The 144,179-nt window shown below is 29.5% G+C and overlaps 13 protein-coding genes and 1 long non-coding RNA gene across 17 annotated transcripts; 5 read left to right on the top strand and 9 right to left on the bottom strand.

Annotated features, from left to right (window-relative positions):
• Nucleotides 1–21,714: 21,714 nt before the first annotated feature.
• LOC115712099 (glycine-rich protein 5) lies at nt 21,715–22,517 on the bottom strand. The gene has a single exon (XM_030640331.2). The coding sequence runs from the start codon at nt 22,395–22,397 to the stop codon at nt 22,032–22,034; it is 366 nt and encodes a 121-aa protein (XP_030496191.1). The 5' UTR covers nt 22,398–22,517; the 3' UTR covers nt 21,715–22,031.
• Nucleotides 22,518–29,872: 7,355 nt separating this feature from the next.
• On the bottom strand, nt 29,873–30,566 carry LOC115714691 (uncharacterized). The gene has a single exon (XM_030643445.2). The coding sequence runs from the start codon at nt 30,448–30,450 to the stop codon at nt 30,109–30,111; it is 342 nt and encodes a 113-aa protein (XP_030499305.2). The 5' UTR covers nt 30,451–30,566; the 3' UTR covers nt 29,873–30,108.
• Nucleotides 30,567–33,660: 3,094 nt separating this feature from the next.
• LOC115713864 (uncharacterized) lies at nt 33,661–34,017 on the bottom strand. The gene has a single exon (XM_030642347.2). The coding sequence runs from the start codon at nt 34,015–34,017 to the stop codon at nt 33,661–33,663; it is 357 nt and encodes a 118-aa protein (XP_030498207.2).
• A 1,071-nt stretch (nt 34,018–35,088) lies between these two features.
• Nucleotides 35,089–35,825, bottom strand: LOC133037189 (uncharacterized). Its single transcript, XM_061114050.1, has 2 exons — nt 35,651–35,825; nt 35,089–35,432 (listed from the first exon to the last, which is right to left on the bottom strand). The coding sequence occupies exons 1-2, from the start codon at nt 35,823–35,825 to the stop codon at nt 35,089–35,091; spliced, it is 519 nt and encodes a 172-aa protein (XP_060970033.1).
• A 3,222-nt stretch (nt 35,826–39,047) lies between these two features.
• Nucleotides 39,048–39,353, bottom strand: LOC115713862 (MFS18 protein-like). Its single transcript, XM_030642345.2, has one exon. The coding sequence runs from the start codon at nt 39,351–39,353 to the stop codon at nt 39,048–39,050; it is 306 nt and encodes a 101-aa protein (XP_030498205.2).
• A 7,392-nt stretch (nt 39,354–46,745) lies between these two features.
• On the top strand, nt 46,746–54,365 carry LOC133037498 (uncharacterized). Its single transcript, XR_009687590.1, has 2 exons — nt 46,746–47,264; nt 54,093–54,365. It is a non-coding gene; the product is annotated as an uncharacterized LOC133037498 (long non-coding RNA).
• A 9,017-nt stretch (nt 54,366–63,382) lies between these two features.
• Nucleotides 63,383–81,693, bottom strand: LOC115713863 (B3 domain-containing transcription factor ABI3). 2 transcript variants are annotated; one of them, XM_061114962.1, is made up of 6 exons: nt 79,773–81,693; nt 79,596–79,688; nt 79,369–79,469; nt 79,203–79,255; nt 79,002–79,078; nt 63,383–63,557 (listed from the first exon to the last, which is right to left on the bottom strand). In XM_061114962.1, the coding sequence occupies exons 1-6, from the start codon at nt 81,546–81,548 to the stop codon at nt 63,438–63,440; spliced, it is 2,220 nt and encodes a 739-aa protein (XP_060970945.1). In that variant the 5' UTR covers nt 81,549–81,693; the 3' UTR covers nt 63,383–63,437. The 2 variants fall into 2 exon arrangements, with proteins under 2 accessions (XP_060970945.1, XP_060970946.1); XM_061114963.1 differs by having other exon boundaries at nt 79,203–79,249.
• LOC133037497 (uncharacterized) lies at nt 67,325–76,769 on the top strand. Of its 3 annotated transcripts, none has more exons than XM_061114967.1 (4): nt 67,325–67,651; nt 68,494–68,535; nt 69,757–70,984; nt 76,227–76,769. In XM_061114967.1, the coding sequence occupies exons 3-4, from the start codon at nt 69,775–69,777 to the stop codon at nt 76,232–76,234; spliced, it is 1,218 nt and encodes a 405-aa protein (XP_060970950.1). In that variant the 5' UTR covers nt 67,325–67,651; nt 68,494–68,535; nt 69,757–69,774; the 3' UTR covers nt 76,235–76,769. The 3 variants fall into 3 exon arrangements, with proteins under 3 accessions (XP_060970950.1, XP_060970948.1, XP_060970949.1); XM_061114965.1 differs by having other exon boundaries at nt 67,326–67,651; nt 69,016–70,984; XM_061114966.1 differs by having other exon boundaries at nt 67,326–68,535; nt 69,016–70,984.
• Nucleotides 81,694–95,781: 14,088 nt separating the features above from the next.
• LOC115712456 (LRR receptor-like serine/threonine-protein kinase RGI2) lies at nt 95,782–100,233 on the bottom strand. The gene is made up of 2 exons (XM_030640728.2): nt 97,100–100,233; nt 95,782–96,381 (listed from the first exon to the last, which is right to left on the bottom strand). The coding sequence occupies exons 1-2, from the start codon at nt 100,032–100,034 to the stop codon at nt 95,900–95,902; spliced, it is 3,417 nt and encodes a 1,138-aa protein (XP_030496588.2). The 5' UTR covers nt 100,035–100,233; the 3' UTR covers nt 95,782–95,899.
• Nucleotides 100,234–103,887: 3,654 nt separating this feature from the next.
• Nucleotides 103,888–108,088, top strand: LOC115712144 (pentatricopeptide repeat-containing protein At1g25360-like). Its single transcript, XM_061114961.1, has 4 exons — nt 103,888–106,516; nt 107,181–107,268; nt 107,365–107,473; nt 107,791–108,088. Exon 1 carries the CDS (start codon nt 104,006–104,008, stop codon nt 106,412–106,414), a length of 2,409 nt encoding a protein of 802 aa, XP_060970944.1. The 5' UTR covers nt 103,888–104,005; the 3' UTR covers nt 106,415–106,516; nt 107,181–107,268; nt 107,365–107,473; nt 107,791–108,088.
• A 1,238-nt stretch (nt 108,089–109,326) lies between these two features.
• Nucleotides 109,327–111,962, top strand: LOC115714169 (uncharacterized). The gene is made up of 4 exons (XM_030642737.2): nt 109,327–109,896; nt 110,453–110,514; nt 110,631–110,735; nt 111,523–111,962. Exons 1-4 carry the CDS (start codon nt 109,653–109,655, stop codon nt 111,676–111,678), a joined length of 567 nt encoding a protein of 188 aa, XP_030498597.2. The 5' UTR covers nt 109,327–109,652; the 3' UTR covers nt 111,679–111,962.
• LOC115714168 (alcohol dehydrogenase) lies at nt 111,924–114,881 on the bottom strand. Its single transcript, XM_030642736.2, has 10 exons — nt 114,587–114,881; nt 114,342–114,478; nt 113,946–113,992; nt 113,546–113,871; nt 113,022–113,104; nt 112,875–112,950; nt 112,717–112,778; nt 112,532–112,627; nt 112,252–112,413; nt 111,924–112,161 (listed from the first exon to the last, which is right to left on the bottom strand). The coding sequence occupies exons 1-10, from the start codon at nt 114,624–114,626 to the stop codon at nt 112,045–112,047; spliced, it is 1,146 nt and encodes a 381-aa protein (XP_030498596.1). The 5' UTR covers nt 114,627–114,881; the 3' UTR covers nt 111,924–112,044.
• Nucleotides 114,882–116,213: 1,332 nt separating this feature from the next.
• LOC115714786 (pentatricopeptide repeat-containing protein At5g48910) lies at nt 116,214–118,488 on the top strand. The gene has a single exon (XM_030643539.2). It carries the CDS (start codon nt 116,334–116,336, stop codon nt 118,260–118,262), a length of 1,929 nt encoding a protein of 642 aa, XP_030499399.2. The 5' UTR covers nt 116,214–116,333; the 3' UTR covers nt 118,263–118,488.
• A 1,858-nt stretch (nt 118,489–120,346) lies between these two features.
• Nucleotides 120,347–125,082, bottom strand: LOC115714787 (probable pectate lyase 8). Its single transcript, XM_030643540.2, has 7 exons — nt 124,814–125,082; nt 124,671–124,724; nt 123,962–124,045; nt 121,423–122,065; nt 121,233–121,336; nt 120,993–121,131; nt 120,347–120,911 (listed from the first exon to the last, which is right to left on the bottom strand). Exons 1-7 carry the CDS (start codon nt 124,927–124,929, stop codon nt 120,690–120,692), a joined length of 1,362 nt encoding a protein of 453 aa, XP_030499400.2. The 5' UTR covers nt 124,930–125,082; the 3' UTR covers nt 120,347–120,689.
• Nucleotides 125,083–144,179: the final 19,097 nt, after the last annotated feature.

Here is a 144,179-nt window from a genome sequence, read left to right as displayed (position 1 = left end):
TTAATTCCATTATAATGTTATTTAATGCACTTCATACAATAGATTAAACCCACTAAATAATCTATAAAACTCTAATAGACTTTCATATTGGGCTTTAATTGAGTAATTATCCTAATTCGTAAAAACACCATAATTTTACCTTGACACTTACTATAATTTCAACTATGTTTAGAAATCTATCAATACTATTCTAAGCAATTATCTCTATTCACTATTAGTAGAAATAAATGAATATTTATTCTCACACAAACTGTATAACAAATAAAATTTAAAATATATGTATATTTTTACCGGGTATTACAAAGTAATGGCTATGATATGCCAATATTGTGATAATGTTATTATTATTTATAGTATTGATATGATTATGTTATGAGTATGATATTGGAGTTATGATCTCTGTATATGTGTACGGTGTGAACAAATAGTATAGACTTGTATGATAAAGGTTTCCATATGTACAGTTATTTGGTTATAGTTATAAAAGAGCATGTATGATATTGTTAAAACTTAATAAATACATTAATGGTATGTGTGATATTATATGGTATTGCTTGATAAGCATTTCCTTACTGAGCTTTTAGCTCACCCCCCTTACTTTCCCCCTACAGGTATTAGACAGGGAAGTATGTATAGTGAGCAGGGTCAGTTCTGGTACGTATACTGTGAGCGGCTACGGGCGGACAAACGATCTAGAACGCCGGTGGTGCCTTAGTTTTATTTTAAGCAGTTGATGAATCTAACACAGTGGAAATGCATTATTTAAAATTATTTACTTACTGTATCTTGTTTTACAAATGAAGGATCCTTCTCTGTTGCATTTTGATTTTTTTTAAAATCCACTGTTGTATTTAAATTATTTTTTTTTATCTTTTCAAATTATGCATGAAAATAGTATTTTTGTAAAATAAGGCAAAATATCGGGGCGTTACACATATACATAAACAAATTCCACACTTATATATAAATATTCTTTTAAAATGTAATTAAAAATAAAAATCAGATCTAATTATAAATATATACTTTAAAAATCATAACTAAAAAAGAAACTAAAAAAAAAAAAAACATAAATATATATACAAATATATTATTGTTTTTTTTTTAAAAAAAAAGAACTTAACTAAATTCTTATTGAAGAGGAAAAAAAAAACAGAAAATAGAAACATATCCTTAAAAAATAAAATACAAATCCAAGTATATACACTTATACTTGAGAAGAAAATATATAATTAAAAAGATATAGAAACTAAATACAATTACACATAGACATACATGTATCTTTTTTTTAAAAAAAATAGAAAGCAAACTAAAATATATATATACATCATACTTTATAAAGCATAAGTAAAAATAGAAAGCAAATCTAAATATATATATAAAATTTATAATTAAAAATAGAAACTAAATCTAAACACATAAATACATATTTAATAATATATAAAATAAATTCAAATAAATTTATAGTTTTTTTCCCACTTTGACAAAGACGTGTATAAATAAATATATATATATATATATATATATAAAAGAGCACATACAATATAATATATCATATCAATATAATTATTTATCTTTAAGTAAAAAATTAAGATGACTTCTTCTAACACCATTACTATCATAAGTTTTATGTGCATTGCATTGTTGTTGGTCTCAGGTAAGCTTTTAATCTTTTTTAATTTATTAGTTTATTAAAATTATATATATATAATATATTATATGTAATTATTTTTAATTTAATAATCTTATAAATATGGGATCTTGGTAGGGGTGTCATTTTTCTCCTATAGTTAGAGAAATTTTTTGAAATTGTTTTTATTATATTTTGAAATAATATATTGTAGTTATAGTAGACACCTATCAGTTTTTAAAAAATCATGAATAATTAACAGTGTCAAAATACGGGTTCAAATAGTCAGTTGTACGTATTGTTTCTTAGAGCTTATGATAAAATAAAACATACACGAGCACAACTCTTTGATTAAACCTTAATTTTAATACTATAAATTATTCAAAATTTATATATATATACATCTATAATTATTATGTATCATTTTATATAAAAAAATTATACATAATCTTTTTTACGTGCTAATAAAATAAAAAACACTTTTAATTGGTAGAGTAAAAGTGATACCTCCACTAATTTTTTTCCATAGTACTTTATTATTTTTCTCATAGTATTTCATTATATTTTTTCTTTGTACACATTTTTATATGTAATATTATTTATCATATTTATATTAACCATGGTTAAATGAAAAACAGAGCCTGGAAGTGCAATAAATCTACCGTCGAATTGCTTAGGTGAATGCGGTATTGATGAAAAGACATGCAATAAGTTATGTCTTGGCAAATCCTTTAAAAATGGAGGAAAATGTGTATACAACCTTGGTGGGGGGTCGTTCGGGCTATGTTGTTGTTATAATAATTAAAATTTGAAATGTATACTTCATCATCAAATAAATAAAGAGTATTATTATATTAATTTTATCATTAGTTTTACTATTAGTATATTTTGTCCAATATTTTATTTTTTTTACATGAAAAGTGTAAAATGTAATTTATTAAAGGACTTTGCACAAATTTTTTTAGAAAAACACATACCGTTTAAGATGTTGAAATCATAATTTAATCGAAATAAAAAATTAATAAAATTCGTGAAAAAGTAAATAAAATAAAATATCTAATATTTAATGGTGATAAATAAAAATAATAAATAAATAAATAAAATATTATAGCATTTATTTTCATGCACAATATGAATCATGCTATATAACAAATAAAGTCTAAAAGTTATATCCATGATGAATGTATATGTATAATATGTTAGAGATTTTATAACAATGGAAGAAAATCAAGATTTATTACAACTCTATTGTAAAATAATACAAGGACTAAAATAAGAGATTGATTAAATATATGTTACAATACATATATATACACTATATATATTACATATATATATATATATGAAAAGTAGAAGAGAAGATAGATTACACAATATTATATAACACATACATATATATAATATGAAGAAGAAAAAGAAGATCACTCACTCACAACCTTGAGTGTAGATTAGTGGGGATCACCATGGCTTGAACAAGGTATTACACCTTTGTCCAAAAGCTTATTTCCCCCTATCTCTAAGCACTAAGGGAACTCTCTAGGAAATAGCTTTGGGAATTATCAAGCCTTAGGGTTTTCTAGCAAAGTGCTTTCTTGATAGAAAACTTCATCTCTTACAAATGAGCACCAAAGACCTCCTTTTATAATGTATAGGTGATCACTTAGAATTCAAAATACACAACACTCATTTCTCTCATATAAATGAGTATTAATATAGTTTGTAACAACTATATTTCATACCATTTGAATCCTATCATCAAATTGTGTAACAACCATTTTATTACACTAATAATGTGTGATCAACACATGAGTTACAAGTGACAACAAATTGTAACTCCTCTCCAAGTTACAACATGTAGGTTACAAAAGTGTAGGTTATAAAATCATAGGTTACACATTTATTTACCATACACTTAATATATATTATTCACATATATTTATCACATTTTAATCTACTTTATTATTATATTATAAAATAATATAACAATCCCCCACTAGATTAAAATGTGTGACACACTTGTAACACACTTGTAACATTTATTTAATCAATCAAAATATTATATCAAAATATAACATTCCCCCATTTTGATTGAATAAATATACACTTTTAAAGAAGTCTTGCTTAGGTGCATTAGGTAAAATGTCTTTCGACTTGAATTTTACCTTAGTGTAGTTACCACAAAGTTGATGAAATTTTGGTTGCCGTAGCATTGAACCACTATCCCTTTAATACAAACCGGTGATAACACACACACCCTCGCTAATGCTCACTTGAGACCGCATGTCTCGCTCTTGCACCGTTAATGGCCATGTGCAAAATTCCAATTCATGGACTCTCTAGAGAATAACTCCCAATTCTCATAAGAGGCGGCACCACCTCTAGTCCATATAGGTGGAGTTTTAGTGTCTCACCACTCTTTAGACACTTCTTAAGCTTAAGTGAGTTTTCTTAAGCTTAAGCTCCATTAAAAAACATTTTGGTTTTAACCCTCAATTTTCACAACATGTACTCATCCATAGATGGGACAATTGAGTACCATATTCACTCTATTGACTTGTTAGTACCTATTGAGCTTAAGACTAGATGTTTACTAGTGTTAAGATAGGTTACCATCAATGAGCAAAACACTAAGGGAGTTTAGGTCCCATCCCTCGAAAATTCATGCTTTAATCTTGTACGGAGATTAAGCGATTTGTTATAACCTCTCAATATTGATTCCATGTGAATCATGCATGCCAAAATATAGTGTTCACTTTGTGACCACTTTTCTCCTTAAGTACTTAAGCTTTGAAAATTCAATCATAAAAGATTAATTTTCACACAACTCAAATTCTCAACAATCTTGATACCAAGTATATCAAAAATACACTAATTTAGACACCAAATATGTCTAAATTACATTTTATTTTAAGACACCAAGCATGTCTCAAATTCTCATATTAGAGTATACACCCCCACACTTTCACATTTCATTATCAAGACAATATCTTGATTTTAAAATATAGAAGACCACTTTGTCTCTATAACTCTTTTAATTAATTTCCTTCTTGAAATTATTTTTACTTAACTTTGACACCAAAATATGTCAAAATTTTACATATACACATAGCCAAATTTGATTTAGAATTTGAATTCAAACTCAAATAAATTAATCAATAATGTCTCAACACATTTTGATTAAATTTGTGGCTCACCCCCACATTTTTACCATAAAGTGTATATAAAATATCACTTTTGTGTATTTTCCTCTTCAAATGACTCTTTAAGGCCACTTTAAAAATACCATTTGACATTTTTAGTTTTCTCAACAAAACTAAAATATCAAACTCACATCACCACTTATAAAATAATGTGATTATTTTTACTCATAATTTTAAGGTTATCTCCTTATTGAGATTAGCCCAAAATTATACCAAAGTTAACAAAATTCTCATCAATTTTGTTCACAACTTTGATCATTTAAGATTCAAAATTGCTTCTCCGATTTTGTTATCTTTTCACTATTTTTGAATCCACATTGATTCATTTACTTTTGAGTCCAAAATTGCTCTTCCAATTTATGGCTCATTTCACAAGTTTGGATTCACTTATGATCCATTTGCTCTTGCATGAGAAGACAATTCTCATAAGTGTAACTCTCATATAGTTCACTTTTCTTATCTCATAATATGAGATGATTATCTCTTATAATCCAATAAAAGATGTAACTTCTCAAAAGCCATCTTTTATTATCTCATTAAGTGAGATGTTCACCACCAAATTGAAAAAGAATTTAAAATATTCTTTATTCACAAAATAGATGATTATAATTCTCACAATAATAATAAACACTATTTTATTACTATATCAACATTATTATCATGCTATGTAACTCATATATTAAAATAATATGTATGTTACTAATCAACATCTTATATGTAACATACACATAATGTCAATATTAAATTCACAAATATATATGTTACATATCTCATATAAATATAACATATATACTATAATATACATATCATATACACATAATATATATATTTATTACACAACTATATATGTTACATACCTCACACCTATATAACATATATATACACTTTAATATGCATGATAAATATTATATACACATATATATATTATATATACATGTCTCATATAAATACATAAAAATAATTATTTCTACATATTTAATCTCACTAATATATATTATATCACATGCTCTACATATATATAATATATATTACTCATATATGCATGTTATATATTATATATCTCACATATATATACACATATAAACATGTTATAAATTTAAATATCATATTCTATATTACTATATATAACAATATGATATAAACACATGATCACATATATGTCACATATATATAGCTCATATATATCATATATATTACTATCATATAAAAAAGTAAATCACATAATATTCACCATCATGCTCACCCATGAATGGCTTTCACATAAAATCTCTTATCCTTGTATTCTCACAATCTTGATTTATCACCTCTTCCATTGAAAAGGGATAAGCTTTTGATTGTTAGAGATATTATTACAATGGAAGAAAATCAAGATTTATTACAACTCTATTGTAAAATAATACAAGGACTAAAATAAGAGATTGATTAAATATATGTTACAATACATATATATACACTATATATATTACATATATATATATATATGAAAGGTAGAAGAGAAGATAGATTACACAATATTATATAACACATACATATATATAATATGAAGAAGAAAAAGAAGATCACTCACTCACAACCTTGAGTGTAGATTAGTGGGGATCACCATGGCTTGAACAAGGTATTACACCTTTGTCCAAAAGCTTATTTCCCCCTATCTCTAAGCACTAAGGGAACTCTCTAGGAAATAGCTTTGGGAATTATCAAGCCTTAGGGTTTTCTAGCAAAGTGCTTTCTTGATAGAAAACTTCATCTCTTACAAATGAGCACCAAAGACCTCCTTTTATAATGTATAGGTGATCACTTAGAATTCAAAATACACAACACTCATTTCTCTCATATAAATGAGTATTAATATAGTTTGTAACAACTATATTTCATACCATTTGAATCCTATCATCAAATTGTGTAACAACCATTTTATTACACTAATAATGTGTGATCAACACATGAGTTACAAGTGACAACAAATTGTAACTCCTCTCCAAGTTACAACATGTAGGTTACAAAAGTGTAGGTTATAAAATCATAGGTTACACATTTATTTACCATACACTTAATATATATTATTCACATATATTTATCACATTTTAATCTACTTTATTATTATATTATAAAATAATATAACATAATATTCATACTCTACACCTATCGAGCATCTGCAAGCTAACATATTTCAACCTTTAGCTAAAATATTTAACAGTATATCCTAGCGAGCCATATCAAACAATAAACGAAGATCACCTAGCAAGACAATTTTTTTAAGAAAAATTGAATACTACGAATACGAATTAGAATAAGAAGTATTTCCATTGACCTGTTTACATTATTTTAGAATCGGAGTAAATTATTTTAACTTACGAAATACTCTTTGTTAATGTTTTTTTTTTGGGATATTTTTTTAAAAAAATTTAATTAATAAAATAATTAAATGAGAGTAAAAATGATATTTCATAATTTTAAAAAAGAAAGGGAGTGGCAATCCAACCAATCTCGTGGGACTGCTAATCTTAATTCTCAATCCTAAATTAGTGTGAGACCCACATATTTTATCCTCATTCTTTAACAAAATTAGAGAAGTAAACAATGTAATGAATTCTATTATTTATTCTTATTCTTTGATGCCATAAGTAAACACATCAAAAGTTTTTAAATTTTGATGCAATTTGCTAATAAAAATGTTACCATTTTACCTAAAAAAAAAGTTTTAAATTTTGATAAGAGTGATGTGGCGAGTATGATGACACGTGTCACGAGATTACCTGAGACTAATTAATTACTAAGGAATATGTAAAATTTTCACCCTCCATGAGGTATGTTCTATGTATAAAGATGAGATTGAGTACTATCCCCAGGGTATGTTTAAAAGAGCACCCCTAGGGTGGATAAGTACCCACAGGGGTGAGATATGTAACTACCCCCAAAGTGGCTTAGATAGTCACCTGCCCCTCGATGGTAAGTCATCTACCCGGGGGTGGTAACTTAGTTTAGGGGTTTAACGCTTACCCACTACACTCTTATGGTCTTGGTATCACACTCTACTTACATATAATATGAATAATAGTAGTACAATACTTGCTCTAAGTATCAAGACCACATGCTACTAAGCACCAATAACAATATTACAATTTATTAGCATTTATTACAATTTTAGTTTAATTTTTCATTTATTATAACGACCACATGTTAGTTGGCTAAAATACATACATACATATATCCTTAAAAATAAAAATTAAATCGAAGTATAAATCAATATGCATACACACACTTTAAAAATAATAATTAAAAAACACATACATAACTAAAAAAGAAATCTCTACAAATAAAAAAAAATCTAAATATATACATACTCTATCACCCATAAAAAAAAGTTATTGAAAAAACAAGTCCAAATCTATTTTCAAAATAAATCCAAAAACAAATATTTACTTAAAAAAGTCCATCCACTCTCTCTTCCCCTTTCTCTCTTCTTGAAATATTTTTTTTTTTACTTGAACAAAGATATATATATATATATATATATATATATATAGGTCCACTCTTAATGGGTATTACCTATGAATGGGTAAAATTAGAAAAAAATTGAGTTTTTATGTTTAATTTTTTTTTATCTAATTTGAAAAATCTCTCACTACATCATATGGGTTGACATTGTCCCATCGGTTAAAAAATTAAAAAAAAAAGTTTTTAGCAAAAAAAAAAAAAACAAAAGTAAAAGGTTGAGTTTCACTTAAATATTTTTATATGAACATAATTTTGATATTGTACAAAAGAAGATATTTTTTGATATATTTTTTTTTAATTAAGTAGTTAAATTAAGCATAAAAATTCAAATTTCTCTTTTATTATTCGTTATTAGATCAAAATTTGATGATTTAATATTTTTAAAATTAATATTTATAGCTAAATTTATTTAATAATCATTTATGGGTAATATCCATTAAGAAATGATCCATATATATATATAAATATATATAAATAAACAATTGATGGAAAAATCATAAAATTAAATGAATAACTTAAGGTTATATAAAATTGTATGAGAAAATAAGAAATCATACTTTTTTTTTGAAGAAATAAAAAATCGTATTATTGAATAGAAAAATTGTAATAAATTTATATATATAAAAAATCCCTACAAACTAAATTCAAATACTATACATATCATATACATAAACAAATTCCACACTTATATATAAATATTCTTTTAAAATGTAATTAAAAATAAAAATCAGATCTAATTATAAATATATACTTTAAAAATCATAACTAAAAAAGAAACTAAAAAAAAAAAAACATAAATATATATACAAATATATTATTGTTTTTTTTTTTAAAAAAAAGAACTTAACTAAATTCTTATTGAAGAGGAAAAAAAAAACAGAAAATAGAAACATATCCTTAAAAAATAAAATACAAATCCAAGTATATACACTTATACTTGAGAAGAAAATATATAATTAAAAAGATATAGAAACTAAATACAATTACACATAGACATACATGTATCTTTTTTTTAAAAAAAATAGAAAGCAAACTAAAATATATATACATCATACTTTATAAAGCATAAGTAAAAATAGAAAGCAAATCTAAATATATATATAAAATTTATAATTAAAAATAGAAACTAAATCTAAACACATAAATACATATTTAATAATATATAAAATAAATTCAAATAAATTTATAGTTTTTTTCCCACTTTGACAAAGACGTGTATAAATAAATATATATATATATATATATATACTAGTAAAAAGTTACGTGCGAGACACGTATACTAATTTTATGTTAGATATTTTTTACTTTTTTTAAAAGATATAATTAATAATTAAAAAAAAATATTATTATTTATTAGGTGAGATTATTATTATGTATATCTAAATAATGTAATTTATAATTTTGACAATAAAAAATAAATACTGGATGCAATATATTATAGTGTTTAAGAAAAATTGATAATTTAAGTGTAATATGTTCTTAAGATAATTCAAAAATAAACTAAAAATTCATGTTCAAATACTAAAGAAAACACAACTTAAATGTGTGTGAAATAAAAAAGAAAATTAAAAATCAATCTCTAAATTATTGATAATTGTAGATAAAAAATCTCTTTTTCACAAATTATAATGTGAAATGTTTTAGTTAAAATACCCATTGATGAGCACTAAAAAAAATTAATAAGGTAACAATCTAATAACCTTTTATGGCAAGTTTCTAATAATTATTTTTTTTAAAAAAAATTATATTTATTTTTTATAAAATTGGAAATAATAATTATAACCAATACTTTGAAAAAAATTATAAATTATTTTTAAAAATTAATTGAAATTACTACTTTATAATTTTATGAAATTGTGAGTTTTTTAATAATTTATTATTGTATTTTAAGAATCATTTACATGTATATTAATGTGTTTTTTTTTTAATAGGAGAATAAGAGCTTGATTGTGAATCCAATTGTCTTAATATTATTCATGCTCTTAACAATAAAACGCTACAATACTTCTTAGTTCTTACTTAGGGTATCATTGTTAGAGAAATATTATTATCATCTAATGATTTTTTTGACATTACCATGCATCATTTTCCTAGAATAACTAATGAGGTGTTGTTCATTATTTATATTATTAGGATTGGAAGATGATAATCTTGTCTAGGGATCAAGTATAATTTTTTGTGCTGAAATTCTTGTGTTAGCAATTGTCATTATTTAATAATGTTTATGACACTTTTTTTCTTCGTTCATTTTTTTTGTTAAAATTTTCTTCATTGGTTTTGTTCTTATAGATTTTGGTAAACTCAAGTATTTTTAAACAAATAAAAACAGATAAATAATTAGCATCAAATATCAGTTCAAATATTAATGAGATTTGTTTTATTTTTATTTTATTATTTTATTATATATAAATAATATTTTATTATTTTATTAAATATAACTAAAAAGTCACCCATGAATTTCTCATAAACCAAGAATTCAGTTATATAGGCACACTTTATATAGAATAGATATATAAAAGAGCACATACAATATAATATATCATATCAATATAATTATTTATCTTTAAGTAAAAAATTAAGATGACTTCTTCTAACACCATTACTATCATAAGTTTTATGTGCATTGCATTGTTGTTGGTCTCAGGTAAGCTTTTAATCTTTTTTAATTTGTTAGTTTATTAAAATTATATATATATAATATATTATATGTAATTATTTTTAATTTAATAATCTTATAAATATGGGATCTTGGTAGGGGTGTCATTTTTCTCCTATAGTTAGAGAAATTTTTTGAAATTGTTTTTATTATATTTTGAAATAATATATTGTAGTTATAGTAGACACCTATCAGTTTTTAAAAAATCATGAATAATTAACAGTGTCAAAATACGGGTTCAAATAGTCAGTTGTACGTATTGTTTCTTAGAGCTTATGATAAAATAAAACATACACGAGCACAACTCTTTGATTAAACCTTAATTTTAATACTATAAATTATTCAAAATTTATATATATATATACATCTATAATTATTATGTATCATTTTATATAAAAAAATTATACATAATCTTTTTTACGTGCTAATAAAATAAAAAACACTTTTAATTGGTAGAGTAAAAGTGATACCTCCACTAATTTTTTTCCATAGTACTTTATTATTTTTCTCATAGTATTTCATTATATTTTTTCTTTGTACACATTTTTATATGTAATATTATTTATCATATTTATATTAACCATGGTTAAATGAAAAACAGAGCCTGGAAGTGCAATAAATCTACCGTCGAATTGCTTAGGTGAATGCGGTATTGATGAAAAGACATGCAATAAGTTATGTCTTGGCAAATCCTTTAAAAATGGAGGAAAATGTGTATACAACCTTGGTGGGGGGTCGTTCGGGCTATGTTGTTGTTATAATAATTAAAATTTGAAATGTATACTTCATCATCAAATAAATAAAGAGTATTATTATATTAATTTTATCATTAGTTTTACTATTAGTATATTTTGTCCAATATTTTATTTTTTTTACATGAAAAGTGTAAAATGTAATTTATTAAAGGACTTTGCACAAATTTTTTTAGAAAAACACATACCGTTTAAGATGTTGAAATCATAATTTAATCGAAATAAAAAATTAATAAAATTCGTGAAAAAGTAAATAAAATAAAATATCTAATATTTAATGGTGATAAATAAAAATAATAAATAAATAAATAAAATATTATAGCATTTATTTTCATGCACAATATGAATCATGCTATATAACAAATAAAGTCTAAAAGTTATATCCATGATGAATGTATATGTATAATATTCATACTCTACACCTATCGAGCATCTGCAAGCTAACATATTTCAACCTTTAGCTAAAATATTTAAAAGTATATCCTAGCGAGCCATATCAAACAATAAACGAAGATCACTTAGCAAGACAATTTTTTTAAGAAAAATTGAATACTACGAATACGAATTAGAATAAGAAGTATTTCCATTGACCTGTTTACATTATTTTAGAATCGGAGTAAATTATTTTAACTTACGAAATACTCTTTGTTAATGTTTTTTTTTTGGGATATTTTTTAAAAAAAATTTAATTAATAAAATAATTAAATGAGAGTAAAAATGATATTTCATAATTTTAAAAAAGAAAGGGAGTGGCAATCCAACCAAACTCGTGGGACTGCTAATCTTAATTCTCAATCCTAAATTAGTGTGAGACCCACATATTTTATCCTCATTCTTTAACAAAATTAGAGAAGTAAACAATGTAATGAATTCTATTATTTATTCTTATTCTTTGATGCCATAAGTAAACACATCAAAAGTTTTTAAATTTTGATGCAATTTGCTAATAAAAATGTTACCATTTTACCTAAAAAAAAAGTTTTAAATTTTGATAAGAGTGATGTGGCGAGTATGATGACACGTGTCACGAGATTACCTGAGACTAATTAATTACTAAGGAATATGTAAAATTTTCACCCTCCATGAGGTATGTTCTATGTATAAAGATGAGATTGAGTACTATCCCCAGGGTATGTTTAAGCAACCACCCCTAGGGTGGATAAGTACCCACAGGGGTGAGATATGTAACTACCCCCAAAGTGGCTTAGATAGTCACCTGCCCCTCGATGGTAAGTCATCTACCCGGGGGTGGTAACTTAGTTTAGAGGTTTAACGCTTACCCACTACACTCTTATGGTCTTGGTATCACACTCTACTTCCATATAATATGAATAATAGTAGTACAATACTTGCTCTAAGTATCAAGGCCACATGCTACTAAGCACCAATAATAATATTACAATTTATTAGCATTTATTACAATTTTAGTTTAATTTTTCATTTATTATAAACATGTTAGTTGGCTAAAATACATACATACATATATCCTTAAAAGTAAAAATTAAATCGAAGTATAAATCAATATGCATATACACACTTTAAAAATAATAATTAAAAAACACATACATAACTAAAAAAGAAATCTCTACAAATAAAAAAAAAATCTAAATATATACATACTCTATCATCCATAAAAAAAGTTATTGAAAAAAAAGTCCAAATCCATTTTCAAAATAAATCCAAAAACAAATATTTACTTAAAAAAGTCCATCCACTCTCTCTTCCCCTTTCTCTCTTCTTGAAATATTTTTTTTTTACTTGAACAAAGATATATATATATATATATATATATATATAGATGAGTGCACTCTTAATGAGTATTACCTATGAATGGGTAAAATTAGAAAAAGTTGAGTTTTTATGTTTAATTTTTTTTATCTAATTTGAAAAATCTCTCACTTTTACATCATATGGGTGGAGATTGTCTCATCGGTTAAAAAAATTAAAAAAAAAGTTTTTAGCAAAAAAAAAAATACAAAAGTAAAAGGTTGAGTTTCACTTAAATATTTTTATATGAACATAATTTTGATATTGTACAAAATAAGATATTTTTTGATATATTTTTTTTAATTAAGTAGTTAAATTAAGTATAAAAATTCAAATTTCTCTTTTATTATTCGTTATTAGATCAAAATTTGATGATTTAATATTTTTAAAATTAATATTTATAGCTAAATTTATTTAATAATTATTTATGTAATACCCATCAAGAAATGATCCATATATATATATATAAACAATTGATGGAAAAATCATAAAATTAAATGAATAACTTAAGGTTATATAAAATTGTATGAAAAAATAGGAAATCGTATTTTTTTTTGAAGAAATAAAAAATCGTATTATTGAATAAAAAAATTGTAATAAATTTATATATATAAAAAATCCCTACAAACTAAATTGAAATACTATACATATCCTATACATAAACAAATTCTACACTTATATATAAATATTCTTTTAAAATGTAATTAAAAATAAAAATCAGATCTAATTATAAATATATACTTTAAAAATCATAACTAAAAAAGAAACTAAATAAAAAAAAAACATAAATATATATACAAATATATTATTGTTTTTTTTTTAAAAAAAAAAAACTTAACTAAATTCTTATTGAAGAGAAAAAAAAAACAGAAAATAGAAACATATCCTTAAAAAATAAAATCCAAATCCAAGTTTATACACTTATACTTGAGAAGAAAATATATAATTAAAAGATATAGAAACTAAATACAATTACACATAGACATACATGTATCTTTTTTTTTAAAAAAAAATAGAAAGCAAACTAAAATATATATACATCATACTTTATAAAGCATAAGTAAAAATAGAAAGCAAATCTAAATATATATATAAAATTTATAATTAAAAATAGAAACTAAATCTAAACACATAAATACATATTTAATAATATATAAAATAAATTCAAATAAATTTATAGTTTTTTTCCTACTTTCACAAAGACGTGTATAAATATAAATATATATATATATATATAAAAGAGCACATACAACATAATATATCATATCAATATAATTATTTATCTTTAAGTAAAAAATTAAGATGACTTCTTCTAACACCATTGTTATCATAAGTTTTATGTGCATTGTATTGTTGTTGGTCTCTGGTAAGCTTTTAATCTTTTTTAATTTATTAGTTTATTAAAATTATATACTGTATATAATATATTATATGTAATTATTTTTAATTTAATAATCTTATAAATATGGAATCTTGGTAGGGGTGTCATTTTTCTCCTATAGTTAGAGAAATTTTTTGAAATTGTTTTTATTATATTTTGAAATAATATATTGTAGTTATAGTAGACACCTATCAGTTTTTAAAAAATCATGAATAATTAACAGTGTCAAAATACAGGTTCAAATAGTCAGTTGTACGTATTGTTTCTTAGAGTTTATGATAAAATAAAACATACACGAGCACAACTCTTTGATTAAACCTTAATTTTAATACTATAAATTATTCAAAATTTATATATATATACGTCTATAATTATTATGTATCATTTTATATAAAAAAAAATTATACATAATCTTTTTTACGTGCTAATAAAATAAAAAACACTTTTAATTGGTAGAGTAAAAGTGATACCTCCACTAATTTTTTTCCATAGTACTTTATTATTTTTCTCATAGTATTTCATTATTTTTTTTCTTTGTACACATTTTTATATGTAATATTATTTATCATATTTATATTAACATTATGGTTAAATGAAAAACAGAGCCTGGAAGTGCAATAAATCTACCGTCGAATTGCTTAGGTGAATGCGGTATTGATGAAAAGACATGCAATAAGTTATGTCTTGGCAAATCCTTTAAAAATGGAGGAAAATGTGTATACAACCTTGGTGGGGGGTCGTTCGGGCTATGTTGTTGTTATAATAATTAAAATTTGAAATGTATACTTCATCATCAAATAAATAAAGAGTATTATTATATTAATTTTATCATTAGTTTTACTATTAGTATATTTTGTCCAATATTTTATTTTTTTTACATGAAAAGTGTAAAATGTAATTTATTAAAGGACTTTGCACAAATTTTTTTAAAAAAACACATACCGTTTAAGATGTTGAAATCATAATTTAATCTAAATAAAAAAATAAATAAAATTTGTGAAAAAATAAATAAAATAAAATATCTAATATTTAATGGTGATAAATAAAAATAATAAATAAATAAATATAAGATTATAGCATTTATTTTCATGCACAATATGAATCATGCTATATAACAAATAAAGTCTAAAGATTATATCCATGATGAATGTATATGTATAATATTCATACTCTATACTTATCGAGCATCTGCCAGCTAACATATTTCAACCTTTAGCTAAAATATTTAACAGTATATCCTAGTGAGCCATATCAAACAATAAACGAAGATCATCTAGCAAGACAATTTTTTTAAGAAAAATTGAATACTACAAATACGAATTAGAATAAGAAGTATTTCCATTGACCTGTTTACATTATTTTAGAATTGGAGTAAATTATTTTAACTTACGAAATACTCTTTGTTAATGTTTTTTTTTTGGGATATTTTTTAAAAAAAATTTAATTAAAAAAATAATTAAATGAGAGTAAAAATGATATTTCATAATTTTAAAAAAGAAAGGGAGTGACAATCCCACCAACCTCGGGGGACTGCTAATCTTAATTCTCATTCTTAAATTAATGTGAGATCCACATATTTCATCCTCATTCTTTAACAAAATTAGAGAAGTAAACAAGGTAATATTCTATTATTTAATCTTATTCTTTGATGCCATAAGTAACCACACCAAAAGTTTTTAAATCTTGGCAAGAGTGATGTGGCGAGTATGATCATGACATGTGTCACAAGATTACCTGAGACTAATTTATAATATCCTTTTTTTCAAAAGGGTAATTTTGTAATTTTTTTAAATGATATATTGTAGTTATAGTAGACACACATCAAGTTTTAAAAAATTATGAATAATTAACAGTGTCAAAATCAAGGTTGAAATGGTTAGTTACACATTTATCTTTTCTCAAGGTTTATGACAAAATAAAATATATACAAGCACAACTATTTAATTAAACCATTATTCAAAATTTATATATACTTTTATAATTATGATGTATCATTTCATATAAAAAAAAATTATACATAATATTTTTTATTACATACCAACAAAAATACAAAAAACATCTTTATTGGTAGAGTAAAAGTGATACCCACTATTTTTTTTCTCATACTACTTCATTATTTTTCTCACATATATATTCCTTATTTATTTTGCAAATTATGTTTATACTATGGATAAATAAATAACAGAGCTTGGAAGTGTAATAAATTTACCATCAAATTGCTTGGTTGACTGCGATTATAATGATTTTACCTGCAATAAGTTATGTATTGAGAAATCTTATAAAAATGAAAGAAAATGTGTACACAATCTTAGTGGGGACGGATTTAAAATATTGTTGTTATAATAATTAAAATTTAAAATATATCCTTCATCATCAAATAAATAAATAAAGAGTACCATTATAATAATTATAGTTTTATCATTATTTTTACTATTACTATCTTTTATACATTAATCTTTTTTTTTTTTTTTTGCAAGAAAATAGTAAAATGTAATTTATTAAAGATTTAGACTTCACACACAAAAAAAAAAAAAAAATAGATAGTTTAAAATGTTGAAATCGTAGTTTAATTGAAATAATAAAATAAATAAAATAGTGACAAAATAAATAAGGCAAAAATAACAATAAAATAATAAATAAATAATAGACTATAACATTTATTCTCTAATAATTTCTGTAAATTATTATTCTCTAATAATAATAATTATTTTGTCACTATTCTCTAATAATAATAATAATAATTATTTTTTTTGAAAATAATAGTAATATTGTTTGTAAGAAATAAGTTTTTATTATATTTATTGTACTAATTAATGATATTTTATATTAATATTTATGCTATTAATATATTAATGTTATTACATTTATATTATTTTTTCATATAAATATTTATACTATTTTGACTGACATATATAAAATATATTTAAATATTTATAATAATATAAAAATTTATTTTCTTAATATAAAAAGTATTAGGGAAAACTTATAGGGGCAATAAAGTTGTCCCTAAAAAGTCAAAATTTAATTTATGACACACTTTTTTAAGGGCAACATTTAGGAGTTTTATCGCCCCTAAAAGTAAACGTCAGATATTATCAATAATTATATTAAGAAAATAATTACAAAAGAAAAGAAAATAGATATAGTGACACTTTATATGGGTGGTTGTTATCCTTATTTTCAGATAAATTGGGATTCTAAATGGCTAGTGACACTCCATAAAAGAGTCTAAAAGATTGTAGTGACGTGTCCTAAGAGTCACTAAATACTATTTTTCCAGTCACCGACAACAGTAACACGCAGTGAAGTGTCACTGAAATGTTTTAGAGTCACTCAACGTGAGTGACTAAAACCTATTTTTGTAGTAGTGAAAGACAACTTTTTTGTTGCCTCTACAAATATTTTTAGGCGCGAATTATTAGGAGCTGACGACTTTTTAAGGGCAACTTTTTATAGTTTTAGGGGCGACTTTTGTAACCCCTAATACATATATTGTTTGTAGTGACACATTGGTTTTACCGACTAAGCAATGTAGATCTTTTCGGTTTTTCCTAAATAGACATATAGAAATATATATTTATTTATATGATGAGTTGGATATAGCATCTATATACATATATATATATATGAGTAATTTGCGGCAAAACCCCTTCAACTATCAATTTACTTGCAAAAAACCATCCAACCTCATATTTTGGTGGGAAAACCCTCCAAAGTACTGTTTCGTTTACATTTTTAAGGTGTCGTCTATTTAGCCTCGTTAAGTTTTAATTTTGCCCACGTGGCAATGACAGGTCAATAAAAAATTATCCTACGTGGCCATATTTTACAAAATAAAAATTAAAATAAAACAAAAAATTTAAGAGTAATTTGCGGCAAAACTCCCTCAACTATCAATTTACTTGCAAAAAACCATCCAACCTTAAAGTTTTTTAGATGGTTTTTTGCAAGTAAATTGATAGTTGGGGGAGTTTTGCCGCAAATTACTCTTAAAATTTTATTTTTATTTTGTAAAATATGGCCACATAGGATAATTTTTTAGTGACTTGTCATTGCCACGTGGGCAAAATTATGAGCTGGACGCATCTTAAAATGTAAACAGAATAGTACTTTGGAGGGTTTTCCCACCAAAATATGAAGTTGGATGGTTTTTTGCAAGTAAATTGATAGTTTAGGGGGTTTTGCCGCAAATTACTCTATATATATTAAATAGTTTATATATAGTTGAATTATTAATTAGTGGTAGTGATGAAATCACAAGAAGCTGGTTGTTGCCTTTTTACCTGTTGTTGAGGATATTTACATACATGCAGAGAGAGTTATTATTACTAGTCTCACCAACTGAATAAAAATGCATTGAATGAGTCATCTACCTCACTGTCTAAAAATACTGACAAAAATAAATTAAGTAGACAACTCAACTAGTCTTTTTACTACATAATAATAATAATATTTAAGCTAACTCCATTAAATATGCATTAATTCACCACACCTATTTAAACCCTACCTAGCCATTTTCTTATTACCTTTTCTACTCATCGATCACCATTCTTTCATCTATAAAAAAAAAATTAAAGACAAGTAATAAATAGGATATTGTTGTCTTAATTTTTATATTTGAATTTAACACTCTTAATATATATATAGGTACTGTACTCAGTACTGTAGTAATGAGAAGTCTACAGAATAGAGTGTTAATTAATATTAATCTTGGGAAAAAAGATAAAAGAAAAAAATATTATTATAAGAAAGAAGAGAATCCTTACTACGTACACCACATTTTAATTCTGAGTATTAATGTTGTTTGGCACCAAGCACCAAATGATATAATCAATAATATTATTTGATGTATTTAATATTAAATTTTACATTATTTGTCAATATTGTTTTAAATTCTAATTAAATTAATAGTAATACCAAACGTATATTCTAGTATTTTTATTTTAAGAAATCATTGCTATTTTATTTGTAGCAATCAACTATATAATAGTCTTCAACCTAATCAGAACATCTCTCCCGTTAAAAACACAATTAAGATTAGAATCAAAAAAATAAACTAACTAATTAGTTACCTGATTCTCAGATAGTTTGGCGAAAGAAACTAAATAAAATTAGCTGGAAAAGATTGCAACATATTTTTAATTTTCTCCAACTCTCAAAAGATACAACAGTAAATCTATTGCAATAGGTTCATTCAACCCTTTAGCTTGAGCACTCAATTATTGTGCAAGGTATATAACTTTGCACAACAACTCCTTCAACCGCAGAGAACTTGTTATTTCCAACTACTAGATTATAGTAATTTGATGGCGAGGAATTAATCGAAGAACAAAGACGACAAACCAACAGCGAAATAAAACAAAACAAAACCATGTCACAGAGACATGACTAATCAGAGTAATCTAAACAAAATACACTCAAAATCATGTCACAGAGACAAGACTGATTATAATAGCCAAAATCTAATCGCAGTAGCAAAACCACAAACCCCGACTAAGCCACACCTAAACTCAAGGAGCAGACCAGTAGGTCTGGCTAGAGAAAAAAAAATCTCAAGTTGCTAAGAATTTAGGAAGAAAAACCTACCAGACAATACAAAATATTTAGAGAAACCCTACCATGAGGTAACTAACTTAGGGTCCGTTTGGTATAGTGTATAATTAACATCGTATTGTATTGTATAATAATATTATGTAATTAAAATTATATTATATATCATATTTTATATATAAATTTATATTGATATTGATAGAGTGTTTGTGCATATAAATTTATAATATTTTAATATAAATTAAAATTTGACTTCCACACTTTAATATAATATAATACGATTTGATACGACATACTAAGGTAGTATTTGGTTGGAAGGAATGAAAATATAGGAACAGAAATGAGAATGAGAATTAGAATAAGAATGGAATGAAATAAAATTTAAAATGCATAAAAAAAATTGATAAAAAAATTATTAAATTTTTTCAAACCTTGCATATATTGGAATGGTCTTTCTTTTCATTTTAAAATGGAATAGTCATTACACCAAAATGATGGAAACGAACAAAGGAATGGAATGAAAAATTATTTCCTTTCTATTCTATTCCATTTTATTACCTCCAACCAAACGCTACCTAAATCTTTTTTGTATAATTTTAATCTCAAACATCCAATGTGACTTATATTAGAGTTAGTCTCATATTGCTAATATGTAGAAATAAAATATCGTATATAAGATGAATACACTACTCCTTTTATTATCAATTAATTTTGAGATAGAACCACAATTCACCATAATCACACTTTAGACACTTTCATTCCAAATTAATTATTTCAACTCTATGTAAAAAGTGTATAATTTGAAAGGGCATTTGCAATTACTCATTATATATATTAATTTGTTTTTATGTCATGCTAATTTGGAATAATGGTTCTAAAATTTAGTGTTGGTTATTAATAAAATGTATTTGGTTCTTTAAAAGAAAACAAATATCATGAGCTTATTATAATAACTAATTAATTAGTTATTTAAAACAAGGTTGGTATAGTAGCCTGGTTGGTTGGTGATCTTGATTGAGGACTATATATATAGCTTTAGAATTAATGTTGGAAATAAATCATCATACTACACGTGGTCAAATCCATATGATAGAAACTTTTTGCTTTTTAAACTTTTTTTTTTTTCATTAATTTACATTTTCTCAGATAATTTAGTAAATCCTCAAGTGTGTGAATACTGAATATTAATATTACTCCTTTTTAAAAGTCTTGTAATAAATTATAAAACCTCTTTATATAAAAAAAGAAAAATCAATAAGTACGTACAAGCAAGAGAAGAAAGATTTTTGATTATACATATGTTGTTTTATTTTCTCCAATGTTTTTTTTAAAGGAAAAAACATAAACAAAACATATATAATAATAGTACTAGCTAGACAAATATATAAAACAACACTTACATAATAAACATTAGCCAAAAGAAGAGAGAAAAATTCTCACATTACTACAAATCCAAACCCTTCTCTTATAACACTTACATTTTATATATTACTAGATCTACTTAACTAGCTACCTAGCTATAGTAAATCGATCCAACAATAACAAAGAAAAACATGAGTACACTCAAATTCTTTTTCATGCAATTTTTTTTTTCTTAACTTCATGGGAAAGGAACAACTCCACCCGGGAGAATACCGGTGCCAGCACCACCACCAAGACCGGCACCACCACCGCCACCTAGTCCACCGAAGCCACCAAGTCCACCACCTCCACCAAGTCCAACACCGCCACCAATGCCAGCATTTATGCCACCACCGCCTCCACCAAATGCACCACCGACTCCTCCAAATGGGAGACCATTGTTTCCAACTCCAGAGTACCCTCCCATGCCACCATAGGTCATGAAGTTTTTCTGGTCGTCGAGTCCAGCTGCAGCATCTTTTGATGCTGCAGGGACATTTCTAGCTGTGACTTGATGAGCCACAGCTAGGGCAATAAACAACGCAATGCACCACTTTGAGGCCATGTCTCTCTTCACTATACTTGTTTTTTTTTTCTCTGTCTTTAACTTGTTCTTAACTAGTTTGTTTGACCTGAAGGGCTTGGTTGGCTTTTGAACGCTTTTATAGCCTAAAATGAGCGTTATGGGACAGTTGTGAGTAGTAAATGTAGCTAGGGTTAAATAAGTGATCCCAAAGAGTTATTTTTCTCTATTATTTTTCCATATGTTCTCAATATTTTCTCTTCACATAAATAAAAATAATATTTATTTATTTATTAAGTTGTGTATTATTGTACAGTAATAAAAGATTATTTAGCAGCTGAAAAGTTATTACATGAAACCCAAAATATGATGAAGACACATTATACATAGTATATATATATAATACACCACTTAAAATGATGGTTAGGTAGATTTTTTATCTGTTTCGATACTTAAAAAAATTTAGTCCATTTTTTTTTTTATTATCTTGTATGATATAGTTATTTAAGATCATCTGAAATTTTTTAAAAATTTCGTGTAATATACAATGCCGAAAACAAAATTTACATATTTTATTGTGTACGCGCGACTATTTTTTATTATACTTAGTAAGTAATTGTTTAAATTTATTTAGATTTTTTAAAAAAAATTCCAAGTAATCCTAAATAACGCAACATACGTAATTATAAAAAAAAAATTAAACTAGGTTGGTTTAAACCTATTTTGGTTTTTTTTTAAATTTTTACAATTTGAGTGTTGTTCCGTTAATTATGATTTGGATTGTGATGTGAATTGCGGTTTCAATTAAGTTATGATTTATATATATTGCTCTCACATTATATCTGTAAAAATATTAAAGAAAAATTAAATGTATAAATAAAAAAAAACCCAAAAAATGGTTAAGCTTGGGACTAATAAATTTTTCGGCCACATTTGCTGCCTACACCAACACAGACACATCTGAGTTTATTAAAGAATAATTAATAAAAATATTAATTCTATGTCAAGAGTTCAAATATACATAATATGTGTGTTTAATAGGTTTGTGTGCTTCTCGGGTAGTGCATACATATATAAGTTAACACAAACATAAATGATATGAAAAATCAAATCCTACTGTTTACAAACACACATATATATATATATACACGGGGATACAAAAAACTGTTACTTTTAGTGGTAATTTTTTAGTGACAATATAATTTTTTTTTTGACTAAATGTGAGCTAGTCACAACAAAATTAATGTTACTTGTAACTAAAACATAGTATTTAATTACAAGTTGTCACTAATTTAGTTTTAGTCACAAGTATTGTGACTAAAAATACATTTAGTCACAACAAATTGTAATTTTTATGACTAATACTTTTAATCACGGATCTTTTAGTCACAATATAAGAATTATAATTTATAATTAGTCACAATTTTTTCACTTTTAGTCACAAGTTTTGTTATGACGAAAAGTAAGATTTTTTGTAGTGATTAGATGGGTCTCAAGATACGTTACTATTTTTTAATTACCTTAATTACCCCTAAATCAACTCCAGCTCTCAAATCAAATAACTTTCCCTATCTAATAGCTGCCGTATATCACAGAATACATCCCATGAAAATACAGAAGTATATATATGATGGGAGTTCTTACATTTTGTTTTTACGATATACTCAATGCTGTTTTTTTTTTCCTCATGAAAGTTTCATTTAAGGAAAAAAAAAGAGTACTAACTTTTTGGAGAGATGCATAAAAAAAAATTTCACTATATTAATTATGAAAATACTAAACACATATTAATGGAAACCAGCTGCTCAATTTTTAAGCAAAACAAGAGTACACGTGTTATTATATAATTGGTGTTTGGTTCATATTAATATAATGTTGAGAATGTACGTGTTCTTACTTCTTACTGCTTGTAAGAATCTGCTGCCATGCCATGCTGACAAGACTGCTATAATAAGTAATGGGTCTTCCAATCCTGATGAATGAAATATGTAATTATTGTACGAATCACCATTTTTTTTAGTGTAGCGTAATGGTATTTGTACAATCAATTAATAGCTTGTAGCTTAAAGGTCTTGGATTCGAACCCATGACCTCTCCCTTTTCCCATCCTTCCCTCACCACTAAACTAGCCTTAATGGCTTAGTACGAATCTCCATTTATTATATCTACATTGCTAAATTTAATTAATTTGTATATATTTTTACCCTTACCTATATAGAACTACTATACAATGTGTATATAGTTTGCATTAATTCACATTATTTTTTTTTTGCTGTTGAACGTTGTTATTGAGTATTAGTGGTGTCTTTTAATTGGACCCGATACTTAATAGATCAATAACAATATTAACATATAAAAAAAATATTAAACATCACTAATATTTTTTAACATTTTTTTCTTTTTTGTATTTAAATATTTCCATTTTATCATAAAGTAAATAATTTCTACTCACACAACACACCACACATTAAAATGGTCAAAAGACTTTCACATAATAAGTATTATTAACACTATTATACAAGTCTCATAAATTAGCAATTTTGACCATAATTATTTATTTTTATGATTAAAGTGAAAAATTAATGGAGCGGTTAGTTTCTTTTTCTAGGTCTAAATCTAGGGTTTTTCGGTGTGTCTATAGGGATCATCTTCTTCTCTGCTAATTGTATTTATTATTAGAGAAATGCTAAAGGGCACCAGTGGTGCCTAGCACCTTCCTATGTGTCAATATCGCTATTGGTACAACTAAGTATCGGGTCCCATATAATTTAATATAATAGTTTTTAGGGAGTATCGCTAGCCAATCGCAACGCAACATATCGCAAAAGTGCTAGGCACTACTGGTGCCTAATAGCATTGCTCTTATTATTATTGCAATATTAGTTCCAATAATTTAAGCCTCCTTCTGTCACAGAATTTAATACAAACTTTTTAGCACATTTTCCAACATTTAGATATATATTATCATTTTCAGTTGAATATATAAATATTGGCCATTTCACTGCACCAGTTTTAATTGACCAAAATAATATTAATATATACTTGTTAGAATTGTAATATGCATGAAGTTTCATTTCAAAAATTAATCTCGAATTATAAGTTTTTTTTAGATTTTTAGTGGCTTTTTTTTTACTTATCACTATTTTTTTTTATCTAGATTTTTGTTTTTATTTTGGTCTTATGATATTTTATTTGAATTGTAATGTATGGAGTTTCGTCTCAAAACCATTTGATTATAAGAGATAAATAGCTCATAAGTCTTATATATTCTATATTATCTTTTTAGACGTTAGAAATGTGAGACTCACTAACAATATATATATACATTATATATCAAAACGATTAAGGAATGCTAATTACAATCTTTTAATCAATCTCTACGTTCAAAATCACATGCTAGAATTTTTTTTCATAGCGGTATTTGTTATAGTCTTGTAAATTTTAAAAAAAAATTAAATTTAATTTACAGTACCGAAAATAGAATTTTTAATATTACAGTTTGTCACACGTGTTCAAAATCAAATGTCAGAATATTTTTTTATAGCAGTATTTGTTACAGCCTTATAAATTTTTTGAATTTAATTTACAGTACCGAAAAGTTTTTAATATATTACAGTTTGTCACACGTGCTCAAAAAATTTTAAACATATTTTTGATACTCTAAACTATTTGATATTTTTTAAAATTTACAAGAATAATATTGTAACATCATAATTAAAAATTAAATATTTCATGTGTTCCAACAAAATACTTTTTCATTCCATACAAAAATTGATACATATATTTTTAAATATAAAAATTAACTAAAAATTATGATAGAAGATTGAGGAAATAATATTTAATTTTGTCAGCATAACATCATGACAACTAATATATAAATATATATATATAAATTTATATATATATATATATCATCCATACTAAAATTGAAATTGTGGTTGGTGATGTTGAATGGTGTGATTTTTCGTTCAATTCCCATGAATATGGTGATGATGAATGGTTGGCCACTTCAATACCAATCACGACTTCGTCAATTTCCAAAGTTTTTTATTTATTTATTTATTTATTATGAAAAAAAAAACTTTAATGTTGCTGTTGGGGGGTCAACATTACAAATTAATAAGCTGATGAAACTCAAAAGGAAATTCATATGCCAGGCTCAAATATATATAATAATATAATATAATGACTAATGATATATATATAGTGTACATCAAAATTATTTACTGAGTGGTATTTAAAGTAAATGTTATTAGTGAAAGAGAAATACTAAAAAATAATACTAAATACTTATTAATATAATTAAATATTAAGTCTTATATAATTTAAGAAAATAATTTTTTAAAAAATATTTCTAACCAATCATAATGCGTTATCAGTGTTAGCTCCCATGTTATAACTATCCTTCAACTCTAATAAGTTTGATGAGAAAAGAAAAAAAAATCTCTAATAATAAATAAATGAACAGTACTATAAAAATATATTAATAGTGATAATATTTTTCACTATATAATTGAATAACCAATGTTACACAACACAAGGTACAATTCTAACGGATATTGATAATATGCCTTGGAAAATATATATATATTAAATGTGTCGTTATCATGCTTTAAAACATGTAACAATATTTGTTAAAAAAATAAAATTAATTAATTAATGAACATTGCTATCACTTGACATTAAACTCTTTCACATCTCTTTCCAAACTATACGATCATACGCCTTTATATACTATACTAGCAAAAACTACGTGCGAGGCACGTATACTAAATTTTATGCTAATTTTTTTTTATGTTATTTGAAAGTGATACAATAAAAAATTAAAGAAAAAACATTATTAGTTATTAGGTGAGATTATTTGAATAAAGAACAATAAATAATCACGTAAAAATCAAAAATAATTATTTGAATAAAGAATTCAATATACACATTTATATATATATGAATCTCATTAATCAAAAAGAATTATTAAATATATGAACAATAATTTGTCACGCTATATGTTTCCCAATAAAGAAATCCACCTCCTCATAGTCAAAAATAAACAATATATATATGTAATACAGATCTTTGTAATGAAGTACCTAAAAGAAACAAAACTTCAGTTAGCATAATCGGAAAAGGTTTAAGTGAACTAAATAATGACTAAGAAGATCTAAATTACAAAATGAAAATAACATGTCTATATGAGTATGTATATGAGCATAATTGATCTAAGAGAAAATAGATAAACTTATATAAACATATAAATATACTTAATATTAATTTTGACAAAGAAACAATTCAATTATAAACAATTCTAAATATCAGCTTGACAATTTCAACACACTAATTACTCATTAAATAACCATAATGTATACATCATGATAATTTTATTTTATTTGATATCAAATGATAGAGATTATTGAGGTTTTCAGCCATGGAAAACACACTACGATCAAAAAGTAATGCTCATTAATTGTATATTTCAAAGAAACCCTTATTTCCATGAATGTCCCTAATAATATATAAACAATAAAGTTGTAAATTAAAAAAAAAAGTAGCAAAATTTCATTTAATATAAGAAATAGAACAAATTGAAGATTTATACAATACTGGAATTTGAACTCTTAGAAGCCATTAGCGAAGGGGCGAAACTCGTTAGATCTCCTAGTTGAACACTACCTTAAAAAAATTAAATGATGTGGAGGTTTTTTTATGTGTTTCTGTTTCGATATGTTCTTTTAAAACACCATAAATTGTATAACAAGCCTAACAGTTGCTTAATGTTTCCTTAGCTTTAACGTGGCACCCACTTCTTAGATTTGCTTTTTTTTTATCTTGTATATTTATGTATCTTTGAGATTTAACGGAAAAGGCTCTATTGCCTTGAGATTTAAACCACGTTTGATTTTCTTATTATTTACAGGGTCGGCATGCTTTGGTCTATGATATAAATACAACAAATGAGACTTGGGAGTGGGTTGACCTTAAGGAGGTAACAATTGTGTTTTAAAATCTTGGTTCCTGAAGAATGTTTCAAGATACAAGTATGATGGGTTTTTTATATTATAGACGATTTGTTCCAAAACATAATAGAACTAACCAATTTAGGTTAATGATCTGGCTTCTGATACGTCCATATTAAAGATGATTGGAGGTGTGCGGTTCTGTAAATGCTATGAAATAATTTTGTAGTTAGTCTGTGAATATTGCAATGAAAGTGTTGGTTTGACCTGGCAATTTTGTGGTTACAACTTACAAGAATTCTTGACAAGGTTGTTGAATAGTAAACCAATATAAAACTTGTTTTACTCTGTTGAATAATATGAAAGATAATTCATTTTTTCACCATGTTTAAAAATAAATACAAATTTGATGAGCATATTACTTTTTTTTTCTTTTTTTAATTGAGAGTCTCATAGTATCAAATCCCGGGTTGTTTTTTTTTTTTTAAATGTGTTGTGATTCTCGAATATTTAGCATCAAATATCAGTTCAAATATTAATGGAATTTGTTTTATTATTATTTTATTATATATAAATAATATTTTATTATTTTATTAAATAAAAATTAAAAGTCACCCAAATATCAGTTCAAATATTAATGGGATTTGTTTTATTATTATTTTATTATTTTATTAACTAAAAATTAAAAGTCACCCATAAATTTCTCAAAAACCAAGAATTTTAGTTATATAGGCACACTTTATATAGAATAGATATCAATATATTAATTAATATGCATCATAACATTCCATGCATATATATCATAAATATTGTTTTTTTTTATTCAAGTGTTTATATATTACAATCATGTTTTACCTAGGATTCGAACCCAAGACCTCCAAGACACACACACCTACTTATGACCACTTGAGCTAGCCTCAAGTTATATCATAAATATTGTTGGATTAAGCATAATACTGTTTAATGAACTACATAATGCATAATTATGTTCTGCCAATATATATTTAATATTTTAAATCTAAAAAAAAAAACATAATGCATAAATTAATTGTATGAAATACGATTTGGATAACTAGAGCAACTCTAATATATATGTTCTGCCAATATATATTTATTTTTATATATATATTATTTATATTAACTAACATAAAAATCATTATATTAAAATAGCTAGAAGAAAAATTATATTTTGTGAGGATTAATTAATTGTTATAAAAACTACTTATTTGTGGGGGGTTTTTATTAATATTTAGTAAGAGATTAACAAATTAATTATTAAAGTATACATGGCATATTTAATTTCAAAGATATTTCTAGATTTTTGTTTGCATGGCGGGAATTTAATAGTCTTCGTAGGACCTTAACTAGCTAGGATGACTCATATTAATGATATTTTATAAATTTCGTTACATTAAATTATATAAAATTCAATATTTAATTACACTAATCATAATATAACATTTCAAAAAATATTATACACCACTAATATCTTTTATCATTTTTTATAAATTTATATAGAGATAGGCTTTAGGTTATATATAAATTAATTAATAATCACTGATCAGATAACAAAAATGTAACTTAATTTATATAGGTTTTAATATTACATATGGAAAACAAAAAACAAACATTGGTTAAAGAATAAAACCCTTAGATAATCAACCTTGGATTATAGAAAATATAATTAAGTTGTTAAAACTAACAAATGAGACTCTCACACACATTACACTCTTTATCACAAAACAAAAAACTCACTCATAACTCTTAATTTCATGATCATCACTTTTGTTTGTTAATAAAATTCAAGGGGAAGGAACACCACCAAAGCCAGAACCACCACCACCACCACCAACACCAGTACCGCCGAGTCCACCAAATAGTCCACCATTGCCACCACCAAGTCCAATCCCACCACCAATCCCCCCATTTAAACCGTTACCGCCTCCACCAATGACGCCACCCATCCCGCTAATTGGGAGTCCGTCATTGCCAACACCGGAGTATCCACCGATACCCCCGTAAGAGAGGAAGTTCTTCTGATCGTTAAGCCCTTTGTTATTGTCCATTGGCACATTTCTAGCAGCTACTACACTCAGAACAATAAGAACCAACACAATGCATGAGTACCACTTACCACAAGCCATAATTAATTCTTATTATTAGCTAGTTAGTAAGTAACAAAATTATTATTAATATAAATATTTTGTTTTTGATGAGTATACTTGGTTCTATATGGAAGGGTTTTTATAGCCAAAAAAGAGTGATGGGTACAGTTGTTTCGATCTTCAAAGTTCTTTTCTGGAGTTGGATAGAATTATTATATTTATCATTATTGGTAGCACAGTGGATATGTATAATTAATATATATTATATATGTTTATTTAATATTCGACAGCATTTTTTAAAAATGTCCCTACGGTTAATTAGTGATATGTCTTAAAAGTTATTATTATATTAAATTATATGACATGTTATATACTTAGTTTTAGCAATATTGATATTACTAATTAGAGTCAAAAATGGATTTGATGCTTTAAATAACATCAGAAAAGAGGGTTATGATCAGGTCAAAGATGGATATATAGTAATTAAGCTTTGTCCTTAATTATATCAATCTTGAAACACAGATTTGTTCTCTCATTAGATAGATTGTGTGAGCTATGAGAGCATATTTCTTTACTTGCCATATATATTTTAGTGCTCAAGTATTGGAAAGATCAATATATGTGATTAATTGGTTTATTAAAGGGCATACATAATTCAAAGTTGAATAAATTTCAAAAACATGTTTAATTATATATTCACCTATATACACTCTTCCACCTGCTGTATATATACCATGTTTAATGTTAATTAATTAATAAATAATAAGGCCTTTGGATCGAATTTGAGAACTATATATTCAATTGGTTCTATTATAAAGAGAATTAAATTTGATGTGAAGATTAGAATCAGATGAATTTTAATTGAAAAAGTCTCACAAGTAGATAGAGAATATCTGGTTTACTTAAAAAAAATTGATTCACTCAACAAAATTTCTGTACCAATATAAAGTTTTATTTTGTTAGTTTTTTTTCTTTAATTCCCTACTAAATTTTACTTTTCAAAATGTACCAAACATATAGTCGTAGCCAATTAATCTGGTCTCACACTAATTAGAGTAATTATTTCTTTAACAGCTGCCTAAATAAATGTATATGATAATAATATGATAGTAGATATCAGCAGCAATTATTAGGACATGAAAGATAATTAAGTTTGCATAAATTTCCTCAACAAAACATAACAATGTTCGGTCCACTTATTATATGCTTCATCTGCATATTATATTAATTAATGGATAAATTATTGTTATTAAGTACTAATATACATACATACTAATGCATACATGTTATTATTGAGTACGGGTAGTACCTAGTATTTTTAGACATGTTACCTTACGATTGGTTAGCGATACTATTATTTAAAAATTATTATATTAAACTATATGAGATCTGATATTTAGTTAGACCAATAGTAATATTAACACATAGGATAATGCTAAGCACTACCAGTACCTTTTTAGTATTATTCTAACTAAAATATATATATTCAAATACACTTGGGTTAATTTAATAGGTTTTAAGCTTTTTTTTTTATATATAATGCATAAACACTACTATAAAATTAACTTTTTCTATTGGTTTAATTTATAACTGTCATTTATTTTTGTTAGTTTAACAAAATATTTTAAAAATATAAGAATATTCCATTAAATTTAACTATATTTGTAGGGCTAGTTTTATAAATATATATATATAAATATTAGGAGAATTACTCCATATATACTGTTTTTTTAATTTTTTTTTTAAAATTTACGGTTTGAATTTCTAAAATAGTTGCAGCGCTAGTTGCAATAGGAGTTTCTATATGATTTTTTGTTGCGATTTAGGTTGCCGTGCTAGTTGCAATATGAGTTTCTATATAGAATTCTATAAAAATATATAAAAAAAAATGTTTAGAAGTGTAAAAATAAAAAAGGCCCTAAATATTAATATTATTTATTTTTAATTAATTTAAATATATATAAATATTAATTATATTTGTTTTAGGTTAATTCAACTTACATTAATTTTAAATTAATTCAAATATATATAAATATTAATATATTATTTGTAATATTATTATTTTTAATTTTAATATTATTAAATTTTATATTTAATTTTTAAAATTTTAAAATTTTTAATATTTATTTTTTCCTAAAAATTAAAAAATTAATAAGTATTTTTTTTTATTTATAAAATTTTTTAAATAGACATCGTAAAAATAAAAACTAAAAATATAAATAAATATAAGTATGTATATATATATTGGCTCAAAAAATTTTTAAAGAAATTGGACTTGAATAAAACCTGTCTTCCATGCACACGTACATTTATGGTCAAGTCAACTACCAAATTAATAGATTGCATTTTTAAATGTCATCATCAACTGCTACTACTTCTACTTCTACTACTACTACTACTAATTATTATTATTATTATTATTTTAACAAATATATCACCAATTATTTTTAAAAGCAGTTTCTAACCAAATTTAAAGTACTTATGTCCGGTAGCTGAAAGAAATGTTTTTTTTTTATTAAATAATGCAATTTTATTAATATAGTAATCGATTAAAATAATAATTTGTACTTTAATTGGAACGATTTAGAAAAATGAGTTAAATAGAAAACCGCTTAATTCTCAAATCGTTTAACAAATAAAAATAAAAATTAAAACCAAATTAAAAAGATTCCAATATCCGCAGTATAATAAATCTCAAAATACTTATATTTAATTTTATTTACGTTCAAAATACTAATATTATTCAGATTGAAGTAGCACCAATTATATGTATGTGTGGTCTCATGTGTTCGTATTTATACAATAATTATATATTGTTATAAACCAAAAATGATACATGTTATATGAATATCATATAACTTTTTACTAATTATTGTATATTTTTATTTTTTAATAATGCTCATCATTTATATATGTACTAAAATTTGAATATCATTTATATCTATATACTAAACCATCCCTTCAATTGTATAAATTTTAAATTTAAATTATTATTACTACATCAATATAATAAACGCATATGTATGATAATATTAAAATTTATGTAATTATATAGAAAAAAAAAACAAGTGAAAGCGTATTTTTATTATCTCATTGCCATACAAACACACCAAATTATAACCAAACAACAACTTAACACAGTTCAAACTTGACTAGAAAATACTAAATTACACACACAAAATTAAACATTTGAAATAATGAAAGAAAAGAAACCATAACTAATAATAATTTGATTAATCAAAAAAACTTTCAAGGTTGAGGAAAAGATCCGAAGAAATCACCATTGGATCCAGTATTACCGAAACCCGGGAATGTCCCAAAAGTACCACTGTCCCCACCAAAGCTAGGCAGGCCTCCAATTGAACCGCCAAACACACCGGGTAGACCACCGCTGGCCGGAATGCTGCCGTCGCCATTCCCGGTGGAGCCAGCAAAAATACCAAAGGTTTTTTGGTCATTAAAACCGGCCGCGCTAGCCTGATTATCTGCCACTACTACTTGATCATGATCAGTAGTAGTAGGCAAAGTTCTAGCCGTAGTTGTTCCCATTTGAACAATTACAAATAATGAAGAAATCACCGTTAGGGTTACAAACAACTTTGCCATAATTTAAAATTTTTTTCACTTGATATATATACTTAGCACAGTTAATTATAATATGTATTATTTTGTAATATAATATATTGCTTGAAGTGATTCAAATAATATGAATCATGCCCTTTTATAGGGATGGAATTATATGAATATGATCGTGGTTAATAATAATTAATTTTGTGTTGAATGAGGTTTAAAGTATGCCAGGTAATATCAGCTCATCATCTTATTAATTTCCATATCTCCATGCATGGACCATATTATTGATGTTATTTTTGTTAAACAAACTAAATATGATCTCGTTTGGGAGAGTAGTATAGCGTTGCGTATATATATATTATACGTAGAATAATAATGAATTAAAATATCAAATATATCATCTATTTAACAATTATTTATGTACAATTATTTTATTTATAAGTTCCATTTATAAATTAACAAATATATTGAACATTTTTTACACAAATATTTTATTGTTTTTGGTTTATTATATATATATAAATAGTATTACGAAAGTGATATTATATTAGTAATATAATTTTTTGAAAGGATATTAGTAATATAATTAGATACATTAAGGATATCTTATATATTATATATATAATATATATTTATGCTATTGTTGGTTCATATTTTTTTTAATTAAGGATACGTGTCATTATTTGCTTTGGAAGGGAGATGAGGGCCAAGACCCAAATGGGTGACTGTCGGGTTGAGTATGGGCCACCAAGGAGGGCCCATAGTCTCATCTTTTGGGCTCTAGTGCCTAGGTCGTAGTTCTTAGTGGATTGGCTCATTGGGCCCGTGAATTAGGATCCGAGAAAACACTTAACCATCAATTAGAAACCCTCAATGAGAGAGGTAAAGTATAATTAGTTTCTACTTATAAATATGAGACCATGAACTTACTGTACACAGATTCAATTTTTCAATTCTTAACCAAAACCATTGCTAAACAAATCAATTATTGAACCTCTCTATTGTTGTAACCTATGACAAACTAACTAACTAATAAAGTTACTTATGGTTTACATATTTATCTTTATTATTATCACTTTTTTTTTTTTTTAAATTAAACTCTTATTAACAACAATCGGAACTTAATACATCAATAAGAAAAGAGAGAAAATCCTCAATCCAAGCCAATTCACCATCCACCCTAAGTGCATGCACAGCTAATTCATGAGCAGCCTTGTTGGCTGTACGACGAACATGAATTAGGAATGCCTCAAGAAAACTGGAAAGCAAACTAGCAATATCATCCAATAAAGAACCAAGTTCATTACAAAGGGAAAAACGCTTTGGGAGAGCTGAAACCAAGGCTAAGCAATCTGATTCCACCACATGAAGAGGAAGACCAAGAGTGAGAGACCAATCCAACGCAACCATTAATGCAACAGCTTCTGCTAATATGACTGTAAAATTCCCTACAAAAATTAACAAACAGAGAATAAGTGAAAAAGAAAAAAATTCCAATCCTAATAAATGAAAACAACAACAAAAGAAGTAAAATTACAAATCCGGTAAACAATAACCATATACCGGAGGGAAAAGTCTCCCTCCGGTCCAACCATAATCCCAACACAACTACTCTACACCCTCCTATCTTAGGAATATCATAATATTTTAAAGTCATAAACTATACCAAATAAGGATCTACATAGACATCCCAGCACATTCCCAGTAGTATCTCGAACTATTGCCCCAATGCCTATAGTATTAGAATTAACATCCAAGGACGCATCAACATTTAGTTTATACGCTCCCAAAGGCGGCTTAACCCATCGTTCTGGAGATAAGCATGTCGATCCCTTTGCCATAACATTATGCCTCGAACATTGACTTTACTCATTAAATAACTTAAAGATTTGTTATTATCACTTTATCTATCATATTTTGGCTTATTTTTAAGTTAGTGAAATCTCGATCAACTCTAATAATATACGTGGTGGTGATTGCCCTAAATAAATTCTTTAATAATGAATCGAAAAAAAAAAAGATTGTTATTGTTTGATTATGGGCAAACATATATAGGTTGATTATTAATTATTCAATTAAATTTTCTGAAACGTATATGGGCAAACAATGAATTCTCAATTATTTAAAGCATTATTAATTTACAATTTTAATAATTTTCAGACATAATTAATAAAGAAAAGACAATAGAATACATAGAATTAGCATGTATGACTGTCGTCTCCGAACTTTATGACAATTTATTTAAATATCAAAATTATTATCACGTGCATATATGTATTATATATATAAATATATGAGCTGGATTAAAATTAATTACGATCGACTTTAATTAAATTAGTTAAATTCGAAAAAATAAATATATGAGCTGTTCATATAACAGCATTGTTCTTTATTACCTCTTCCAACTCGCGGCGTGTAGTATTAATAATTTAATTATTAAAAGTTCAATTTATCAAATTAATAATGTGAAATATTAAAATTTGTAAATAATTTCACTTAATTTTATAATTACACAATATCAATTTATGATTTTGCGACAATAATAATCATTTATAATTGCACATTAATATATTTCATAGTTATTTCTGCGACTATATAAAATTGTTTAGCTAATAAATTTTTTTATATCTATTTTATTACAAAACACTCAATTATAAAGTATTTCTGGGGTGATCATATATCGCGATCTCTTGCATATATATACATATGATATATATATATATTTAATGTTATAATACAACTTATTCTCCAGCAAATGTATATATACATATACATAATATTATACGACTACTTATATATTAAGAGATTTAATAAATTTGTTCAAAAAATAATAATAATAAATAATAAATAAATTGGTTCAGCCATGCATTAATATCCATGAAAGATATGAAACGAGTAGGTGTAAATGGGTAGTTGGGTTTATTTACTTGAGTTCAGGGTTCGGTTCAACCACATTTTCAGATTAATTATAAAAACAAATCATCATGTTTTTCTCATAAACATATTTATTTATTTAATTATTAAAATTATTAAAAATATATGCATACGTGAGAGATCAAAATATATAAAAAAAAAAATAATAAGTCACATGAGATTTTACAAGAAAAATATTAAAGGACAGCTTAAAATATCAAATATCAATGATTATAGCAAACTATAATTATTAGTGAAATTTAATATTAATTTCTTTATTTTTTAATTCAATAAATAATATAAAAAACTGCAAACATTCACAATTTGTTATAGTGTTTAAGGTGTGTAATATTACTGTTTTTGAGTGTATATGCTTAATAACCAAATTTGAATCTTTTATAGAGTGACATGTGTGGTCTTATTTATAGGCAATAATTATGTTGATGGGTCGGAAAATTGAATGTACATGTCTAGTTGTCAGAGTAGTGAGTTCATAGATCTCATACTTATTTGAAATAATTATATAAGGTATAATTTTTGGAAGGAAATTATGTTTTTTTTTTATGTTTGAAGAATTTTTTTTTTTTTTTATAATTTTATATTTTTTTTTATAGAAATAACAAAAAAAAAATATATATAAAAATAATATAAGAATAACATTTAAATAACATATAAATAATAAAAAATTAAGAATAAATTAACAAGAGTATACCATAAAAAACCGTATTTTTTATAAATAAAATAAAAAATATAAAATTATTTAAAATTTCGTGAAAGGTATTTTTTGTAATTTTTTTTATTGTTTTTTGTGTATTTGTGAAATAATCCCTATTTATTTTATAATGTGATTAATATAAATTAATGCTGTGTAATTGAAATTAAAAAAAAACATATATATTTAGGCAGCTGTAGAAATTAATATGAAGTATGTAAATATTAATTAAAGAGTAATTATACGTTACACATTCAATATTCTAAATGACCAGTGAATTTGTTAGTGATGGTTATAGTACTATATACCAACCCGATATATAATTAATAATAGAAAATAAAAATATCAGAAAAATGCACAATTTACCACTACTTTAATTTTTACCATTTTTTCTCTCTTTTTGTCAGCAATAATAATATTAATTACCACGCATAATCCTATTTTTATTATCTTACTATATGCACACCATGGATTCAAATTTTGATGTGTTTTAAAGTGCCAAATAATAATATATAGTTTATAAATTATTATAATATTACAAATATATATATAGACATTATGGTCGTGTTGATATCGATACTTAATTATAGTGTTCTTAGTTTTGTAATCGGTCGGATCCCATATATAATATTATATATAATTTATTAATGTAAATAAATGCATATTTGTTTTTCCTAACAGGTCTACCACATATATTTATTGGTCAGTACTTTAAGCCTCAAGACATAATATGGGTTGGTTTGGTACGACGTATTATATTCTATTGTATTTAATATTATATTAATTAAATTGTCTTTTATGGAATATTTTTATATAAAACTATATGTATTATATACCTAAATATATAATATTTTAGTATAAATTAAAATTTAACATAATATTATATAAAAATATGATATGTAATCCAATTCAATATAATATATACAATACAATACGACTTAATACGACGTTCCAAACCAACCTTTAGAATAAGAACATTATATATTATGATCCATTAAGGGAAGTATATATATGTGGTTATGGAAGAAGAAGAAATAGAAATAATTTTTTTATTTTTTTAAAATAAAAAGACCCGTTGCGAAGAGACGGTAAATCAATAGAGAGATCGAGTAAGAGATCGAAAAATAAGATTAAATTATATTAATAATATTAATATTAATAATAGACATTATTAATTAAGCTTAACAAAGATAAATGTTATATAATTTTTTTTTTTTTTTTTTTTGTAATACTGATAGGAACACATACAAAAAGCCATAGTGGTAATAATAAGATCTTATTACAACATTAATAAAAACACTAAATATGAGTGATTAAACATACACACACGAGTCATGAACACATACCATACCAAATTAAAAACTCAATAATAAAGAAAGAAGTAGTGTTCCAATACCAAAACTTATATAGATTATGATAATAAACAATCATAACACTTTCAAGGACTTGTTGTTGAAGGAGGTCCAAAGAAATTATTCCCACCAGTAGAGCCTCCCAATCCACCGAAACCCGGGAGTCCCCCGCCGCTTCCACCGAAACTAGGTAGCCCTGATCCTCCTCCAATTGGCATGCCGAAGCTAGGTAGGCCGCCACTGCCTCCCGGAGCGAAAGGACCAAAGGTTTTTTGGTCAGTAAGAGTACCACCATTATTATTGGTAGGCAAATCTCTTGCCCTAGTTGTTCCCATTTCAATAATTGCTAATAAAGCAATTACCATTAGGATTACATTGCACCACTTTGCCATTTTGATAATAATGTATATGTTTTGATATGATGATGATGATGATGATGATGTTGTGTGTGGCAATTACAATGGATGTAAGCTCCTTTTTATAGGGGATTCTGAAGATGAGTATATGGGTGTGGTTGTGTGTGTTGAATGAGCTAGCTAGGGTTTTATTAAAGAAAAAGTATGGGTCTATAGCTAGCTAGCTCATCATCTCCATAAATGCAATTCTTATATGGACCACAATATTTATGATTACTTGTGTGAAGTGGGTAGAAACTATATATGATGAGCATGGAGTACTTTTTTGCTTTTATATGATTAAAAACCAAACCCTAGCTTTTCATGTCATGATCAAAATATTTGCTCAATTTAGTATTTAATTAGTTTTAAGTTATTTGTTAATAGGCAAAAAAATTAATAATTGTGTTTTTATCATTAGTAACTAATAACATTCACATGTGGCCATATACATGATGTCGAAAATAAATGCAATGTCAGATATAGTTGGCTCAACTCTTTTCTTACTCTCAACCCTATTTTGTATATTATAATTTTCTAAACTACCTCTTTAAATTTCAGCTAGCTACACCATTTCAGAAACTTTATTCCAACTAAAAGCATTTATGTCTCTTCTTTATGTACACTTTTTTTTGTTTGACTTTTAGCGTATCCAGAACAAGAAACAACACTTTTATGGTGCATTTTTGTGCTCGCAAAAATAGCTGTTTGCAACGGCAAAAGAAAATGTACTTTTGTCAGTGCTTTTTTATGCCGGCAAAACTAATCAGTAAATCCTCGTTGATAGAAAGTTTTTTACTCATGCAAAATCAACAATATCAGCAAAAAAATGTTTTATTGACACATTGACTCGCCAGTAAAAGCGAGTGCGCCACTAAAACAAGGGACAAAAATTAATTTTAACTATTGGACAATTGACTTTTACTAGCACAGGCCGGTAAAGGTCGTATCTTTGGCAATGCTAAAGTTCTCCTGTAAAAGTTGTTCTACCGATTAAACTGAGAATCGACCGAACATATATGTTATACATTCATTACAAGAAATGCCATTTTCATCAGCACAGTTCGCTACTGTGCTGATAAAAGTAAATTTTTACCAGTGCATTTTGTAAACTGCGCTGACAAAAAGGTCAAAGTTTTACGGGGCACATTTACAGTGGCTAAAATCTAACACTTTTACCAGCACATTTATATGCTGGAAAAAGTTATTTTTGCCAAAGCTTTTCATTTTGTGCTGACAAAAGTTCTAATACCAACGTTGATTTGCCAACCCCTTTTGCCAACACATTAGAAGTAAATTCTATTTTACCAGCGCAATACCAAACTTTTGCCAGCACAAAAATGTGCTAGTGACATTTCTTGTAGTGATTATACATATATAATATAATTATTTTTGTACATATTTAATATACAATTTTATTAAACTAGTCTTATTTCTTATCTTTTTCATTTAAAATTTCACTTCTCCATTGCTTTATTTTATTATAATTTGATGTATTTATATATTATATACACATATTCATAAAGTAATATGAGTTTCTTAATATAACTCATTACCATACTATAGTAGCACAAATAATTTGAGCAAATTAAAAAAAAAATTATTTTACATTATTTATTTAACTAAGAAAGTTTTTGTTCTTAAATTGTATGATTTTTGATACAATATTCTAGTTTTTTAAGTTTCTAAATAATTATAGCAAATTTAAAGATTTGTTTTTTTTAAAAAAAAAAATGAAAGATGAAGCTGGGATATTATAACCATGAAAACCAAAAATTGAATTTTAGATTTTTTTTTTTGTGTGTAAAAAACTGACCAAACTCACCGTTACTCACCCCTAATTGTAATGATATGATCACTCTATCCTCTTCTCAAGCTTGTGATTTAAAAAATTCTAACCCTTCGCGTGAAGGATTCAGTGCGCATTTATAGAGTATAGAAGTTATACTTAGTTACCCTTTTCCTCTAATGGATTGTTTACAAATAATATATTACTTTGGGCTTATCAAGTGAAGCCCAGCCCATGAGGCAGTGATTGTATATATACTGACTTGACATGTTAATCACGGTCACAGCTGTTACTACTTGCCCTATTATATTGTGGATAATTAATTATATATTAATTGCTTGATCTACAATTATGTAGTTCCCTATTTTAGCTTGATATTATTCTCTGTCTGAGATTTAAGGAGAGTGACTTCTTTATTCTGCTCGAAACAATAAATGGAAAACTACAGCTGGCTTCCACGTATACATTGATAGGTTCTTCCAGCTACATAGAGCTAAGATCTCTCTGGATACAGACTAGCCTTGGCAGAGACTCGTTTGAGCGAGAAGTGTTTCCAAAAGGCCAGGGTGTTATTGGGCTCGACCTAGTTCATGTCGTTTAGGACCCACAAATGGGTTTTAAATAGTTTTCTTGAATCCACGTATCCCTTGCTAGAAATACGAATAATATTTACCCCCAAGCTTCCAGAATATTGAGGATTGTGGAAGTTTGCTTCAGTCTACATAGGTGTACATATGTGGAGGCTAAAGGTGGAACCTATACAATTTTCCAAATAAAACTAAATGTGAAAGATAGTTTTTGTTTATTCGCTTTTAAGATCTGACGTGGCATTGTTTATTTGGCTCGCGAGGCATCTTATTCAATTGTTGAGGTGTGTGTGGCAAAATAAGTAAACTAACGACTATTAATTTTTGCACAAACTTTGAGGAGAATATCATAGTGTGATTTCACCTCGATTCTAAATAATGCACTAAATGTTAAACGAATGGCCTTCCTAGATGTTGGATCTATTTTGTGTTTTGGGAGGATAACGCTTGACCGTTGACTTAGATTTGCATGGATCGTCTTTTATAGATATAAATACCTTTAAACACCACATTTTAATACTTTTACCCAAAATTTTAAAATTTTCTTTCTCAAACCCATAACCTTTGAGAGCCAACAACCATAATTAGAATCGTGCACAAATCGAACCACTTTGGAGCGTGATATATATTTTTGTATTCAACTTCTTCTTATTCGAATCAAAACTTGAGAATTTTCAGGCACACCACCCCCAGTGATCTTGACTGCATCACCAGAGGAAGTTGAAAATCTGGATATAAACTCTAAAATGACCCCCTTATCGACCAGACCAATGCCATTACAGAGAGGCTTGATCGACTCGAAGATCCTCTGGTTAAGAGAATTCTCATACAACCATCCTTCGACGTAAGTGTGTGCTCCCCTAGGCTATATTTTCACTTGAGATCCTCTTATTTCTAATTTTTTTTCAAACTTTGTTGCATGTTTGAGATTACTGCTTGAGATTATATGTGGGTTATCTACTGTTTGAGAACTAGGACTTTAGGCTTTTGGCTAGGAATATTATTATTGATAGGAGTAGGATGTTTTGAATAACTTCTTAAATAGCTTCAAGAATTAGTAGAAGTTAAATTCATTTGTTGAATTGTCTTAGAAAATTCTATCTTGCTGTTGAAATACTCGCAAAAATTTTATTTTCTTATCCAGAACCCTTATGGTTCTGGATAGTATGCGAGCTTTTTAGTTTCTTTTATTCTTGTGTTCCTGCTTCTAATACCTGGAACAAATACTCTATGAGGATTTTGTTTATGGATAGTGAATAAGGTCGGGACATACCCAATGTGACAATCAGTAGTCCCGTGATCCGTAAGGGGAAACACCGGGTAAGCTGTGCAATCCCACATCGCCTGGGGAAGGTCAAGTGGGATGATTTTGAGACTGTGTAGGTATGGGACTACACAGTTAATGAGGGCTTAAATGGATTAATTGGTACTACCTATATCAACAAGGTGCATCTTGTTTTTCGGTAGCCCATCACGAAAGAACTCCACAGTTAAGCGAGCTTCACCTGAGAGTAATTTCAGGATGGGTGACCTCCTGGGAAGTTTTCCTAGGAAGCATGTGAGTGAGGGCAAAGCATGCTGGAAACACTTGTGTTGGTCTGTAGGGTCAGTCATCGATCCAGGAAGCAGCCAGAGTAACGTACTCGTGTATAAGAGCCATTCATTCCGTGGGTGTAAGGGCTCAATGGAGGCTTGAAGCGGGACGTTACAAATGGTATCAAAGCCTTGACCCAGCCGGAAGTGTGGTCGACGAGGACGTCGGACCCCGTAAGGGGGGTGATTGTGACAGTCAGTAGTCCCATGATCCGTAAGGGGAAACACCGGGTAAGCTGTTGAATCCCACATCGCCTGGGGAAGGTCAAGTGGGATGATTTTGAGACTGTGTAGGTATGGGACTACACAGTTGAAGAGGGTTTAAATGGATTAATTGGTACTACCTATATCAACAAGGTGCATCTTATTTTTCGGTAGCCCATCACGAAAGAACTCCACAGTTAAGCAAGCTTCACCTGGGAGTAATTTCAGGATGGGTGACCTCCTGGGAAGTTTTCCTAGGAAGCATGTGAGTGAGGACAACGCATGCTGGAAACACTTGTGTTGGTCTGTAGGGTCAGTCATCGATCCAGGAAGCAGCCAGAGTGACGTACTCGTGTATAAGAGCCATTCATTCCGTGGGTGTAAGGGCTCAATGGAGGCTTGAAGCGGGGACGTTACACCCAAGAAGTTATGGGGAGGATTCTCCCATGCCCTTACTATCTTAGTTAGTCTGGGTAGCGAACTGCTTGGTACTTTTTTCAACTTTCACAATGTCTAGCAAATCTCAACAAGAAGAAATGGAAGGAGACGGAGAAAATGTCATGGTGGAGCAAGCTTCTACTCTAAAATTGGTCTTAAATTCATTTTCATGGGAGATGGATCAATATAAAAACAAGTTCTAGGCTTATAACAACCTCTAAAAGTACGAGACGATGAAATGATAGAAAGTAATCCATGACTTTTTTTAGAACAAATTGTCTGTCATTGCTGATCCAATGTGGTGAAGGAGGCTTTGTTGTTTGGAGCTGGGGCTATGTGGAGATGGGTGCCCATCTTCCTTTGAGATGCTACTTCGTGGAGTTCTGCATAGTAGCCGGAGCGACACCTTACACACATTTATCCCCTAGTGTATTGTTTGCTTGCCAGATGGTATGTTTTATGCTTCCAGAAAAAAATAGGGCCTCAACTTTAGAAGCTTGCAAGGGTTTGGTGTGCCCCACTAGTTTTTTGAAGCATGTATACAGACAGCTTGATGAACCCCTAATGTCAGATACATACATGTAGATCAATCACGTGATGCCATGATATCTTCATTGTAACTTCAGTTGAAAAGCAAATATTAAAAAATGACTCGATTGAGAGAATATACTTTATTTGACAGGAAATAAAGAATGTTCTTTATTTAACAGAAATTAATCTTGCATTACTAGTACTAAAAATATGGTGTATATTTTTAATTTTTTACGATACAAAATATAAAATCTTAAGATAAAAGTATAGAGAAAAGGAAAAGAAATCGCAGACCTATGTCTTTATTTATTTCGAAATAACCAAAGACATAGATCTCCACTATCCTACCCTATTAGATACATGTGGAGGCCTATACGTCTTTGATTATTTCATAATAATTGAAGATATAAGTCTATAAAACCCTAATTTCACATCTTAAACTCTCATTTCTTCTTTCTTCTTCATCTTTCTCTCAACGAAAAACTGTTGCCACACCATCACCCTTAAAGCTCTATTTTCTCCATATATAGACCATCATTTTTTTTAAATCTTCTAGTTTTCTTACCTAAAACACATATGCACTATATAAATTTATTTATTTTAGGATATTAGGGTAGATGTGAGAGTTTAGGCCGACAGATATTTAGGGCTTTTGGAGAATGACAATCGACTAATGGCAGTGATTTTGAGAATTTTGATGTTGTCTTTTAGCTTGCATTAAGGTATACGATCATTTTAATATAAGGGTCAAAAAGTCCACTGCAGTTGTTGGAAAATTATGCACGGTGCTAAAAAATTTGATGGTATTAAATGGTGGTGATTGAAAAGTAATGTTTGTTTAAGAATTTTGATTTTAGAGTTTTGTGGGTTTGGAGAGTTCACATGCGGCGGTGTTAAATAGTGGCTTCAATTTTGGGTATAAGTATAAGTATGAATTTCTTTAATATAAAAATAAATAAAATAATCGAAGATATAGGTTTTTCGTACATTTTCGGTGATTTCAAGACTTGCGTCTTCGCCTTAATACTTTTCGGTACCAAATTTTTTTTCAACCTTAGACCAATGAAAAAAACTAAAGCTAAAAATTATAATAGTGAGCTTTAAATGATATGAGAATTATAATAAAATTAGTATTTCTCTAGAAATTTGGTGTGGTGTGATTAGGAAAAAATTTGACCAAACCACAACCGCATCATGGAAGGTTGTAAACTATGTACGGTTACCGTATAAAATATTTTGGTGTGGTATAATACAATGTGGCCGGTTTAATTAACATCTCGTTCTAAAGTTAAATGTTAAGTTGTTATAATTGAGCGAATGAAAAATTAAGTAAAAATAGTTTGAAAAAAATTATTGAAATATAAATACTTATTTATTAGGTTGATGTTACGTGCAATGTATGTATAATTAGTTTTTTTTAATTAGGTTTAATTAAGTGATGTTAAGTGCGTGTATACTCAATTTTTTTTAATTAGGTAATATATTTTTATTTTTTAATTTTTAAAATAAGATTTGAGATTTTGATCTTTGAGAATTTTTTTTAGTTATTGCGGCTACATTAGTGTGCTCTTTAGATGTGATTATATATATATACGTATTTTATATCTACAATAAAAGAATAAATTTCATTCTTATACGTATTTTATATTGATCTCTTTATATATAAAAATTATATTAGAAATTTTTTTGACAAAAATTGAGTTTGATTACAGAATTAATTACTTTCAAAATATATTTTAATTTATGTCCAAACATATATATTTTTTTAAAAATAATAATAGTGATAAATACATTCTTATAATTTATATAGAATGATTATAATAAAGTAAACAATATCATTAATCATTTTTAAAATAAAATTCATATATATATATATATAAGAAATAAATAAAGAATATTTTGTTAAATATTGAGATATTCGGTAAAAAAACTTAAAAATTAAAAATTTCATTACATAACCACATTTCATATAAAATAGATCTATGAGAAGATTTTAATATATAGTTACATTAAATACGTAACTATGATGGTTATAATTACATTTATTATTAAACGGTTATGATTAATTTAAAAATTAATTAAAAATAATTAATAAATTACTTGTAATTTATTACGAAAAAAATCCAATTCATTTTTTTTTTTAAGAAAAAAAAGAAAATCCAATTTAATGATAGATTTCTTCCCAAAAAAAAAAAAAAAAGAGATCTGATCAAAATTAATTAACTGGGTAGGTTTATGATTCTATTTATATAGGATATATATATCATTAAAGCCAAATCCACGTTACCATGATAATATTAAGGAAAAAATATGTAGATAGAAACAAAATCCAAAATCTGCATGAAGAAATAAAGGTCTGTTATAAATATTAATTAATAATTATGTGGATGTCGAAATATTTTATTTATTACCATTAATTGTAATCAACATTCATTTTTTTCATAGTTTCCATTTTTCTTAGTTTCATAATATCTCACTCTTGTATTTGTATAAATAGGGGTTCACCCCATTAGAATAAACAACTCAGAAATTCTCATTCACTTTCTCTTTCTTTTTTCTTCTTCTTTCTTCTCATCTACTTTATATTATTTTATAAAAAGTTCAACTTTTTTATTTATTGATTACATTAAGAAACAAAAGGTCAACTATTTTATTTATATAAAGATATTATATCATTATAACAACAAAAATTAATAGAGATGGTTTCTTCTAAAGGTATCACTCTCATGGGTTTTCTCTGCATTGCATTGCTTTTGGCCTCAACTGGTAATTACTTAATTCCTATCTATATATATATTTCTTTAACATTTGAGTTTATTATATTAGCAAAGGCTATTTTACTTTTTTTTTATTGTTTAGGCAGAATTTTTTTTAAAATTATTATATATTTTTTTTCAAAAATATTATATACTGTGTTAAGTTTTCACAGTTGTTTTACGGTTATTTTTTTTTGTTGATTCCATTATTGTTTAAATTGTTCTGTTTTGTTGTTTTATAAAAAAATAGTATTTTTGTAAAAAAATTTATGTGACAGTAAAATTGTAAATTTTTATTTAAAATTTAATATTTTTATAAAAACCCCATATATATACATATATAAAACACTTGTCAATTGATAATTACTAAATAAATATTAATTTTAAAAATATTAAACTATTAAATTAAATTTTAATCTAATAACGAATAATAAAAAAAATTAATTTTTTATACTTAATTTAGCTATTTAAATAAAAAAAAATATGAATTAACTTTTGATTAAATAATAAATAAAATAAGGCAAAAGACTTACGATGGACCAACAAGAATGTAATACACATAAAATCATAGTAATTATGGTGCTAGAGTTAGAAGAAACTGTCTTAATTTATTTCTTCAATATAATAGATGCTTATATTGAAATGATATATTTTGTTGTATCTATTCTTATATACACATATTTTTGGGCAAGTGCAACAAAAAAAAAATCATTATATGTATTTGAATTTACTTTTTAGTTTTAAGTATATATATATATATATATATATATATATTTATGTAAAAAATATGTATTTGGATTTTGTTTCCTTTTTTTTTTTTTCCTTTTTCTTTTTATAGGGATGTATGTATGCATTTGGATTTGTTCCATTTTTTTTTTTTAATAATCATGTTTTTATATTATTATATATTTATTTAGAATTGATTTATGTTTTAAAATATGTTAGAGTATGTACTATGTATTTTTATATTGAATGCAGGTACATGCCTGAGAAAATGTGAGTCAATTAAGATGATTTAAACTTTTGGGTCCTTAATTTAAAAGAGTCTAATATATGTGACTTAAACCCACACAATTATGAAATGTGTCAATCATCAACAAAGAGTGTAATTTTGTTGTTTACAATATACTTAGCTTCACCTAAATAAAAATCTAATAAAACTTTTTATTGGAAAATTTATATGGTATACTAATTTTTATTATTTTTTTACAAAAATATTGTCAGACTGAATTTTTTACATTTTTACTGTGTTTTTTAATTAAGTTTCATAATGCAGTATACAATGTTAAGTTTCATTGGTGTTTTTTAGTTGTTTCATTGTTATTTTGAGTTGCTCTACTTTGTGTTTTATAAAAGTACAATATTTTTGAAAAAGATTTCGTGTGACAGTATTTTTGTAAAAATTCACTCAAATTCTAGTATTTTTGTAAGTTTCCCCATATATATTGTGATTGTTTTTATTATTTCATATTTAAATATTTAATACTAAAATGTTTATTGATATGATGGGTAAATGAATTGCAGAGGTTGGAAGTGCAATAAATTTGCCAACAAAGTGCATTAGTTATTGTTATGATCATGATGGATTCAATTGCAATGCCATTTGCATTGGGCGAGGCTACAAAAATGGAGGAAAATGTACATATCAATTCAAGGGGGATTATGCTCAATGCTGTTGTTTTCATAATTAAAATTTTGTAATGTATATCCTTCATCATTAAATAAATAAAAGGTACTATTATAATAATAGTAATTGGTTTTATTATTATTTGTGTTTTTAGTATATTCATATATTGATAAAAAAAAAAATCATTTTAGTAAAATGCATGTAATGTCTCAAGAGGATATTTTACACAAATTTGTAAAAAATTTGGGGAATTATAAGATGTTAAAATCATAATTTAATTAACCAAACACATGTTTAAATATCGAAAACAAGCATACAACAAGTATTTTAAATGCTAATTTTAATCATATCAATATATAATATTGTTGTTAATAAGAATTTAACAGGTTCTAACAATATTTTGCTTATATCATTATTGTTGTTGTAAATGCTTTTGTAATGGGAAATAAAAAAAAAAGAAATGTTTGGATGCTTTCTTATTAAAAAAAAAACATTTTACATAAATGTATACATTTTCTTAAAAAAAAGTAATTATTAATTAACTGATTAAATAAAATCAGTATTAAAGGAATAATCTACATTAACCATATAATTTTTTATACAGTAAATTTAAATAATTTAGTATTTTTTTAATGATGAAGGATTGTTTATTATTATACTTTTGTTTAGCTTCATTGAGCCTTTTTTTAGCTTCTAGATTAAAAGACATTTTGAAGAGTGTTTGGATAAAACATAAGTCATTTTCTAATTCGGAAGTCTTTTGGAAGAAGCTATACTAAGAATTGTGTAGCTTTTATACTAAAAGGATTTTATGAGAAGCTATTTTTAAAATTTAAATAATTTATCTAATGATTCATAATTTAATGACAAAAGATTTTTTAGTGATATCCAAATATATTAAAAAGCTTTTAAATAAGAAAAAATATATATTATTGTAAAATTTTATTTTTAATTTTACAATTCATGTCAAGACAATACTCAATTATTGTATTATTTTTGTGACTCGGATACTTCGTACCATAATTTTCACATCAAAATGTTGACAGCAAACATTGTACCAATACATAAGAAGAATTTCAAGATTTCAATCCTATATATACATACCATTTAAATTACATTATAATAAAAAGTTTGTTATTTTTTATTATATATTTATGTGCAAGAGCAAAGAAAACTAGCTCACTCAGTAATAAACTCAGTTCTTTTGGGTAACCCACTCAATAATAATGTTATATTTATTGTAAGATTATTGAATATTTAATTTACTATTAGAGGTTTGAAATGATCATATCTAGTTGGTACGTTGAAATGAAATATGGTTGCTACTACGCAGTGACGGACCTAGAAATTTTACTTTGTGGGGGCTTATTTATCATTCAAAAATATTTATACCTATATTATAATTATTCTTACTAGATTTATTTAATTTTATGGGGACTTTTTTTACGATTTTGATCTATAATTATCAAATTCAAAAAATCACATTTAATTTTTTAAAAGGCAATATTTTTGCTAGTAGCCCCCAAACTAATACACTTGGGTCCGTCCCTGCTACTACGTACCCTTAGCAAAACCATGCATGGGCGGCTAGGCTAGGGTTTGGTGCTGTTGTTCGGAACGACTTTGGCTACTAATTGGTTCGTTGTTTCGCACATCGAATTTCATCTCGGTACGTAGAACCTCCTTAAAGCTCAATTGCTTGCCATTTCGAAAGCACTCGATCAAACGGTGCCATCATTTTATGTTTGTTTATCAAATTATGTCATTTTGTTTCCCTTGAGAGGATCAATATTGTGACCCATTTTTTTTAGGCAAAACTTAGCATTGAGGATGAGTTTTTCTCATTTATCTTTGGATGTAATTGAACAATGTATTGTTCACCAAATTAGTGAGGATCTTTATTGTTGATTAATGAGGGTTCTATTTAAAAAAAAAAAAAGTTAAATTAGCTTAATGCAGCACATTACTTGGTAACTTTAATGATTGTTACTGGTTACTTTTAAGATGGTAACTAGTTACTTAATATAGTCACTGATACCTCTAAGATAGTAACTTGTTTGCCAGATGAGAGTATTTATATTACAAAAATAGATATTTGAGGCAAATCTCACATTGTTTTAGTTATATTATAATATATGTTAGAATTTATTTCACTACAAAAAACTGTTACTTTTAGTGATAACTTTTTAGTCACAACATAATATTTTTTGTGACTAAATGTGACTTTTAGTCACAACAAAATTTTACTTGTGACTAAAACATAGTATTTAGTTATAAGTTGTCATTAATTTAGTTTTAGTCACAACAAGTATTGTGACTAAAAATACATTTAGTCACAACAAATTGTAATTTTTGTGACTAATACTTTTAGCAACGGGCCTTTTATTAGTCACAACATAGGAATAATAATTTATAATTAGTCACAATTTTTTCACTTTTAGTCACAAATTTTGTTGTGACTAAAAGTAAGATTTTTTGTGTTTAAAAATGTGTGTGATATCCTTAATCAGAAGAAAAAAAAAAAAGTGTGGGGCGATGTTAATAAAATTCCAAGCCACAAACTACACCACATCGTGCGGTTTGAGAAAAATCATTCAGCGAGGGGTTCCAAATCATATATTTTATAGATACATATTTGTAGATCAATCACGTGATGCCATAATATCTTCATTATCACTTCGGTGCAAATGTTAAAAAATGACTCGATTGAGAGAAGGTACTTTGTTTGACAAGAAAAAAAAAATGTTCGTTATTTAACAAAAATTAATCTTGCATTGTGACTACTAAAAATATGGTGTATATCTTCAATTTTTTACGACACAAATCGAAATAACCAAAGACATAAATCTCCACTATCCTACCCTATCATACCCTATCAGATACATAATAACCAAAGATATAGTCTATATAAAACCCTAATTTCAGATTTAAAACTCCTATATTTTCTTTCTTCTTCATCTTTCTCTCAACGAAAAAACACTGCCACCATCACCCTTAAAGCTCAATTTTCTCCATACACCATCATATTTCCACATTTTTTTAATCTTTTAGTTTTCTCACTTGAAACACATATACATTATATGAATTAATTTAATTTAGAATATCATGGTAGATGTGAGAGTGTAACGTCCCCGCTTCAAGCCTCCATTGGGTTCCTACACCCACGGAATGAATGGCTCTTATACACGAGTACGTCACTCTGGCTGCTTCCTAGATCGATGACTGACCCTACAGACCAACACGAGTGTTTCCAGCGTGCTTTGTCCTCACTCACACGCATCCTGGGAAAACTTCCCAGGAGGTCACCCATCCTTGAAATTGCTCCAGGCCAAGCACGCTTAACTATGGAGTTCTTTCGAGATGGGCTACCGAAAAACAAGATGCACCTTGTTGATATAGGTAGTACCAATCAATCCATTTAAGCTCTCTTTAACTGTGTAGTCCCATACCTACACAGTCTCAGAATCATCCCACTTGACCTTCCCCAGGCGGTGTGGGATTGCACAGCTTACCCGGTGTTTTCCCCTTACGGATCACGGGACTACTGACTGTCACAGAGAGTTTAGGCTGAAGTATATTTAGGAGTTTTGGAGAACGACGATCGGTTAACGGTGATGATTTTGAGGGTTTCGATGTTGCCTTTTAGCTTGCGTTGAGGTATACATCACTTTACTATGGTGATCAGAAAGTCCACTACAATTGTTGGAAAACTATACACGGTATTGATCAAAAATTTGGTGGTGTTAAACGATGGTGATCATTGAAAAGTATTGTTTGTTTACGAATTTTAATTTTAGGGTTTTGTGAGTTTGGAGAGCTCATTTACGGGAGTGTTAAACAATGGCTTCAATTTATGGTATAAGTATCAATTTTTTAATCTAAAAATAAATAAAATATATAATCGAAGACATGAGTCTCTCGTACATCTTTGGTGCTTTTAAAACCTACGTCTTCGAGTTAATTATACTTTTTGGTACCAAGATTTTTTTAACCACAAATAGACCAGAAAAATCTAAAGATATAATTTTTCTTTTTGTAATAGTGTCCTTTAAATTATATGATAGAATTATAATAAAATTAGTATTTCTCTAGAAATTTGGTGTGGTGTGATTAGGAAAAAGTTTGACCAAACCAAAACCGCACCATGGAAGGTTGTAAACTATGTACGGTTACTGGTATGATACAATGTAACCGGTTTAATGAATCCTGTTCTAAAATAAAGGATTAAATGTTACAGGTAAATGAAAAATTAAGTGAAATATAGCTTATTGAGATATAAATATTTATATATATGTAGAGAATGTTTCAATAGTTACATTAAATATATAATTATGATAGTTATAATTATTTTTTTAGCCGTAAGATCATTAATATTTAATTATAATTAATTTAAAAATTTACTAAAAATAATTAATATAGATTACTTGTAATTTGATACTAACTTAATTTTATTTTTTTTCTTAAAATAAAAAATATATAAATATTAATTTATGAAAAGGTATTATTAAATATTCTAATTAAAAAAATTATTTTAAATATATAAATAATTTAAGTCTAAAAATTAAATTTTTACCCGTTCATTACTCATTATAGCAGGTTATAAAAAAATATAACCCGATTACATTTTTAACCATTGAATACTCAAATGCTATAAATAGCTCAATCCATTCAAATAATATAATATTTATATATGTTTATATATGAAAAAATCTAATTTCATTTTTTCTAAAAAAAAATCCAATTTAATGAATGAAGAGAGATTTCTTCCCAAAAAAAAAAAAAAATCAATGAAAAGAGATCTGATCAAAATTTAACTTTCATCACTGGGTGTATAGCTAGGATTATGATATAGGATACATGTCTTTAAAAGTCAGATCCACGTTACCATAATAATAAGAAAAAAAAAATATATAGATATATAGAAACAAAATCCAAAATCTGCATTAAGAAAAAAAGGTCAACTTTTTTATTTATTGATTATTTCATAAAGATATATATAAGAACAAATAATATCATATCATATCATATCATATCATATCAACAAGAGAAATTAATAGAGATGGTTTCTTCTAAAGGTATCATTCTCATGGGTTTTCTCTGCATTGCATTGCTTTTAGCCTCAGCTGGTAATTACCTAATTCCTATATATCTATCTATATATTTTTTTTAACAATTGAGTTTATTATATATTAATTTAATTACAATGAACAGGGCCAGCAGCAGAAGCAATAAACTTGCCAGTAATTTGCTTGGGTCCATGTTCAAATAGCTGCAATAGTGATTGTATTAGCAAAGGCTATTCTAAAGGTGGTGCATGTCTAGGGCAAAGGGTTTCTGACATGAGTTGTTGTTGTAATAACAATTGAAATTTTACTTTTTCACTAATGTATATCAACATATACAAATAAATAAATAAGTGTATAACAATGCACTTTCATATACATTTGTGTTAAAGAATAGCTAAAAAATTACCATCTTATATTATTATTAGTGTGATATAATTATCAAATCTCGTAATTTAAAGAAAAATTTGTGGCAAATTTTTTTTATGTTTTAATTTTTTTTTTTTTTTGTGACATTGTGACAAAATCTGCTTAAGTTTATTTTTCTTTGCGAATTTAAGGTTTTAATTAAATATTAATGTTAAATAACAACAGAATTACTACTATATTAATTTCGAGATTTTACTGTTATATATACACATGTGCGTACAATAATCTTTCCGTTGATATTTAATGGTAATATTTAACTGGCGTGTCAAATTTACAAAGAAAAATAAACATAAGGTAATTTTACCACAAAAAAAAATTAAATAGATAAGTGTATAAAAATTAAAACATAAAAAAATTTCGCCGCAAATTACTTTAATTTAAAAAATATTGTTAACCAATTGTAAGATGCCCAATAACAATGCTCTTTGTTCTAAGCCAAAAATATTATATTAAAAATGCTAAAAGAGGCTAATAATACGTAATGTCTTTTAACCGTTATACATCATTATTAGACGGTTGTAATTAATTTAAAAATTTATTAAAAATAATTAATATATTACTTGTAATTTGCTACTATAATTTGATTTGATTTATTTTATTTAAAAAAAATTGTAAATATTAATTTTAAAAAAAATTATTAAATATTTTAATTAAAAAATAATTTATTTTAAGTATATAATTAGTTTAAGTCTAAAAATAAAAATTTTATCCATTAAAACAAGACCAACAAAAAATGTAACCACCAATATATAGGAAAAAATCCAATTCGTTTTCAAAATAAAAAATCCAATTTAATCGAGAGATTTCTTCCCAAAAAAAGAGATCTCATCAAATTAATTAAGTGGATAGGTTTATGATTCTATTTTTGTAGTATATATATCATTATTACAGCCTAATCCACGTTACCATAAAAATATATATAAGAACAAATAGAAGTACATTATAATATCATATTATATCATATCAACAACAAAAATAGAGATGGTTTCTTCTAAAGCTATCATTCTCATGGGTTTTCTCTGTATTGCATTGCTTTTGGCCTCAGCTGGTAATTACCTAATTCCTATCTATATATAAATATATATATATATATAAAAATTTCTTTAACATTTGAGCTTATTATATATTAATTTACAATAAACTTGCCAGTAATTTGCTTGGGTCAATAGTGATTGTATTAGCAAAGGCTTTTCTAAAACCAATCTGATTAGAAACTCCTTAAAAAATACATGTACATATGATTAGAAACTAAATCTAAATACATGTGTAAATATACATATATGCTTTAAATCTGATTAGAAATTACTCCATATAATGTATATATATATGATTAGAAACTCAATCAAAATACATAGGTAAATTCTTTAATAATAGAAATTAAATCCAAATATATAAATATGTACTTTAGAAAAATAATTAAAAAAACAAAAACCAAATCAAAATATATGTACATACAACCCTAGGCATTAGCAGGCTGAGCATATATATGTCTAGGGCCACACTTTTCTTAAGAGCCCAAAATAAAAAAAAAAAGATGGTTTTTATAATTAGATTTTTATTTAAATAAAATTAAGTGTATTGTAAACAATAAATATTCATAACTTGTTTGATGTTGACAAATTTCATAATTGTGTGGATTTGAGTCCCATAATACTCTTTTTCAAAAAAAAAAAAAAAGAAAAAATTGAAGAATATTTTTATTTCTTATACATCAATTAAATTTACCCTCAAATAAAAGTTAATTTAATTATATTTTTTTATGAGTATTGTACTTAAATTATCCTCACACACTCATATAACTAAGATATAATTTCAAACATAATATATTTGTGTTTATTGTAGATGGATGTATAGGTTTGTAGGAAAGTTGAGGCAAAATTTTAATTAGAAAATAATGAACATAATGGGTAAACATAAAGTGATAGAAATGAAATTAGTAAAATGATTGAAAAAAGAGGTAAACACAATAAATTTTAAAAGAGAGAGTATATATTAATATGACATCAAATTAAAAAAAAAAATATGCAGTGTAATTTTCTTAAAAAAAAATTATATGTCTTGCATTGCATACTTTAAAACACATAATTAAAAATCAATATCAACTATATATAATTTTTTATTAAAAAAACACACACATAACTAAAATATATAGAAACAAAATCCAATATAAACATACATAGTACATACTCTAACATAATTTAAAGCATAAATCAATTCTAAATACATATATATAATAATAAAAAAACATGATTCATTAAAAAAAGGAACAAATCCAAATACATACATACATCTCTATAAAAAGAAAAAGGAAAAAAAAAAAAGTAAACAAAATCCAAATACATATTTTTATTACTTGAAAATATATATACTTAAAACTAAAAAGTAAATTCAAATACATATAAGATTTTTTTTTTTTTGTTGTTGCACTTGCACAAAAATATGTGTATAAGAATAGATACAACAAAATATATTATTTTAATATAAGTATCTATGATTGAACAAATAAATTAAGATAGTTTCTTCTAAAACCATGATCATCACTATCATAGATTTTATGTGCATGTATTGTATTCTTGGTTCCTAGAAATTTAAATTTCTATTTTATTATTCGTTATTACTATTAGATTTAAATTTAATTTAATAGTTTAATATTTTTAAAATTAATATTTATAATTAAATTTATTTAGTAATCATAAAATGTTCTGTATATATACACATCTTGTCATTTTTTTTTATTTCATATTTATATATCTAACACTACAATGTTTATTAATATAATGGGTAAATGAATGGCAGAGTTTGGAAGTGCAATAAATTTGCCAACAAATTGCATTGATTATTGTTATAGTAAGGAATTCGATTGCAATGCCTATTGCATTGAGAAAGGCTACAAAAATGGAGGAAAATGTACATTTCAATTCAAGGGGAATTATGCTCAATGTTGTTGTTTTAATAATTAAAATTTGTAATGTATATCCTTCATCATTAAATAAATAAAAGGTACTATTATAATAATAGTATAATTGGTTTTATTATTATTTCTACTTTTATTATTTTCATATATTGATAAAAAAAAAATCATTTTAGTAAAATGCATGTAATCTCTCAAGAAGATATTTTACACAAAATTGGGGTATTATAATGTTAACATTATGTATAATTTAATTAACCAAACATGCACGTTTAAATATCGAAAACAAGCATACAACATTTTGTTGTTGTTAATGTAAATGCTTTTGTCATGCATGGGAAATAGAAAAAAAAAAGTTTGAATTCTTTCCTATTAAAAAAAGTAATTATTAATTCACTGATTAAATAAAATTGGTATTAAGGAATAATCTATATTAACCATATAATTTTTTTCTCATTTATCTTTGGACGTAATTGAACAATGTATTGTTCACCAATAAATTAGTGAGGATCTTTATTGTTGATTAATGAGAGTTCTATTCAAAAAAAAAAGTTGAATTAGCCTAATGTGGCACATTACTTAGTAACTTTAATGATTGTCACTGGTTACTTTTAAGATGGTAACTAGTTACTTAATATAGTCACTGATACCTTTAAGATAGTAACTAGTTTGCCAGATGAGAATATTTATATTTAAAAAATAGATATTTGAGGCAAATTTCACATTGTTTTAGAAAAAAAAAAGAAAAAAAGTGGGGCGATGTTAATAAAATTCCAAGCCACAAACTAGTGTAAATACTATTTTGGACCTTGTGTTTTGTTAAATGACAAAATGGACCCTGTATTTTCTAAAATAAATAGGACCCTGAATTGATTTTTTGTCAAAATAAAGTTTAATTATAATCCGATCTAAAAGTGCTATGACAAAACTGTTTACATTTTTTGTATCTGTTCGTATTAAGCATTATCTTCAAGTTTGTTGTATTAAAAAAAAAAATTGTCAAAAATTAAGCTCAGTGTCCTATTTTTACTATTTTAGAAAATGCAAGGTCCATTTTGTCATTTAACAAAACACAGGGTCCAATCTGTAACTTTTGCAAAACACAGGGTCCAAAATGGTATTTACCCCTCAAACTACACCATATCGTAAGGTTTGGGAAAAACAATTCACTGATCAACAAGGGGCTCTAAATCATATGTTTTATAGTGACAGTTTGATGAAGCCCTAATGTCAGATACATACACATATGTAGATCAATAAAATCATGTCGACATGATATCTTCATTGTCACTTCAATTAAAATGCAAATGTTAAAAAATGACTCGATTGAGAGAAGGTATTTGTTTGATAGAAAATAAAGAATGTTCTTTATTTAACATTGGGACTACTAAAAATATAATGTATATCTTCAATATTTTACGATACAAATTGAAATAACTAAAGACATAAGTCTTCACTATCCTACCCTATCAGATAGATGTGGAGGCATACGTGTGTCTTTGGTTATTTGAAAATATAGGTCTATATAAAATTCTAATATTATATTTGAAACTCCCATTTCTTCTTTCTTCTCCATCTTTTTTTCAATGAAAAAATGCCGCCACCATCACCCTTAAAGCTCATTTTCTCCATACATGCACCATTATTTTTCCACATTTTTATTTTAATTAACATCCTGTTCTAAAGTAAAGGATTAAGATGTTACAATTGAGTGAATGAAAAATTTAGTGAAATAGTTTGAGAAAAATTATTGAAATAAGAAATATATATATATATTTATATATATACTAGGTGGATGTTACGTGGCTTGCCACGTATGATTAATTTTATTTTAAGCTTTAAATTAATCCATCATATTTTAGGTAAATTTTGACTATGTATGTACATAACGTTCCTTGAATAACATATCAAAGTGTTGTTGCTGATCAACATCAGTGACACACATTACTGTAACATCTCCGCTTCAAGCCTCCATTGGGTCCTTACACCCACGAAATGAATGGCTCTTATACACGAGTACGCCACTCTGGCTGCTTCCTAGACTGACGACTGACCCTACAGACCAACACGAGTGTTTCCAGCATGCTTTGTCCTCACTCGCACGCTTCCTGGGAAAACTTCCCAGGAGGTCACCCATCCATTAAGTTAATGAAAATTCCAAATAAAGGAAAGCAATAATTTTCTGTGGTTAAGTATTAAAAATAGGACTAAAAAACCTTTCTTTAGCAAAGAAGGAGAGAGAGAGAGAGAGAGAGAGAGAGAGAGAGAGAGAGAGAGAGAGAGAGAGAGAGAGAGAGAGAGAGAGAGAGAGAGAGAGAGAGAGAGAGAGAGAGAGAGAGAGAGAGAGAGAGAGAGAGAGAGAGAGAGAGAGAGAGATTACAGGGCAACAGAACACTTACAAAGTGAAATCAAAGTAAAATGATTAACTCAAGAAACTGATCATATACAACACCAAAAAATAAAGAAATGTTAAAAAATTAGATTCAAAACATTTTTATATGATCAAAGTTATACTACAAAAGCATATCATAGCAAGACCCAACTAAAGATATCAATGACATAATTGAGATTTTTAGTCTATTAAACAACATAATGCTAATTATTAAAAACCCAATTCATAATTTAGCCATAATTGTCAATGAGAAAACCCATATATATAATCTAACATAAATAACACAATGCCAAATCAAAAATTAAAAAACTCATAATAATGTAGAACAACGACAAGACAATTGAACCCTAAACAAATTATCTATATTGATTATTTAGAGGATCACTTACCAAATCGAAGATGGACGTCTAAAGGAATATGAGCCAATCTTAGGAAGTGATATTAAGGAAGTGGGGAGTGGAATTTGGCTATAGTAAATCACTAAGAGATTTCTTATTTGTAGAAGTGTAAACACTATATACAATTAATTATTTCAAATACTAATGAAACCCTAGACACAGTTCTACAAGTATCGCAGATAAAAAGAAAAAAGAAAAGATTGGTATGTTCAATTTGGGGAAATACCAGAAAATTAGATTCAATTGAGTTATCGTGGTATAAGGATTGCTTAGACTGATATTCTTCGATGAAAAGCAGAGAAGCAACATGTCTCAAATTTTCGTAGGCCGTGGTTGAGAAGCAACATCGTTTCACTTCTAAATAGTACAATAACAAGTTATTATAAATGAAGAAGTCGACTCCAACCGAGGGAATAAAATCGATTGACCTCCGATTGGGATTGGGAGAGTGGAATGGAGGAGTCGGTGAAAGCGTCGGGTTCTTCGGGCTGTTGGTTTCGACGATATGCGATTGGGAGTTAAGTGTACAGTATAAATGAGTTAGGATTTTGTGAGTTTAGTTTTATTTATCGATACAATCGCAAAGTTAACGGAAAAATTAAACCTACTAACATCGTTAAATTTAACAAAATATTCTTTTATTTTTAAAGTATATTCTGTTAAACCAAGAAATGCCGTTAAACCAAGAAATGTCGTTAGATAGACACTTTTAATATATAAAGATATATGTGGGGAAGGTTTTAATAGTTATATTAATTTGCTGTTTGGAAAACAAAAATTTGTTTTGAAATTTTCTTTTAAAAAAAAAAATTATTTTGAAAAACAAAAATGTGTTTTGTAACAATTTTTGTTTTTTCAATTTTAAAAACAACAAAACAAAAATTTATTCTGTAAAATTCATTTTCATTTTTTGATTTTATTTAAGCTGGGTCAAGGTCCGGGGTCAGATTCAGGTTCGGGTCAAATGTCGGGTTGAGTGCCAGGGCCGTGGGAGGGGGGATTCAAGTTCGAATCTGGTCGTTGTTTAAAAAAATATTGAAAGTGATTTTTTTTATTTTTAAAATTTTGATTCTCAATTAAAAAATTGAAAAATAAAAATAATTTATAGAACATGTTTTTTAAAAATATTTTCACTTTTTTAATTTTAAAAACAGAAAACTAATTAAAAAAGTGTTACCAAACGTCACTTAAATATATAACTATAATGCTTATAATTACTTTTAGCCGTATGATCATTATTGAACGGTTGTGATTAATTTAAAAATTTACTAAAAATAATTAATAAATTACTTGTAATTTTATAATAACTTAAGTTTATTTATTTCCTTAAAATAAAAAAAAATATATATATAAATATTAATTTATGAAAAGGTATTATTAAATATTTTAATTAAAAAAATTATTTTAAATATATAATTAATTTTAAGTTTAAAAATAAAAAAAAATTATCTGTAAAATACTTGTTATAGCAAGTTATATAAAAATGTAACCAATATTACATTTTTACTGTAACCATTAATGAATATTCATGTAAATATATATATACTTATTTATGTATAAAAAAAATTCAATTTTATTTTCAAAAAAAAAATCCAATTTAATCAATGAAGAGAGATTTCTTCCAAAAAAAAAAAAAATCAATGAAAAGAGATCTCAAAATTTAACTTTCATCACTAGGTAGGATTATGATTCTATTTATATATGATATATGTTCTTTAAAAGTCTGATCCACGTTACTATAATAATAAAAAATATATATATATAGATAGAAACAAAAAAAAAAAATCCAAAATCTACATTAAGAAACAAAGGTCAACTTATTTATTTATTGATTATTGCATAAAGATATATATATAAGAAGAAATAGAAGTACATAATATGATATCATATCATATCAACAAGAGAAATTAATAGAGATGGTTTCTTCTAAAGCTATCACTCTCATGGGTTTTCTCTGCATTGCATTGCTTTTGGCCTCAACTGGTAATTACTTAATTCCTATCTATATATATATTTCTTTAACAATTGAGTTTATTATATATTAATTTACAATGAACAGGGCCAGCGGAAGCAATAAACTTGCCAGTAATTTGCTTGGGTCCATGTTCAAATAGCTGCAATAGTGATTGTATTAGCAAAGGCTATTCCAAAGGTGGAGCATGTCTAGGGCAAAGGGTTTCTGATATGAGTTGTTGTTGTAATAACAATTAAAATTTTACTTTTCACTAATGTATATCTACATATACAAATAAATAAATAAACAATAATAAGTGTATAATAATGCACTTTCATATACATTTGTGCACCATGTTATATCATTATTAGTGTGATATAATTATCAAATCTCATAATTTAAAAAGAAATTTATGTAAAATTATTTTATGTTTTAATTTTATACACTTAAATTTTTTTATGACAAAATTTGTTTTAAGTACTTTGTAAATTTAAAATTTTAATTAAATATTATTATTAAATACTAATAGGATTATCGATTTCAATTTTTTTTTACTGTTACACATACACATATGCATAATATTTAACATCAAATTTATATAAAAAAAATAATAATTAATGTAAGGTAATTTTATCACAAAAATAATATAAAAATTAAAACATAAAAATTGCAAATTACTTTAATTTAAAAAGATAACTTTAAAAAAATATTTGTTATAACCAATTGTAAAAGGCAATGCTCTTTGTTCTTAACCAAAAATTCTACCTTAAAAATGCTATTAAATACTAATTATATCTAATATCTATTTGTCAATAGTACTATTCATCCAACTAAATATTAAATAATAAATAATATCACATATAATATATATTAAATATAGCATCATCAATTAAAAATGTACACATTATGATCCATAATTCTAAATTAAAATTACAACATTTATATATATAATTTATAAATGGACATGATCATATCCATTCCTCTCCCATATAACAAAACGGTACAACTAATAATAATAATAATAATATTAATATATATTACAAAATCTACACTTATAAAATCCTCAAAACCACCCCATTTTTCCATTTGCGATCGGTCATGGAAATATCTCTCTCAAAATATCATCACACTATGCTTTCTGAGTATACAGTCAGAAACATCAGAAGCTATATATATTTATAGACATGGAAAATGAAGGGCCACTGATCACTCATGCATGCAGAGATAATATTTATATAATATATATATATAAAAAAAAATAGGTAGAGATATTCGAGAGAAGATCATGACCGTTCATCTATCCAATTGTCTTCATGCATGTAGGAGAGAGAAACATATATATATGTGAGAATGGTTATGTTTTTTTTTTTTTTTTTTTTTTTTTTTAACTTTAGTGTTTTTATTATTAATTAATGTTGTTTGGTCCCAGCTGGAGTGGTTGTGTGTTGGCTTCTCTGAGATTTTGCTGGCCTTTTATTTTCTGATTTTGGGTTTGGACCTTGTTGCCGTACTTTTACTCCTCGTATCATCTGACCACATATTATATCACATCCAACGTTAGATACGCCATTAAATCAAAATATACATCATATATTATAATTTTATAATAATAGTACACATTTTTCGTACAAATGTCTAGTTTTTGTTTTAAAACTTTAGCAACTATAGTATATGTACTTCCTTCCATTATTAAGCCCTATAATAATTGCATAATATATACTTGGTAATTAGTCATGAAATTGTTAAACCTTTGATTCATAGCTAACTGATGTCATAAACCAGAAAGAGAGAGTTGCAGAATAAAAGCTAAAGAAAGAAAATGAAGAACAGAGAAAAGTCAGAGAAAGAATGGAGAAGAAAAGAAGATCTCATTGAACTGAAAGCAGATTACAAGTTTATATACAATGCTGAGTAAATAGCATGAACACTCAGCTGTAACCGAAAGTGTAACAACCAACCAAAACAGATTAACTAACTGTAACAAACAGCAACAGTAGCTAACAACTGTATAACAGAATTAACTGTCAAAGGCTAACTGTCATGAGCCTTAACACCGCCCCTCAAACTCAGAATTGGATGATCAGTAATTCTGAGTTTGTCCCTGAAAGAAGAGAACCTTTGACTAGAAATAGCTTTAGTGAGACCATCGGCAATCTGATCAAAGGTTGCTACATGTTTGATTTGAACCATCTTGTTCAAAACCTTCTCTCTCACAAAGTAGAGATCCAATTCTATGTGCTTAGTCCGAGCATGTAAAACTGGATTCTGTGTGAGCATGATGGTACTGAGGTTGTCACACCATATTGTAGGAGGTTGAGACATGTGAATGTGAAGCTCCGAGAACAAGTAATGTAACCAGGTCAATTCAGCAGTCACATTTGCAACACTCCTATATTCTGCTTCAGTACTAGAACGTGAAATGGTTTGTTGCTTTTTGCTTTTCCAAGCAATGAGATTCGAACCAAAAAAGATAGCATAACCCGAAGTGGATTTCCTATCATCAGGATCCGAAGCCCAATCGGCATCACAAAACGCAACTAGATCATGAGATTCAGGCTTGGAAAAGGTGAGACCAAAGTGCATTGAGCCACTGATGTACCTCAATATGCGCTTGACAGCTTGCCAATGAGTCGACAAAGGACGTTGCATAAATTGGCACACTTTGTTGACACTAAAGGATAACTCCGGTCGTGTAATGGTGAGATATTGCAACGCACCAACAATGGATCTATATTGTTGAACATCAGCAAGAGGTTCCCCTTCATGAGCAGACAAACGAAGACCACTTGTCATTGGAGTTGGTGAAGACTTGGAACCAAACATTTGAGCTCGAACAAGTAAATCCTGAGCATATTTCTTTTGACAAAGATGAATACCCGAATCAGTGTACTCAACTTCAAGACCAAGAAAATATCGAAGGCAGCCAAGATCCTTGAGAGAGAATTGTTTGTTGAGATCAGCAACAAGAGTATCAACAACAGTTTGGTCACTTCCTGTTATTAAAATATCATCAACATACACAAGAACAAGTGTTGTTGATGTAGAGGAGTGATTAATAAACAAGGAGTGATCAGACTTTGAGGAAATAAATCCAAATGATGTCAAACTCTGTTGTAACTTGTCAAACCAAGCTCTAGGAGCTTGCTTAAGACCATATATTGCCTTATTGAGTTTGCATACAAGATGTTCTTGGCCAGGGATTTCAAAACCAGGTGGCTGAGTCATGTAAACCTCCTCTTGTAATTCACCATTAAGAAACGCATTGTTGACATCTAGTTGTCTGATTTGCCAACCATTAGACAAGGCTAGAGTCAAAACCACCCGAATAGTGACAGGTTTAACCACAGGACTAAAAGTCTCTGTGAAATCAAAGCCTGCTTGTTGGTGAAAACCTTTAGCAACTGAAATTTCAGCCTTGTTTCTTCAAAGACACTCCCATCAGGATTTTCCTTGATTTTATAGACCCATTTACAGCCTATTGCTTGTCGTCCTTCAGGAAGTCGAACAAGAATCCAAGTTTTGTTTCTGGCTAAGGCAAGAATCTCATCACTCATTGCACTGTTCCATTGTTCTTGTTTGAGAGCTTCTTTATAAGAAGTCGGTTCTCGAGAAGCTAAGAACACCTTGGGTTTAAAAATACCCATCTTTGACCTGGTTTGCATTCTGTGCAGATTGTGTTTTCCAGGAGCATTAACACAGCCTGCAATTAAGGGTAAGGCTGCAGGAGATGAGCAAGCAGGTGGTGTCCTGGAATCGGGTGTGAGCTGAAGTCGTGGAGATGTTGCAGATCCTGGTGAAGTTCCTGAAGAGCCACCTGTATCAAGCAATGGAAACTGATCTGGACAAGTAATATCAGTATTAATCTGCCCAACAGAATCATGAGAAGTAGAAGCATTGTCATATAAAGCAAGTTGGTCATTGTTGAGAGTAGAATGGACAATATTTAACTCATCAGCAGCAGCAGGATTAGAAAATGCAGATGCAGATGCAATTTGGTCTACTGGTTCAGCAGAAGGAGATGCAATGTTAGGTGCTGGTGTGGGAATTGGGACAGTAACAGGTTGGTCAAAGAGATCAGTGGCAGAATAGGGAGTTTTTGAATGAGTACACACTGGTATTAATGCTGACACAGATGAGGGAATGGTATTCACATCTGTAGGTGCTTGCTGGTTTTGAACTTGCTCATAAGGGAAAGAAAATTCATCAAAAATGACATCTCGAGAGATGTATAACCTTCCCTTAGAGTCAAGACATTTATAGCCTTTGTGATTCAAACTATAACCCAAAAAGGTGCACGGGGCAGACCTGAACTCTATCTTGTGTTTGTTGTAGGGTCTAATATTGGGATAACATTTGCATCCAAAGGTTCTAAAAGTAGTGTAATCAGGTTTTGTGTGAAACAAAGTTTCCAAGGGAGAACCTTGGTGCAACAAGGGTGTGGGAAGTCTATTATGTAAATAGACAGCTGTCCTAAAGGCTTCATCCCAAAATTTGAGAGGTAAAGAGGCTTGTGCAAGAAGAGCAAGGCCATTTTCAACAATGTGCCTATGCTTTCTTTCAGCAAGACCATTTTGTTGATGAGTTGTAGGACATGGATGTCTATGATGTATACCACAGTCAGCAAGAAAGGAGGTAAATGACCTGTACTCACCTCCCCAATCAGTTTGGAGAGTTTTAATGGATTTGCCAAGTTGTAACTCAGCTTCAGCTTTGAAGTGTTGAAAAGTTTTAATGGCATCTGACTTATTTTTAAGAAGATAAAGCCATGTAAACCTAGAATAAGCATCTACAAAGTGAATATAATACTTGTAGCCATTAAAGGATGGAACAAATGATGGTCCCCAAAGGTCTGAGACCACAAGCTGAAGTGGTTCAGAAATGATAGTTTGAGATGCTCTAGGAAAAGGGAATTTATGAATTTTACCAAGACAACAAGCTGAGCAAATTGAAAATTCAGAATCTTTATTAACATTGGAAATGTTACAAGATTTGAGTACAGTTTGGACCACTTTTTCAGAGGGATGACCAAGCCTATTATGCCACAAAGTAAAATGGTTTTGTACATTTGTATTACACCTATAACAACTAGACACTGTAACAGTAGAGTCATTGAGTGTGGCAACAAAAGTACACTTAGAATCGGGCTGAAATAGATTGTTGTTTGTAATATCCAGTTTATCTACATATATTGGTATTTGGTATATTAAGTGTGATACAATTATATTGTTATTATTATTATTATTATTATTATTGTTGTTGTTATTGTTGTTATTGTGCGTGTGTGACTAGAAAAAAATGATATATATTAAATAGTGAGATAAATAAATAGTGAAGCATTAGATTAGTTAGTTAGTTTAAAATTTAAAATTTAAATTTAAATCAGCATAATTTTATCTGATTAGTTAGATATTTATTTTTAAATTTAAACCTATTATACGATATGTTATATACGTATATACTCTAGAACCCTAGCAGCCAGATAGTATCGTATTCCTTTATTCTCACCATCTCTCAATTTCCTTTTTTTTTATTTTCTCTATTGAACCAAATCAATTGTTTTAATCTTAAGAGCTTCGGGGTTAGCAATCAACCGATCATCGTTCCGTGTCTTCGAAATCTTCAGGTAAAATTCGTACTTGTTTTTATTTTCGTTTTCAGAGAAATAGGCTTTCATAAAACTATCATATCTCTCTTTCCATAGGTCCGTTTTCAGTGATCTAGGTACCGTTTTAAAGATAATTTAATGATCTATATTTTTTATGAAGAAACTCTTTCCTAATTCTGAGTATTTAGATGTCAAAAAATTCATGTTTTACAGACTGTCGATTTACAGTTTTTTTTAAAAATTTCTTTCCGATATTACCTTAGTAAAAGTGTGATATCTCTCTCGATATCTATTATTTTACAGCGATTCTTGTACTGTTAGAAAGATAATTCAATAATTTATATTTTCTTTGAAGAAACCTTTCCCTAGTTCGGAGTTCTTACCAGTCAAAAGTTAGGATCTTTACTCGGTTATGGTATTTCGTTTTAAGTTTTGTTTCAGAAAAAGTGTCTTCAGTAAAAATTCAATATCTCTCTCAATTTTGATCCATTTTAAAAGATCTTTATCTCTTTTTAAAGCTTAGGAAAATAGCTACATTTTTTATGAAGAAAGTATTGTCTAGATCAGGGTGTAACTATTTTTAAAACATTTATTTTTAGGCTGTATTCAGAAATCAGCGTGATCCAGAATTTTAAAGAAACTGTTTTGAGAAAACATGCATAACTCCTAGATTATAGCTCCGATTTTGATGATCTTTATACCGTTAGAAAGGTCTTTCAATTAACTAAAAACTTTGTGAACAGTAGGACTTCTAATTCAAACGTTTTATATGTCAAATTCTAGGTTAAACTTGTTGTACAGTAAGAGTAATAAATATATTGAGTTTATCGGTGGACTAAGGGTTTCACTAATTGTTATAGGGCCTAGAAGGTATCGTAAGAGTTAATTACAGCGGAGTTGAGGTAAAGAAAAATAATTATACTTTATACTTGCTTTTTATATGGTTTGAGTATCTAGTATGACTGCTTGAATAAATTGTATTGAAACTGTGGAATGTGATAGTTTCGTTGAAATAGTGTTTTATCGATGAATTGTATATGGATGTTTAATCATGTTCCAGGTACTTGGAAGTGGTTGGAAACCACACATGTATGGTGATGTGGTAAGTGAGGCAGTGTACGTAAGGGTGCACTGGTTATTGGTACTGCGTTCTGGTTAAGAACGTAAGACACTCCAGATTTGTATGGAAGCTGGAGTGTGATTGTGAGTGTGAGTGTGTGGTATTTCAGTATTTGTGTGGCTGCCTCTATTTATACTTATGATTAGGTTGTTGTATGTTTGATGTATATGTTTGTGCTATGATGTGTGAATGCTGGTACATAGTATTGTGTTTTTCCTTACTGGGCTTTGCAGCTCACCCCTTATTTACCCCCTATGTGCAGATAAGTAAGCCTGTAAGCTTTCGGTGACAAGTTGAGTCTGGGCAGCATGGGGTGTATCTCGTGTGATCATGTAACTGCGTGTGGTCTTGGCCATCTTCCGCTGAAAGTTCTTTTTTTTAATTTATTAAACTTATCGAGGATGTTGTCGTTTAAATTTTCTATTACTTTTCCCTAAGTGGTAATACTTTATTTTCAACTGGGTACCCATGTTTTGAAAAGTGTTTTTTTTTTTAAAATAAAGGCAACATTAGTATCTTAACGCCAGTTTATTTATGGCATCTTATTTTACGTAAGTAAGGGCGTTACAAAATGGTACCAGAGCCACAGTTACATTGATCTTAAATTCACGCGACATACACACCATCGCTGCAAAGGATCAACTTGTCATCTAGTATGTATGCTTTATATATGTTATGTCTTATATGTTAAATTTAGTTTAGTCTTTATCTTTTGATTTTCCTTTAGTTAGCTAGAAGTTTAGGGTATGGTTAATCGAAACAATTAACTGATTCTTCGGAGTTAGAATTTTAGTATAACTCAAACAATTTTCTTATTAGTGTAATTTTTTTTTTATGAGTGAAGATTATTTATTTATTTATTTATTTATTTTACATGGTGAATTGTTGCTTCATGATTTACGTTTTTTTTAGTTTATATAATTTAGTGTATAGATATTTCCTTTTTGAGCGAGATACATCTTTGGTTATTTTTCTTATCGATACCATCTCCTTTCTTTTGAAGAACAAGTTAAGGGATTTGATGGAAAACGGTGAACCCAGAAGATCAACCCGCTTGAATGAAAGAGCGGCTGTAAGAGACCGAGCTAGAGGTCGAGGGCGAGGATGTGCTCGCGGTCGAGGCAGGGGAAACCAGCATGTCCCTGCCGAGGCGGTGATCCAGGAGAATCAAAACGCCCCTGTAGTGGTGCCACCACAACAAGAAGATTTGGCGCAAGAAGTTGCTCGTCTCAAGGAAGAAATTAGGAAGCGAGATGAAGAGGCTCACAACCGTCAGGAACAACCCAATCAAGGACAACATCAATTTTTGCCGGTGCAATACATGCCTGTGCCGGAGGGTCGATGGGAACCAATATATGAAAGGTTCCGCAAGCAACACCCACCAAATTTTGAAGGGGGCTCAGATCCAATGGAAGCTGAGGAATGGTTAAGAACAGTGGAAGGTATTGTTGAGTACATGCGGCTCGGTAACGGAGATAGTGTAGCTTGTGCTGCTAGTTTATTGAAAAAGGATGCCCGCATCTGGTGGGATGTTATTAAACAAACACGGGATGTGGCCGCAATGACCTGGGCTGACTTTGTACAAGTTTTTAACAAAAAATACTACAGTGAAGCAATACGCTCAGCTAGAGTTAATGAGTTCACAAACCTGAGGCAGGGTAAGTCTACAGTTACAGAGTATGCTCGCCAATTTGACAGATTAGCAAAGTTTGCCACAGATCTGGTTCCTACTGAGTTTCTGAGGATTCATCGTTTTACTGAAGGGCTCGACTCCCGAATAAGTCGGGACATAGCGATGTCAGGAGTAAGGGCAACCACGTATGCTGAGGTACTAGAAAAAGCCCTAGAAGCTGAGTTGTGTGAAAGTCGTATACAGAAAGACAATACAGCAAGGTGGGAGGCCAGAAAGGCCAGTAATGGAGGTGGTGATAACAAAAGAAAACTGCCAAGTAACCAACAGAACGAAGCCGACAAGAGAAACAAGATAGGGTCCAATAACTACAAAGGGAAGAAGCCATATGTGGAGTACCCCCTATGCCCAACATGTGGTCGTAAGCATCCGGGAGAATGTCGACTGAAAGGCAAGACTTGTTACAAGTGTGGGCAACCAGGCCACTATAAGAAGGACTGTCCGCAAAAGGGTGATCAACTCAAGGATGACAAACTTGTCCCAGCTCGAGTATTTGCACTAACCAGAGGGGAGGCTGAGACTAGTAACACTGTGGTTGCAGGTCAGATTTCTATCTCTGGAAAACTATGTACTGTTTATTTGATTCTGGAGCTACGCACTCATTTATTGCTTTAAAGATGATAGATAAGTTAGAACTACCGTATGTAAACTTTAGTTATAAGTTCATGACGGAGTTGCCCTCGGGCGAGGTTATGATATCATCTAGAGGAGTGCGGGATGCGCCAATAAGGATTGCAGACAAGGAACTTAGTGGAGATCTGATAGAGCTGGAGATGAGGGATTACGATCTTATCTTGGGTATGGATTGGCTATCACGACATGGAGCAACAATAGATCGCCGAAAGAGGACGGTGACTTTCACCCCGAATGCTGAGAGGCATTCATATTTGAAGGAACCAAAGTCAAGTCAAGATTACCGCTAGTTACAGCCTTGAAGGCACAAAGGATGATACGTGCGGGATGTCAAGCATACTTGGCCAGCATAGTAGACAAGTCAAGAGAAACCACCCTCAAGCCAGAGAATGTCCACATAGTATGTGAATTCCAAGAAGTTTTTCCGGAAGACCTACCAGGGCTACCCCCAGATAGAGAGATAGAATTTGTGATTGAGTTAGCGCCAGGCACAGCACCAATCTCGAGGGCTCCATACCGCATGGCTCCCAATGAATTGAAGGAATTGAAGGCTCAACTACAAGATCTTTTAGACAAGGGGTTCATTAGACCAAGTTACTCACCTTGGGGTGCGCCAGTGTTGTTCGTCAAGAAGAAGGACGGTAGTATGCGGATGTGTATAGACTATCGAGAGCTGAACAAAGTGACTATAAAGAACAAGTATCCCTTGCCTCGCATCGATGATTTGTTTGATCAGTTACAAGGGGCGATCGTCTTTTCAAAGATCGACTTGAGATCTGGGTACCACCAATTGAAAGTCCGAGAGGAAGATATAGCAAAGACGGCATTTCGAACACGGTATGGGCATTATGAATTTCTAGTGATGTCATTTGGGTTAACCAATGCCCCAGCAGCCTTCATGGATTTAATGAATAGAGTATTCAAGGAATATCTTGACAAGTTTGTGGTGGTATTCATTGATGACATACTCATTTATTCAAGGACAATGGAAGAGCATGAGGAGCACTTAAGGCTAACTCTAAGTAGACTCAAAGAGCACCAATTGTACGCCAAATTCAAAAACTGTGAGTTCTGGTTGGAGAAAGTGGCGTTTCTAGGCCATATAGTGTCCAAAGATGGGGTAGAGGTGGACCCTGCGAAAATTGAAGCAGTGAAGAGCTGGCCAAAACCAAAAACCGCAAGTGAGGTTCGGAGTTTCCTCGGACTAGCTGGATATTATAGGAGATTCGTTGAAGGGTTCTCAAAAATAGCCACACCATTGACGAATTTGACTCGAAAGCAACAAAAATTTGCATGGACAAATAAATGTGAGAAAAGCTTTCAGACATTGAAAGATAAACTCATAACAGCACCTGTCCCGTGTGTTCCAACTAACAAAGACAAATTTGTAGTATATTGCGACGCATCAAAGCAAGGGCTCGGCTGTGTGTTGATGCAGAATGAGAAGGTGGTAGCCTATGCCTCTAGGCAGCTAAAGGAGTATGAGACAAGGTACCCAACTCATGACTTAGAGTTGGCAGCAGTGGTCTTTGCATTGAAAATCTGGAGGCACTACCTCTATGGAGAGAAGTGTGAAATATACACAGATCACAAAAGCCTAAAATACTTCTTTACGCAGAAAGAGCTCAACATGAGACAGAGGCGGTGGTTGGAACTAGTAAACGATTACGATTGTGAGATACTGTACCATCCTAGAAAGGCTAATGTAGTGGCGGATGCACTTAGCAGACGCAACTATGCAAGCTTATCAATGTTAAGGGCATTAAAAGTGCCGTTGCAACAGGAAATCGAGAGATCTGGAATAGAGTTAGTAACAGGAAAGCTAGCTAACCTCACAATTGAATCAAATTTATTAGAGAATATCAAAGAAGAACAAGCCCAAGATGAGTTTTTAATCAAGAAGCGGGTCGAACTACAAAATGGGAAAGCCGGGGATTTCTCAGTTACTGAAGAGGGTATTCTACTATACAAGGCAAGGGTGTGTGTACCTAAGAAAGCGGAGTTGCAATCAAAAATCTTACAAGAGGCGCACACTACACCCTATTCTTTACACCCAGGATCAACCAAAATGTACAACGATCTGAAAGGTAGGTATTGGTGGCCGGGTATGAAAAATGATATAGCAGAATTTGTAGCAAAATGTCTTACCTGCCAGCAAGTTAAGGCCGAACACCAGAGACCTGCAGGGCTGTTGCAATCTCTTGATATTCCTGAGTGGAAATGGGAAGATATTGCTATGGATTTTGTGACAGGGTTACCGAAGAACAGCAAACAACAGGATTCCATCTGGGTAATTATCGACAGACTCACTAAATCAGCACATTTTCTGCCTGTGCGCACTAATTACAATGCTGAGCAATATGTTGAACTGTATGTAAAAGAAATTGTAAGGCTACACGGAGTCCCAAAGACCATTGTATCTGATAGAGGTTCAGTTTTTACTTCTAAGTTTTGGGAAAGTGTGCAAAGTGCTTTGGGCACAAAACTGAAGTTGAGTACAGCATTCCATCCTCAAACTGATGGACAATCGGAACGATTATTCAAATACTAGAAGACATGCTACGAGCTTGTGCGTTGGATTTCCCAAGTAACTGGAGCAACTATTTGCCACTAATGGAGTTCTCGTACAACAATAGCTATCAAACTACAATAGGGATGGCACCCTATGAAATGTTGTATGGGAGGAAGTGTCGATCACCACTACACTGGGATGAGGTTGGCGAAAAGCGATACTTAGGCCCGTACCTAGTAAGAGAGGCCACTGAAGCGGTAGAAAAGATTCGAAATAGAATGGTAACTGCACAAAGCCGCCAGAAAAGTTATGCCGACGCAAAGAGACGGAATGTGGAATTTGCAGTGGGTGATAAAGTGTTCCTTCGAGTGTCACCTATGAAAGGGGTTATGCGTTTTGGAAAGCGAGGAAAGCTAAGTCCAAGATTTATAGGTCCTGTTGAGATATTGGACAGAGTGGGACAGGTAGCTTATCGACTGGCATTGCCACCAGTATTAGCTGAGACGCATAATGTGTTCCATATTTCTATGCTACGAAAATACGTGTCGGATCCATCACACGTGCTGAACTATGAAAGAATGGAGCTAAAGCAGGACTTGAGTTATGAAGTGCGACCAGTTCGCATTATAGAGAGAGGAACGAAGGAGTTAAGGTCCAAAAGTATTCCTCTAGTAAAAGTTCTGTGGAGCAACCGTTCAGAAAGGGAGGCAACGTGGGAAATGGAGGGAGACATGAAAGAACAGTACCCCGAACTTTTTGGTAAGTCTAATTTCGAGGACGAAATTTCCTTTAAGGAGGGTAGAATGTAATATCCAGTTTATCTACATATATTGGTATTTGGTATATTAAGTGTGATACAATTATATTGTTATTATTATTATTATTATTATTATTGTTGTTGTTATTGTTGTTATTGTTGTTGTTGTGCGTGTGTGACTAGAAAAAAATGATATATATTAAATAGTGAGATAAATAAATAGTGAAGCATTAGATTAGTTAGTTAGTTTAAAATTTAAAATTTAAATTTAAATCAGCATAATTTTATCTGATTAGTTAGATATTTATTTTTAAATTTAAACCTATTATACGATATGTTATATACGTATATACTCTAGAACCCTAGCAGCCAGATAGTATCGTATTCCTTTATTCTCACCATCTCTCAATTTCCTTTTTTTTTATTTTCTCTATTGAACCAAATCAATTGTTTTAATCTTAAGAGCTTCGGGGTTAGCAATCAACCGATCATCGTTCCGTGTCTTCGAAATCTTCAGGTAAAATTCGTACTTGTTTTTATTTTCGTTTTCAGAGAAATAGGCTTTCATAAAACTATCATATCTCTCTTTCCATAGGTCCGTTTTCAGTGATCTAGGTACCGTTTTAAAGATAATTTAATGATCTATATTTTTTATGAAGAAACTCTTTCCTAATTCTGAGTATTTAGATGTCAAAAAATTCATGTTTTACAGACTGTCGATTTACAGTTTTTTTTAAAAATTTCTTTCCGATATTACCTTAGTAAAAGTGTGATATCTCTCTCGATATCTATTATTTTACAGCGATTCTTGTACTGTTAGAAAGATAATTCAATAATTTATATTTTCTTTGAAGAAACCTTTCCCTAGTTCGGAGTTCTTACCAGTCAAAAGTTAGGATCTTTACTCGGTTATGGTATTTCGTTTTAAGTTTTGTTTCAGAAAAAGTGTCTTCAGTAAAAATTCAATATCTCTCTCAATTTTGATCCATTTTAAAAGATCTTTATCTCTTTTTAAAGCTTAGGAAAATAGCTACATTTTTTATGAAGAAAGTATTGTCTAGATCAGGGTGTAACTATTTTTAAAACATTTATTTTTAGGCTGTATTCAGAAATCAGCGTGATCCAGAATTTTAAAGAAACTGTTTTGAGAAAACATGCATAACTCCTAGATTATAGCTCCGATTTTGATGATCTTTATACCGTTAGAAAGGTCTTTCAATTAACTAAAAACTTTGTGAACAGTAGGACTTCTAATTCAAACGTTTTATATGTCAAATTCTAGGTTAAACTTGTTGTACAGTAAGAGTAATAAATATATTGAGTTTATCGGTGGACTAAGGGTTTCACTAATTGTTATAGGGCCTAGAAGGTATCGTAAGAGTTAATTACAGCGGAGTTGAGGTAAAGAAAAATAATTATACTTTATACTTGCTTTTTATATGGTTTGAGTATCTAGTATGACTGCTTGAATAAATTGTATTGAAACTGTGGAATGTGATAGTTTCGTTGAAATAGTGTTTTATCGATGAATTGTATATGGATGTTTAATCATGTTCCAGGTACTTGGAAGTGGTTGGAAACCACACATGTATGGTGATGTGGTAAGTGAGGCAGTGTACGTAAGGGTGCACTGGTTATTGGTACTGCGTTCTGGTTAAGAACGTAAGACACTCCAGATTTGTATGGAAGCTGGAGTGTGATTGTGAGTGTGAGTGTGTGGTATTTCAGTATTTGTGTGGCTGCCTCTATTTATACTTATGATTAGGTTGTTGTATGTTTGATGTATATGTTTGTGCTATGATGTGTGAATGCTGGTACATAGTATTGTGTTTTTCCTTACTGGGCTTTGCAGCTCACCCCTTATTTACCCCCTATGTGCAGATAAGTAAGCCTGTAAGCTTTCGGTGACAAGTTGAGTCTGGGCAGCATGGGGTGTATCTCGTGTGATCATGTAACTGCGTGTGGTCTTGGCCATCTTCCGCTGAAAGTTCTTTTTTTTAATTTATTAAACTTATCGAGGATGTTGTCGTTTAAATTTTCTATTACTTTTCCCTAAGTGGTAATACTTTATTTTCAACTGGGTACCCATGTTTTGAAAAGTGTTTTTTTTTTTAAAATAAAGGCAACATTAGTATCTTAACGCCAGTTTATTTATGGCATCTTATTTTACGTAAGTAAGGGCGTTACATTGTTTTTGACAGAGGGGCTGCTGGTGTGAGAAAGACTTGGCTGCTGCAATGATTTGAAATTGATTTTGGAGGAGGGGGCTGAGTGTACAGGTCCAAGATGAGTCTTATCAAAAGTATATAGGCCATTCTTGTGGATTCCCATCAGCAAGATAGTATTGCTCACTTTGTCCTTAACATAGCAAAAATCATCATGAAATTCAAAAAACACATTATTGTCTTTAGCAAACTTAGAAACACTAATGAGATTTTTTGTAATTTCAGGGACATGAAGCAAGTTATTAAGAACAAGAGAATGAGATGCATGTTGTGGAGTAAAGAAAGAATGACCAATATGCTTTATAGACAAACCTGTACCATCTCCCACATACATTTGATCTTGTCCTTCATAGTCATAGCAAACAGCCAGGTTTTGAGCTTGAGGAGTGCAATGGTTTGTAGCTCCCGAATCTGGATACCAGTTGGAGTCATTGGAGCTGTTATTGGTGGTCAAATTTGCTTGTGGTTTCTGCAATCCATTACTCTGAGCACTTGATCCTGGTTGTGTTGCTGAGAAAGATTTATCAAATCTGTAAAAACAATCGTGTGCCGTGTGTCCAAAGCGCAGGCACAATTGACATTGCACCTTAGTACTCAGATTTGCACCAGATCTGTTTGCTTGGTTGGGAGGGAAATTAGCTTTGACTCCAGAATTATCTCCACGATTAAAACTCCTGAACACAGGTTGATTGAATTGACTTGAATTGTTGTGAAATTGAGGATTTCCTCTCCCGTACTGCTGTCTAAACCTTCTCCAAGCAAGATTAGCTTCCATTAAAGCATCTGGTTGTAGATCTTGATCACCAGACACCAGATTTGCACTAAAATCAATTTCTTTCCCAGATTTCTCAATTCTGGATTCCGAAGCAAGAAGCAATGCCTCGATTTCTCCGACAGTATATTGTTCAGTTCTAGTGTTTGTAGAAATGACAAACGTATCGTATTCACTTGGAAGACCTTTGAAGATCGCAGCCACATGGTCACGATCACTCAAAACTTCTCCCACAGATGCAAGGAGATCAACTGTTTGTTTAACTTTCAAGAGATAGTCATTGAGACTTAGAGTTCCTTTCTTCAAATTCTGCAATTTAGTACGAAACTCAAGGATTTTCGAGGAGACTTGTAATGTGAAATGCTTCTCCAGAGTGGACCAAATCTGCTGAGCTGAATCGCATCCCACCATTCGAGTCAAGAGGCTCTCGGTCATCGAAGACAGCAACCATGAGACAAGGAGTTGATCTTGGATCTCCCAGTCGATGTAAGCTTGATTTACTCTGTTTTGCACCCGATCCTCTGGAGTTAAGAATTCAGATGGAGGAGGATCTTTGATGAACTTTAGAAGGCGATTTCCTTTGATTGCTGCCAGAACCTGTTGCTTCCACAAGAGAAAATTATGATCATTCAACCTAATCGAAATGCTGTGATTAAAGTAAACAGGTTCTTGATGAGTTTGAGTTCGAGGCTGTGTAGCTGGACCACCATTAAAACCAGAAGTGTTGTTCGAATTACCACCACCAGATCCAAGAGTAGCCATGTTAGCATTGAGCGGAGGCCAGATACCATGTTAAACCTTTGATTCATAGCTAACTGATGTCATAAACCAGAAAGAGAGAGTTGCAGAATAAAAGCTAAAGAAAGAAAATGAAGAACAGAGAAAAGTCAGAGAAAGAATGGAGAAGAAAAGAAGATCTCATTGAACTGAAAGCAGATTACAAGTTTATATACAATGCTGAGTAAATAGCATGAACACTCAGCTGTAACCGAAAGTGTAACAACCAACCAAAACAGATTAACTAACTGTAACAAACAGCAACAGTAGCTAACAACTGTATAACAGAATTAACTGTCAAAGGCTAACTGTCATGAGCCTTAACAGAAATTAACCTCATTGTGTTTATTTTTTTACACTTAACCCTATTTTTTTTTTAAGGCAATACTCACTTAAGTTTACTTTTTGTTTGCAAATTTAAAAGGTCAGCAAAATTCTACGTTGAATATCAACTTAGATTGCAAATGTGCACAGGTAATCTAATCAAAACCTATCACATAGGTACAAGTGTACACACTGACAATTCATGGAATTTATTAATGAAATTTAACTATAACCTCAAATTTGCAAACAAAAATAAAATTAAGAGTATTGCCCAAAAATATCAATTAGTATAACAATTAAAACATAACAAATTTGGAGACCAATATTATCTTACAACTTCATGAGTAGATGACTAACTTTTCTTTATCTTTTAAGAAAATATCGAAAAGAGTTGCTAAAGAACACAAGGAGCTAGGCACACCTCGGTTCCATTGAAATTAAGATAATAATTAATAAAACATAACATATCTAGTCAATTGAGACTAATATACTGTATTAATTATTAATTATTAATTATCTTTTTAAATGTAAGAATATGATGTATATATGTATACTTACATATTTGCCACATTTGACGTCTGAGTAGATGACAATAAAATCCCCCTCTTGAAGTCCATTGGCTCTCACAAAATCCCCTATGAATATTTTTTACCAATCAAAATGATATTAAGCATAAATCTTTATTATTAATATAATTAAAGTCAAAACACTATTCTTTAATTAATTATATTGAAATTATAAGAGTACTCTTTTTCTCACCTGTGTTTTCAAGTAAATACATCCTGCTTTTGTTGTTAGGCCAATACCTGTAACTCCATTGAGAACCAAACAATAAACAGAGCAAAGAAATTAACAAAAACATTCATCAAATCAAAAAATGAATCAATACACACATATATAATTGATTAATGTACATAAGTAATACCTATAACGCATGTTCCAAACACGAGAAGTCCCAATATCTTCCATGGGAATAGAAATTCCATCTCTTGCCTCTAATTCAGGCAAATGTGTTTCTGCTTCTTTCTGTTTTATTATTATTTTTTTAATTAAAAAATAAAACAAAAAACGTCTAATTAATTATCCTAATATATAATTTAACTGAGTTTTAACATTAAATAAAAATCATAAGAACAAAAAAAAATTAATTACTTTAGGTAATACTATTCTTCCAAGACTACCCACGTCGCTTTGTTTCAACACTTTTTGAAGTAAAAACCTCAAGTTCTTCTCCGGTTTCCAACCCTAGTAACAATAAATTCAAAAACAAAATTATATAAATTCACCAAAAATTTTAAACAATAAATAAAAAATAATAATAATATTTACCTGACGCCTTTCCGTTGGAGTACCACTTCGAGTTTGTTGGAGCAAAGGCGGTGGTGTTTCGGCGGGAATCAACGGTTGAGGCGGCGGCGGCGAAGAAGCACCGGCAGCTGCCTGAGCGGCCGGCCAATAAACCCAGTTGTTCACTTGATGAGTGCAATTATTACTATTATTATTATCGTTATTAAGGCTTGCATGTTGATTATTACTTTGATCAACTTGATTCTGATTCTGATTGTGTTGATGATGATGGTGGTGATGGTGATGATGGTGTCTTTGGTGATGAGATAAGAGCCGTCTTTGTCTAGCCATTCTCTTCTTCCTCGCTTCTTTAGTCGCCGAAGACCCAGACCTAATCACCACCGTCTGATCATTATTACTCATGATCTGATCTTGATGAGATGAAGAAGAAGAAGAATAGTATTGATAAGGGTATTGACTCCCGTACCCTGAAAAAGCTTGTTGAAACGGCGTCGTTTGGAGATTATTGTTCTCAGGAACCGATTGGTGGTAATTAGAAAATTGTGAAGAAGGCCAAGTTTGAGAAGAGTCGAGCATAGTGTTGTATTCAGGGGTAATTTGGTAATTTGATGGAGTGGTAACGGTGGGGGTATTAGTATTACCCGACCCGGTAATAAACGGATCTGTACCCGTGAACCCGATAGGGAACGAAGGAGGAGGAGGAGGTGGTGGTGGTGGTGGAATAACAAGGGGATCGTAGTTCCAATTATTTTGAAACGACGACGTTTCTTTGACTAAACTACGTCGTTTTTGAAGATGATTAGTCTTAACCCATTCAAGAACAAGTTTCAATAACTGTTTCATTGCTTCTTTTCCACCACCCAATCGCTTAGCCGCGGCTTCGATTGTTGATTTTTTGATCTTCACACTTCTCAAATCTTCAGCCGAAACTGTCTCTTTGTTATTCTTCAACCAATCCAAGAACACCATAGCCATATCGTCTGGTACTGAGGAAGACGACGTCGTATTAGCTAAATCTTCTTTATTACTATTATTATTATTATTTTCCAAATCAACAACCTCTTGATCATCATCATTATCAATCATCATCATCATCATCTCATGATCATGATCATTATTATTAGTACTCACCAAAACGCTGTCGTTTTCATTATTATTATTCTCCAAAACGGTGTCGTTTTGGAAAATAGAAGAAGGGTCAAAAAACTCGTTACTCTCCAACAAATCCATGTACCCAAAAGTCTCCATCATATCAACACAGTCGAGTACCCCACTACCGCCGGCCCCGGCGACCCCTGGCTGGTCAGAGAACTCCATCGACGCCGTGGAAGAAAGCGTCGCCGGCTGTTTGTACCCGCCGCCTCCGCCGTGGTGATGATCTTCTTCGTCTGCGTCTGATTTCAGAACGGCCCAAGAAGAAGCTGATGACGTGGAAGAAGAGGAAGAGGAGCAGGTGATGGGTTTGAGAGTGGCCGCCGGAGTAGTAATAGTAGTCGAGGATGAGGATGAAGATGACGAAGATGATGACGACATGCATGAAAAATCAGGAAGAGATGGAAAATCAGTGTAGAATATAGAATCTTCATTAACATCGAGTAGATCTTGATGTTCATGATCTTGGTGATGATGATGATGAAGCCAAATCTCTTGTTCCCTTGGATCCATATCTTCAAACCCTAGCCCTATTGAAGTAGTAGTTGTAGTAGTAGTAGTTTCTTCTTGTGCATGTAGTAGTAGATCTCGATAAGCTTGATCTTGGTGATGAGTATGAATATCGACAGTAGTAGTGTTCTTCATAAACGAAGAAAAAAGGTTTTTCAGAGAGAAGAAAATAAGAAAGAAAAGTATGAGTTGTACGGATAAGTATTGAAAAAATGAAACAATAATATAAGCTTCTCTTGTATCAGATTAAGGAAGCAGATAGATAGAAATATAGAGATATAAAGAGAGAGAGACAGAGAGAGTGAATATGGGCCCTCAAAACAGAGTGAGAAGCAACATAAAGCATCTGTGGTTTGTTTATTTGATTTTTATTAGAAAAGTTATTAGGTCTAATTTATGTTAATAAAATCGGTTTGTTAGAAGAGAATTTTTTTTTTTTTTTGAGGGAAAATACTATATTATTATTAAACAAATAAGGATTCGTTTACAATAATAGAGTAAATAGGTGGAGGAATAATCTCCAACCAAGAACAAGTCTCATCTACCCCTAATGCAAATTTAGCAAGTCCATGTGCAGCTGAGTTAGCAACACGATTGACATGAGAAACCTTTACATTTGGGAAAAAAGATAAAAGACTAAGAACATCCATAATTAAATCTGAAAACTCAGAATTTGAATTGAAGGGAGCTGTTAAAGCATTGACAACCATAAGTGCATCCATCTCAATGTGATCAATAGGTAAGTGATGTTGAAGAGCCCAATTGAGACCATAGAAAAGCGCTTTAGCTTCCATCTCATGTGATTTAAGATTGCCGAGTATAGGCATGGAGAGGGCAGCTTTAACATGGCCATTCACATCACGAAGTATTGCACCTATACCTGTTGTGTAAGTAGAAACGTCAACAGCCGCATCAGTGTTGAGCTTGAAGGCACCAGCTGCTGGTGGACGCCAAAGAATTGGAGCAGATGGCCGACTGGGAAACTGATTTGGATGAGTTGATGGTGCTGGTGCAGGGGCTGGTATGGCGACGATGGACCTCTGTTGGGCTGCTCTATAATTTTGGAGAAAGACCGAAGCAAAAGCAGCAAGATTTTGAGCACGTCTTGCTTTTTTCCCATGAATGACATTGTTTCTTTCAGTCCAAATAGCCCACATTGTACATAGGAGCTGTTCCATTTCAGTTTTGTTGTAGATGGAGGAGAGATGTGTCACATAATCACCATTTTTCATGGAGGCAGCCGCTGTCCAATTAAAACTCAAACCCAAAGATCGCCATACAGCCTTGGCATACTTACAACTGAATAGAGCATGTCCCGTTGACTCCCATGCTTGTTGACAAATGGAGCAAGTGGAATCTGTGATGATTTTCCTTCGAACAAGTGAAATGGCAACAGGTAGAGCATCATGTATGGCGCGCCAAGCAAAGATTTTCACTTTTTGAGGGACTTGGAGAGACCAAAAAAGTTTCCACCAAGCCACAGCTGAAGTCGAAGTGGAACTAAGATCTTCTTCTTCTAAGGAAGTTGCTAAGTGATAAGCACTTTGAACCGTAAAGTTCCCTGAAGAGTGAGGGTGCCATATCAACTTATCTCTAGAAGGAAAATAACTTAGTGGAAGAGTAAGAATCTTATCAATATCAATAGGGCTGAAGTATTGTTGCAGCAAGGTAACATTCCATTGTCTATCATCAGTGATAAGATTAGCCACAACACCATTGGAAGGACCCGAGTATGTCACAGGTAGGAAGGATGTATGCCCAGGAATCCACGGGTCAAAACCACTTCGGATTAGTCTTCCTTCACCAATTTTCCATCTTAAGCCTTTTATCAACAACTCACGTCCCCAACGAATCCCTTGCCATGTCAAGGAAGGGGAGTGGCCCATACTTGCTTCCAAGAAAGAGTTGTTAGGAAAATACCTGCTCTTGAGAAGTGTAGCAAGGAGAGAGGTGGGGTTGTCAACTAGCCGCCAAGCTTGTTTGGCTAGAAGAGCTTGATTAAATTGGATGAAAGAGCGAAACCCCATTCCACCTTCTCCTTTCTTTTTACAAAGCAAATTCCAAGAACGCCAATGAATCTTAGAACCATTTTCATTCATGCCCCACCAGAAGTTTGACATCATACTCTCAAGTTGGGTGCAAAAATAAACTGGCAAGCGGAAACAACTCATGGCATAGGTTGGGATCGATTGGACTACCGCTTTAAGGAGGACTTCCCGACCCCCAGCGGAGAAGAGTTTTTCATTCCAAGATTGCATGAGTTTCCAAATCCTCTCCTTTATGTTACTAAAAAGCTCCTTTTTGTCCCTACCTGAATGAGATGGTAGGCCTAGGTATCGTTCATGGCACTCGCTGATTGGCATGGAAAGGTGCCGGTGAAAGAACATTTGGGCAGCCAAGGTGGTATTTGGGGAGAAGGACATCACTGATTTATCTCGATTGATTAATTGGCCTGACGCTCGATGATAAATATCCAAAACCCTTTTGATGGATAGGCAAGAGCTCTCATCAGCTTGACAGAAAAGGAGACTATCATCAGCGAAGAGCAAGTGAGAGATCATTGGAGCCCGCCTAGTGAGTTTAAAACCATGCAAGTTCCCCAAATCTTGCTCACGTTGTAGCAATCTTGATAAGCCTTCAGCACATATCAAGAAAAGATAGGGGGATAGCGGACAACCTTGTCGCAATCCTCGTGTTGGAGTCAAAGAGCCCTTAACTTCACCATTAATAAGGAAAGAGAATCGATTGGTAGTGAGACAGCTCATTATAAGCGAGACCCAACCATTAGCAAAACCCATTTTCTTCATTACTTCTTCAATGAATTTCCATTCCACCCTATCAAAAGCTTTACTCATGTCAAGTTTGAGAGAAGCGATGCCATGTTTACCAGTAGTCTTGTTTTTAATTGCATGGACCAGTTCAAAAGCCACCAGAATGTTGTCAGTTATCAGTCGATTAGCCAAGAATGCACTCTGAGTTTCGGAAATAACCAAAGGAAGGACTTCCTTGAACCGAGCAACTATCATTTTGGTTACAAGCTTGGAGATGACGTTGCAAAGACTAATAGGCCGAAAATCCTTCATATGATGAGGCTTTTTAATCTTGGGGATGAGTGTAATTAAGGTGTGATTGAGGCTAGAAGGGTCAGCCCCATTGTTGAGTATGTCAAGGACGGCATTTGATACAAGATTACCAACAATTGACCAATTTTGTTGATAAAACATGGCAGACATTCCGTCAATTCCTGGGCTTTTGTCCGAACTCATTGTCTTGAGAGCACTATCAACTTCAGCTGGTGTGAACGGAGCAAGGAGAGCATCATTATGAGCAGTAGTTACCAAAGTGGGTATACAATCAAGTGTATGAGTGAGGGCACACTCATCAAGGTCGCCAGCTTGGAAAAGATCAGCATAAAAATCTTGAACTACAGCTGATATATCATCAATAGTTGAAGCCTTGCCACCCAAATTGTTGTAGAGAAACTTGATGTGATTATTGTTCCGTCGAGCACTAGCTTTTGTATGAAAATACTTAGTATTTTTATCTCCACAAGCAAGCCAATCAACTCGAGATCGCTGCTGCCAATATACTTCTTCTTTTTCCAATAACTCATCAAGTATTAATTCAGCTTGTTTAAGATCATCAAAGTGGCTGCTGCTATGATAGGAAGAATTATTGAGTTGTTCAACTTGCTTTTGGCACTTTTTAATGTTTTTCTTCATCTTCCCATACTTGCGATCATGCCAAAGTTGAAGCTGTGTAGCACATGTGTGTATATTAGAAATAACAACAGCAATAGGATCGGTGGAGTCACTGTGCAACCAATTTCCAGCAATAATTTCTTTGCTGTCAGAGTCGGACAGCCATATCTTCTCAAAACGAAACCGATTTTTCCTTTGTTTAGTGGCAGGTTGTGTAGTAATCAGGTTGATGGTGGCACTAATGGCACGATGGTCCGACTGAAAATAGTCTAGGTGATGCACTTGAGGGCTCTCGAAGAAGGATTCCCAATGATTGTTAATGAAGACCCAATCAATTCGTTCTTTGATAGTATTGGCAGCAGCTCGATTTTTAGCCCATGTAAACGGGTCCCCTTCAATTAGAGTTTCATGAAGACAACCTTTGTCAATGGCTTTTCGGAATGCATCCATTTGGGATTCACAACGAAGAGCTCCACCCGATTTATTACTATTTGAGAGAATTTCATTAAAATCGCCAAGAACTAACCAAGGGAGATGAGGAGCAACGTCAGCAAGTCTTTCCAAGAGAGTCCAAGATACTTGTCTATTGTTGACTTCCGGAGCACCGTAAAAACAAGTTAAGTGAACCGTGGGGCTGTTTTCGATCATCATGTAGCAGTCAAAAAAAGTAGGACCCATATTAAGCAGAGTGATCTCCACTTCATCTTTCCAAAGTAACAAGAGTCCACCACTAAGGCCAGAGCGAGGCGATTCTAATCCATTTGGGAAGTGTAGAGATTGTCGCACACGAGAAACAGAGTTATCAGGCAGTTTTGTTTCCATAAGAAACAAAAGGTGGGGAGATTGCTGTTGAACTAGCAATCGCAAATGTCTGAACGCACTCGGGTTCCCCAAACCCCGTGCATTCCAACTAATTATTTTCATGATGATGAGCGGGGTTGCCATGCAACCTCCGCAATTGAGTCCGGGGAGAAATTAGAATCCTCAGGATCGGAAACTAGAATCTCATGATCATCAGCTCGGGACATAGGAGAAGATGATGTTCCTTGAGTGTTACGGCATCGTTTCAAGAACTTTCTCATAGAAAGAGAGTCATTTTGTCTTTTGACATTGCTGGCAGGTGGTGAGTTCTCTTTTCCAATGGTCATAATGGCTGCTGGAACTGAAGAGTGGTGCTTGGGAAGGACATTTATGGTGGAGGAAAAAGTATTTGAGTGGAGATGAGTTGGTTGGAGTGGTGGTGGATAGGTGGCGAATGTCTGGTTTTGAATCTCAGGCATGTAAATATGTGAGAGGTCAGCAATAGACTCAGGAGGAGTGGTTCGGCCAGGATGAATTGAAGCTGATTGTTGGTGAGAGTGAGCACTGGAAGAGGCAATTGTTTGCTGGTGCAAGCTTTTGCAAGGAGAAAAAGGATAGTGAGTGTGAATCGGGTTACTGGTGCAAGTATTTGTGAGGCTAGTGTTGGTGTTATAAGTACTGAGATTCTTTTTCTGAGTTGGGTTGGCTGAAAAATCCATTGGTTGTTTATTTTTGGTGTTGCTGTGAGTCAGTGCAGGGCTAGGAATGGAGGTAGATTCATGGCTGGCAGGTGTGTTTGACGGCTGTGAAGATGCAGCAGAGTGTGAGAAGGGGGCAGGCACATTAATGTTTTGAGAGATGATAGGGTGTGTGATGTTTGGTTGAGTTGTGGGAATGTGAGGTATTTGCGGCATAGCAGGGGCTGCTGGTGTGAAGGTAGTTTGTGGTTGTTGATAATGTGTGGAGTTGGGAGAGATATGGGAATGAGAATGTTGCAGATGGAAAGGTAAGGGAGTGTTAGATGTTTCACCATCAAAGAGTGCAGAAGGAGAAGCTTGAAATCGGTTTTTCAGAGATGGCAAGGTGGAAGTAAGTGTAGTACGAGCCAAGCGGGTAAGTAGTGGCCAAGCATTGCCCTTAGCAAAATCAGTCCGATATCGGTCATAGTTATGGGTAGGGAGTTTAGCACCCTTCATCCATGGTCCATATTGAAAATCATCGTCATTGCCGCTGTCCATACGTTCCATAAAAGCAACACATCGCTCAAAAGGGTGTCCCAAGCGGCCACATTCAAAACAGAATTCCGGGAGCCTTTCGTAGCGGAAGTCAACCCAAAACTCATCTTTAATCCTTGGCAGCCGAATCATTTGGCCTCTTAACAACGGTTTATTTGTGCAAAGTTTAACACGAACTCTTAAAAAAGGACCCCACCCTTCATTGGTTGAATCATCATAAACTTCAATAAACTCACCAATGATGTTACCAAGTGCTTCGGCAAGCAATTTGGACTTGCTTAAGAAGGGCAGCCGATAGATTTGGACCCAGAAGGGTGTAGAAATTAAATCATCCTTTGAGACATTTTGCAGAGCATCTGGCGTGCGTAGAACAATTAGATGATTCTGAAAGTGCCAAGGCTCTTTGGTTAGAACCCGTCTTTTGTCGCCTTCACAGCCGAACTTAATATGGAATAGGCCATCTCCTTCTTGATATTCAGTGATTATGACACGGTACCGGCCTTGCCAATGGCCGGACATTTGGTCAATAAAAGCTTGTTTGTATACATTCTGGTGGGTAAGGACTTTGGCTAAGAGAATGGGCTGGGGAGAAGGATCGGGTAGGGGAGGATTGTATTCAGGTATACAAAAAATAGATCTTTCCTCATCAGTGAGAGAAAGAGATGAATGCATATCTGTTGAGAGTGAGTCCATAGAATGAAGAAGAGATTGATGAGGAGGTCGGGAAGGGCATGAACGCTGGCAATGGAGGAGGGGGTTGAGAAGGGGGAACGGTTAAAACAGGGGAAATTTGAAAAAGAAAGAGAACAGAATGATAATGAAGGTTGTTAAAAAGAAAAGTAACTAAAAACTGCTACAGACCCATAATCGGGCACTTGAGTAAATTCTTTTCCTAATATTGTTAGAAGAGAATTGAGTGTGGATTATATTAACAAAACAAATTGATATTACCAAATAGCACAAGATGTAGCATATCAGTGTAAATTATTATCTGCTTTTATATAATTTAATTTAAAAAAATAATAACGAATTATAATGTGTTACGTCGGTAAATGATGTTAAATATTGTCTGGTATTTAATAATAATGCTCAAATAATCTCTCATATATTGCTTTAGAAGACCCCATGTGTGTTTCTGGTATTATGCTGGAGCAGTTTCTTTTTTTTTTTGTTTTCTCTCTTTTAAAGTTTGAGATAATTAAGTTGAGAAATAGTTTTATTTTTCTTCTTAAGAGAGAGAAGACGGTTTTGAATAGAGAGAGAGAGAGAGATTTGAAAAGAAAAAACAAAAGCTCGTGGCGCTACTTTCTCAGCCTTACTCCGGATTTTGTGCCACCCGCCATACGTTCTAATTTGAATGGTTACTATTAGCGGTGGCCTCAGCCTTAAGGAACTTACACAAAATTACATCATAATATATACCAACTTTTCTAAATTTTTATCAAAATACGCTTAACTATTTTTTAATATACTGCCAATACTCTTTTTTAATATATACCATAATAAATGTGTATCGAAAATTAATCTTTTTTATATTTAGCCACCGAGAATCACAAACTCTCTATAATTGTTGTTTTTTTTTTCTCTAAAACTCTCTTATTTTTTTAACAACGGACTTTTTTATTTATTTATCTTTTTTCGTTTTGTCTATTTTTTCTTTTTTAAAGACAAGTTTATCTTTGTCTTTTTTGTCTTAATGAAATGAAATTATATTTCATTTTTATTTTTTTATAATTTTTATTTTTTAAAAATTATATAAATAAGATGATCATTTTATTACATGGCATATATTTTTTTTTTATGGAAAAAAAATATTCATAATAAAAGATAATATTTTTCCTTTTTTTTTCCTTAATCACTAAATTTTAAATCAATAAAATTAGATATGACAATGGATTTTAAGAGGTTATTAAAAATTATTTTATTATTAATAAGTTCTTTTATTTTTTTAAAAAAGATAATATATTAAATATAATTTTTTAGTTTCCTTTTGTATTTAATTAGTCGAAAAAAAAACTTTTGAATTAAACAAAAATTATTAATAATTAGATAAAGTGTTATGTTTTGTATGATTTATTAAAACAAAAACTCAAACAAATTTTAACATACTAATTAAGATTACAAAATAATAAAAATGTGTTATAAATTTATTACTGTGTAAGTAAAAGTAACCTAAATGTATCTTAAACGGCAAGACAATATAATATATTGTCACCTATAAAATAAACAAAAAATAATGAAAATATCTTAATAAAAACACATACTTTAACTTTAAATTAAAATTAAGAGATATAGTTAATATAATTTGATTTTTTTATTAATTAAGAGATATTCTTATGATAACATGTAATTAGTAGACATATTGAATTTTGTCTAAATTTAAAATTTGTCTACTTTTTTTTATTAACAAATTAAGAAAAAAAATAAGAGGTTACTTTCTATTATAGTAACAATAAATAAATATATCTTTCACGCATATTGAAAAGATCAAATAGATAACAATAGTATTATTTATAAATTGAAATAATCAACCGAATGGTTAAAAAAGATTTTTTAAAATAATAGAGAAGAGAGAAGAAAAGATAAAAAAGAATGAAAAAGTGTAGTAGATTTCAACCCAAAAAAACTGATCACATTATAAAGATAATTGTTTTCCTTTTTCAGTATATAACGTCATTTCTTATGTGGGTGTGTTTACCATTTAAATTGTTGAACCCTTTCTTATAATTAGTTTAAATATTGCGTATATAATTAAAAATTCCTCATTAATATGTCGTCTCTCTATATCTCTTATGTATTTTTATGTATATTTTTATTCTTAATTAATGAATCTAAAATAGTAATATCTAGCTTTATTTAAAGAACTATCTGATAAATTTAACTTATAATAGGTATATGTATATAATGCACGTCCCATGCATGTAGTATTATGATTAATTTATTACGAATTTCATATATAATATAACGTGATATTTTTATACACCGGCCGGATGATATTACAAAACGAACCATAGTAAAAATGATTTAAAGAAATTAAACAACTGAAAGAAAAGAAAATATCTATGCAACTGAATTTTTTATTTAATAGAATTTTTTAATTTTTTAAGTTAATTTTAAGAGAATATTCTAATTACCTAACAAAATATTTTTTATTAATTTTATAATTATATATATATTTAAAAATAAAAAATATGTAAATATTTATATAAAAATAAATTTAATTTAATTATATATTTAAAAATAAAAATTACAATTATATATAATCACATATATAAAATATATATATTTAATTTCACGATAACTTTTTATTTTAAAAATAATTAATAATATGCATATATTTCTAATAATTTGTACACTTTATTATAATCCCACTCTCTTAATGCAAATTAAGAATATTAATGTATTTATCACTATCATTATTTTTTAAAAATATATGTTTAGACATAATATAAAATATATCTTGAACTTATCAAATTCAAAATATATATATTATGAGAATTGCTAAAACATACTATTGATGTCTAATATTCTCTTAGTATTATACTGTTATATTAATTAATTATATATTAGTCTACAACATCTCTAATTTAGAAGATACTTGCTGATCAGATAAACATATTAGATAGTAAAATATTGAAGTACTGTATCATTAAAAAAAGATAAATATTATTTTAGAAATTTGCATATATCTATACAATAGTGATGTTATTTATTTATTTTTAATAATAAATTAAATCTTAAAAATTATTATTTATAACAGTGCGTTACTTATATAGCAGTGCTACACTCATACTTAATAAAAATACTCATTTATATATATACTATAGAATTACCTAAAACTAATTATTTTGATTGGTGATAATTAATCTCTTTACAATTTGAATGTTATATACTCTGAAAAAAAGACAGCTAGCATGCACATAATGGGCTCGTTTGGAACGCCGTATTAGGCCGTATTGTATTGTATTGTATTATATTAAATTGAATTATATATCATATTTTTATATAATACTATGTTAAACTTTAATTTATACTAAAATATTATATATTTAGGTGTCTATAAAAGTTAATACCACATATAGTTTTACATAAAAATATTACATAAAATACAATATAATATAATACAATGCAATATAATACGACCTAATACGGCGTTCCAAACGAGTCCAATAAATCCAGCCGAATACATAAAGAATACTTTTCTTTCTCTCTTCTTCTCACTTCTCACCACTCTAGAATATCTAGATCTCTCTTAAATTTACTTGGAGAAAAGTAATAATAATAATAATAATAATAATAATAGTGAGACAGAGAAAAGAGGAGAGACTTAATTGTAGTAGTTTCGAATCCATGAATCCACGTACATTCAAAATTAAATTAATAATAAAAAAACAAAAACAGTAAGAGAAATATATTTGGGGATAATATTATTATGAGACAATGTGGGTTTGTTTGGATTCGTGGATTGAAGCGGCGGATTTCAGATTATTTCAGACTCTTTTTTGCTACGCGTCCATGCAACTCTGACGTAACCTCTTCTCCATCTCTATTTTTTCACATCTCTCCACCAATAACCGTTTCACTAATTACTCACAATACGTTTCGATAAACTCACATCCAACCCTCTAATTCTTAACTCACAGACCTCTTATTCTTTGCCACGTGTTAGTCTGATGATGCCATTGGCCGGCCTTTCCTTTACTTTACTTTTACTTTCTCCTCCTCAGTCCTCTCACTTCTTTTTCTTGGTCCGTACGTACACCAAGTGTGACACGTGGAGGCTGAGAGTCTGAGACCTTCTAATTCTGTTTTTTTATTTTTTTTTAATAATAATAAAAATAATGGGAGCTCACGTGGGTGTGGGCCATGAATGACTTTTTACAAATGAGGTTGTGACACGTGTTGGTTTCTTGTTTGAAATCGTAGCTCTTTGGCTATTTTGTAGTTTCTAATAGTAGTATTTTCTATTTGTTTTTAAAGCTAAAATAGCTAAAAATTGAAATGAAAAGATATTATTGTGATTGTTAATGATAAAAGTGTTTTTGATTGATATAGTATTAAAAAAAGTTTAGAAAAAAAATAAGAAGTTTTCTATATTTAGAGAGTTTAGTTGGAATTTTTTTTTTTTTTTCAAATTCTGTATTTAAAAGCATGTTTGAAGATATAATGAATCTTAAGTCTTAAGTCAAAGCCTTCATCAAAAAAAAAAAAAAACAAGAGTACGTATGGTAAGTGAGAAAATTTATATTAGGGCTCATATTGTATATTTTAAAATACGTACATTTCATTAAAGAATATAATATATAATTATAATGAAAAAGCTATAGGTATTTTAGAAAGCTTTTATGTTATAATTATCTACATTTTTTATTTTGTGTGGGGTAAAGACATAGAATGAATATATAAAATATGGTATTTGTTTAGGTCTTATCCTTAACAGAATATATATATATGATGCCAATGACAGACTCAAATGTAAAAAAGTAATATATCAGATATGTCACTACGTACGCCGCGCACAGAAAATAAAAGTTAACGGTTTTAATTAGACAGCTGGAGAATATTATATAATTTTGAATTTCTTTTGGTAAATTAAAAAGTAAAGAAAAGAAAATAACTAGCTTTAATGTATGTTAATTGCTTAAATAATTTAATTTATAATATAATATAATATAAATGTATATATATGGAAAGTATGATGATATTTTAGTCAAAGACTGTTATCCTGAAATGTAAATTTCAAGACAATAATTTTAATTTTTTAGGAAATTATATATCATGGTCTGCCATTACCATCATCACCCACATTAAGTTTTCTTTTAATTTTTTTTTAGACAAAGCGTAATGGAGGGTTGATCTTGGCCGTCTCAGACCAATTTTTTTATTATAAACTAACTCTGTATTGTATGTATATATAAATAGATGCATGTGTTGGTGTGATCATATATATATATTTATAATTGATGATATTATAAAACCAAGTCCAACATGACAAATAATATTATCCAGTAGTAGTACTGCTCTGCTGGCACACTGATCTGATGTCAACTATATTATGCCTCTCATTACATTATTAGTCAAATTTAATACGAACTCTTCACTCTCTTCTACTCCATTCTATAGTCCATACACTACTCTAGTACTCTTTCAAGATTGGACAATTTTCATTATTATAATTATTATTATTTTGTAAAAATTTACAAAAATATGATATATTTTTTTTTTTTGAAAAAAAAACAATAAATAAATAATATGGAAAAAATAGCCAATTATCGTACTATTTTTCTCATATTTTAAATTATTTTTTAAAGTTTTCCCATAAAGTTTATTTCTTGTAAAAATAAACCCATATTCTAACACGCATAGTATAAAAACTAATTTTTATTTGAATATTTTATATGTACTAATATAATTAAGTATAACTTACTTATTGTTATGTAAGAATAATTATATATCTAGTGTATATTATATACTGATTACACAACTAGAATCATAATAGAATGATCAGTTTGGAGCGGCTGCCGTGGCTCGAGACCATGATGGTCGGTTCATTGAAGCCTTCACGGTGGGGTTCGTGGACCCGGCCATAGCTGAAGTTGTGGGGGTTGAGGAAGCTCTGAGTTGGATAAAGCGAAACCAATGGGGCTTGGTTGAAGTTGAGACGGACTCTTTGGTTGTTGTTCAAGCAATCCGAGGTTCGGTTATCATTCCATCTCCTTTTGGTCAACATGTGTCTGCTTGTCGTACATTGTTGGCTTCCTTACCTTTAGTCACGATTAATTTTGTTAAACGTTGTATAAACAAAGCTGCATACTGTCTTGCTCGTAGCTCTTGTTTGTATTCAGATCGTATTTTTCAGTGAGAGTAATACTCTTGCTGATCTTTTATCTATTGTAATGGTGGAAAGTTCATTCTAATAAAGTTTACCATTTTCTTTCAAAAAAAAAAAAAAACAACATTTAAAGAACATAGTTACACTATAATAGTACTATTTGTTGTTTGGTAATTTATAGAATAAATAAATTAAATTATAAGAGTTTTAACAATTAATTGTTTGTGAGTTTGAATTCTACAACATTGGTTAGGCAAATTTTGTTTGAAATGTTGCACCATCATGCTATGTTAGTTAGTGCACTTTAAATTATAGTTAGTTGAGTCTTTCTTTTCCTATATAAAGGCCATTAGTCATTCTGATATAGTAACATAATTCATACTGAATTGAGAGAGTAATAAGAGAGACATAGAAAGAGAGAAAAATAGAGTGAAGAGAGAGTTGGGACTAAGACTGGTCTTCTTCGAGTTGAAATTCGTGCTCAGTTTCAAGAGTATTCATTTGCAATTACTCTGTAGAGTACTGCACTTAACAACTCAATCTTGTAATTTCATCATTTTAATGTAGAAAATAACTCAGAGAAGTAATAGGAAGTAGACCTTTTGATTTGGCCGATCTTGTATAAAATCTCGTGTTCTTTACTTTAGTGTTTTGCAATTTTTCTTTCTCGTTTGAGTGTTCGTAATTAATTGGATTTTGACTTGTTTGATTGTTCTTAGTTTGAGTTCTGTGTTGTTAGAATTCGCAACACTATGAATTGACCCATTCAATTGTAGTTCACTATCATTAATATTAGGAAAATTTACATGGTATACTAACTTTTGTCAATTTTTAATAAAAATACTGCCAGGCGGTATTTTTTACTTTTTTACTATATTTTTTTATAAGTTTCATACTGTAGTATACTGTGTTAAGTTTTCACTGGTGTTCTACTGGTGTTTTACTAATGTTCTACTATTGTTTTAAGTTGTTCTGCTTTGTACTTTACAAGTGTTTTATAAAAACACAGTATTTTTGAAAAAAAATTCGTGTGACAGTATTTTTGTAAATGTTAATCTAAATTCCAATATTTTTATAAATTTCCCTAATATTATGAGCCCAATAGGCCCAATATACATACTAAGGCAGAAATACATGAGAAGAGAAAATTATATTGTATATCCACTTTATTTTATTTGTTTTAATTTTTACGTTTATTTTTATATCTTTTAAAATATACCAACTTTATAGATGATGGTCTTTATTAGATCTTTAGTTAATGTAAATTATATACTAGACTTAAGTAGAGAGTGAGGATATATTGGGTAACCCACTCAAAAAGATTGCTATATTTTAATAAAATATAATATAAGAGTACTCTTGATTAATGGATAAAAAAAAGATATTTTTTCAATTTATCCCCAAAATATATGTGATGTATATTGTGTAATTTCTACCATATATATGTTGGCACTACTTTGGATAAAGATGGCAGTACTAATATGTTAGGGGTCTATGTCCACTCTACATGGACAAGAGTAGTGTTCATCAAAATTGCTTGCATTCTTGTCTTGTTTTTGGTGTGTAGATAGAAAAGTGTACAATATTTAGAAGTATGGATGATAGGTGCATTGCTCTTAAATATTCAATATCCAAATATTTGTATGTTTTTTCATTGTAAATGCAATGCTCTAAACTTAAATAATTGATCTTAGATGGTTTTTGTAGGTATTGATTGTTATTTGATAATATAAAGCTATTGAAATTTAACACTTGATTTGATCCATTAAAAATGAAATTTTCTTTCCAAAAAAAAAACTAAAAATCAATCTGGATTAAGCACTTATAATAATTATTAGACTTATTCCAACAAAAAAAAACAATAACAACTTTTTTGTTTTTGTTTTTTTCACTAATAACAAATGATAATAACAATAATCACTTGGCAATGGAAGAAGAAGAAGAAGAGTACATCAAAGAAGAAGATGATCTAGAAAAACTAGCCATAGTTGTTGATGATGGACCAACCAAACTAGAAGAACCCTTAATCTTCTTAACAATGTTTTGTTGTTTATGATTACTATCAACTTTCACATACTCTTCTCTTTCTTGCCTTATTTCTTTCACCATTGCAGCCACATCTTTCATTGTGGGCCGGTCATCCGGCCCAGGGTTCACACAAAGTAGAGCCACACCTAAGGTCTGCAACATCTCCTCGATCTCGGGTTCGGGTTGGGCTCGGACACTCGGGTCAAGTACTTCGATTTCGGATCCTCTTCTTTGTTTGACCCAATCTACAATGTGGAGTCCTTCTGGTATTGTTGGATCAATTGGTTGTTTTCCTGTTAGAATCTCTAACACAACAACTCCATAGCTATAAACATCGCTCTTCTCTGTTATTTTCATCATGTATCCATACTCTGTATTCGAATCAAAATAGAAGAACAAAAATGTTATTAGATTTTAAATTTGAAAAAAAGTTTTGGAAGTTTGATATTTAAATTAAGGCTAAATAGTGGCATAAGTACCCAAAATTTTGAGTTTGTAAGCGGCATAAATTCAATAATTTTTTTTAGTGGCATAAGTACCCAATATTTATAAAACTGTAATTTTCTTTCAGTTTCATTAGTTTCATTAGTACAGATTCTGTTATCTTCTTAAACATGACACATATAAAACCCAAACTCTAAATTATTTGGTCTAGACAGAAATATTTAGTATCTACTTCTAAATTTTTTTTTAATAAATTTAAAACAGAGCAAGACGAAAATAAAGCAAAATTACAGTTTTACAAACATTGGATACTTATGCCACTAAAAGAAATTATTGGATTTATGCCACTTACAAACTCAAAACTTTGGGTAGTTATACCACTATTTACCCTTAAATTAAACATAACATGTTACATATTTTGAAATTTCATAAAATTTGTAACAACTGATTTTATGATAAAGTGTTGTTTGGTATCATGTAATCTATCAATGGAATGTTTTCATGTTTTTCTTCAAGTCTTAGATAATTATTACTACAAAAAATGAGATTATTATAGTAGAATAATAAAAGTAGAGGTAAATTTTCTTACACTATTCATATATTTTCTTATATGATAGAAAAAATTGTATGTAGTAAGTTACTAACCTGGTGCAATGTAGCCATAAGAACCAGCAACAGTGTTGGAAGACCTTGCATAATCTCCATCATTAACAAGCTTAGCTAGCCCAAAATCAGCTATGTAAGGTTCAAATTCAGGACCAATGAGAATGTTGTTGGCCTTTATGTCTCTATGAACTATAGGAGGAACACAATCATGGTGTAGATAAGCTAAGCCTTGAGCTGCACCCAGTATAATTCGATATCTAAGCTCCCATTCCAAGCTGCACCCTCCAGTTCTTTCATGTAGAACACTTCCTAAGCTCCCATTAGGCATGTAATCATACATTAACAATCTTGTTTTTCTGTTCCAACAGCAGCCTAAGAATCTCACAATGTTCTTATGGCGAATTGAACCGAGTGTCTTCACCTCAGCTGAAAATGAATCTCTAACTCCTCCAACTCTGTCATATTCTGCAGCCATTGTAGTTGGCCATAGCTTCTTTACTGCTATGACATCTCCATTCTCTGTTTCGGCTTTGTAAACAATCCCGGAACACCCTTTTCCAATCACATTCTCTTCCACTAAACACTTTAGTACTTGTTCAACTGTGAAGTTGAGCTTCTGAAATGGACTGAATTGCCAGGGCCACGATTCGCAACCCATCTCAGAATCGTTTTCCTCACTCATCATCATCATTTTTCTTGCTCGAAAAATAGCAAAAGCACCAAATGCTGCTAGTGCTACTGTAAGTGTTATGAGCAATGCTATGGCTAGTTTCAGTCTGTGTTGGCTTCTGAAACTGCTGCTGCTGCTGCCACGAGCACCAATTGGCGCGCCAATGCTGATGAAGCACGAGTCTTGACCTTTCGAGCAGAGTCCTTCGTTTCCATCTAAGTCTGTTGTTGATAATTGTCTAAACAGCTTGCTGTCAGGGAGATATCCTGTGAAGTTGTTGTATGATATGTTTAAGGAAACAAGATTTTCGAGCCCCGAAAGCACCATTACCTCTCCTTCAAGCTTGTTGTGTGAAATGTCTAGTACTGATAACTTATTGAGAGAGGATATTTGTGGTGGGATCATCCCAGATAGAGCATTGAAACTCAAGTTTAGAGCAATTTCAAGAGATTGTATTTGGAAAAGCTCAACTGGGATTTTGCCAGAGAGGTTGTTACTACTGAAATCAAGCAATTGAAGGCTTGAACAGTGACCAAGAGAGATTGGGATTGAACCAGACAATGAGTTTTGACTAAGAATAAGCCTATTGAGCGTGACAAGTTCACCATAACTATCAGGAACTTGTCCAACTAACTCATTAACTGAAATATCCAATACTTGAAGCTTGGTAAGATAAGATAAAGAGCTTGGCAAATTACCTCTAATTGTATTGTTGCTTAGGTTAAGCAACTGAAGATTACTGCAGTTACCAATCTCATCAGGTACTGATCCCGAAAGGCGATTTTCGGACAAGTCAAGAAAACTAAGGTTACTCAAGAACCCAATTTCACTTGGGATTTCACCATTGATTCTGTTATCAGAAAGCCTGAGTCTAATAAGAGAACTACACTTACCAATCTCAGGTGGGATTGAACCAGAAATGTGATTAGAAATGATAAGAAGCTTGGTCAAATTCTGAAGCTCAAAAAGACCAGGTGGTAAGCTACCAGTGAGATCATTGTGTGACAAGTCAACAGCTTCAAGGTTTGTACAATCAGCCAATGTTGATGGAATACTTCCTTCAAGTTTGTTCTGCCAAGCCAAAAACACTATAAGCTGAGTCAAAAATCCAAGCTCACTAGGAATGGTCCCTGATATTTGATTAGAATCAATCTGTAACTGCATGAGATTAGTAGCATTGGAAAGTGAAGATGGGATTGAACCAGAGATGTTATTACTACTAAGCATAAGCTCTTCAAGATTAGAGAGTTTCCCAAAAGACTGAGGTATACTTCCTGAGAAAGAATTCAATGAAAGATCAATTGAAATCAAGCTTCTGCAATTCCCAATTTCCTCAGGAATAGTCCCACCAAAACTGTTTTGCCATAACAACATTTTCTCAAGCTTTTGAAGCTTTCCCAACTCAGGTGGTAAAGAACCAGAAAGATCATTCTCATAAAGAAACAAGTCAATGAGTTCTGAACAGTTACCAATATCAGGTGGAATTTCCCCAGACAGCATAGTAGTGTAAACTGATAAAGTTTGAAGCTTTATTAGTTTTCCCAATGATTTAGGAATAGAGCCAGAGATTTTAGTATCAGCAAGACCCAAAACCTTCAAATTCTGACAATCACCAATCTCTTCTGGGATTTCCCCTTCAATGTCTTTATTACCACCTGCTCTAATAACTTCCAACTTCAACAATTTTCCCAACTCAACAGGAAGATTCCCACTCAAAAAGTTATCAAAAACAAGAAGATTCCTCAAGTTAGTACACTCACCCAACTCCTTTGGAATCTGCCCAGTGAGTTGATTAGAGTTAAAAATCAAATCTTGGAGATTTTTAAGCTTGCCAACACCAGAAGGAATATAACCCACAAGACTATTTGAACTAACATCAATAACAGTCACTTCAGACCAATACTGAATATCAGAGGAAATAATCCCAGTAAGGTTGGAATTACTAACAATGAACTTTTCAAGAAAATGAAGTGAAGAAAAATTGGTAGGAAAAGGTAGAGCCAACTCAATAGACTGAATATTAATTTGAGTGACAAAGTTTTGTGAAGAACAGTTGATATAAGACCAACTACATGGATTTGTGTCTGAAGGGTTCCAATCAGAAAAAGATGATGAAAATGAAGGAGAAGTATGAAGCCATGAATAAAGTGTAAGAACTTCATTATTTGCAGAAACAACATTAGTAGTAGTAATAGTGATTAAGAAGAGGAGATGAGTGTAAATGGTAAAGGGTTTGATTAACATTGGGTTGAAGAGTTTGTTATGGTTATGGATATGGATGATCGAGGTGGTAAGCATCGGCATTGTCAATAATCACCTCAAAACCTTAACCAGTTTCACTTGGTTTTGCATTGGGTCTCTCTCTGTCTCTTTTGATTCTTTTCTTAAACTCTACTATACTAATTCTTAGTATATGACTTATACTAACTATATAACATATAATGCTTTTGAGTCAAGCAACAAAAGTAAAGAAAGAATAATAAATAAACTATACAGATTTTCGAGCCACACATAACACCTAATTCAATTATATAATATATAATATTAACTTTGAGTTATTGATAAATAAGTAAGTTTAATTTTTTACAGTAATAATAGTTAAGTTATAGTTTTAAATTTTTTTTGTAAATATATAGTTGTTAAGTATCAAATCATTATCTAGTTGTCATTTTTTTATTCAAATTAAATAATACAAACGAATCAGGAACTATCACGTAACTATTCACTTGAAACTTAATGATTAGATACTTAGGAAAATTCTAAAAAATATAATTAAGTATTATTATTGTTAAAAATTAAAGTTAAATATTTATCTACAACAAGAAATAAAATTTCAATATTTATATAGTAAATTATTATGTAAAAATATATAGGTTATATAATATGTATGACTAGTCACTAGTGAGCATTAGCATTACCACCTCCTTCTCCTCGGGGTTGTGTTTTCTTAGCTCTAATTTAATATAAACCATTTGATTTGAACAAGTTTATGTTAGATTACTAAGAAGAAAAAAAAAAGCATGTGTGCTTGCATTGTTTTCCTCAAATATAGTCTGTAATTATGGGTTGGTTGTTTTCGATTTTGATGATCGAGGAGGTCAGTCACTTTCTTTTGGATTCTTTTTTATATAAATATATATTAAGTGCAATTTTTTTAGTTTAATTATTTCTCAAATTTCAAAGTATTCTAAAGGGTTACACGCAATAAAACCAATAATTATATTGTACTATGTATTAATTTTCTCAAATTTGTTAATGGAGGTGTACAATATTTTTTGTTTCTGAAATTTTCAAATTACAAAAATAAAAATATAATTTTTATTGTTTTTGAAAAAAAAAATGTATTTGTAACTTTTATTTAAATAAGGAAATAGAAAATGAAGAGAAAATAAAGTGAATATTGATAAAAGAAATTAAGAAAGAAGTACAAAATAGATTATGTTTTTTTAAAAGAAAAATAATTTCTACATTAAAAAATAAAAACAAAAATTAAGAAACATATTCTTTGAAAATATTTTTATTTTATTTTCAAATTACAAAAAAAAAAAAAAAAAAAAAAAAACTGCTTAAATAATACAGACTACTCTAAATTTCTACAACCAAGATTTCCATTTAACTTCATTCTATATTTTTCTTCTTTGAAAAAAATAAGTAAATAATTCTCTAATATTAAATTCCAAAGTTTTTGTTACTAATCATATGTCTTTTTTAACACTCTAATTTTTTGGCTTCACAATAGTTTGTATACATATATATATATATATAATTTTTTTTTATTTTATTTTGTGGGAATATATATAAAAATAGTTATTCATGTGAAATTGAGTAACATTCAAATAAGAAAACAGTAAGTAATGGCCGAAATTATTATGGAAAGTAAAAGTAATTAACCTAACACTAACACTAACACGTTTAACAAGATACATAAGAACAAAACAAATGCGTCTCTGAATGCTAGGCATATTATATATTTTATACAAGTGTAACCATTACCATGCATACATAGTTTTAAATTTTTTTCTTTTTTTTCATCTCTGTAAAAAAAGAAAGAAAGAATATTTAGGGGTATTACTATTAATAAAGTTAATGGTGAAAGTAGAAGGAAAATTATGGGAAGAGACATGGTTTGGTGGTAAGTAAGTAATGGCCCAAATTTTTAGGAGTTAAGACTTTGGGAAGCTCATCTTTGAGAATCTATACATGTTACACTTTGACAAAATTCTCAACCCTTCACACCCCCACATGATTTCATTTTTCTTATTTATTTGTTATTCATTTTATTATTATCCCACAACATTATCTATTATTAATATCTTAGCTAGTACTAATCACCTTATTTATTAAGATAGTAATTGTACATTACTTATGTGAGTGTAATAAATAATATTTTTTTTTGGCTAAATATCTAACAACTAATTATTAATAATGTTGTGGATTTAATGTGTTGTCTATATCAACACTACCGATTTTAAGTATCTGAGAAAGATAGTTAAGTTAGTTGATCTTCTGACTATAAATAGACACTTCAACTCGATATTTGAGATCAACTCAATATCACATGTGTCTGATCATGTGTATGTATTGTGAGGATTCTGTAATTGGTGGTATCACCATATGCGAGCTATAAAACTCAATTTGTAAAGAGTTGATTCAGTCAATAAAGTCCATTCTTTTTCTCCAATGTTTATCAAACATAATTGATAATTCAAGACCCCAAAACAATATCTAACTCTACCAAAACTTAACACCACTTATTCTCAAAATTACACCAATAAACCAAGTTTTTCTTGAAAATTCAAAGGGAGAAAGGAACTAAGAGCTTATGGCCTTGATCTTGATTCTAAAAATCTCTTGAAAATTCACACTGAGAACCTTGTTGAATGATGAAGAATTGCTTGATTTCTCTTGGGGTTACTTAGGGCCCAAGGAGAGAGAGGTTTAGAAAAGAAAGAGTTGTGTACTGATGATTTGGTTTCTATTTAACTTCATGACTAATCTAATATATTCTGAAAACTTATCTAATTTACTAACAATTAACTTAGCTAAAGATAAAAATAAAGGATTAAACTAATCCTAGGAAACTTACTAAATTAACTTTACTTAAGCTTCTAAGCTATCCCCAAAACTATGGGTAAAATAGTCATAACTAAATACCTCTTATAGTTCTTACATTTTAATTGTCCATAAATCTTGCACTGCTCTAAGATACTAAAATGTATCAAAGTAACACTCTTTACCAAACTGCCAACCCGTCTAATTTCCACTATTATTAGGCATAAAACATGAATATGTTAAATTTCATATATAACATGTATGGCACACTTAGAATTTAATAAATTCTTCGTAATTGAGAAATTATATCACTAATGTTTATTTTTAGCAATATGACTTATTTTTATATTAATACACATATAATAATAAATAATAGTTTAATTACTAATAAATTGTTAATTATCTGCTAATTGTCATATTTAATTATGCAATTATTATAAAGAAAGTAATATTAGGGTTTATAAGATAAATGAATATGTTAATTATAAAAATACAATTAATAAATATTTGAAAATTTTCATATCCATATAGAATAGGTATGATTTTGTAAGGAAGTACAAGAGAATTAAAATCATACAATATGAATAAAACAGGTCGATAGTGTATTAAAATATAATTTTTTTTTAATATGGAATTACTAATTACGGTTTACTAAACACTATATTCTAGTGCGTGTGGTTTTGATTCAAATCACATATGTGGGTAGACATTTAGTAAAAGTACTCTGTATAATTTAATTATACATGATTGGACTGATGTGAACTAACATCTTTTAACATGTCATTTATCATAAATAAATTATATATTACAACGATGAACATTAGTAGATTAGTATAAATCCTAAGTATTCATGAACTTTTGTTTATATTCATTAAGTTATTTGATTCACTCGTTAAAATTTATCGAATAAAATAATTTTTTATATAAAAGTTCGTTTAAATATACTTAATAAGAAAATGACACGTAAATATTGACTTGACACTTAACGCTTAGGTACCTACGGAAGTCTTACAAATATAACTTAAGTATTATTATTATTAAAAATTAAACTTAAGTACGCATGTATAATCGAGAATTAAACTTATATATTTAAGCCACAAATTACTAAAAAAAAAAAAGTATGGGTTTCATATTTTAGTTTGGTTCCATAGTTCTTGACAACTTCTCTAGTCCTAATGCTTAGCTAGCTAATATTTGGACACAAAGCTTATGATGTTTTCAACATGGCAAAACTACAAAGTGGCATGGAAGCTCGTGTATTGGCCGATCGATACGCAGCCCAACTCCGGTTCTGCTGTCGTCAGAATCCACCCTCATACTCCCTTGCTCGAACCCTTCATGCCCACATCATAACCTCTGGTTTAAGACCCAAGCATCACATATTCAACCTTCTCATTTCCATTTATTGTAAATCATCAAAAATCAGTTATGCCCGCCAACTGTTTGATAAAATTCCCGAACCAGATATTGTTGCTAGAACAACCTTGGTTTCGGCATACTCTGCCAATGGGAATCTAAAGTTGGCTAGAGAGATATTTAATGGAACCCCATTATGTAAACGTGATGTTGTTTGTTATAATGCTATGATCACAGGCTATTCACGTAACAATGATAGTCATGGTGCTATTAAACTCTTTTGTGATATGAGGAGAGAAAATGTCAAACCTGATAATTTTACATTCACTAGTGTGCTTAGTGCTTTGGCACTTGTTGTTGATGATGACACACACTGTCAGCAAATGCATTGTGCAGTGGTGAAGTCGGGGACGGAGTTGGTTACTTCGGTGTTGAATGCACTGATATCGGTTTATGTTAACTGTGCATCTTCACTATCGACATCTTTGTCGTTTTTGTTGATGGCTTCAGCTAGGAAATTGTTTGATGAAATGCCTGAGAGAGATGAGTATACTTGTACTACAATGATTACTGGGTATGTGAAGAGTAAGGATTTTGTCACAGCTAGAAATTTGCTTGGCGAGATGACTAATAAAGATTCTGGGGCATGTTGGAATGCAATGCTTTCTGGTTATGTGCAACATGGATATTTCCAAGAAGCATGGGAATTATTTAGAGAGATGTATTCAATGGGAATATCACCGGATGAGTTCACCTACACAAGTGTTCTTAGTGCTTGTGCTAATGGTGGATTCTTTCGAGTTGGAAAGCAGATTCATGCTCGCGTTTTAAAAATGACAGTTGAACCTAAATCAAAGTTCTGGTTGTTTGTTAATAATGCATTGGTTACATTTTATTATAGATGTGGTCATGTAAATGAGGCACGCTCAATTTTTGATAAGATGTCTGTAAGAGACACTATTTCTTGGACTGCCATTTTATCCGGGTATGTAGATGCACGGCGTCTTGAGGAAGCCAAATCGTTTTTTAGTAAAATCCCAGATAAGAACATTCGAACATGGACTGTGATGATATCAGGGTTAGCTCAAAATGGATTTGGAGAAGAGGCTGTGAAGTTGTTTAGGCAAATGAGATCAGAAGGTTTGGAACCGTGTGACTTCATATTTTCGGGAGCACTTACTTCCAGTGCTGTGCTTGGAGCATTGGAACATGGACGCCAACTCCATGCTCTATTGATTTCCTTGGGACATGATTCAAGTGTCTCTGCTGGAAATGCACTTATAACAATGTATGCAAGATGTGGTGTTGTTGAGGATGCCAAACGCGTATTCCTCATAATGTTACATGTGGATTCAGTGTCTTGGATTTCTATGATTGCGGCTCTAGCCCAACATGGACGAGGTCTCCAAGCAGTTAAACTTTTTGAACAGATGTTAAATGCAGGTATCCAACCGAATAGGGTAGCATTCTTAACAATCCTCTCAGCTTGTAGTCATGCTGGTTTAGTAAAAGAAGGATGTCATTATTTCAATTCAATGAGTTGTCCCCATGGCGTATCTCCAGATGAAGATCACTATGCCATCATGATTGATTTATTTTGTCGGTCTGGGAAGTTCTTAGAAGCCGATAATTTGATAAAGTCGATGCCTTTTGATCCAGGTGCCCACATTTGGGAGTCTGTTCTTGGTGGTTCCTGGATTCATGGGAATATAGACTTGGGTATAAAAGCTGCAGAACGACTCCTTGAACTTAAACCAGAGCATGATGTAACCTACATTATCTTGTCCAACATGTACGCCAATGTAGGTCGGTGGGAAGAAGTAGCCAAGGTGCGGAAATTGATGAGGAAGAGAGGAGTGAAGAAAGAACCTGGTTGTAGTTGGATTGAGGTTGACAACAAGGTCCATGTTTTCTTGGTTGATGAGACTATGCACCCTGAAATTGAAGCAATAAACAAGTTTTTAAATAAACTGGGACTTGAAATGAGAAAATTGGGATATGTTCCTGAGACTAAGTATGTTTTACATGATATGGAATCTGAACTTAAGGAGCATGCACTGTCCACTCACAGTGAGAAGATTGCAGTTGGATTTGGGCTCATGAAGCTCCCTCTAGGAGCAACAATCAGGGTATTTAAAAATCTTAGGATCTGTGGTGATTGCCATAATGCATTCAAGTTCATATCTAAGGTGGTGAAAAGGGAAATAATAGTTAGGGATAGCAAGAGATTTCACCATTTTACAAATGGTGAATGCTCTTGTGGAAATTACTGGTAGAGCTGAGACCTGTAAATTTAACTCGGGAAGCTGCAGGACTCGCTCAAAGTGTTAATACTTATGCAGAGAAGATGGTGAGGTTCTACCTGGGACTCCATTAAGGTATGGCTATCACTTGATAAAGAAAATGATAAATAGTTCAACTTTATATGTGAAATATCATTGTGGAACTTTTATACTTTCTGCAACTTGTACTTCATATTTTGTTTTCATAAAGTAAAACTGATGTTTCTCTGTGAGTTAATCTCATTAGCTTGTGAAAAATGATATAGTGCTACCGCGAGAATCGCATTTGTATAGGTAAATTAGGCTGTGTTTTTGGAGAAGAAAATGACTAAATAGAATCACATGGTGCTTCTCAGCAGGAACTAATATGTAGAAACATTTATTCTAGCAATGGTTATAACTAGTTGCCATGCACTTGGTGTTAGGTATGAGGAAAGCAAGTTTGGACAAAAACCACTAAAAAGCAAAAAACCAAAGATTTCTAGGCACTGCATTTCATATGTTGCATAAAACGGTAATGGGGTAAGATAGTAAAAGATATAATGTAATGGGAAATTGAATATCACTGTATTTGAATTTGTGTTGCTTTTATGAGATATAAGCTTTTATATGTCAAAATTTAAGTTTGATTCAGTTAAAGCTTTATAGGTCAAGTTCTTTTGCTGCTAGTCCCACTAATGGTACTGGCATAATGTTTACTGTTCAGCATTATGGTTAAACTTTTATAGCTAACTACTACTTTGTCAAATCATGTAATTAGTTATTCAAACGGCATGGAAGGTTGTGAACTGAGTTGAGGCTGGAACCAATTTAGTACCAGCGAGTTTTCTTTGGGAATTCGATTTGAGGTTTGTGTAGCTCTAATCAAACTTGCTTCTCTTTATCTCACTTGCAGTTGCAATACAAAGTTCGGTAACATTTTCAAGTTATGTTTATTTCATTAGGCTTTGGTACCAAGATCACTAGCAACAGTATCTACAATGGCAATAGTTGGCTTTGACTGTTTCACTCTTTGCTCTCAAGTCTTTCATGTCGACAGATTTGTTTGTGCTGGTATGTTGAATATTTCATTTCGAGTTATACTGCTAATACGTGTAAATTTACAAAGAAAAAGAGTGTTTGTTCTTCATGTTAGAATTTTGGATTTTTGAGTGTATATCGGTGAATATAAACTGATCTTTGGAGAATAAAGATGGCATTATGATTAGAGAATACTTTTTCAGTGAATTTATAACAAAAGAAGTATGTCAAGTAAGGTGAATCATATGTAGCACTGTTTCCATTAGGCAAGCTTATATATTTCTTTAATGGTTAGAAGAATACTATTTAAATTAACATATCAATAACAGCTAACCAATACTGAATGTCAGGTGAGATACTCCTAATGAGGTTGGCATTGGAAAAAGAAGTGAAGAAAAAATGGGAATGAGAAGAGTCACCTCAATTGACTGTATAATAACTTCAGAGAATAGTTGATACAAAGAACAAGTACAGGAATTTAAGTCTTAAGGATAGAAAATGATGAAGAGAACTGAGTTATGAAGCCATAAGAAAGTGCAAAAACTTTGTTGTTTGCAGAAGCTGTATAAACATTTATTAGATAACAAAAGAGTGATTATTTCAATCACCTCAAAATATCAACCAATTCACCTGGTCTTCTATTGGATCTTTCTGTGTATTATTATTATTATTTTAACTCTTTGATATTTTTTTTGGTAAGCAGAAACTATCAAGCTGGCTATTCGCCAATCGCCAGCTTCTGCTTCCTCTTGTAATTGTAGTTTCTTGCTCATTTCACTTAACATAAGTCTTGTTAGATTTCTCATTAGCGTTATAAAAAAATGTGGGCTTGCTCTCTTTTTCTATCTTAATGCAGTCTGTCATTGTGGGATGAAGTCAAGTCACTTTCTTCGAATTCTTTTTATAAATACAAATCTTTATGGAAAATCTAAGGAAAGAGAATAAGGGTGAAAGAGACTAGGGTGTGGGTGGGAGAGAGTAAAGGTGATAGAGCAAGGGCGAGCAAGAAAAATCTAGGGCGAGAGACCAAGCAATGGCAAGGGCAAGAGGGGAGAATGAGCATGGATGAGAGCGAGAAAGCTAGGGAAATAGGAGCAAGAGTGGCGAGAACTAGGAGGGGTGAGAGAACAAGGGTGAGGACGAGAGAGCTAGGACTAGGATGAGGATCGAAATTGTTGAATCCAACAATCTCAAGAGTTCGGCTAAAATTTTTAGTCTGGAAAAATTCGAAAGTACGAATTGGTACATGTCAAAGTTAATGAGACAAAACTTCTAATTAGACTAGTATAAATTTTCATTTTTACACATGAGCTTTTTCTTAAAATATATTCTCTTATTTTCTTGTAATATTCAAAAAAAAAAATGAAATTCTCTTTTTCCTCCCTAAACTCTGAGTTTCATAGCATCGAATTTAAGGCCAAACTACTCGTAAATGAACCAATTATACCAAATTTGTACTTGTAACTATTTTCAGTGGCTTAGTACTACATGAAAATTGGTTGTTGAAGAAAAATATTAAAAGTCACCAGTAGTGTCATATCGCTATTAATACAATTAAGTTTCGAATCACATATAATTTAATATAATAATTTTTAAAGAATAATCAATCGTAATGCACTATCTCTAAGTGAAATTAAACATTATTGGTGTCCAATAGTAATGCTCTCCCGAAAAACGTTTTGTTCGAGATTGATGTTGCCTCTTACATCTTCATATGCAGATTAGGACTCCAAATGTTTTAGGTATACATGAATGGGATTTTGCCTGTTTTTAATGGCATTCATTCCACTTTTCAAAAAAACAAAAGAGCTGTACCAAACTTTTTTGATAAAGAAAAACTGTTCCAAACTTGAAATAGAAAGAGACCCAATTTTCTTTCTCACTTTGGCTTGCTGATGAAACAGTCTTATGTGGGCCCTTTTCTCACTCTCATTGTGAGGCCAAGAAATGTCCTTAATTTTTTTTTTAATTTTTATTTATTTTAATTTTTGAATTAAGAGAGTTTATTTACAGTTTTTTTCAAAATATAAAAAATTCAGTTTCTTTTTCAGCTTCAACAAAACACCAAACCATCCTGAAGAAAATCCTTCCAAAAATCAGCCATTTAACTTCATTTTCCCTATAAATAATTTTAGGGTTTTACTCATTACAATCATAATTTTTTCACATATTTTCTTTAATCTGCAAAATCAATTAAGGTGAAACAATTTTCATGGCTGCCTCAGCTGTATCATCATTACACAGCATATGCTTAATAACAACACCTCCTTCTTCTTCATCATGTCTTTCCAAATCTTCCAAAACCCTATCACGCTCTCCCTTCCTTTATTCAGATTCGTTTTCCAGTTTGAAAAACCCAACTCCACTTTTCAATCTCCATTTTAAGAAGAAGCTCACAACCCATAAACCTCATTCCCTTCCTCTAGTTTTTGCTGCACAAACCAATTTCTTCAAAGGTTAGATTTTTGATTTTTTTTATTCTGTAAATAGACATACTTGGTAATGTTAGTTATATTTCTGGGTTTTCTGTATTTATTTATTTTTTCACTACTTATTTTGATAAAAGGGTAATGAGCAATTGGACTTGACTTACTGTATATCAATTTATATGTGATAGGTTTTATGTATCAAAGTTAAAGTTTTGATTCATGTTAAATCTTTATTGGTCAAGTTCTTATGCAAATTATCTAGTATTTCAGCATTGCAATTAGTCTTTTTTTTCCTGCTGGTCCTGCTAATGACACTAATTAAAGTTCAGCATAAAAGGGTAGTGGGCAATTGGACTTGACTTACTGTATTTCAATTTATATTGCATTTTATGTACCAAAGTTTAGGTTTTGATTCATGTTAAATCTTTATTGGTCAAGTTCTTATGCAAATTATCTAGCTTTTCAGCATTGCAATTAGTCATTTTTTTCCTGCTGGTCCTGCTAATGACACTAATTAAAGTTCAGCATTATGGTTAGAACTTTTCTAGCTAACTACCACTACTATGTCAAATCATGTGATTAGTTATTCAAACAACATGGAAGGTTGCAAGTGATGGAGTTAAGGCTGGAACCAATATGGTACCGGTGAGTGTTAGATTTCCATTTTTGTAGCTCTGTTGATCTTCAAACTTAATTCTCTTTATCTCATTTTCAGTACATAGTTTAATAATAACATTTTCAAGTTCTGTAAATTTCATTAGGCTTCGGTACCAAGACCGGTAGCAAAGGTATCTGTGGCGATAGTTGGCTTGACCGTTTCACTCTTTGTTATCAAATCTTTCTTGTCCACAGCTTTCTTTGTGCTGGTATGTTGCTAATTCTTTTACCCCTCTAAGAGAGTTTTTGTATTGATTTTTTTTTATTATTATTATTATTATTATTATTATTATTATTATTATTATTATTTCTTGTTATGCTGCTGCTTCTGTGTAAATTTGCAAGTTTATTTGATTAGTGTGAACTGATATTTGGTGAACAAAAAATGGTAATAGGATTAGATAATGCTTTTCGGTGAAGTTATTGACCATCTAAGTTGGGAAAGATTTAGTTTTAAAAGAGGAGAATATAAGAAATAGCTCAAGTAAGTTTATTCATTCAAAGAACTTTAAGTTAAACAAAGTTTCAAGCAGCTTTCATTATGCAAGCTTATGTTTCTTTAATTTAGAATTCAGATTGTTCTGATTGCTAGAACGTTTTTCTTCATCGGTGGCTCGGTTATAAGGTCAAATTCATAGATTTATTCTGCCAATTATCATCTCAGAATCCTTCGAGACATGCTTACTTCATGTAGCATTTCTAGTAAGAGTAATCTTTCTGAGAATTCAAGTTAGAGAAGAACCTTTTAACTTTTAGACTGACAATATGTTAAGCCTCTTCGAATCTTATCCAACTTTTATTTTTCACCATATGAGTAGCTTTTTCTTGTCCTGGTTTTCAAGAAAATGTAAAACCATCATAGTAAAATGCAGCCTTTCTTATGCACTAATCTTTGTTTTGGTGAAGATCTTATGAGAAGTGTTAAAAAATAAGAATTTCAAAACTGTTTCTTTATTATTTATTTTTCTAATGGTGTTAAATATTGCATGAAAACAGGCCACTATGGGACTTGTATACTTTACATTCATAGCTTTGTATAAAGATGAAGGACCAAAAGGAAATGATGATAACATGACAACTACTAAAGACACTCCTACATCTACTGAAGACTCTCTAGAAGAAGCTAGAAGTATCATGGAAAAGTACAAGTAGCCATTTTCAAGGGACAGGGAAAATCCAGTTCTTGCTCATTCATATTCAAAGGATGACCAACTAGAAATAATTGTCATAATATATATAGGTTGCTTCTTTAATTGATCTAGTCACATCTTCAGTTTCTGTACAGCTTTATAAGTTTAAAGACAGGCTTAGCTTTTGCCAACAATCTCAATGTGCAAAAAGAGCCTTGTTAGAATATTTATTTTCTTTGTTGTTATGTTAACACAAGCCAAAAATCATGCCTTGGAATTGAGCTTTTATTTTCATTTCAAGTTAAACAAGAGGCTTCTTATTACATGTTTTTTCTAGGCAAGAAAATAATACACATAAAACTCATAATTTATTTGTTAAAATTTCGATTTACTCTTCCATGTTAATGATACACCTCAGTCCTTCTCCCTTTAACATGTACTCAAAAGCCTTATTGATCTCTGAGAAAGGTAATTGATGGGTTATGAACTTCTCCAATTGCAGTTTCTGTAAGACCAAAAAGTAAAATTTCCCTTGAGTTATTCATCCATGGCATTCCATTTTTTCATAAACAAAATCTCTTAATTTAAGCTATACCTTGCTCATGTACATATCAACAACCGAAGGAAGGTCGGTTCGAGGCTTGTAATTCCCAAAGAAAGTTCCTTTAAGTGTCCTTTCATTGAGAACATTAATCGGTTTGGTCATGAACACAGCATCCTTGTTGGGCACTCCCACAAGCACAGCCACTCCCCATCCCTAAACGAAAAATCAGTGTTAGAGCTATGCCCTCCCTCCCAAATAATCGAGAGTCTGCAAAGGCTGCTGCAATCAACCACGAAGAGCCATGTGTCTCGGGATTCAGAAAAAAACTTACATCATGAACACATTCAAAAGCAGAGATCATGGCGTTAATGTTGCCGGTACACTCTATGCTCCTATCAACACCACCATGAGTTATTTCTGCAATTACCTGTGGATTTTCCCACCAATTTGATGCTATGTAAAGGCCAAGCCATGCTTGAAAAACACATAAAAGAGTTTGCATACACTATTTTGTACCTCTTGTACTGGTCTGTCATGGTCTTTCGGGTTCACAAACTCGTTTATACCAAATTTTCTAGCTGAGATGACATAAACAAAGAAGCATGAGCCAAAATCAAGCTTCTTATTGTCTTAACAAGACAACAATTAAGATAATAAACAAAAGATTATTATACCTTCTTCAAACCTTGAAGGGTTCAAATCAATCCCTATAATCCTTGATGCCCCAGCAATTCTTGCTCCCTCAGCAGCCTATATACAAATTTTCATTAGCTTCAATAAACAAATTAAGACTAAAAAGACAACATTAAAACCAAGCATACAGCCAAGCCAACTGCTCCAAGTCCAAACACTGCAACTGTGGATCCTTTCTTCGGTTTTGCCACATTCAAAGTTGCACCCAATCCTTCAAAAAATCAAAACCATGTATCAACATTACATACACTATTATACATGGATATTTGCAGCATAATTACCCAATATTTTGAATTTATAACCGAAAGAGACTCATAGATCATTTTGAGTGTATGGTAAGGTGTATGGGTTTCCAACTCAAAATCAATCGACAATGAGAAGAGTAGTTCATGTTTCTTATGTATGGTATTTAGCTTCCACACATTGTCAATGTGGAACTCTCTAACAAAACATTTATTAATCTTGTCCTTACACTTGTCCAGACAAACTCACAAACGAAACATGTTGGGACAAAATTGGACGGTATTACACTTTTACTAATATTAGGTGGTTTTGACACCAAAAACTAACTAAAACTTTAGGTAATTACGCCACAGATATCTTTAATAACAATAGTAAAAAATATAAATCTAAAGTGAGAGAACATGCAAACCTGTGGAGATGCCACAACTGAGAATACAAACTTTGTCCAAAGGTGCCAAAGGGTTGATCTTGGCTAGACAACCAGCATGAACAACAGTGTATTCACTAAAAGTTGATGTGCCTAGAAAATGACTTATAGGAGTTCCATTAATGGAAAATCTTGATTTTCCATCACTAAGCATAACTCCTCTATCTGTATTGATTCTAAGAAGATCACACATATTGCTTTCCTCAGATTTGCAGTGCCCACATTCCCCACATTCTCCTGTGAACACTGGAAGCACATGATCTCCTTCCTTCAAGTCCCTAACCCCTTCCCCAACACTCTCCACAATTCTGTATATAACCATATATACACATATTTATATAAACAACTTCAAAACAACTTAATCATCGAATAAGTAACATACCCAGATGCTTCATGACCAAATATGCGAGGAAACAATGGTGTTTGGCCCTACAAATACCAAAATAACAAAAGAAAATCAACAATATTTGCACCATAATTGTGTATTTTTATTTTCTACTTTTACTTATTACAAATACGAAAATAAGCACAAAAATAGGCTTCAATTATCAACTGTTTATTCGAAATTCAGAAGATGTAATTAAATTGAGCCATATATAAGAATATGGGCTACTCTACCCATTCTCAATTGATTTTGAGATATAACCATGATTCTCAACATGGTATCAGAGCCATATCCCTTACAGGCATCTTATACAGATAGTAACCATCAACATGGGATACTCCACTCATTGCCTATAATTTTCAACAATTACTAATTTACTACTAAAGTACTAACCTTGGCTTCCCAAAAGTAAAGATCAGTATGACAAAGTGAAGTGTATTTAACTTTGATCCTAACTTCCATGGCTTGTGGTGGAGCAACCTCAACAATCTCAATCACTAAAGGCTTCCCTGCCTCCCATGCCACCGCCGCTAATTCAATAATAATAATAATCAAAAATAAAATCTAATTAAGAAACTGATCATGATATCATCATCATAGTTAATTATTGATTAATTAGTAGTGTGTTAATTATATACCTTTACAGGGAATTACAAGACCAGCAGTACTACTCGACATGGTTTCTTTCTTTTCTTTTGATCAAATTAAACTCAGTACTCCTAAAGAAGTAAAGATTTTATAAACTTGTTATACATTATTATGTAACAAACAAGTGAATGTGGATAGATAGAGAAGATTCACTAGAAACAAATAGGAACAGTTTTTGTATTTTGGCTTGATTGAAATTGTCAAAAAAGAAGAAGTATTAGAGGGATTGATTGATTGCAACGTGTTGAGAGAGATATCATGACAATGTATGGGTATGGTGTAACGTGGGCATTGTAATTTCTTACATTATTCTTACCTGTAAATATAAGGAATAAGGTGTTTTCTTCTTCTGTTTTAATTTCCCAAAATTATTATTCCACCTCTAAAAGAAAACCCATTTCTAACTTTTATGGACATAGGATGCTAAAACCTAAATAATAGTGTTAAATTAACACCAAAAAGTATAATTTTAGCACTATTTTTTTTTTAGTTCATTTTGACCATAATACTTAAATTTACACTAAAAAAATATTCTTTATTGTTTTATTATATTATTAAACTATTTCACATTATAATATATATAAAAATATAAGTTGGACCATAAATACATTACTTTAATATTAAAAACTAAAGAAATAAAATTAGTGTAGTCTCTCATTAATATTATATATAGACTTCCACATATATAATAATATAATCTATAGTAATTAGAGTTTTTTTGGAATAATTTTGTATCTAAACTCCCTTATTTTTTAGATTTTACGTTCTATTAGAAAAGCCCTTAGGGCAAAATTTAAAAAATGAGTCTTTTACTTGTTAAATAAAATGAAATTCAAATAAATTTTTATAACAAATATATATATATTAGATGTTATAAAACTTAAAATTTTACCATCTAATGTATTTAGGCTTATCCAGATCCGATTTAATTATATATTGGATGTTATATTTTACCATCTGATCCAATTAATTGTAGTCATATAATCGATCCAACATCCATTAGATATTGGATTAGATCGATATTATCCATTGGATGTATTTCATATATATTCATTGGTTTAATTCGATACATCTAATATTTTAGGTCCAATATGTATTAGATTGAATTGGATCTATCCAATCTAAAAAAAAAAGTAAAATTTTAATGTTAATTTTTATATATACATATATATTTTACGTATAATATTATAAAATCTAATGACTCATCCAAAATAAATAAAAATACTAATTAGTTTGATTGGATGTTAAATATATTAGATTTTTGAACACCTCATCCAACATTCGATTCGATCCAATTGGATATTCATAAATAACATCTAATCCGATCTAATTACAATTGAATATCTAACGTACGGTCGATTGTAATCGAATCAGTTGATTATTATTAGATTGGATAATTTATGCAGATTCAATAACATTTTTTTTGTTTGGTCTAAATGACCAAATAAATAAAGGTCGACCAGTATACCGAGTATCCAAAAGTATTTTGCTTTGATAAGAGATAATTATTGCTTTATTACTCTATATTCATTTAGTATGAGTTGACGACGTGTCGTTTTATAAAAACTTGATAAAGAACGACAAGTCTAGTTTATGAAAACGCAATCTGATATGGCAGTCTTTAGATTCTTCTATTCCATTTTTTTTTATTCTGAAATAATATTCTATTTATACGATTTTTTTTTTTTTTTTGAATAAACACAAAAAGACAAAAACGACAGCCATTGTTACAACTCCATGAACTCCACAATCTCCAAGCCCACAATTCCATCTCCATCGCATTCTTCTCACCCTTCTTCACTCTTCCCTCTAATCTCATCATGCAAAACCATCAGAGACTTGACCCAAGTCCATGCCCAATTCATCAAAACCAGCAAAATCCACGACCCACTTGCCGCCGCCGAAATCCTCAGATTCTGCGCGAACCATCGTGATTTGGAGTACGCGCGCCAAGTATTTGATCAAATGCGAAAACCCAATTGCTTTTCTTGGAATACTATTATTAGAGCTTTTGCAGATTGCTCTGCCGACGAGGAACAACCAAAGGAGGCTCTTTTGTTGTTTCGTCAAATGGTTTTTGCTGGTTTTGTGGAGCCCAATCAGTTTACTTTCCCTTCTGTGTTGAAGGCTTGTGCTAGAACAGGGGATTTTGAAATGGGTAAGCAAATTCATGGTTTGGTTATCAAGTATGGATTGGATAATGATGTGTTTGTTCTTAGTAATCTTGTTAGGATGTATGTGATGTGTGGAGTTATGGTTGATGCTAATTATTTGTTTCAGAAGAGTTTGATTGATTTTGGGAATGTGTATAAAGTGGGTAGAGATGAGAGAAGGCAAGAGGGTAATGTAGTTTTGTGGAATGTAATGGTTGATGGGTATGTAAGAATTGGTGATTTTAGAGCTGCACGAGAGTTGTTTGATGAAATGCCTCAGAAAAGTGTGGTTTCTTGGAATGGTTTGATATCTGGGTATGCACAAAATGGACTCTTTAAGGAAGCTATAGAATTGTTTAGAGAAATGCAATTGGGAGATGTTTCACCAAATTATGTAACTTTAGTTAGTGTTTTGCCTGCAATTTCTCGCCTTGGGGCACTTGAATTGGGAAAATGGGTACACTTGTATGCTGAAAAGAACAAGATTGAGATCAATGATGTGCTTGGTTCTGCTTTGGTTGATATGTATTCCAAGTGTGGGAGTATTGAGAAGGCCCTTCAAGTTTTTGAGAAGTTGCCTAAAGAGAATGCAATCACTTGGAATGCCATTATCGGCGGACTTGCTATGCATGGTAGAGCGAAGGATGCTCTTTACTTCTTTTCTCGGATGCAAAAAGCCGGTGTTATGCCCACCGATGTAACATATATTGGTCTTCTGAATGCTTGTAGTCATGGGGGCTTGGTGGAGGAAGGCAGGTCATTTTTTAATCATATGGTTAGTGTTGTTGGCTTAGAACCAAGAATAGAGCATTATGGCTGTATGATTGATCTTTTAGGCCGTGCTGGGCAGTTAGAAGAAGCTGAGGAGTTCATACTAAATATGCCAATTCAAAAGGACGATGTCATATGGAAGGCATTACTCGGTGCTTGCAAGATGCATAAGAACATAGAGATTGGGAAACGAGTAGCAAAGATTTTAATGGACATGGCTCCTCGTGATAGTGGATCCTATGTTGCACTGTCAAATTTATATGCCTCTTCAGGAAACTGGGAAGCTGTTTCGGAAGTGAGATTAATGATGAAGGACATGGATATAAGGAAAGATCCTGGATGTAGTTGGATTGAACTAGATGGAGTGATTCAAGAGTTTCTTGTTGAAGATGACTCCCACCATAGAGCTAAAGAAATCCATTCAATGTTGAATGAGATTTCAAACCAGCTGAGATTGGTGGGCTATTCGCCAAAGACCGAACAAGTGTTGCTCAACATGGATGAAGAAGAAAAACAGATGAATTTGCAACATCACAGCGAGAAGATTGCCATTGCTTTTGGCTTGATCAGTACTGGTCCTAAGACACCACTTCGGATTGTGAAGAACTTACGCATATGTGAAGATTGTCACGCTTCTATAAAGCTAATCTCAAAAATTTATAAGCGTAAGATTATTGTGCGAGATAGAAAAAGGTTCCACCATTTTGAGCATGGAACATGCTCTTGTATGGATTACTGGTAATTTATCAAAACTAGAGATGAATATAGGTATGCAGTTAGCTCAGCTGTAATTTAACTCTATAAAGAAAATGACCAAGCATTAAATATGGTCAAACTTATCACATAAGTGCATTTGGAGCTCCTTGTATAACCTCCTCCTTGCCAAATTGTAAGAGTTCGAGGTGTGACTTATCCTGTTTTGAGTTAGCCAAGAACAAAATAATATAATCCAAGTTTGAAATGGGAAATATCAGCCCTCTTGGTGGGTTATTTGACCTCAGCTTCTCCTGGTCGGTCATTTGTGAGTTGATGATTCTCTTTTATTTAGATATTGTAATAAAATAAGAATACTATATTGGGTTGAAAATGAAAACCCTTTTGAGAATCTCAATTAGTTTGTGAATTGGACTAATAAAAGAAGCCCAAAATCCAAGTACATTGCTGTGCTGTGCTTATGTAGATTTGTCAATTTCCATAGTCCAAACTTAAACAGGATCAATACTACTAAATCCCACTTAAGGATAAAATATGTTTTGACTTTGAATGAACATACTTTCTCCAAGTTAAATTTAAATACCAAGTGGGGATTTGTAGCCAGAGCTTATGTATTCAAGTGATAAAGCAACTTGGGAGGAATCGCCATGAGATTTTGATTCCAGTCAGGGCTTTCTATCAAGGAAAGAGAGGGGAGAAGCTTCTGAATTCTGATATGTATGATCATCTCCCTCACAGAAGCCTTTATGATCTTTTACGTGGTATGCATATTGATTCAGCTTTCTGAAATTCACTGATTATATATGCATTAGTGGCTACAAAAATCATGGATATTATTTAGTTTTAGATGTATACATATGTGTGAGATTATTTGATTACTAATTCTGTATCTGTAGAGTAATTCATGATTCAGCTTTCTAATTTTTGGATTACTAATTCTGTCGTTGCTTCTGTAATCTCACTTAATGGTTTGGTTGTAATCTGTAGAGCAATTATTGTTAAGCCCCATAGATTGCTTAGTTACTAAGCTATAAATGTGTGTAAGATTACTTGTTTCAATATTACTTAGAACATGAAAATAGAAGAAACAAAAATTGCAAAAGTGTGTATTTTTTTGGACACACAGCGTTTGTTAAAACATATAGAATCAAACAAAGCATCACTTGGCTCTTTCATGGATTCTACACATTCAGGTTCATCAAAGCTTTTCAATCTAGGCAATCTGCTTCGATCGGCCGGTTGTAAACGAAGACAGTAACACCACACCACCACCGCGGTGATCATCATCAACATGTGGAAGTGGAACTCCTTCAACTATCAGGTATTAAAATGAATCCATACCAGAAATTCCAAAGCAGCAACATGTGGAACTTGAAGTTCTTGGACTATAAAGTTGATAATAATTTGATATTGTTGGAACTTGGAAGAATAGTGTCACATCCAAAGCTTTTCAACTCTTGCTTTTTCACCCTTTATTATCTACATACTATTTTAACATTGAGATCTTCTGCCATAGGACAGCCAATCTCCAAGACCAAAGAGTCCAACCATCATAATCATTAGTGAATAAATTGTGGTAAAAAAGAAGAAAAAAAAAATTGGGGAAATTATATCTTGGACAATGGTAAAAACAAACTCAAAAAGATCACAATGACAAAGAAAAAGAGATCTATCACTTATTAATATTATTGAAAGAGATTTATAAGGCTCTTTTGGCTCCCACCACGTGGCTTAAAGATGACAACTTACATAGAGTTAAAAACAACACTGATTGGTGAAAACATGGGTTTGCTGTTAAGTTATGTAATGCTGATAAATGCATGGAATTATCAATGGGTCCATATACTCACATGCAAACACTCTGTGTTTGTGGTTGTCTTCATATATACTCAAGTCTTCATATCAATGAAGGCCAATAATTAAATATCCCAAACACCTTATATTATTGTTATTATTATTATTTGACATAATGCAATTTCTGTCAGACAAAACTTAAACAAGTACAGAGCTCAAAAGGCAAATTTATCTCTCTCTCTCTTTGGAAATAAATAATTATCTCTAGTACTCCAAATTCATAGAAATGATAACAAAAATAAAAAGAAGAGGATTATATTTGGCACTTTAAACAGAGCCTAATAGCGGCACTTTCTAGTTTCCCTCTATTAAAGTGGATTAATAGATAACAATGTAACAACATTTGAGGTAAAAAAAAAAGGTAAAAAAGTAAATAAAAAATTTACACTTTGTCAAATATTCAAATTTGACAGTTGGGGGAGGGGGCAAATACAAAATAGGCTTTTGTTGTAAACAGATTTAATGACTGCAAACTCACTCACTCATCATAATGCTATAACAATAGGAGGAAGAAAAAAATGAAATATTATTTTTCTTCCATCCTTTCTCTTTTTTTTTTTTTTGATTTTTTTTACTGTTTTTTTTTTTTACGAAATTAAAATTAACATTGTACTCCAGTACGGCAGTTAAGAACACCAGCACCAGAAGTAAGTGAGGGAATCAAGGAAGAGGACTTAGCCCCTAAACTTGAGGCTCTGGCATAGCTGGAAGCAGCTCCAGCTCCTGATGGAGTGAAATAAGCTCCATTCAGTAATAGATCTCCTTCTGATCTCCAATTCCAATGCTTCCATGAACCAGTGTCTGTATCAACTCTCTTTGTAACCTGTTCAAAATCAAATCAAATCCATTAAAACTGCTTACATTAATTCAACACTTGTAAAGTAATAATTATAACTATGTATACCTCCTTGGCAAAAGGGTTAACAGGGGCAAGATATCTGTTGCCTTGGCTGTTAATGGTGGGGTTAGCACTACCACCAATAGCATACATCTCCCAATGTGTGTAGTCATTGTTTACCACGTGGAAATACCCGTGTCTACATCTGCAAACAACAATAAATTTGGTCCCCATTAATAATTTCATCAAAATAAGTCACATAAAATAGAACTTTGGTTAAATTAGATTTAGATTAAGTTTATTTACCTTGGCATTCTCTGGATAAGTCCCTCACCAAAATGATTGTAAGCAATGGTCACTTGCATTTGTTTGTCTCTTGTGTAAGAATCACTGTGTCCTAATAGTATGACCTGTTTTTTTATCAAATAATTTAGTATTTTATCTTGTATGATTACTTGAAATAATAATTAAGGAAGAAAGGAAAAATTAGACTGACCTCATTGTGATGAGTGAAGTAGTTGTTAGAAATGGTAAGTGCAGTGGAGCCCATTATAGCATCCACAAGACCATCAGCACAGTTAGACAGAGAATTATGATCAATCCAAATATGACTTGATCCAAAAATGGATATGGCATCTCCATCAGCCATTGTCCTCCAACCATAATGACTTGGTGAGCTTCTAACCATGGCATTACCAGTGGGTTTACAATCATGAATATGTAGACCATGAATAATTACATTGGTCACAAATTGGATAGTAATACAAGCACCATAAGCAATATGAACATTCACACCTCTTGCATCAATGGTCTTAAAGCTATTCATTAAAAGCTCTTGTTTGAGTGTGATGACCATGTCTCTTTTGAACACAATCCACAATGGTCTATCTTGGATGACAGCGTGACGGAGTGTTCCGGGTCTTGGGTTAACAGGGTCATCGTCGCGAGGGTTGTTGACGACGTAGTACTTACCGTCACGGCCACCAACGGCGTTACGACCGAAACCAATGGCGCAATTGGCTAGGTGTTTACGCCGTAAGTGCCAACGGCGGTCGCAACGCCAGCAGTCGTCGATTGGATTCCCTGTTCCACATGAGAAATATCCCAATTTCCTTCTTTCCGTGTGATTGCGGATATTCCTGAAATAGATTCAAACAGTTGTTTATCACTAAGCTCGATTAAAAAGTTTTTTTTTCAACATCGAAACAGATAAGGGTGTACTATAATAATTGAAGCATGTAGTAGAACATGGGGTACGGACAGTGTTTACGGTCTATACGGAGAGACTTTGACTCCTTTAACCTTTTTTTGTCGAAGATTTTCATTTTAGAGTAATAATAATTTAATGCTAAATTTTGAAGAAGAGAATTATTTCAGTCTTGTACAGAACAATGGCTGTGTCGGTGGAGACTTTTTAAAGGGTCATTTAATGAGGCCATGCTGGTCTCGTTGAAGAACATAGTTCTGTCAGTAAAGCCATATTCTCAGAAGATAAAAATGCAATTTTGTGATATAAGAAACCAGATCTGTGATTTTGTAACTTTTTAAGCTATTATATGAAATGATGGACAGGCTGGTAATTGAGGGGCCAATATAAAGTAGTATGCCCCACTTTTCTCGAGAATAATACACAAAAATGGAAATGGGTGAAATTTTTTGGCCCTTGTTTAGAAACTACGAGAGTTAGTAACAAAAATGTGCTCTGTTTAAAAAGTGAAGGTGAGTAATTTTGAAGGTAATAATTGAGATTAGAACAAGTTCATTTGCTTTAATTAGACAAAAAAAAAACATTGGATTCCAAGGTATAATCAATTTATTTCCTGAATTTTGATTCAGAATATGATGGTGTAGCAATGTTGGTAACACCAACCAAAAATGTTGTTTTGTTTATCCATGAGAGAAAACTACATGTACCTTATTTTTCACTAAATAAATATGACATGTGGTATAATAACTACACAAAGAACATTTCCTAATATTTCTTATAATCGTGGAAAGAAGGGAATTTGAAGGCCAGAGCAACCAAGTATTTAATTCTTAGAAAAATAAGGATGAAGAGATTAAAAGGACATGTGTGGTAGAAGATGCTACTGTAAATCTCCTATTATAATCTCTTAGTTAGTTTTTGTTCCCATAAATGCATACTAAAATATTTTTTCCATTTCAATAGTTTACAGTGCAAAATATAAGTTTAAAGTTTTTTGAACATTTGGTAATCTCAGGCGTAGAAATAAACTAAGAAATTGTAAGAAATTGTAATAGAGATTGTAATTACTAATTCTAATAATAAAAAGTTGTGTTATTTTAAGAAAGGAATGAGATTTGAATGAAGGGGTGTACGAAAATGACAAGAAGAAATTAATTGTAAAGCGTGACGAGCGGATCTGGAGACATGGGCATGTGGGTAAAGAGAGCTGGCAACTAAGAATCGAAGAGAGAATGTGATTGGTTCAGACCAAGAACATGGGTGATTGATTCTTCACACTGTGTCCCAAAAGGAAGTTAATCTGGTTATTTATTATATTTTTATGATTATATCTTAAAAAAAAATAGATTTCCAATTAATAAAGAAGCAGAACAGAGCCATGTGCTTATGATGCTCTATCTAACTAGACTTTTTTAATTAGACTAATTACTTTCTGTTGAAGCAACATAAGGTAATTTTTTTGTGGTTAAAGAGGGGATTTTGACTCTACTTACTAACCCTTTTTATTGGGGAAATAAATAAATTAATTAATATTGTAAATTCTATTCTACCCAATGATTTTTAATAGAAAAACTCTCTCTTTATGTTTTTGTAAGTGGTAAGTGGCAAGTGCCCTGAGTCAGAAGGAAATCTAATAAGAGTTGAGTTAATTACGAGCAATGCTGAGGTCCCCACTCTCCATCATATTAAATAATGCCCAATAATAATAATTATGAGGGAATTAATTAAAAAGGTTTATTAAATAAATATAAATTATCTCAAATTAATTCTCTCACTACTGAAATTTAAACTACACCTAAAAAATATATATATTGAGTGAGAGACTTACATATCAACCATAGAAGCAATTTCTTCTGGATTTTCAACTGCGTGTTCATTATTCCAAGTATCTTCATCATTATTATCATCCAAACTGAAAATATAAAGAGAAAAATAATTAAAAACCAATCAATTAAATCAAATTAATCCAAGTAAAAATCCAATTCCCACATATCTTATCTTACTAAAAAAAATAAATAAATTGAAAATAATCACGTTAGAACGTGAACATTTAAAGCTTGTTTTAATTTAATAATATGCTTTTTATTAAGTGAAATTAATAGTAAAAAAAACACTTTATAGTCCAGACAGTCACCGTCCTGTCAGTGTAGAGAAAGTGCTTTTAAATTAACAGCATCGAAAAGACCAAAATAACCTCGTAATATTAACTTGATTTTCTTTTCTCTTTTAAATTTGTTGGAAAATAGCAGTAATTTGATTAATTACAAAAAAAAAAAAAGTCAAAAGAAATTAATATCTTCACTTATATTTTTTTTCACTCAAAACAGAGCAATGAGTCAGACCGGAAAGAATAACGAAATTAACGATTAGGATTGTTCAGATCCGATCTGACGGCCTGGATTGTACGTGCAAAATTACAGACCAAACTAATAAGTTTATTAATCTGACGGTTAGAATTGCATTTGGCCACGTGGACGGTATAGATCAGAAGTAAAAACAGCATGATCTTAGTTAAAAAAATGGAGAATAAAACCAACCTTTCCACCATTGATGAATTCTTCAAACTCTGCAACTCTTGGGTTACTAATTTCCTGCATTAATTAAAATGAATGAAAATTCAAAATTCACACTTAATGTATCTGACTGACTCATCCAAATTCACATGATATCATTTACGTACCTTGACTGTACAACTTCATCATTTTTCTGTGTTGTTGAAGCTTTCACACTAACAATTAGAATAAGAAGAAAGATCGTGAATGAACAAAGAGAGAAACATCTCAAAGAAATCGCCATTGTTGTCACTCAATTATGAGTTTAACGTTAATTTGATTCACTATCTTCAATTATAAATGGACTCTGTTTTTTTCGTCCTCTGAAAATTGATTGAATGAAGAAAGAAAGAAAGAAAATAAAAAACGGAAGAAGCTGAAAATGGGAGTCAAGAAAAAACTCTAATGGCGCTTTGTTTTTATAGCTAAAAATGGAACGTTTTCAGTGGGGTCACCTAAATAAAGTTGCCTAACTTTGATTAAAACTATACCCTTTTTATTTTTAACTTAACCAGAGTTAAGTTAAAAAACTCTTTAACCCCAGTGCTAATAACGTTTAACAACCTTTTATCACCTTCCTAACCGCCGCTAACTGACTCTCACTCTCTCTCACCGCTTTTTTTTTTAATAATTAAAAATTAAAAATAAAATTCTGAATTTCTGAGTGAGTTTACCAATCCGACGTGTCAAAATATGTGTCGGTTCGTCACGTGCCAGATCCTCTTCTTCTGACAACTCTTCGAACCTCAAAATCATAACTGCACCTCTCTTCATTGGTTATCTGATTCTCTACGTGGAGTGGGGACCACAATGTCCACGTCAGCTCTAACTCGCTTTGTGTGTGAGCCACGTAGCCACGTGGACGACGTTGAAGAGTAACTAAAAACAATTCTCTTTTTTTTTTTTTAATTTTCCGGTAAATGTACGTATTTGTCCGGTTTACAGATCTGTCGGCAATTGACACGTGTCGTTTCGATGAGTACGGTTTAGCTCAGTTCTCTACAATGCTACCGGTTATTCCGGTGTGTGTCCGTACTGGAATCTAAATATTAATTTTAATTTTATTTTTAGACTTTTCCCGCTATTTATTTACCGGGTAATTTTTTATTAAATAACATTAAAACTATTCCATTTCACATTTCAATGCATCTCCCTTATTATTATTTTGTTTTTTTAACTTTTGCAAATGATTTTCTTTATTATTTTTAAAAAATTATTACTTATTTATTGTGTCATTATTTGGCTAACCGTAACATATGAATAATGAGAATTGGGAATTGATTGAATGGTATTTATGGAAGTAAAGTTTATTTATGTTTTGATTAAATCATCATAGATGGCTAGGTGAGTAATGATGATGAAAGCCATTATATAATATATAATATATATATATATATATGAACCAAATTTATAATGTGACTCTGTTTTTACGAGGAAGATGATGAGCATGAAATGTGAAAAAACCAATCAATAAAAGAGGTTAAAGGCTTCATAGCTTTCTCGTATGTTATTTTTGGTCGGTACCTTTACTAAAAGTGTGAAAAAAAAAAAAGCTATTAATATTGCAGTCTAGTCCAATTTTTTAAAAAAATAAAAAATTGATGTCAATGGTTTTGATTGTACGATTAATTTTGTTTTTATGTGGTCTAAGAGATTATTGCTAAACAAAATAGTGAGACGATTTTAATAATTAAAATTTCATTTTAAATTCTATAGTTAATTAATCATCTTCAAACTAGTCTAATCTTTCTTATAATTAAGCTAAATAGACATCAACAATGTTTTCATATATCTAATAATGGAAACTATTTATTTTTTAAATAATATATAAGCATTGTCCTTTATATATCTATGAATAAGAATAGGGAAATTTGAATTTCCATGCTTAAATTACTTAATAATTTTTCCCCTAAATGCAAAGTTAGTAAAATTGGTGATATATGACAACATTTCTAAATTTCCTAAACTACCCCTCTCATTTGAAACCCTCTATCTTCCTCTCTCTTCGTCTCTCTTAGCCCAATCCCAGCCGCAACATAAACTCTCAAAGCAACCAGCAACCGACCGAGGCACCCCGTCCCACCGTGCTCCTTTGACGCTCAACCCCGACCCACCCACGCCGTCGACTCCAACTCCGACCAAGCAGAACCGGCGACGAGACAATAAAAAAAAAAAAAAATTAAAACTACGGGTCCGATGGCTACCAATCGGACCCATTATGGGTCCGATTAGTAGCCATCGGACCAAAACAAACCCAACAAAAAATGGCACAATCGGACCCGTTTCAATCGGACCATCGGGCTGCTAATGGGACTATCGGACCTCAACAAAGTCCGACCATCGGACCCCAACACCCCCCATCGGACCCTTACAAATCAGACCCTAAGATGACAATTGGACCACACCATCGGACCCAAATAACTTGACCATCGGACCCAAAACCCCCATTGGACCATCTCCTTCCTCATGCCCGAACCCCAATCCCCATTCCACAAAAAAAAATTCTTAAATCTAACTAATAGATCTAACAAATTTTTACAATCCAACAAAGTTTCACATACAAAATCACAATCTTTTAACACTTACAAAAAAAAAAAACAAAAAAAAACCCATGGACATTTTCGTGGGGTTCGGTCTCGTCGCCGGTTCTGCTTGGTCGGAGTTGGAGTCGACGGCGTGGGTGGGTCGGGGTTGAGCGTCAAAGGAGCACGGTGGGACGGGGTGCCTCTGTCGGTTCTTTGGTTCTTTGTTGGATTGGGGATTGAGAGAGACGAAGAGAGAGGAAGATAGAGGGTTTCAAATGAGAGGGGTAGTTTAGGAAATTTAGAAATGTTGTCATGTATCACCAATTTTACTAACTTTGCATTTAGGGGAAAAATTATTAAGTAATTAAAGCATGGAAATTCAAATTGCTAACCTATCTTTTGAAATTACAATTTTACCTCCGAACTATAGCATTTGTGAAATTATAATAATATTATTTTAATTGCATTATATTAATTATTATTATAATAATATTATTTTAATTGCATTATATTAGTTATTATTATAATAATATTATTTTTATTGCATTATATTAATTTTCCCCTTTAATTAATGTTCGCCTAATTGCTTTTATTTTGCCTACAGATAAGTTACGTACGGTACGTCCTGGATATTTTATATTTAAATATTTTAGTTGTTTTTTCTTCTTTTATTTTAAATATATATATAATTATTATTATGCTAAAAAAATTATTGCATTGTATAATTGAATGTGGGGAAGGATGATATATGATGAATGTGATAGTCTTATAGATCTGGCTGGACTGAGCTTATATAGATCTAAATATATACATATATATAAATATATTTTGAATAAATTAATGAATTAAAATATATAAATATATATGGGCCTAGAGCAGCACATAACCGACGGTTTGTTCAATCTCTTCACATGTACAAATCGTTCTATATACAAATTTAATCCATTAATTGTGTCTCGCCAACCTAGTTTGGGTCGACGTGTTCTTCTATGTACACATAATAAATACATATATACACATACATATAAAATATATGTATGTATTAAATAATAATATAATTAAGTTGTGTTACACACACATATGACTATATGATGAGTACAAAAAAGCCTTTAATTATGGAGAAATTTACATAATAATAATATTGAGTTGAGATATGAACTTTTTCAAGTTTCTATCTACGTAGTAATAATAAGACGAAATACCATTCTTTACCACCAACAACCCCACGTTGCTTTATATAAATAATAATGGTTTTTATTTATTTATTTATTTTTATACATAAAAATAAATATGTACCACATTAATGGCACGATTATAATGTATCATGGGGTTGAAACTAATTATTTAATTATTATTTTTTGGAAATAATGTAGAAAACATTTGACCCCATTATAAGTCATTTCTGAAATAAGAAAATAACTTAATTAGACAAAATTCTGAAAAATATGCTAAGGCCAAAGATAAAAATTAATTTTTTGAATAATAATAATAACAAATAATGAAACTAATTTCTTACGATTTTAATTAATTTTTTGAAAACATTATCATTCTTAGCTATCTTTAATTAAAATTCAAATGCCAACACTTCCACCAAACCAACTCGAAAATATGAGCCTTTTCTGCCTGAGGAAAAAATAATTATACATTAATTATCACTTTTTTGGTTAAACTATTAATTAATATATAATTTAACTAATTAAACACGATCATGATCAAATTTAATTACGCGGCTAATCCCAACCAAATTCCCTGAACAAAATTTCAAAACAATTGTGAGAGTTTGAAAATCTTTTTTACTTTATTATGTTATATATATGGAGAATTTCAAAATTGGATCTTGCTATTACTAATTTGAGAAGACTAATTAGGATATGTAGTTATTAATTTATATTTACATATTGTATAAATATAGGAGTAAGTCTACAGTACAACTTAAAAAAATATTTCAGTAAATTTTTTATCCGTTTCGATTCTAAGAGAATTTTTTAGTTCAAACTTTTTTTATTATCGTATATGTTATAATTATTTCAAATTACTTGTAAATTTTTAAAAAATTATATTCCAAGTGTAGTTTACAACCCAAAAATAAAATTTATATATTTTGTTATATGGACAACTATCGTATATACATAGTAAGTAATTATATTTAAACTTTATTTTCGTAAACTATTTAGAATTTTCTTAAAATTATGCAAATAATCTTTTATACACAATCATAAAAAAAAACGATAAAATACTGAAACACATAAAAATCAAACAGAAGAATCCCTTAAAATATACAACATAAATTTCCTATATATATATATCAAAACCTAATTTTACATGGACCATTCATACCGCTAATCAAGCACGTGTACACTCTATGTTATTATTTTTCTTTCTAATTCTTCTAGTTCCTGCTTAATTATCGGGTCTTTTTCAACATGAATTTTAGGCAAATAATATAATAAATATATACCCAACACAATTTTCATTTTATTAACTTTCTAATTTTTATTTTTAGTTGAATTGTGTAATGTAATGCTTACGTTTTCCCTTACGACTAATGCTACACTTGTTCACACAGCGGTGATTTTATTTAATTTGCTTTATGTATTAATACATTAGCTTGACTTGTTCATAATTAATTAATTTTAAATGTTTTCTTCACCAATAAAAGGATTTTTTTTTTGAGACATCATATTAACACCCTTAATTGTTTAAGACACCTACAAATTAATCAAGTTTTTATCATCTTCTCCATATATATTTTTTTAAAAAAAAAAAAAAATTGGTATACATAAATAAAATATATTGTAAATATTAATGAAAAATATGATATTTTAAAAATAATTATGAAAATTATGACATTAAAAAAACATGATATAATATTAAAATTTCTTATATATTAAAACTAAAACAAACAAAAATGTTAAAGAATATTTCTTTTAAAAAATATAGGGTTATTTGTGGTAAAATTATTTATGTTTTGATTTTTTATACTTAGCTTTTTTATTTTATTTTATTTTATTTTTTTTTTTTGTGACAAAACTTCTTTATGTTTACTTTTACAAATTTGAGTTACCATAATATCGTCGTTAAATACCAACTAGATTAATATTGTATTGACTTTGAAATTTTTTTTTCACGTATATACAAGTGTACACAGGGACGGAGGCAGAAGTTAAGAATAAGGGGGGCCAAATGATAAAAAAAATAATTAAGGGGGGCCAAATATATAATTTTTTGAAAAAATAAAATTTTTAACATTAAATTGCTTTATAAATTTATTTTGTCCAAAATTTTAAGAGGGGCCACTGCCTCCTTTGGAGCTAAAGTAGCTCCGTGTCCCTGAGTGTACACAGTAGTAGTAGTCATCCACTTAGTATTTAACGGTAATATTTAACAGACGTCTCAAATTTATGAAAAAAAATAAAAATTAAAGGGGTTTTGCTAAAAAAAATAAGAAAATTAAGTGTATAAAATTAAAATATAAAAAGATTTTATTGTGAATTACTATTAATATATATTTTAAAATAATATATTATTTTACATATTTTTTGGTGCAATAAAAAAAAAGCACTATATGGTGGAGATTAATTAGTTGGGCTTGGGGGTAAGTAGTGATAAGACTACACATATAATTACTTAGTTGCACTAATTATGAGATTAAAATTAATGTTACCAAATTAATTATGTATAAAATAGATAGTGGGATAGAAAAAAGGGCACACATTTTGGTAAAACCTCTCCTACTCCGTACAGATGTCTAGTATAGTGGAATGTAAATGTACATTATTTTCAAAGATTAACAGAAAAAGAGAAGAAGAAAATTAAGGTCTGACTTTTTATTTTTATTTTTAATAATTTTTTTGTTTAAATTTTAAAAGGGCACATTTTTAATTTTGACATTAAAATATAGTCAAAGAACATATATAAATATAAATTAATAATAAATATAATTAGGAAATTGTAGTTTTCATATCCCAAACTTTTGTATTGTTTCGGCTGTTGGAATTAAATATTTGACTAACCATTAATATGTTATGTTCAAGTAGTGGTGCCCTTATTATTAATGACCATCATTATATTATATATCATCACTATGCCACTATATATAAATGTATATATTTATTTATAAATTTTTAAATATATATAACAAAGTAATAATTAATTTCAACAAAATCATCAATTTATAAGCTGAAATTAATTAATTATATTCGTGTTATATTCAAATTATGGCGAGTCCAATATACAATACCTCACAAAACGGAACAAAACAAAAAGTGTGTAATTAGTCCTTGATTGACGTTAACATATATATATATCACAATCACATATAAGTAGTTATTAAATATTAATATACTCATTTTCTTTTTTGAGAAAATTAATATACTCAATTTTAATTAGGATTAATTGGTTTAGTTTGGTCAAAATTGTGTTTAGCTATTGTGATTCGATTTTTGTTACTGTTAATTTTGCCTCTATGATATAGTTTTGAGTATTTTAATCTTATTTTTGTAACATGATTCTGAGTATTTTAGTTTTGTTCGTGTAATTTGCTCGCCATCAAATCATTACTGGTTGAAAATAATAAGTTATATTATCTGTGACTGAAGGGGCTCTTAGTAGTGCAGTTACTTATTTTGCACAACATTAATTGAGTGCAAAAGCTACGAGGTTGAATGAACCTACTGTAACAGTTTATACTGTTGTGTCTTTTAGGCGGTAGATGAAATTATATATAGTTGTTATTAAGGTTAATATGATACTACAAATTTTTTCATCTTATTTTATTTTTAATTTTTTTGTCAAACATTTGAGAATTAAGCGACTGATTATTTGACTTATTTTTTTTAATTTTAATCTTAGTGGTGCTTCTAATAGGGAGATGTCCTAATTAGATTGTATGATATTAATTCAAAAAAAATTACCTATTAATATATAGTTATAATTAAAATTAGAGTTATCATCGTGAATGTAGGTCGTACAATAATATTAATCCAAAAGACAAGATGAATAATAATAATAACAATAATTTTTTTTGTCTGTATTAAATTTTGTTTCTTCTAACTAAATATACCCTTAAATTTACTGCACTCGAAAGAAAATGAGTTTTTTCTAGCTAGTATGAATTAACAAAGAGTTGCTCTTAAATGAATAATAGATTAGTCACCACTAGTATACACTTAAATTAACTTAAAGATAAATGATTTTTTTTTTAGTTTTTTGTTTGTTTGAAATGTAGATAAAATGAAAATAAAAAAATCATTCAATTATAAATATATATATAAATATGATAGTAAAATAATATTATGTATATGGATTATAAATTATAGTTTGGGAAAACTTTTAAAAAATACCATTTCTTTCATATTTTATTTATAATTTTACAGTTTAAAATTGTTAATTATAAAATTACTTCTAAAATTATTAAAATATACTTTGCTCAGTAAAAAAACTAAAAAATAACAAAAATTAATTAACCTACAAAATCTATAAATAAATTATTAAACAACTATTAAAAAAATAATAATCTCATGACAACTATATATAATATAATTATAAAAAATTATAAAACGATTAAAAAATAATTTATTATTTTTATTAAAAATATATTTTTACAAATAAAAAATTCAAAGAATAAAAATATTTTTTTTTGTGTGTTTTTTCGTATTTTTGTAAATTTTTTTAATTTTTTTTTAATCTATTATATAAATTTTTTAATTAAGTCTTTGTGTGAAATACGACATAATATTATCTATCGTGTTGGCATTTTAAGATAACGTAAATATAATATTAAGGACTTTATATAATTAATATTTCAAAGTAATTAAACTCTCCAATTATAATTATATCGATCCAAATTAAAAACATTTTAAGCTTTATAAAACGACATAAAACATGCATGGTTGTTTGTTCTTCTAATTAAGCAAGGAAAGCTTTGATATCATATCATGTGTGGTCAATTTTTATTTTATTTGAAAAATTTATAGCGTAATTATATAAAAGCTAGATATATATGAATCATAAATATGGATGGTCGTTTCTGTATAGTAATTAATCATTGTTTTTATTTATTTATTTAAAAAAAAAAACATGACAGGCTGAACATGACTAGTATGGAGCCAGTCATATATATAAGACTTATAATTAATTACAAAATAAATAGATAAATAATCAAATACTACATATAATGCAATGGATAGGATTTGGATATAATTGGGTGGCTACCTACAACTTATGATCCGGTCCCATAAATGAAATATTTATATGAATACTATGAGAAAAATAAATGTACATGCATATATGGCTATAGCAATTATGATATATAGTTCATGTATATATACACACATATCAATATATAGATAATGCGTGTGCATACATATGATCATATATATATTTGAAATAGATTTAGCAATTTGGGTACATCATGAAATTGTTGGAAGATTGCTCTAATTGATAAAATATGTGTGTTTTTAAAAAGAAAACCTTACATTAATTTTTAGACTAATTAGTAATTTTTCACTTCAAATTTTAATGTACTAAATCGTGCTCCTTGAACTTTTTTGGTCGTTAGAAATTCCCCCAAACTATTGAGATTGTTAAATTTAAGGACTTTTGTCTAATTTCATTCAATTTTACTGTTTCAGTAATTGTTTATATACTAAAACCATATGCTCCCCAGACTTTAATATCTACCAAATCATGCCCCTCAAACTTTTTTTTCTTTTCCTTCTTTACAACCCTCGAACCTTTGGCCTCAAGGCAAAGTGTCAAAGACTCTACCATCAAGGAGGGTTGAGAGTTGTACTAAATTATGCCCCTTGAACTTTCATCCATGTTAGAATTTTTTTACTAAAATTAGACAAAAGTCCTTAAATTTAACAATCTCAATAGTTCGGAGAAAATTTTTAACAACCAAAAAAGTTCAGGGGGCACGATTTAGTACATGTCAAAGTTCGGGGGGAAAAATTAGTAATTAATCTAATTTTTAATGTTCTTATTAAAATTCGGGTTGCTTTTTCGGAAAAATTACATAAGCTATTACTTTTGGTAAAAAAATTACAATTTTACATTTGAAGTTTTTTTTTTTTTTACATTTTTACAGTATTCTATAAAAATACAATAAAACAATAAAAAATTCGTATTAAAGTAACAAGAAAATAACATAACAAATTAAAATTATATACAAAATAATGAAAAATTAACAATAAAATAACAAGAGTACAATATAAAAATACATCAAAAGACCGTATTTTATATAAATAAAATCTTAAAAGCCGTAAAAAATATTTAAAATTCCGTACAACCATATTTTTATAATTTTTTTGTTGTTTTTGTATTTTTTTTTAAATAATTCTTTGTTTTTTGTTATGTTATAGCCCATATTGTTAGTGATCAATAGTTAATAGATTTAGCATCTGTGTGTGTAAACAACATGAATAAAAATTCGTGATTACTTAGGATTTTGGTCGATCTACCATTAATCATTATTATGATATGAATTAGGTATCTATAATAAACAACATATTTGATAAAGATGGTTTAATTACATATCGGTCATTGCAATATATAATATTTATTATATACACAACACCTTCACTTAGATGTTATGCTACATCAGTAATCTAAATCGAGATTACTTGCACCAAATAACAGGTATCAGTGAACAGCACTAGCACCTTTGATTAAAGATTCATAAACTTTAATATGTTGTTGACTATTTTATTTATAGCTAAATGATCTTGATTCTCCCTATAATATAAGTCACAGCCTCATGTATAAATAAAGAATTTTTTGATATTTATATATAAATTATTCAATATTAAATACTAATAAATTAACATTCATCCATATATCAAAATATTCAACTCTTATTTATAATCAAAAATATCTTTACAAGTTTTTCAAGGCATAAACCCTAACAATAATAGCCTGTATATGGATTTGAAATTACCATGACAAAACAAAAGCACACCATATCTGCAAAATATAAATGAATAAGTTTGAGGCTTCTGCATCTCTCATGATACTTGAAATCTTTTCTCACCCGAACTCTGACCATGATTCTCGATAAGTACTCTATGCCAATAATAAAGAGAAGAGGGGACATTAGATCTCCTTGCCGCAAATCTCTTTAAGCCTCAAAATATCCATGCAGTGACTCATTTATCATTAGGCCAAACCTGAGAGTTTTATACAAATTATTACAATCTGAATGGTTGAGGAAACGTAAAATCTTGTAGTACTTCAATATAAACTCTCATTCTATTGTAACATATCCCTTTTTTAAGTCCAGCTTAATCATGCAATTAGGCTTGGAATTAGCTCTTCCATGTCTCACAAGATTTTGGCATACTATAATGTTGTAGACAATATATCTTCCTTGCATAAATCCACTCTGATTCTAAAAAATTAGGTCTAGCAGTACAATTCTCAATCGAGAACTTATAAGTTTTGTTATAATTTTATAAATAACATTACAACATATAATTAGAGGGTATTCACTTACATTAGTTGCACATTTGTTCTTTGGATCTAAAGTGATCACCGTAGCATTTAACTCCTTCAACAACTTTTCCATCTTTAAATAATCCAAATAATCTTGAAAGAGAAAACTTCCAAATCCAATTGGCTCTAGAGCTGTGATCACCTCGAAATTGCAAACTTATTTCACCTCTGCAGCCTGATCAGTAAAACTTGCCAATATAAAATTTATTTGTGCTTATTAGAGAAAATCGATCCCTATTTAATTACACCTGGTATTACAACTCTTCTTTTACCATCTTGGTGCCTAGCAAGTGTTTGAATAACTGAAAATTACCTTACTCTTCTTTCTCAATTAAATTAATCCCCAGTACATTATGGAGCTTGTTGTAATTCAATTTCTGGTAGTCAATATAAGTTTGTTAATAATCTCGATTCTGAAATGCTAAATAATTAATTTTTCCCTATTAATTAATGTCCTTAAGTACCATATATATCTTCAACCTCTTGAGTTTGTTCACCAAGAAATACATTAAAGTCCCATTAATTGGTGTATATATCCAACTTTGTCATAATCTCTCTCGGTGCTTTGTTCCACATTCAAAAGTATTTAAAGGGAGATTTCCTTATTCTCACTTCAGAATGTACTGTTAAAATCCCAAGATTGTGTGGTAGAAGATCTCTTAAAATATTTCTTTTCCTGTCCTTACAATGAATTTGTTGACTTGAGCAAAATTTTAATATTCACTTGAAATATTTTTAGATTACAGCTGTCATCCTGGATATTAAGCATTATTACATATAAAACACAAACTCCAAAATATACTTACAAGGCTCCAAAGTTACAATCGTCTTGAGCATACCAACTAAACTCACTTTCATTCTAGAGGTTAAGAAAAAAATATAACATTTCATTTACACAATTTGTTTTTAACCAATAATATATATTGTACAAAATTTATTAGTTTACACATATATTGTATATATATATATATATAAGCATGATGATATATTTTTTTTTTAAGTGTAGCGTAATGGTATTTTACAATCTTATATGAACTTAATAGCTTAAGGATCCTGGGTTCGAACCCATAACCTCTCACTTTTTCCCATCCCTGTCTCACCACTAAGCATGATATATAACCTATATATAATTAAACAATCAATATAATACCCAACTTTAAAATCCCGTATGCATGTTTGCATTTTTATTTAAAAAAAATATAGATAAATATATATATAATTATTTTGACATATAATCAATATTATATATCTTTATTTTTTTAGTGAAAATCAAAGTAAATTAAGAGCTGCCTCCACCAAATAAGAGCTGTTGATCAATTAATTAGATTAATTATATATGGCTAATGCTATAAGGTGCTATTATATAATAAGTATAATATATAGTATATCAAACATTAGTTTTAACTTTTTTTTTAGAGAAAAGGTCTTATATAGTATATATTCTTGATAAAACAATATATATAATTATAAGAGCATCTACATAACTCATATTCTCACATATATAGGCTTCAAAGGTATATGAGGCATGTGACAAAGGGAATCTACCAAATATTATATATATACACACTCACAATGATACCAATGACTATAATATTATTCAATTTCACGTGGAACAATCCTTATAGTGACACTTGTACTTGATTAAGACTATTAATTATGTGAAAAGTAATATGCCTATAATCTTAATTAAATGATCCTATTAATAATTAACTTCCTTGCCATATATATAGTAGATATGCCAAAACCTATATATAAGGATATATATAAATTAATAATATATATTATTTGTCTGTCACACACACACATATATTCAATAATGTTTATATATGATCAATCTTAAGAAAAAGTGTCATCCATGCCAAGCCAAATTCATAGATAATCGAAAATTTAAATGAAAATACTCGAAAATTAAGAGCATGGGGAAACTGAAAATTAAAGGGCACGCTATAGGGCCAATTTTTTATTGTGTAGATTATGTTATAAAATATTAAAAATATTGTGAAATTATAATAAAGATAATATTGATAATGCGCTTTGGCATGCTTTTTCTTCTATAATATATAAATATATGTTAGATCAAATGAACTGCATGGAAATATTCGTATATTATCGTAATTCGAGGAGTAACATTGTTGTTGTTGTTGTTGTTGTTGTTCATGAATATATGAATTGGAAATTATATGTATGTGTACGTAGAATCTATATTTGTATTATTAAATTATATATATTATATATATGTTTTGAAAAAGATAATATTATATTAATTTATATATATGTATGATGATAGATTAGTACTGATCAGCATATAATTTCATTCATTTTAATTAGTACGTAATTTACTTATAGTATAATTATACATATTGAAAAGTTAGCGATTAGTACTGTTTTGTTGTGTCATTGTCTTATTATTGTACTATGCATAATAACAATAGTAATTAATAATTATGGAACACATTTATATCGATATTACGTTAATACTAACAATATGTTATCGTAATAAATATTAATTGATCAATATCAATGAAGATTATTTATAGTTTAACTTAATTAAGAAGAATTAAACACTAAGATCACAGCTTTTTAAAATAATTATATGAATTAATTAATAAATAAGCTGTGTTGTTTATTTTGGTAACATGATGATCATTTTTATGTATACAGATTCTTTCTTAATTTATATTCACTTCGACGGATGTTGGTCCCCCTCATTATCTAAAAAAGATTATTATATGAAATTTAATCTTATGAAGCGTCCTAATAATATAAATTATAAATATAATATTTGACCATTGGTACCATGTACGTAGCAACTACTAATTAGTACTATACTTTGTCTATATATAAATTTATATACATAGTATTATACATATATTATATATTTGGACCAAAGAGGCGTATTTGGTGGCATGAAGTTTGCAATACTTTTTGGTAAAAATATAGAAGAAATTAAAAAAAAAAAAAATCCCATAATTATGACTCAAGAAAAAGAAAATTTCAAAGAAAAAATATATATATTAATGAGAAGAAAAAACCAAAGTGTCATTTTTGCATTTATTTACATAAAAAAAAAATGATTTTTAAAGCTCTATACTTACGCAAGGGATCATGAACACTACAAGCAACACAAATATGTATATATTTATATAATTAATTAATAAAGTGTATATATGTCTGGCTTCCATGTGTCCCAAAATGACAAGAACATGACATTTTTGAAATTAAAGTCTCTCTTGCCAGAGAATCATTTTTGTATAGCAATGTCTTCTTATACATCAAAGTTCAATTAAACCCTTTTTTTTTTTTTTTGAATGCACAATAATAATAATTTGGATGAAGAAGAAGCTTTTTATCCAATTACAATATGTATATGTGTGATTGTGATTATTGGAGCACATGGGTATGTTATCCATTTGGAAATTGGAATATGACTTTTACAAATCATAACTCAACTTCCCATGTGACCTTTGTTGTTAAATGATTAAATGAATTGAGTTTTTTTGCCTGTTTTTCCCACCTGGCATCATTCTCTTCTTAATATTGTATACCCAATTTTTTAATTGTAAGTCTTTATATATTTATATATTTATAGTGATGAGACTTCTTTCAAATTCATTCATTCAATCAATTATATGTGCTACACTCAATCTAATCATCTCCACTTTGACAACAAAATAAAGTACAATACACAGATTTTATGTCAAAATTTTACAGAGAAAAAAAAAATCATAGAAGAGAGAAAATTCATTATCTCATAATAATGGGAAGTATATATTATTCTTAAAAAAATCCATTCGCTTTATGTTAATGTTTACTTTGAACTTGCTATTTATAAAAAATATATATATATTTATACCTTAAAAATTTATATAAACACTCTATTTAAATCATTTTTACTTTGTACAAAATATTATATATCTTTAATTTGTACAAAGTTTTTTTTAAAAAAAAAAAAAAAAAAAAAAAAAAAGACCTTTACCTTGTCATATTCTTAAAGTATATATAAAATTAAAATAAAATATATTTTAAATATTAAGATAGAAAAATAAAAATTTGTATAAAAGTTATTAGAAAAAAATTGAAAAGAAATTATAAGTGATTAAAAAAATATGATTTTCTTTAGATAATATTGAAATTAAGAAAAAATAACGTCAAATAATATGATTCTTTTTTTAATTGAAGAAAAAATTGTAAAAAAGTACTTGATATTATATTAATTATATTTAAATATATTTTTAAAATTAAGTTTATATCTTTTGTAATATTAGGATGTGCGCTTATAATTTTTGAGATATTGTGAAAAAATTAGGACTAATATACAGAATTAAATCAATTAAAAGTTAATCGTCAAATAGTTAGCAATGATAAGAATAGCAAATAAAAAATCAAAGAAAAGGGATGAACAGAGTATTAAAATCAGATGAAAGCAATAAATAACAATATTAACATCAAGATATATACTGGTTCAAGTCTGATAGATTAAATGTGATCTATGACTCTACTCGGTTTTGGAACACCACCAAATTCTCTTTATTGATTGAGCAACAACATGGTACAATACAGTCGAGATCGATTCTCTGTTGAGTTCTTTCAAAGTGTTTTCTCTCACTCTCTTACCCAAGAATCTTCTTCATGTACAAAATATTCTTCATACAAAACTCAAACCCAATCTCTCTTTTCTATGTACATCTCTCTCTCTACCTCTTATTCTCTCTCTTTGAAATCACCTCTTGAAACTCGTCTGATCAATCACGCCTTGAACTGATAAGTGTGGGTGGTATTTATGGGCTCATGATAAAAATTTTAAGATAGTGTGGCTGCATCCATTAAGTTGTTAAGTTATAAGTTGCGACTTAACAAACTTAACAAAATATTTGTAACAGAATCTCCATGTCAGCACAAGACAAGGTGCTTCCGGATGATACACACTTTCTAGACAATGGACATAAGCGAATGCTAAAGGGCCGCATAGAAAAAGAGTCAGTTGGAATCGAGTATCCGGAACACCCTTCCAGGAGGAATAGCTAGCCATTCAGAATTTCTTTCCGGAGGGAGGCTAACTTTCTTGAAGACTATACTCGGAGTGGTCATGATAGTCATCTGAGAACGTCCTTCCAGATGGTAGCTAGCATTGCACAAGACTCCTTCCGGATGGACAAGCTAGCTATCTATAGGAACATATAATTTCGAGAGACAGCTAATTTTCTATTACTAGGACAATCTTATGAAGATCTTTTTATTTGAAGGAACTATACCACATATACAAATAAAACTCTGCTTTATAAAATTATATAAAAAAATATTATTAAAATGGTAAATATAATTAATAAAGAAAATAAAATTTGAAAAGCATAAAAACACCCTCAGTGTTTAATAATAATTATTCATTTTAACAAAGGAGACTTTATGTTGTGTTATTTTTCATTTTATTTTTTATTAAGGAGACTGGAACTCGTACTAATATGCCTAGTATTTATTAAATCTTTTGAATTTGGTTGATTATTTTTTATTACTGTATACTCTAAGAGATCCTTCTTTTTGGTTTTGAAGTAGGATGTTTCTTAGATTTTATTGCTAGTTTGCTATTCAATTTTTTTGAGACATCTCTGATTCATGTTTATTGTATACATGAATTAACAGTTCATGTACTCAGAATGAATGATGAATTAGTTTGGATAGATAATTTTTTATCTTTTCTCTTTATATTATCCTCAGATTATTTTCAATAAAAGTTTATTGCTAAAAAAAATAAGTTATTTTTAATTTTGTAAGATCAGTTTGATTTAATAATAACACTTCAGATGTGATGTAGCTAGGGTTGGATCTGAGCTAAGGTGAACTAGGCCCGCGCCTAAAGCCCACCTAGCCCAGGGGCCAAAAAAATTATTTTACCTTTGAATATATATATTTTTAAAAATACTACATGTATTTTAAATAAAGAGCTCAATAATTTTTATTTCCTTAAGGCCTACCAATACTCAAGATCGGTCTTGACTGTAGCCACCTTCAGCAATGGAGACAAGAACATATAAGTCGTAGTCTTTACATGAGAGAATTTTATGTCACACTACTTATATAAAATTTCATATTTTATTAAGTATTTTTTATTTATTAATTTTTATTTGTTCTTTATTTTGTAAGTGTTCTATTAGTGGGTCAGAAGTCACAACTCTCAATTATGAGATTATCTTTTCTGATATTAAGAATTTATTGCCTAATTCTCCACGGTTATCTCTGCATGCTCTTAAGATAGACAATAAACTTTTATATATAGAAGAAAATTATCTAATGATTACATAACTTTATTACTTTTATTATTTTAACATGTATCGGTTTACTAAACAAATTGAGTTAAAAATACAACAAAAAATGATATTCAACTTTGCATATCATCACATTCTTCATATATATAAATAAATCTCTCTAGTCCACAACAACATTATCAAAAATACAAAAATCATGGCACCCGTGGTTTGAAAATTGAATGAAGCTATCATCCTTAATAATACTATATGATTTAATTTTGATGTGTTTTTTTTTTAGATAATTTTTAATGATTTTAATTAAGAAAGTACGGCCATCCATATAAATAATAATATGATCTTATAAATTAGTTCAACTTTGAAATCGATTGTGGGATATGTTATGCACTTGATTCTGCTGTGACAAGATTACAAAAGATCCATATATGCAATTATATATATAAATTATCTAAAAGTTTGATTGAAAAGAAAAATGACTATATATGCCAAAGAATAAAGATTTGGATATATATATACAAGTAGGTGATTTTGTGATCGAGAGAAATTAGTAACACAATCTTAAAATTGACCCACAAAATCTCCCATTATTGATTTCCCTTATAATAATACAAGAAGAAAAAGAGGAATTTATAGCTAAATATGACATATTTAACTTTGTCTATTTTTTTTATGATATTTTGTTATGTGCTTAGGTTAATTTACAATATTATTATAAATGACTTTCTAAATCTCATATTTATTGTTTTAAGGAATAATTTCAAAAAAAAATAAAAAAAAATAAAATGTATACACAAAAAAATAACAAAAATATGATTGTACGAAATTTTAAATATTTTTTTACAATTTTTAAGATTTTATTTACATCAAATACAATATTTTATGTTGTACTCTTAATATTTTGTTGTTGATTTTTTATTATTTTTATGTTGTTTTAATAATATTTTTCTGTTATTTTTATGTGATTTTTTTGATTTTTTTTTTTTTGTATTTTTATAGAATACAGGATAAATAAAAAAAAAGTAAAAGTATAAATAATTTACCAAACAAAAATAGTTTACATAATTTTCTCATGTTTTAAAGCTTCTTTCACTCCTTATTTCGTATTCCAAAAATACTACAGAAACTAATTTCTTAAACTGAAAAATTAGTTTCATAATGAAAAAAATCTTAAACAGCATTTAACAATAAAAAAAGATGAAATATATAATTGGCCAAATTTTAATTTGCTTATTTTACGTAATTAGTTTTTTTTGTTAGATTTTTAATTAATTTTTTAAAAAAAACATTTTTAATTAGTTTTTGAAATAATTGGTTTATGATTTAATTTTATATACATATATTAAAAATTCTTTTGTGGTATGTCTTATTATTTTATTGTTTTTCATAACTAGTGTTTTTCTTAAGTAACTAATTTTCATAATTGGTATTTTTTTTATTGTTGTTTATAATTAAGTTTTAAGTTTTAATTTTTTTATTTAATTATTTTAAAAAATTGGTGTTTATCTATTAGTATCTATTTTAGTTGTTTTACTAACTTGTTTCTCTGTGTCAAAAATTAGTTTATGTAGGTCAAATGCTGACGTTCAACTCCGTTGATGACGATGACAACTCCAACCACTTTCTAGTAACTTTTCTTTTGTATATTGCTCGCTTTTCAAAACTGCTCTCTTATGCAAATGTGTAATAAAAAATGGTAGTTTCTATCTTATTTCTATAATTATAGGCCGGAAATAAATTGAAGAATACCCTCTCTTTTTATACATTAACTAAATTTACCTCCAAATAAAATTTAATTCAAATATATCTCTTTTTATAAGTATTGTACCCAAATTATCTTCACACACTTATATAACTAAGTCATAATTTAAAACATAATAGATTGTGTTCATAGATGTGTAAGCTTGTGGAAAAATTGGAGTAAAATTTTGATTAGAGAATAATGAAAATTATTGTGAAGTGTTAGGGGTAAAATTGGTAAAATAATTGAAAAAAGAGGTAACAATAAGAGATTTTGAAAAAATGGTAAAAATTAAACAAATCAAATTAAAAGAGAGGTATGTAGTGTAATTTTGTCAACTTTATTTTATTTTGGGGTAAGTTGAAAAATGCCTCTTTTATTAATCAATTAACCAAATTTGCATCTAATTTTATATTTATTTGAAACATACCTCTTTTTATATGTTGTATCCAAAATACCCTGACATAAGAGAGTCACA

Source organism: Cannabis sativa, chromosome 4 (assembly GCF_029168945.1).
Source record: "Cannabis sativa cultivar Pink pepper isolate KNU-18-1 chromosome 4, ASM2916894v1, whole genome shotgun sequence".
NCBI lineage: Eukaryota > Viridiplantae > Streptophyta > Magnoliopsida > Rosales > Cannabaceae > Cannabis > Cannabis sativa.
The sequence above is the reverse complement of the archived record's forward strand: the minus strand, read 5'-3'. Positions and strand labels throughout refer to the sequence as shown.

What these genes read in the sequence shown, in the direction of transcription:
- LOC115714169 (XM_030642737.2), top strand. Translation starts at nt 109,653, where the DNA reads ATGGCTGCCTCAGCTGTATCATCATTACACAGCATATGCTTAATAACA. An exon ending in CTGGAACCAATATGGTACCG is followed by an intron (nt 110,515 to 110,630) that starts GTGAGTGTTAGA and finishes AAATTTCATTAG; the next exon opens with GCTTCGGTACCAAGACCGGT. An exon ending in CCACAGCTTTCTTTGTGCTG is followed by an intron (nt 110,736 to 111,522) that starts GTATGTTGCTAA and finishes GCATGAAAACAG; the next exon opens with GCCACTATGGGACTTGTATA.
- LOC115712456 (XM_030640728.2), bottom strand. Translation starts at nt 100,034, where the DNA reads ATGCCGATGCTTACCACCTCGATCATCCATATCCATAACCATAACAAA. An exon ending in TTATGGCTACATTGCACCAG is followed by an intron (nt 96,382 to 97,099) that starts GTTAGTAACTTA and finishes ATTCGAATACAG; the next exon opens with AGTATGGATACATGATGAAA.
- LOC115712144 (XM_061114961.1), top strand. Translation starts at nt 104,006, where the DNA reads ATGGCAAAACTACAAAGTGGCATGGAAGCTCGTGTATTGGCCGATCGA.
- LOC115714691 (XM_030643445.2), bottom strand. Translation starts at nt 30,450, where the DNA reads ATGGCTTGTGGTAAGTGGTACTCATGCATTGTGTTGGTTCTTATTGTT.
- LOC133037497 (XM_061114965.1), top strand. Translation starts at nt 69,628, where the DNA reads ATGGTGAATTGTTGCTTCATGATTTACGTTTTTTTTAGTTTATATAAT.
- LOC115713863 (XM_061114962.1), bottom strand. Translation starts at nt 81,548, where the DNA reads ATGAAGAACACTACTACTGTCGATATTCATACTCATCACCAAGATCAA. An exon ending in CTCCAACGGAAAGGCGTCAG is followed by an intron (nt 79,689 to 79,772) that starts GTAAATATTATT and finishes TATTGTTACTAG; the next exon opens with GGTTGGAAACCGGAGAAGAA. An exon ending in GTATTTACTTGAAAACACAG is followed by an intron (nt 79,079 to 79,202) that starts GTGAGAAAAAGA and finishes AAATATTCATAG; the next exon opens with GGGATTTTGTGAGAGCCAAT.
- LOC115714787 (XM_030643540.2), bottom strand. Translation starts at nt 124,929, where the DNA reads ATGGCGATTTCTTTGAGATGTTTCTCTCTTTGTTCATTCACGATCTTT. An exon ending in AATTCATCAATGGTGGAAAG is followed by an intron (nt 124,046 to 124,670) that starts GTTGGTTTTATT and finishes TTATATTTTCAG; the next exon opens with TTTGGATGATAATAATGATG. An exon ending in CTTATCCAGAGAATGCCAAG is followed by an intron (nt 121,132 to 121,232) that starts GTAAATAAACTT and finishes TGTTGTTTGCAG; the next exon opens with ATGTAGACACGGGTATTTCC.
- LOC115713864 (XM_030642347.2), bottom strand. Translation starts at nt 34,017, where the DNA reads ATGGCAAAGTTGTTTGTAACCCTAACGGTGATTTCTTCATTATTTGTA.
- LOC115714168 (XM_030642736.2), bottom strand. Translation starts at nt 114,626, where the DNA reads ATGTCGAGTAGTACTGCTGGTCTTGTAATTCCCTGTAAAG. An exon ending in TTTACTTTTGGGAAGCCAAG is followed by an intron (nt 113,993 to 114,341) that starts GTTAGTACTTTA and finishes TGGTATTTGTAG; the next exon opens with GGCCAAACACCATTGTTTCC. An exon ending in TTTGGTCATGAAGCATCTGG is followed by an intron (nt 113,872 to 113,945) that starts GTATGTTACTTA and finishes GGTTATATACAG; the next exon opens with AATTGTGGAGAGTGTTGGGG.
- LOC115712099 (XM_030640331.2), bottom strand. Translation starts at nt 22,397, where the DNA reads ATGGCCTCAAAGTGGTGCATTGCGTTGTTTATTGCCCTAGCTGTGGCT.
- LOC115714786 (XM_030643539.2), top strand. Translation starts at nt 116,334, where the DNA reads ATGAACTCCACAATCTCCAAGCCCACAATTCCATCTCCATCGCATTCT.
- LOC115713862 (XM_030642345.2), bottom strand. Translation starts at nt 39,353, where the DNA reads ATGGCAAAGTGGTGCAATGTAATCCTAATGGTAATTGCTTTATTAGCA.
- LOC133037189 (XM_061114050.1), bottom strand. Translation starts at nt 35,825, where the DNA reads ATGGCAAAGGGATCGACATGCTTATCTCCAGAACGATGGGTTAAGCCG. An exon ending in TCTATGTAGATCCTTATTTG is followed by an intron (nt 35,433 to 35,650) that starts GTATAGTTTATG and finishes TAATTTTTGTAG; the next exon opens with GGAATTTTACAGTCATATTA.